This window comes from Psittacula echo (assembly GCF_963264785.1).
Source record: "Psittacula echo genome assembly, chromosome: 3".
NCBI classification, from domain to species: Eukaryota; Metazoa; Chordata; class Aves; order Psittaciformes; family Psittacidae; genus Psittacula; species Psittacula echo.
In genome coordinates, this window is record NC_137736.1 from 80,485,862 (window position 1) to 80,630,040 (window position 144,179).

The following is a 144,179-nucleotide window of genomic DNA, read 5'->3' on the forward strand; positions in this document are numbered from 1 at the left end:
ATCTCTTTTTCCAAAGTACATCGTCCACCAGGATATTCTGCAGTCCCTTACGGTTTTGATCTAATGGCCATATTGAACCTTCCTGGTTGGTGTTTCTCCTCATCACTCTGAATTTGTGCAAGAAATTGCTCTATATCCATCCAAAAACCTACTTTCTGTGCCACCCCCACCTTTATTTTAAGAAGGTGCTAGCTAAGCTATGCCAGTAAGAAAAGTCTTTAATTTTTGCAACTGTAACTTCCTAGTTTTCTGTGAATTACTTTTGACCTGCTGTCACAAATCAGTGCATGACTGAATGGATTTTTTTATCATTTCTCTTTTTTGAAGAATGAAGTGATTTAACAGTGAAGTGAGTTTGGGTCTATAAGCATTTTTTCATTTGTTAAATGCCTTGTTTCCTCCTTTGTTCATCAGTCACCTTTTCCATAAGCATCTAAAAAAAAGTTATTAAATTTTGTCTGCTTTGCCTTTTATATCTTCTAACCTGCACTAGTCAAATTCCCACCTAAGTACAATACATGAACATTGTAATTGTGATAAACAAACATAAAACCTAAACCAAACCAAACCAGTCAAATATAACAACACAGGTGGAGATAATGCCAGTATATGAAACAAAGGAAAAAAACTTAACTAAAAAATATCGGTGAAAATTGGGAATTGTCTAAGTTAGTTTGTTTGGGTTTTTTTTCAGTAAGTGAAGTATCATCTGATATTTTGACTTTGAGCATTGATCTGTATTTGTAGTCAGAATTGCTTTTTATCAAATAGATATTTGCTCAGGCAAACGAGAGTGTCAAGCACAGCTAGTCATGGCATCAGTCATTTTTCCCTTTTATAACTCTTAGTTATGGAAAGTGTGGCTCCTTAATGACATTTAGTGCTATGAGATAACAAAGTCTACACATTTCTTTTCTTCTGAGATTAAACTGAAGGCTAATGAAGGAAATTCTCCTGATTTGTATTTAAAATACTGTAGCTTCCTAGACTAATAGACTGATTAATAACCAGAATGGATAGAAGATAAATATGGCACAAAGCTTCTGGACAGAAACTAAAGAAAAAGTAAGATTGTAATCAGGAAAAGCAAATCAGACTGCCATTGATTAGATAGCTATAACTGGGAAACATTCAGAGATCCTAAAGCAGAGTAAGAGCAAATTACCGTTGGACCAAATGATCAGTGGTAACGGTAAGTTTCTCAACTACTAGACAATATGCACTGAGAACAAATGTTTTTTTGAATATTAAAAAAATATTAGTTTACACAAAGCATGGGACCTGAAATGGAAATTAATTTATTTTATCTTATCATCTATGTTCTACAGGGTAAACAGCAAATTATCATCACAAAACCTTATGCTTTCATAGTCTTTGAATCTGTATCAGCATTTTTCCTCTTGGCGACAAGGATTTGTTGGATAACAGGTGGTAAGACACACAAAAAAGAGTTTATAAAACACATTATTAACACTGTCAAGGAGATTAATATCTATATTGTTTGAGGGTTCATAAATACTAGAGTAAAGCATGGCTAATACAAATTGCTCAGGAGGAAGATACAAGTTTATAATAGAACCTGAATTCTTGTACTGGCTATTCTATGAGAGTGGTTGTCCCTTAGGATTAAATATTTAGTATTTTCCCCACAGCAGATGTGAATAGATATTAAAAAATATAAAAATTCTGCATCTTTCTTTCCGTGTTTGTTTCCTCCTCATGTTTTCAGTCTTTCTCTTACCATTATGACCAACACTAGAGTCAGAATTCCTAGAAAGTTCCTTTCTTTGGTGATGGGAGTTGGGGGAGGGGAGAGAGACAGTGGATAGTTTAACAAGACATGTTACAGTGCAAGGTGTAATTCACAGCCCCAAGGTATAATTCACAGCTGACTGAGAACATGGTAACTACCATGAAAACTACCAAAGAGTGAGAGCATATAGGAAGATCCCTTAATAAATTGTGAAGGTTAGACACTTACATTCTGCATGGCAACCATGACGTAAAATGAATCTCCCCATATGATGATTCACTATGTAAACATATATTTAAAATGTTGAAACTCTTTAAAACTTAATCTACAAGAAAATTAAAAATGAAAAACACAACTCAAAGTAGTATCACACATCCTTTAGGAGAGTTGGTTTTTTTTTCACTAGCCTACTTCTTGGTTAAAATTCTTCAATACAGAAGTAAATGCAGCATAGTCAGTAATTAAATTGATCTAGAAAAATGGTTCACCCTGAAGTGATATTGATATAGTCAATTTGCCAGGCCTTCCCGTATTTGTACTTCAGCCATTGTCCTCCATACAAGAGAGGCTTTAGCAGCTTGGCTTGCTTAATTGCAGTGCTGCACATTAACAAACAACCTGGGCAATGGTGTCCATGTTCAAGTCCACCCCTCAATCATGAGCCCATTTATATGTTGTATCTCTGCCTTGACAGCCTGATGTTCATGGCCCACAGGGCTAAATATAATTCTCCCTTACATTGTCAATCTAAATCCACTTCAATCTTAGCAGCTTGATCCACTAGTTGGTTGTTCTGGTACTTCTCAGTGGCCTGACTCCTGGGTACATGAGCATCTACATGGCATACCTTCACCAGCAGGTTCTGCACCCGCGCAGCGATATCTTGCCACAGTGTAGCAGCAAACATGGGTTTACCTCTGCTTTGCCAGTTGCTCTGCTTCGCCAGTTGCTTTGCTTCCATTGCTGAAACCATCTTGTAGTGGTTTAAGCCCAGTAGGCAACCCAGAAAAACCACATAGCCGTCAGCTCACTCCCCACCCCCTCCTTTTCCTCCCCCACTCCTGGAGGGATGGGGAGAAGAATCGAAAGAATATAACTTCCATGGGCTGAGATAAGAACAGTTCAGTAACTCAGGTATAACACAAATCACTACTGCTACCACCAATAGTAATAATGATAAGGGAAATAACAAGGGAAGAGAATACAACCGCTCACAACCTGCCCACTGATACCCAGCCTGACCCGATAATGAACTAGCCCTTCTGGGTAACTGCCTCCAGTTTTACATCCTGGGCATGACGTGCTGTGGTATGGAATACTTCTTTGGCTAGTTTGGGTCAGGTGTCCTGTCCCTGCTTCCTCCCGGCTTCCCCTCCTCCCTGGCAGAGCATGAGACTCAGAAAGTCCTTGATCAGGGTAAACATTGCGTAGCAAGAATTAAAAACATCGGTGTTATCAGTGCTGCTCCCAGGCTGAAAGTCAAAACCACAGTGCTGCGCCATCTACTAAGAAGGAGAAAAATGACTGCTACTGCTGAACCCAGGACACATCCCCACAGGTCATTTGCCACTGTCCATGGCTCAGTATAAAGTACTGGCCATCCTTCTCATTCAGCGATACAGATGCCGCACAGAATCCCAAATGGCATTTTATGGCTCTCCATAGGCAACTGAGTATATGCTTCACGAGTTGTTCAGCTGTTAGAAGACAATTCCATGCACATGTCTATAATCTGGACCAGTATTGCGTGTATTGCTTTGGTAGTGTATACCTGCCAAAAAATAATAGATTTTTCGTGGTCAATTTATATGATGGAACAATTTTCTGTTGTTTCACTGATACTATAAAAGAACTTTCAAATTAAGACTATGAGCATGCCTATCTCTGACCTTTACCTTTCTAATTACCAATTTTCCCTGTCTGATAAGGCTGAGAATGGAACTGAGTTAGAATTAAGGATCTTATCTCACAAAATACTGTAAAATATTGTAATAACATTTTTTATCAGAGTTGGAAAAGACTATATTAAAGATAGTGTTCTTATCACAAGGGAAACTTGCAACTTGCAAAGCTGGGGAGTAGAAGACTTTTGGATTGTAAAACCAGAATAAATTACTCCATTTATTGATAAGGGAAGGACAATTATTTTATGCTTTATAAAACCTAATCTAAACAATAAAAATATATTAAATAGTTATATGCACAAGAGACCTTCCATTTAGCCAGTGGATCCCCTTTTCTGTGTACAGGAGAAAACTGGCTTGTTTTGTAAAAGCAAAAGTTCAGCAATGTATTCTTTTTCATGCCTCCTCATTTTTGTCTTCTGTGAAAAATATACATGGTACAGGACACACAAAGGGAGTTTTTACAAGTGATATGAAAACTGCAAAAGATGAATATGTATTTCTTTCCCTACTCTCCACTCCTTCTATCCCCCTTCTCTCCTTTCCTCAGATATATTCTATTTTTCTGCCCACTGAAGCTTTAAAAACTATTTGGAGAGGAATGGCTATTTTGGTAGTCAGTTTGGAAAATAAATTTTAGTTAGAACTGAAACTACAACAACAGCAATGAAAATAAAAGGATAAAATGCAAAAAAGTGGCTATGGAAGTAGGAAAAATGGAGATAGGGAGGCTTGTGAGAAGAAATTCTTGTGTCAACAATGTTTGGATGAGATTAGCTGGATATCAAAAAGTATGGGAAAGAGAACTGGAAGGAGTATCATCTTTGGTAGGAGAAATACAGAAGCTTGATTAAGAGTTAACTACAAAAGCAGAAAAAGGTGAAAGATATTGAACAAAAGTGTAATAGAAATGATACCCTTGATTTTACTTCTGACAGACCTTAGGGATGCAAATATTTTTGGCTAAGATGCTTTAAGATAACTGAAGTTCCAATTAAAGAATAACAGAGCATGAGACTTATGTGTTTAAGAAAAAGCAAAATTTCTAAGTTTATCTATGTTAAAAAGTAAATATTTTTGAAAGGCTAGAAGCTATGATGACTCAAAACATTTAATTATTGAGAAGGTTGTTTAAATTTTTCCCAGTTATCTCACAAAGGTAAACACTACAGCTTGTTCATTAAAAATGAAAGGATTCATGAGGGATACATAGTTTTGTTCACAGAGGAACCAAAGACTGTCTTAGACTGAGAAAAGATTTAGTTCCAAACACCAAATATTAGATGACTACACATAGATGTGCACATCTACATAGATGTGAGTTGGATATCAGACTTCAGTCTACAGTTGTTATAGCTAAGAGAGTCTACAGTGATTTACCTGACCTGACACAAAAGAGTTGATCGTTTCAATTTAAGTTCCTGCTGCAATTTGATTATCCAAGACATCTTTATGGGACAACACATATGACACTGGACTATAGAATAGGCTGTCATTCTGCATAGCAACTGCAGGTCAGGCCTGGTATGCTACAGTACCTAGAACTACATTAATGATTTGATTCCTTTGTTTATAGATAAGGAACTAGAGCCATTTAAAATGTCCTAGGGTACTCTGCCTGATTTAGAATCTTAGAATCATAGAATAGTTTGGGTGGGAAAGGACCTTCAAAGGCTATGTAGTCCCACACACCTGCAATGAGCAGGGGCATCTTCAACTAAATCAGGTTACTCAGAACCACATCTAACCTGGCTTTGATAGCACATCTACCATGTCTCTGGGAAACCTGTTCCAGTGTTTCACTACCCTCACTGTAAAAATTTTTTTCCTCACAACCAGCCTGAATATTCCCTCTTCTAGTTTAAAACCATTACTCCTCGTCCTATCACAACAGGGCCTGCTAAAAAGTCTTTCCCCATCTTTCTTATAGGCCTTTTCAAGTACTGAAAAGCTACAATAATGTCCCCCTAGAGTCTTCTCTTCTCCAGCCTGAATAACCCCAACTCTTTCAGCCCTTCCTTACAGAAGAGGTACTCAATCCCTCTAATAATTTTTGTGACCCTCCTCTGGACCATCTCCAGTGGCTCCATATCTTTCCTGTACAGACAACTCCAGAGCTGGACTCCATTTCTGTCAACTACAGAAGACCTCTGATCTTCAGTGTTACAGCTCTCAGCCTCATGGGGATACCATGAATCCCCCACTCAAATGGCATCTACACGTAGGCACCTGAACTCAGTTCTCAAAATGCTGTTTCGATAAAACAAAATGTCAGAGACTAGTTTGTTTGCCTAAAGATTTTATGATCTCAGTGTCATTTCAGATCCCCTGATGTGGCCAAGTTCCTTCTCTCCGAGGGCTTGACAGATAGGCCACATCAACAGGAGGTCCAGGATCTGGGCCAAGAGCTGTTCGCCAGATGGACTACCATAAGGCATCATAACTGGAACTAGATCCATATGCTCAGGTACTGACTTGTACCCACATAATCTACTTTAGTGTGAGATGAATCACTATGTAGGCTCTGTTGACTTGATCTCCTCTAAATATAATGAGTTATTAGAGCATTACAAACACCTCCCAATAGTCAACTATAATTTATTTTCCTTTGGAACTGAATTCCATCCAATATGCTAAATAATTTATAATTTTCAATAATATACCTCATTTTCATGATTTTTGTATGCTGTCTTCCTGCATTTAGTGGGAATGCTGCTCAAGGAAATCAACATACTCAACAAAACCAATAGAGCAAAAAAAAGGAGAAAAAGAATGCCAAGTAACCTATTGTTAACAAGTAGTCTTTAGAAGGATCACTTTTTCAAGTGCTTACCTGAGCCTCCTGAATCTAAGGAAGGATATACATAATAAATTTATGCCAGAATTTTCATGTGAATTAAAGAAAGCTGTTGCTCTTTTTTCTGGAGTAAGGGAACAGGAGACACAGTAACAACCCAGAATAACTAAAACCATTTATTTTTAGTATTTCCAGTGCTGATCTTAAAACAGCCAGTGATTTGAGACCCATTGTCATTGACAATAAGTTATGAGAGATGACTGTAGGAAAGAGCCTTGGCTTGAAAGACGACATTTAGTTTGTTTAACTTAAAAGGAAAGCTAAGTAAAGTAATGTACATAGTGGAGGTTCCAGGCTTCAGAAGGGAAACTTCCACAAATTAAAAGAATTACAAGAACTGCTGACTAAAATGAGGATTTAAAGGATTTGCATTTAATATCTTTAAAATAATACAAAAGTTTGTGGCTTTGTCACACTTCCTTCTTTTATGAGCTGAGGATGGATTTGCATGGTTATGGAATAAATTAAAGAAAAAGATGATCCAAACAACAGCAATCTTAAATTTGTGTCTCAGTAGCAAGAAGGGATACGATTGCTCTTTTTGAATGATTGTCAACACTAGGGTAGGCTAAGAATCATTTACACTAAATGACAATGAAAGCATATAGTGGCATTAACTGTTCATGGGTAGAAATAATTAAGTTTCTGTCATTAGGAAATAGTTGTTTTTGAACCAAACACATCAGCGAGTTAAAAAGTACATCTTTTTAAAATAAATTTCAACAAATATTATATGATTTCCTAAGACTCTAAAGGAAGAGTCTAGAATAAAAGAGAAAAAATAAAAATCTCTGACACAAAACAATTAACGCAAGGGTAGTAGGTGAAACAAACTAATTTTGAGCAAAACTGGAGTATTAAAACCTCCAAGTTTTTACTACTCTTTGGAAAGAAACCTTTGTAATTTTTGCATTCTCATATGATCCTTCTTTTGTCTGACATACAGCTTCTGACAATTTTTCCCCAGGGAAATCTTCATAGTGCCTAATTAACTTTCTTTTATGTCATTGTTGCAGTTCAAAGACTAAAAAAGTTTTCCTAATTAACAGTTTCAGCTTCATGAAGTAACAACTACAAACAGGTCAGATGGGAATTAAATTTTAGTATCTGTAGACATATAAATACATGTACCTTTAAGGTAACTATTATTTTAATTATTTCATACATTTTGGGGTTTTATTAGTTTATTTTGTACCTTGTAGTAATGAATGTTATATAATACTGAAAGACAAATGGGATGCTGCACTGTCGATAAAGGGTTTTGTAAAAGAGTGTGGGGTAAATATTAGCATAAGCATTGATTTCAGTTGAACTACAAAATTCAAAATATTTTAGCAGGTTTTAGCTCTATCTCTTCATAAAGTGGACTTAAAGTGTACAGATTAATATGGGGCTTTGGTTACAATATTTGGTTATAAATATTCTGATCTGTCTTTTCACAAGAATGTACATATATATGAGACATGTCTATGTATGTATGTGTGTATAAAGCATAGCATCCTTCCAGTATCTGAAGGGGGCCTACAAGGATGCTGGGGAGGGACTATTCATCAGGGACTGTAGTGATAGGACAAGGGGTAATGGCTTAAAACTTAAACAGGGGAAGTTTTGATTGGATATAAGGAAGAAATTCTTTACTGAGCGGGTGGTGAGGCACTGGAATGGGTTGCCCAGGGAGGTTGTGAATGCTCCATCACTGGCGGTGTTCAAGGCCAGGTTGGATGAGGCCTTGGGTGGCATGGTTTAGTGTGGGGTGTCCCTGTCCATGGCAGAGGGGTTGGAACTAGATCTTGAGGTCCTTTCCAACCCTAACTGTTCTATGGTTCTATGATTCTATAAAGACAGATATCAGGGAATTTGAGACAGCTGTGGTAGGAGTGTCTAGAAGGCAGACAAATTAAGTCAATTTATTAAAGTTTCATAAAATACAAACTATTAAATATATTCACTAACAACAAACTTCTGTGCTGATGGTTAGTTCTTCATTATCACTAAACTAGTAATCCTTAGCAAGCTTACACTAAGTTAGCTGCAGGTGCACAGAATTACAGTATTACTACTACAGTACTACAGAAATCATACCAAATAGTACCAGTGCCTGTAGTTCCTGATTCCTCTGAGTCAATAACATGAACGTGATCCCCGAAAAAGATTCCTGTCTGTCTCTAATAGTATTTATATTTGTCTCAATTTTGGCAGTCTGGGTATTTAGGAAGGTCTCCTACCTGCTTGTAGTTCTTTGTGATTACTTAATTTCTCCTGTAATTTGGATGTTCCTGCATGCAGCTACATCTTTGCCCCTTTGGAAGCGTGATGGTCAAGAGACCTTTTTTGTGCGTGCCTCAAAACATCTCAAAAGACAGAAGGCACTGAGGGTGGCTGAGCACCTGTCCATGGTGAGCAGCGGATTGGTGGTGAGGGGTCAGAGCAGGATTGTGCTTCAGGAAGGCAGGGGGTGGTTTTCTGTGTGCCTGCCCTGAGGCCGAGAAGATCAGCTGCTGGAGAGAGCAGCACAGACACTGCGGTGCTTCTCGGGGCACAGTGTTTACTGGGTCTGGGGCTCACCAGATCCAACTGGCACTGCCTGGAGCGTTCCAGAATAGTTCACATAATGCAAGCTTGTAAATGAGCAGAAGGATCCAGGATCTCCTGCCCTATAAAAGGGCAAAACAGTCCTTTGACCGCATGTTGTGCAACCACTGATTTCTGGAGAAATTACTGACTGAAAGGACTAGTCATTGACGGACTGCACGTCACTTGGGTCAGTTGAGTGGTGAGCCTATTTCTTTGGGTTTTTATTTCCTTCTTTGTCTATTTCAGATTTTGCAATGAATTTTGTTCCTCCTGATGCAGCTTTAGGGTAGTTTACAATGTAAACCTCTGGAGGGTTTGTGGTTTCTCCTGCAAACCACGCAGTGTTACAAAAGATCAACTCCCTCTCTCTCGCCCAGCAGGAAGGGATAGGTAGTTGCATTGTTCTTACCCTCATGGAAAAGTATTGTGTCTGGCTATGTCATCACAGTTTTATGAAATAGTTATATACTATTTTGTTTATGCTCTTTCAATACACTCCTATTTGAGTTCAAGGAAAACAATAATTATTTGTTACTCGATTATAATTTTAGGTGTCAAAGGCCTCTGACAACAATATGGAAAGAAATAAATTATAAGGCATATAGTAACCTGGGTATCTTAGACTTTCTTGTGCATGTTCTTTACTATATTTAGATAATTAATTTAGTGTGCTATTTTTCAGCCAAGCTAGTATTCTGTTAGAAAGAGTAGTTGTTCTACTGACTGACTATGAAACCTTTCCCCTTAATTTCTTTATTTTCTCCTTTGATGCATTTTGCTTCCCACTCCATTCTATGCTCTTGTGTTATCATACTCTTTCCATTTTTTTATTCTACATATGATTCCTGAAACTATTTCCTTTGACATCTTCAACAGACCAATAATTTTATGTTATTTACATAACATCCCTGTGAAAAGGGAGTCGTTTACTAAACACATGAGGCTGTGGCTTTTGGTGGTGGTGGTGGTTTTTCTTTTTCCTTGTCTGTTTTTTGGTTGTTTTTTTTTTTTTTTTTGTTTATTTGTTTTTTGTGTTTTTTTTTTTTTTTTTTTTTTTTGGGTGGTTTGGATACGTCATAATAAAACCAAGAAAAAAGTGTGAGTGAACAGTTAAACGATCCAGGAACTGCTGCATGGTTGCTACTCATTCTTCCTTTCTCTAAACTACTGTAGTTCAGATAAACTGAACTCTCATCACAACATTCAAGAAAGTTGTTTTGTAGAATAGCACTTATTATTCTGCATAATTTTTTTTTTTCAGCATAATATATTACTGGAAGCATATGTGTTAGACAATTTAGAAATCTGAATAATTTCATAAAGACATTGCCACCTAAGTTCTCTTTTTAATATTCAGAGAAATGTGTATAGTATGTAAAGAATTTTTTTAAGACTTGATGAAAGTGCCTGAATAAAGTGTTTCTTAGATGCCAACAACAAAAATATTTTAGGCATTGTTTTTGGCTGATGGTGTGAAATCATCTATAACTGCCTTGCAAAAAGAAACCAAACTAAAATAATTGGAAAATCAAAAAGCAGCATGGCCTCATGTATTCAACTTTTCCAATGGGTTCTTGGATCAGGAACTAACAGGACATCTGTATTACTGTCTTTCTCAATGAAGCCAACTTCTTTAAATGTGAGAGACTTCTTACAGCATAGGGGGAGTTAAGCAGTAAGTAATACAGGGAGACATTTTCCTCATTTCCCCCTTGATAAAGCAATTTGAGGGAAGAAGAGGGTGTATAAATAAGGAATTTGTAATTTTTGCAGAACAAAAGCATGCTAACTCTAACATTTAAATTTTCTTCCCTTCAATATAGACAAAGTTTAGTTTAGATAGGATGCTAGAATAAGATGACATCTCTCACAAGTTTAAACAAAGTAAGCCATGCAATATCAATAAGTTCTGATTGGTTAGAAAGTTTTCTAATAGAATATGTACAACGCAATTCAGGAAGAGAAAGAAAGCAAATGTATGATTCTGAGTGAAGGACATTTCTTAATTTACAGACAGCTTCTCTGAGAAGGTGTTAGATGTTAGGAGGCTGAAAGACAACTAACACGTCATTTAACTTAACATTTCCTCTTTTTCCTGTTTCATGCTGCACATGTGTCCTGGGTTCAGCTGTAGCAGTTATTTTTCTCCTTCTTAGTAGCTGGTGCAGGGCTGTGTTTTCAACTTCAGTCTGAGAACAACACTGATAACACACTGGTGGTTTTAGTTGTTGCTAAGTAATGTTTACACCGATCAAGGACTTGTTCAGTCTCTCATGCTGTGCCAGTGAGGAGGGGCACGGGAAGCTGGGAGGAAGCAGAGGCAGGACACCTGACCCAAACTAGCCAAAGAGGTATTCCATACCACAGCACATCATTCCCAGTATATCAAATGAAGGCAGTTACCTGGAAGGCCCAGATCGCTGTTTGGGTCGGCCTGGGTATTGGTCAATGGGTGGTGAGCAATTGTATTGTGCAACACTTGTGTTTATTGTTTTCTTTTCCTTTTCACCTTTAAGTTTTATATTCTCTCCCCTTGTTATTTCCCTTATTATTATTGGTGGTAGCAGTAATAGTTTTGTATTGTACCTTAGTTGTTGGATTGTTATCTGAACCCATGAGAGGTAAATTCCTTAGATTTTCTCCCTATCCCTCTGGAAGTGGGAGGGGAAGAAGAAAGCAGAGGAGTGAGCAAGTGGCTGCATTTTTCTGAGTTACTGGCTGAGCATAAACCATGACAACATGTAATTTCTACATGCTTTCCTAGTTTCCTTAATGCATGTTTTAATCCATGTAATATTTGCTAGCATTTATTACATTTCTTAGGCTGTTCAAATGAAAACTTTTATCAGTGTGTTTAAGCTTCAGAGAAGGACATAATATGCTTGTAAACTACACATTCATGTAACTCAAAGCACACAAATACAACAAATGTCTCAAAATAAAATAAAAGTGTTGTTATATTGATCTTCAAGATTGCAGGTGTGAATAATACAGTACATATAAATTAACGTAATTTTTGAACAACATAATAGGACTTAAAGCTGGTGTACTATGAAAATGAAAGAAAATAGGAAATAGGTTTTAACGAAAGTGGTTTCATTTTGGAAATAGCATGGTGTTTCTTGCTATATTCCCCAACTGGCAGACTAAATTGTGTAGTAAAAGGAAAATTCAACATGAAGTGTAGATGCTCCAGTGGCAGCTCCTTAAGAAACTGTTTTCTCAAAAGAAAAGTGTATGACTCGAAAAGACACACAGGATATGAAAGATATACCTTTACCATGATGAAAGCTCTAGAGGTCTGAGAAAAAGGGACAAAGCAAGGCATGCTAGAGACTATCACAGAAAAGCTTTTACTTTGAGGTGATATCAGTCACTGCTGTTGGTAACAGATGAGAAAAGATCAAATTGGGAAGCCAGTGGGAACCCTCAGATTTAATAATTTCCTACTTTTCAGAGTCCGTGTATTCTGCATATTTTACAGACATCTGTTTTTTAAAATAAATCTGAATAAATTCAAAGATGCTTGGAACACAATGTTAACTAATACGAAAGCTGGCTACCCTAAAGTGGTTTTCTTTCAATACCTTTCAGCAAAGCAAGATGATAGACAGCTTTCATTGTTGACACACTGAAAACAATTTTGTCTTGTATTTTAATACTAGCCGACACTACTATGAGACAACATATGTTGCTTGAAACCGTAACTAAAGGTTTGTTTCTCTGAGGCTGCTTAGCTTAAATAGTGAATAGACACATCTTCTCTGAGATATTTAAAATACATCAGGTGAAATATATGTGCATTTTATTATAATTAAATTCCAGTATTTGGGTTCAATATGTGTTTTTTAAACAGGAAATAAGGAAAATATTTTGGTAAAACTAAAAAGAGAATTAAAAATATAATTTTGCACATTTTGTTTCTTCTGTACATACCTACCAAATATTTATCCAGCATAGTTTTCTGATGATATGAAATTTTGTATCAGTTGAGGATATTGGCTGTGAATTGGTGTTGCCACTTCCACATATATCTGTTTTCAGCTGTAGCAAGAAAACGAAAGACCTCTAAAATAATAAGTCAGCATGTTTACTTTTGAAAAGACTCCCATATCCAACCTGCTTAACTGGCATGTGTCTGAGTATGCTTTTCTGGGCAAGTATGTTAAAAGAATAATACTTGAAATGGAACTAATCTTGAAATGCCTCCTTCTTTCATGTAAATTACTTTTGTTTTAGTCTTAATTTAAAGTGATTTATGTCCAAAAATATGGAAGAGGAAAGTAAATGTAGAAGCATCTGTGGTTTTCTGCCTTCATTTTAATACAGGCTTGTATCCTAAGTAATTGTTGGCAGCAGTTCAGGAGTTGTAAATGAATCTTATGAGACTGTATTAACCAGCTGCCATGTGTCTAACCTTCATGAGAAATCTCAATATTCTGCAAGCACATGGCTAAATTCAGCAAAATATGTGATTGCATCCAGTGTCCTCTCTGTCACAATACCCTTGGTGCCTTGGAATGTTGTAGCTTTTTTTAGCTGACTGCTGTAAACAGCGTAGATCCATACAGATGCTATATATTGTCCAGGTCCCTAATCTTATTTTAAACGTAAACTGCCTTCCTACCATGATAGAAACAGGCAAGAAACACAGTTTAATAAAGGAAATAAAAAGCTGCAAGAACTGGAAAGAAGCTTGAGCTGACATGTCTAATAGTTAGGGTTTTTTTAAGTAAATCACTGCATAAGTTGAAGATGACCAAAAGGTTTTGTTGCTTTGAATTGTATTTTTTTTTTCTTTCCCTTTCTGCTGTTATACTGAGAGTGAGTTTCTGTGATATTCTGTCTCGCTAACATAATTGAGGCTTTACTTAGTGTTTTTGCATGTTTTCAACTGCATGAATTTTTGCATAAATCTCTTGAGGGAATACTGACATATGCTTCTGTATTATTTGCATATTAGTTCAGTACCATAATTATTTAGATACGTGCTTTTGAGGTTTATTTTGATTTTTTATTTTTTTTTTGCTGTCTATATGATTTCTAGACAATCATGTCGTCTAAGGACAGAAATAAAACACATTATTTTGTTTTTTCTCAGATTTAAATAACTTCAATTATGTTTTCTTTCAAGCTTCATAGAGATTGCTGATCATTATACTAGTTGCTGAACTTGATATTATTTGTATTGCTGATTAGATTTATACACATAGGATGATAGAATTGTAGAACATCCTGAGTTGGAAGGAACTCATGTATATCAAGTCCAACTCCTGTGACTCTACACTGGAGTTAACTATTAACTTTTAAAAGTTAACTTTACAAGTTAAACCTAAATCTAAGAGCATTGGTCCAAAATATTTATTGAATGTCAACAGGCTTGGAGCATTGACCACTTCCCTGAAGAGCTTGTTCCAGTGCTTGGCCAACCTCTCAGTGAAGAACTGTTTCCTAATACCCAGTCTGAACTTTGCTTGATGCAGCTTTAGACCATTTCCTTGTGTCCTATCACTTGACACCAGAGAGAAGAGATTGGCATCTCCCTGTCCACTCCCCCTTGTGAGGAAGCTGTAGACAGCAATGAGGTCACCCCTGAGTCTCCTGTACACAGAATAAACCTAATACCCTCATCTGTTGCTCATGAGTCATGCCCTGTAGTCCTTTCAGCATCTTTGTTGCCTTCCTTTGGACACACTCTAGTATCCTTACATCCTTACATTATGGAGCCCAAAACTGCATATGAAGTGTGGCCTCACCAGTGATCAATACAGTGGCATGGTAGCTTCTTTTGCTTAATGCTCCCCAGGGTACAGTTGGCCCTTTTGACCATCAGGGGACATTGCTGACTCATTGAGTTCACCATCAACCAAGAAACCCAGATCTCTTCCTGTAGTGCTGCACCCCAGCCTTTTGGCCCCCAGGCTAAACGTACATCCAGGATTACACTGTCCCAGATGCAGAATCCAGCGTTTCTCCTTGTTAAATTTCCTACAACTGGTGATTGCAGCATTTGAACTATTAAGATCTCTCTGTAAGTCCTCCCTACTCTCAAGGGAGTCAACATCATCATCTAGTTTACTGTCGTCAACAAACTTACTTCATGTACACTCAGCTTCTATGTCCAGGTAACTAATAAAAGCCTAAAAATTAGCCCTCAGAAACTCTACTAGAGATGGGCTGCCAACCAGATGCTACCACCTTTAGTACAACTCTTTAAGCCTGGCCCTTCAGCCAGTTGTTCACTCATTATTTTATACATGTCTATCTGTATGCTGGACAATTTGTTTTAGTCCATAGTTTTAAAGTTTTGCTAAAATATGTAAAACAACCCCACATCCACTGCGTTCTCTCCTTTCACTAGACAGGTAATGTTGCCAAAGTTTATTAAGTTAGTAAGGCATGACCTTCTCTTCACGAACTGATGCTGACTTTGACCAATGACTGCATTGACTTTCAAGTGCTTTCAGTAACTCCCAGCATATTCTCCATAATTTTACCCATCACTGAAGTGAGATTGGCAGGCCTGTACTTAACAAGGTTTTCTTTCTTGCCCTTCTTGAAAATTCAAATAATATTTGCTAGCTTCTAGTCAACTGGCATCTTTCCAGATTCCCAAGACCATTGATAAATGAGACAGGTCTTGCAACAACATTGGCAAACTTTTTCAGTAAGCTAGATGAATCCCATTGGGCCCTATAAATGTGTATTTGGTTACATGAGCAAATACTGTACAAATTCAAAGTCAACTGTAACTATCGCTTCCCCAGTCACAGTACTCCAGACCAAAGATTTGAGGGTCCCAGGTTCCATCACTGGCATAAAAGACAGAAGCAAAGAAGGCATTAAATATCTCTGCTTTATCTTGATCCCTGATTGTGATAGGGGTGACTTACCACCCTCACCTATTGTGGGGTGACCAACCTCATCAAGTAATGTTTTCTTTAGTCTTCCTTTTGCTGTTAACATACTTAAGAAGGTTTTTCTTTCTGTTACTCGCCATGGTACTGGCCAGCTTCAAGTTCAGTTGTCCTTGGCCATTCAGATTTTCTCCTTCCAGTGGCAAACAGCATCTCTGTAGTCTTCCTGTTTAGCCAGACCTTGCTTCCAAAGTCCATACACTTTCTTTTTCTTCTTAAGTTCTAGAAGATACCTGTTAAGCTAAGCCAGCCTTCTGCTCTGCTTGTTTTGACTTGTGACGGTCAAGTGTCAATGAGCTGCACTCCTGTGTCCTTAAGAGATGACTCTTAAAAAATGGACAGGATTTATGCACCCCAATACCCTCAAAATCAGATTCCCATGGGAACTTACTAATGACTTCCTTGAGCAGCCTAAATTCTGCTCTCCTAAAATCCAGAGTAGTACCTCTGCTGACAGGTTTTTTTTCTTCATTTTACCAAAAGCTTTTAATTCACACTTTTCATGATCACTGTGGCCAAGACATCCACTATCACTACACCCACAAGACTATTACTATTTACAAAAAATACACCTAAGAAGGTACTTTTTCTAGTCAGGTACATTGCTTGTGGTATGGGGGAACATGGACATTGCTCAGACAGTTACGTACATAGATGATTGGCCTTCAACACCTTGATAGCTTTATGTATGCCCAGAACTATGAAAAGTACAAAGGAAGTAAAGCTGAACAATTACAAGTCTGTCAAAATTCTCTGTAAAAAAAAAACAAAAAAACCCCCCAAAAATCCCAAAGAACAAATAAACCCCACAAAAACAAAAAAAACCCAACCTTTTTAGGTCTCTGTACTAAATTCTCTGTAGGTAAGGATTGCTAAGGTGGTAAAAAAATTTGAGAAGGAATAGGTAAGATCATATTTATGTGTTTCTCAGCAGTTTCTGTATATGTATAAAGTTAATCTCGTTGTCAAGAGTCAGATATGGCTGTTCACTGAAAAATATTTTAACTTGGTATGTCTTCAAATTAGTCATGTTTGGAGATGTTTCTTCTTCAGTATCCAAGTCAACCTGCATATGTTAAGAGACATTCATGCAATACTGTCTACAAATAGCTAAAGCTATTGAAATATCAACACTAGATCTTAAAGCAGTTGCCATCACTTAAGTAAATTCTTCTGTTACTGCTTTTTAATTTTTATGTTTTTAAATTTTGATTATGCTCTTCTGAATAACAGGTCATCATACTGGTATTTCCTTTTGAAAGGGAAAAATATTGCATAATTAAAACATTTTCATACTAAGACTTCAGAAAGCCTTTATTACTGCTGTCTGTAGGTCACATTAGCTTTTACATTATTCATTATACTGTCAAGCTCAAACTATTCCAACTTCTTGTTTGAAGTTCTTCCATGCTGCTTCCAATCAACTGAGACTGTCAACTACAGCACATTCACAGGAATTCGGGAGCCACAAGGCTTGTTTGTTGAAGATAAATTAATCAGTTAATTCAAGGTTTGAGTTCTGTTCTGGATGTTTCTTTACATAAAACTAACAGCTGGAAAATACATGAATATCTAGTTTATAACGTATTAGGTGTTGGCAGTGGCTTATCTCACTGATGTGAAATCTCCCAGTTCCAGCTTCAGAGAAGTTCAAATACAATTTTGAATACTGAGATGTCATTCTTTGTAAGATCAGTCGCTGACTTGCTTGTGAAGTCTTTCCAGTACTGTTTCTATTGTGTCATCCTCTCCACCAGAAAAATGTTACACTGAAATTTAGGATTAATATTTGACTTGCTTGTGGTGACTGCTTTATTGTCCCCCCAACCCCTCCTACCGGCAGGGATCTCAAAAGATAGTTTTTCAAACTTGTTTTTCAATTGCTTGTCTTCATGTCTCTGGAATTGTTAATAAGTACTAAAAATTATTTGCATCAGTCAATGGTATATCAGTCAGTTGTCAATGTCTCATACCAGGAACTGAAAAGTTTTCTTTCTTCTCTTTTATTTAGGCTCAGCAAATAATGTTATTGCACATATCCGAGGAAAAAAGGAGTACTTACTCTTGAATTATTTGCACTACAAAGAGAAACAAAAATGGTAGTGAAATAAACCTATTGTCACAAAGTCAATGATACTTAGCTATTTACAGAGAACAAAGTATATTTACTTCAGATTTCTGTTGCACTTGCTTGCATTCACCCCTTTCGTTGCTGCAGAGAAACAGTTTTCCACCTCTGGAATTGTCTTTTAACTACTGGTGGAGTCTTCTGGAATTATTTTTTCTGTTACTTACTTGAGTCCTTTTTATATTAGTGAAAATATGACTTGGTCAAATGTGTGTGACCTGCATCCTTTCCTTATAATAGCAAAATAGAGGCCAGAAGAAACAGATAAGCAATTTCAAAAGTTGTCAAAATAGTAAGGACATCAGCACTACTACTCAATATGATTTTTCTGTGTGTGTGCTTGATTGGTTGTTTTGTTTTTTTGTTTTGGTCTTTTTTTTTTTTTTTTCTAGCCAGCTGCCTAATGAAAAGAACTAGGTAAGCAGAAAACTGTATACACCAATCTTAAATTCTGTTATGTACTTTCAGCATGATTAAATGACTGCATGATGATAAGCATCATCGACATTATACTAGGATTCAGCAATATTGTACTGGGATTCAAATATCTAAATTTAGGTGTCTAAATGGCTCCATGTGAACTGTTTCTAATCTCCTGTAAACAGTCAAGAGAAAGGTAGGGCTTAGAGCCCTAAAAGTAAGGGCACTTGAGCCATTTGAGATTCTCTAGAGTATCCAGATACTAGTGGGAAACTTAAAGAGAAAACATCTTCCTCTATTGTTATTCAAAATGTACAACTGTACCGATGGAAAGAATTTTCATTAGAATTAGAAAATGGCTTCTTGCATCTCTATAGAAATGTATTACATAAAAGAGCTGGTTTTAGGATCAAGACCTAAACCTTTAAGACTTTTAGGTTTTCCAGATAATTTTAAATGCTCTGAACCATGTAACGTAGGCTTTTCTGCTCAGCAACAAAAATAATTATATCTTTAACAAAAGCAACAGGTAGCTATGGAAATGTCACTTGTTTGTCTTTTTGTAATAATATAATGCTTATTTATAATATGTAAATTTATTTATATAAATAAAATTACAGTTGTGTTATCTTCTACTGATCTTAAATATAAGAGTTTGAACCCCAAACATAAATTTGATGAAGTGCCCTTGGAATGGAATGAGCATCATCTTCATTTAGTATTGTCTCAAAGAAGAAATTATGCCTTCAATCAGAATAATAAGTATGAGTTAGATTATTCATGGGCTATGCATGTGCCTCTAATAAGAACTGAATGATGTTACTGAGGTAGCCTATGCTAAATAAATCATTAAAGACTTTCTGAAGTCCTATTTTTGGAAAAATATTTTTGTCTGCTTTCAAAGGTGTAGAAGCAAATGACAAACTAATTTGCTGCGATTTCTTCTTTGTGCTGCATACTCAAAACCGTTTAGTACCTCCTTTTTACATCTCCTGTTTTGATTCCAGTGTTTGTTGCTGTACTCATTTTTCATTCCATTTTTATTAGGCAAGGAGTCAATATATAATGTCCTGACAAACAATTCAAAGAATAATAAATCTTGATAAATATTAGATGCTTTTTTCTCATCCTATCAAACTGCATTTTTAGAATTTTTTATTTTATCTACACATAAAAGCTACACTGAGTGACAATACCTGCTCCCAATGTGTGTATCTTTAAAAAGACATTGACTGACTTGGGGCATGTTCCAAAAGGAATAGGAAGATGCTTCCTTTCCTCCTGAATGACTGAACATAGACATATAAAGAACCTTGTGGACTATAGGGAATAAAAGGCAAAGAAAAAAAAAAAAAAAGGAAGAAAAATCACAGACAAAGGCCGGAAGTTTCTCTTGAAGAAGAGAGTCTGCTGAGAGATAGAGAACCTATGCCTATCTATCCTAATGGAGGATTCAGGTAGTGACCCTGGCGATACTATACTACACTCTCCCTGCAACCCCAAGACCTCTAGCTGATAGACAACAGTGAAGTCTAAAAGGGTAAATTATAAACCTTGACATGGAAAAGAAATATCTTTGGCAAAGCGAGATAGCTTCAGTGCCTTGAAAATATAAGATGTCTCGGAGACTGGAAGAAAATTAATGATCATCAATCATTTTAGTTTATATGTTATTTACAGCTGGACTTTAAGTTGAAAAAAATAATTCTTTTCTGACAAAACTCAGCACAAAAGAAAGGGCTTTGCAAGCAGACTGCTAAGCTCTGATCAGCTTTGGACCTGTCATTCATCATTTTAAGGGAGTTTCACTGGCTTTTTGGAAGACATATGGGACACAGAGTTGATAGAAATAGTGAATTACAAACATGGAATAGGAAAGTGTCAGTCCCAATCACTTCTAAATGTTATACATAGTGGGTCACAGGGGTGTAATGGCGGTATGATACTCAACATGGTTTTATGCTTTTTATTTTCTGAAGTGAATCCACTCACAATCATACTTTTATTGTTTTGTGTATTTTTCCAGCCAGGCATTTTGATTTCAGAGACACATTGCATTTATCATGTTGCACTCAGATGACATTTATTACCACCAGTGTGTTTTAATTTACTCTTTGAATAGTACAATGGTCATAAGTTGGACTCTAGCCTTGACGTGAGTTATCTTTGTATAGATTTGTTTGCTTAGTGGGTCAGAAAACTATTTTTTATTGTATCAATAGTATCTGCCCCATTTTACCTCTAGCTTTTATGATAGAGTGAAATTGCCCTAAAACAAAGTTCTGTGGTGCTTTGTCTGATTGGTTTTTAGGAGGTTTTTTGTTTTGTTTTGTTTGGGTTTTTTTACCACTAACATTACCCCTCTACTTCTGTGGAAAATGTCTGACTAGCCAGCAGCTTACCTTCATAGTAAAATTGGATGAAATTAATTTTGTTATTAAAATCTACCTCATTTGTTGTGGAACATATGCATAGAAACTTCGTATGTAAGATAAAATTATTTTTAAATGAAGCATATACCAAAAAAATACTGGCAGTATCTTTTCATTTTATAGTGGAAACTTCAAACATTTTGTGTGAGATTCAGTCAGGTGTTTAAAGTTTATGTGTTTAGTAGTTACTCTAAACTCTTTCTATAACCTGAAAATAAAAAAGTTTACAGAGGCTGGTTTGTTCCATTTAAATTAGTTAACTAAAATACTTTCTGGAGATTTCTGTTTTGTCATTCACTATAGAAGAAGCCTAGGCAGCTCTTTAAAATTAAATACGTACCTTTTAAACAGAACTACATTGATATAATTAATCACTATCATTGTCTCAAGACTTGTTCAGAGGAAACCTACCATAAATAGTTATGGCTAGACATTCATGGTCGTCTTACTTAGGATAAGGAATCTGTCTTAACAATTGCAGGAAAGAAGAAATGAACTTCAGTACCTGCCTGGCATCTATTTGATCATGTTTATAATGTCACAAATACTTCCAGATAGTGAGTTTAGACAAGTCTTAAATTTACCTATTTTCTTCTGATTTTCCACAATTTTATGTGATGCTATTCATATTATGATATGATATCTTTGTTTTCAAATAGTATCCATTGAATAAATCATATGTCCAACATATATGAGCTATTATTTGTATTTTTAATCTTCTGTGCAAATGCAGTTCTTCAAATGCCATTTTTATCTTACTGTTATGAAATAAATATATTTAAATATATACTTATGAAATAGTAGGTCCATATGGCCTATTACTCAGTAGATTTTTTTTAATAAATGAAAAATTAATTACTTTCTTCTTTGATAAATCTATGCTAAACACATCATAGTTCCTCAATTTTATACACAAGAATTTAAATATGACTATAAGGAAACCTATATTGTTTTATCATATTGTATATTTTCCTATTATGACCCATAATGTGATTAATTTTCATGTGCATATCAATGGTAAGACTAATTTGGCAAGTTTCTTGTTAATCTAGAGAAATACCATTTGCTAGTCTCAGAAGAATTTGCATTCAGGAAGAAATTAAGGTCTGTCTCAATGAATCTAAATAGGACATTTTACTGAGAAAGTGATTTCAAGTCCTTCTCTTTTTTATGAAGCCAGAAGAATTTAAGCTCTGTTAGTGTTCAAAGTAGATGAATTTTGAAGTTTAACTGGCCTGCAGATACTTTCTGCTTATCAAGGGAGCTTTCATCTGCAATGTATGGGAGTCCATAATTCTACTCCAAATTAGAAAATGGAACATCTGATGTCTGTTAGTGATTGCTAAACAATTGTTTTTTACAGCTAAAAAGTTAAAATAAAGCTTCAGACAAGCCTTAAAACAAATGTGGGCAAAGCAAGTTCAACAAGTCTAGTCCTGAAGCCTGGCAGAACTGGCACAAAGTCTCTAACACCTTGCTATTAATGAGCCTAATAATGAGCAGCGGTTTAGGTCTGTTGGTGATTTTATTCTGTCTGCCTTTTACCCAGGCATATTTTGTAATGTGGCTTGGCATAGTCACGTAAGAATAACAGGACCAATGTAACAGTACACAGCCTCTAGCTACCAAATGGAATCAAATCACCAGCACCCAGCTGCAAATATGCATCCGAATGAGCTTATACAAACCAGATCACATAAATCAGAGCTATCTGGTTTTTAATTTATGAAAACAGCAAGTAATTCTTGAGATTAGATAGATCTTGTCCTATGGAAAAGTGTATGTAAATACCAGTGATACACACTGGAGTTTTTGGCACAGGAAAGAAAATCACTTTAGTTTTGGATTTTTGGTTTTGGATTCCTTCAGCCTTGGCTCCCAACCAAGACTCATCGAAGACTGCAGCCATCAGAACCAGTAGCCTATCAAATACTTAGTGCTTCCCTAGTATGTATACTTAATGTTTGATTCTTACGTGTTCAAGATGGATTACATATTACTTGAATGTGATGAATACGTGCTTATTTGAAGACCTGAGATTTTGCTGGTGACTCAGTTGCTCAGACTTTTTTTTTTTTTTTTTTTAATCACAGTGGTCCCCAATTGGTCCTCTGGTATTGACAATTTCAGTTATGGTAATAACATTTCTTGAGCTACAGGCTTAAAGCAGTCTTATTCCCTGCTGTGTCTTTCATGAGGGAATACCCAAAAAGAAATCGTAAATAGTCATTACAGTTGATAAGAATTAGGCTTTAGGAAGAGCTCTTCATTGTAGAAATAGTCTCTTAAGGATCCTGCATTAGAGATGCAAAACTTGAGCGAACACTGGGTCTATAAACATGTGTCCCACTAGAGATCTTTTTTTGTGGCCCTTCTGTTGCAATTTTTATATTCATTCTTGCTTGGCAGAAAGCTATGATTCCTCTGCCTGATAGCAGAAAACAAATAGCATCTTTTGCACTTATAGGCAGTCAGAAATGTTCTGAAGATATTTTTGAATTAGGAAATTGTCTAAGATACTGTGACATAGAGCAACTCACATTAATTAGATTCTCTTATATCTCTAGACAACCATTTGCCAGAATGGTGATACATATAAAAGTGATACATGCTAGAATGTTAGAATTATCATAGACATAGAAAAGGAATAGTCAATTTAAAGGCAGAGTCTCTGCTTTTAGCCTTTCTCAAGGTAAACAGTGCACTGTAGCATCTTACCGATGTATCATGTTCAGCTTTCAAGAAAAAAGTATCTATGGAGCAAATATTTCTAGCAGCTAACATCTATTTTCCTTCTGATTATATTGATTCCTTCTCACCACCAGCCCACCACCACCCCAAGTTTTAAGGAATAACAGCTTTTTCTGGATCTGAATCTGCATGGAGCAAGTCAAGGGAAAGTAATTTTCTAGGTAATCAAAACCACAATTGATGGGGAATGGACACTTGAGACTTTACTGGGCATAAGCAACATGAGGAAAAAGCTATGGAATTGAAGCTCTAGGATGAGATGTACAGGGTTTTGTTTTGGGTTTTTGGGGGGTTTTTTGTTTGGTTTTTTTTTTTTTTTTTTTTTTTTTTGTATGTGTTTAGTTTTATTTTCAGGGTTCAGTTTTCTTAGAGAAAAGGACTTCCTATTTTTATAGATAGCACAAAGAGTTTCTCTATTCTCAGACAGAAGACATTGCAGTAACTGGTGAGAGAATGGGAACTTGGGTACTTTGTTAATAGGTAATAACAGCAACATAAAATATTAAAATCAAAGATAATTAATGAGCAGCAAAGAGCCCCACTCTAGAGCAGGTGAGCATATCCTGAAAGAAATTGCAGTTGCAGCCTGTAGAGAGCCCATGCTGGAGCAAGCGTCTGGCAGGAACTGCTGGCTGTGGAGGACTTGAACTGCAGCAATTAATGAAGGTTTATAGCCTGTTGAGAAGACCTATGCTGAAGCAGAGGAAAAGTGTGAGGAGGAAGATAGGGTTGTAAAGAACTCTTACAAAATAGCCACAGTACCTCATTTACCACCCTGCCCTGGACTGCTCAGGGAGGGAAGAAGGAGGTAGAGGAGTTGGAAATGAAGGAATGAACCTAGGAAAAAAGGAATGGATAGGGAAAGTGGTTTGGGGTTTGTTTTTCACCATCTCCTTCTATTATTACGGGGTAATTAATTAAATTATTTTTTCCTAAGTTCAGTCAATTTTGCCCATGATGGTACGTGGCAAGAGATGCAGGTGACTTTTCTAGACCCATGAGCTTCTCCATCTTATTTTCTATACCTGTCCTGTTGAGGAGAGGGAGGAAAAATTGCCTGGGTGGGACCTGGCAGCCAGTTAAGATCAATAAGAAAAACAGTCCTTGCAGTAAGAAAAACCTTCATACAAAGAGAAAAACCTTTATTAACTGGGTTATCTATTTCTTGGTTTTCACCTCTCTGCACTATAAAACAAATTAACAAAGTTTTTTGTATGAGTGCTTTTTGCATATTTGAAGAATTTCAGAAAGAATGGCAGAGTTGAAAATGAGGTAGATTTGAATTCAATGAAGAGAGAACATAGCCCTATACTGTCAGAATTTTGGAAAGGATAATCAGTACTTGTTAAACTCAACGATACATTAGCATGTACCTTCAGGAGGACCAAATTTCCCTTAAAATACACAATTTTAGTGTTGCATTTATGAAATGAGAGTGGGAACGCAGCCTGAAAAACCACTTAGCAATAAAGATGAAATAAAGAGATGTCCACACTTGTAAGCTGAAAAATACTATAACCTGGGTCTTCATCAGTTTATGAGGAGCCTTTTAATTTGCCTATTCCCTTATAAAGATAAGTTATTTTAAAACTTACACTTTTTTGTGGAAATTAAATGATCAACTAGATGGTAGTTATATTTTAAATCTAATACAGTTTTTAAATATTCGACCAGCTCTGTCACTAATTCAAGGAGAAAGCGAACCTTTTTTTTACATAAAAATATATATACATATGTATATATTGAAAGAAATGTATTTTATATCCATTTCATTCACTGCTTTTTATTTTATTTGTTACTTAGTTTTAACTATGGGACATTCTGGAAACAGAAAACTTTTTTATATCATCTTGGATACATTCAGTATGCATGGGACTTCTACAGGACCAATCACATTACACAGATAAGGATTTTCAGTGTTAAAACATTTAATTATTGTTGTAGTGATACCTTTTAGAGTGCAATTCTGAGAACTATTTTGGTTTTAAAGCATACGTTGATAAATGATGATTCAGATGACATAGCTTTCTGATTCTCAACTGCTTCCTTACACACCTATGTGCCATTTTCGCTCATTGAAAGAATTCTGTTGTTTTTCAGTTTTAATAATATTTCCTCTCCTTATCCTTGTGATGAAAAGAGTTTGCAAGAATTATATTCTGAGGTATGAAATCTCAGTGATTTTTGAATTGGTTAGTACACTGAGAATGGAAAATCAGTAATGTGTCCGTCATTCTATAGTAATATTGCAGTTGGCCTTTTGTGACTTTCAACAAGCATCTTAAGAGCTTTTTCACTTCTGTTTTTTTAGCTTTATTGAATCATAGAATAGTTTGGGTTGGAAGGGACCTTTGAAGGTCATCTAGTCAAACCCTCTGCAATAAGAAGGGGCACCTTCAACTACGTCATTTTGCTCAGATCTCCGTCTAGCCTGAGTTTGAATTTTTCCAGGAACAGGGCAACGACCGCTTCTCTGGGCAAGAGTGTTCCAGTGTTTCACCACCCTCATTGTAAAAAATTTCTTATATCTGGTCTAAGTCTTACCCAGAAGCTTTCAACCTCCTTGTGGCTATTCCTCAGAAACAGCATGTAAACTGTGTAATTATGCATAGTTGAAATATTTTTCAAAAAACTCCAGTGACTCCATATATGCTAGTGACAGAAAATCGTTAAAGAGACATCATAGAATCATAGAATAGAATCATAGAATAGTTAGGGTTGGAAAGGACCTTAAGATCATCTAGTTCAAACTCCCTGCCATGAACAGGGACACCCCACACTAAACCATGTCACCCAAGGCCTCATCCAACCTGGCCTTGAACACCGCCAAGGATGGAGCATTCACAACCTCTCTGGGCAACTGTCCTGGGTTCAGCAGTAGCAGTCAGTTTTTCTCCTTCTTAGTAGCTGTTGCAGCACTGTGTTTTTGACTTTCGGCCTGGGAACACTGATGTGTAGACTGACCAAGGACTTTGTGAGTCTCATGCTCTGCCAGGGAGGAGGAGGGGCCGGGAGGAAGCAGGGACAGGATGCCTGACCCAAACTAGCCAAAGAGGTATTCCATACCACAGCACGTCATGCCGGGGGATTTAACTGGGAGCTACCCGGAGGGCACGTGCTCTTTTCTGTTGGGCTCTTTTCCGGCGGGCGGTATCGTATTCTCTTCCCTTGTTATTTCTGTTATCATTATTATTATTTGTGGCAGCAGTAGTGATTTGTGTTATACCTTAGTTACTGGACTGTTCTTATCTCAACCTGTGGGAGTTACATTCTTTCGATTCTCCTCCCCATCCCTCTGGGGGGGTGGGGGGGGAAGTAGACTGTGTGGTTCTAATTTACAGCCGGGGCTTAAACCACGACAGTTCTTTTTGGCGCCCAACGTGGGGCACGAAGGGTTGAGATAATGACAGATCTGACCGGAGTGTGTCTAATCGTATTTGTGATAAGCATTCAGTGTTTTGGATTAATAGTCACTCATCACAACGCTGATTTATTGGCTCTCAAAGTTGTTGGTTTTGATCTCACAGTCTCAATATGCCATAGCTTACTTAGAGCCGGTATTTGCTGTGTTAGTGTTTTTCAAGTGTGGGGCTTGGGCTAAGGTTATTGTCTCATTGTATTTTATGGTAATGACTTGTAATACAATACAAAAATTGATCATGAAACTGATCTGGCTTATGTTCCCAGTGTGGTCACCACCTTTATACTTTGGGAAGTATATAATACAAGTGCTTAGCAACTATACATCTTTTTTCTCCTTCCTGGGTGGTCAACCTATGAAGGAGACATTCTTTTACCCTCCCAGTGCCCCTCCCAGACCGTTTGCAGCATCGTTTGAGAGTTTTGAAGTTTTTGAGTGGCCTTTTAATATTGTTGAGACCTGTTTGCTGATTGTGATGGGGGTCACCATGTTGGCACGCATACAGAGTGTGTTTTGTCCACAACCATTATGTCTGATCTCAAGAGTTAAGCAGAGTTGGGTTTGGGTCTTGTCTGGGGGTAGACAAAAGCATAGGGGGACCGAGAAATTTTCCCCGAGGCTGGACAGCCATGAGTGGCAGGGTGTGTGGGATAGTATGGGCAAGTATCTAGATCAGTGGTCCCCTCCAATGTTTTGGAATTTCACCACCGAACAAGTGCAAAATCCAGAAGAATTAATAAAACACTTAAATGAGGTATGTTGTCATCCTGGTCATACCAGAGAGAGACAAATCATGTCAACGTGCTGGGGCTTGGCCTATGCTTACCAGACCTTGTTCAACACTATCCAGCACCTTCAAAAGGGAAAAAATGTCCCTGGATCTGAGGGCAAAGCAACAGGCAGTGCAGCTACTCCAGCTCCAAGCACAGCAGCTACACCACCCCCAGCGACAAGTACAGCCACTACTCAAACTTCGACTGCAACAGACAGTGCAGCTACCCCAGCGACAAGTACAGCCGCTACTCAAACTTCAACTGCAACAGACAGTGAAGCTACCCCAGCTCCAACCACAGCAGCTACACCACCCCCAGTGACAAGTACTGTTGCTACTCAAACCACAGTGATAATGACTGCAGCTAAACCAGAGGACCAATTCGTACCAATATCGATTGCCCCTGTACGCAAGAGAAAAAGCAAAAAAGAGGCAAGAAGGGTGAAGCAAGATGAAGAAACAATGTATTCACCACTCAGGACAGCATCTGGTCAGGAGTCATCATCACATGACGAAGAAGAAGAAGAGGTGACTTCTCGACCTCGAACCTCAACCGAGCCACGGAATATGCACAAAAATTTTACCCGTCAACCAGGGGAACACATCATCACCTGGTTGCTCCGATGCTGGGACAATGGGGCCGATGGTCATGAACTAGGAGGTACGGAAGCCAAGCAGCTGGGATCACTTGCTAGAGAAGGGGGAATTGACAAAGCAATTGCAAGAGAGAAAAAGTCCCTCAGTCTTTGGAGGCGGCTCTTGGCAGCTGTGAAAGAAAGGTTTCCATACAAGGACGATGTTATGAGTCGTTCAGCCAAGTGGACTACTTTAGACAAAGGCATCCAGTCTCTGAGGGAATCAGCCATCGTAGAGATGATTTATCACACCAAACCAAATAACGGAGATATACCCATAGACCCAGATGAAGTCGAATGTACACGACCCATGTGGCGAAAACTTACACGGAATGCACCGTCATCATATGCCCATTCATTGGCAACAGTAACCTGGAATGACGTAATACCACTAACAGTGGATGAAATGATTCATAAACTCCAAGAGTTCAAAGACAATCTCACCCCTTCCATCATCTCAGCTGTGGAAAAACTGTCCCAGGATGTCAAACAATTGAGGGACGATCTATCTGATTTATCCAGCTCCTCACGTGTACCAACGCACGTCTCAGCTGTTAACAAAAGACGTCCTATTGTTCGAGACAGAAGATATAGAAGGCAAACACCATGGGCCACCCTATGGTTTTACCTGCGGGATCATGGAGAAGACATGACGAAATGGGATGGAAAACCTACTTCAGCTTTGGAGGAACGGGTGGATGAATTGAAAATAGGAACAAGGGTCAAGACTAATCATCCCATGAGAGCTGCGGCTTCAGTCTCTGGTGAGCAGGTTCCCAGGTGGAGCGGAAGAGCTGATTTTACTCCAGCTTCTGTGATAACGAAGAATAATCCCTTTCAACACGACTTAGGTGTCCAACGTTGTGATGACTGTTAGAGGGGCCCTGCCTCCAGCCAGGTGGAGGTAGGGGACAATCGGATTTACTGGACTGTGTGGGTCAGATGGCCTGGCACATCAGTCCCACAGAAGTATAAAGCTCTCGTAGATACCGGTGCACAGTGTACCCTGATGCCGTCAAGCTGTCAAGGGGTGGAACCCATCTATATCTCTGGAGTGACAAGAGGATCCCAAGAGTTGACTGTACTGGAGGCTGAGATCAGCCTGACTGGGAGGAAATGGCAAAAGCACCCCATTGTGACTGGTCCAGAGGCTCCATGCATCCTCGGCATAGATTACCTCAGGAGAGGGTACTTCAAAGACCCAAAAGGGTACCGATGGGCTTTTGGTATTGCTGCTTTGGAGACTGAGGAAAATGAGCAGCTGTCCACCTTGCCTGGTCTCTCAGAGGATCCTTCTGTTGTGGGGTTGCTGAAGGTCGAAGAACAACAAGTGCCAATCACAACCACAACAGTGCACCGGCGGCAATATTGCACCAACCGAGACTCCCTGATTCCCATCCATAAGCTGATCCGTAGTCTGGAGAGTCAGGGGGTGATCAGCAGGACCCGCTCACCCTTTAATAGCCCCATATGGCCAGTGCGAAAGTCTAACAGAGAGTGGAGACTAACAGTAGACTATCGTGGCCTGAATGAAGTCACACCACCATTGAGTGCTGCTGTGCCGGACATGCTAGACCTTCAGTATGAACTGGAGTCAAAGGCAGCCAAGTGGTATGCCACGACTGATATTGCCAATGCATTCTTCTCAATTCCTTTGGCAGCAGAGTGCAGGCCACAGTTTGCTTTTACTTGGAGGGGCGTCCAGTACACTTGGAACCGACTGCCCCAGGGGTGGAAACACAGCCCTACCATTTGCCATGGACTGATCCAGAATGCACTGGAACAGGGGCAAGCTCCAGAACACCTGCAGTACATTGATGACATTATTGTGTGGGGTGATAGAGCGGAAGAAGTCTTTGAGAAAGGGAGGGAAATAATCCAAATCCTGCTGAAAGCTGGTTTTGCCATAAAACGGAGTAAGGTCAAGGGACCTGCACAGGAGATTCAATTTTTGGGAATAAAATGGCAAGATGGACGTCGCCAGATCCCCACAGATGTGATCAACAAAATAACAGCAATGTCTCCACCAACTAATAAGACAGAAACACAAGCTTTCTTGGGTGCTGTGGGGTTCTGGAGAATGCACATCCCAAATTACAGTTCGATTGTAAGCCCTCTCTATCATGTGACCCGGAAGAAGAACGATTTTAAATGGGGCCCTGAGCAACAACAAGCCTTTGAGCAAATTAAACGTGAGATAGTTCATGCAGTAGCCCTTGGACCAGTCCAGACTGGGCCAGATGTAAAAAATGTACTGTACACCGCAGCTGGGGAGAATGGTCCTACCTGGAGCCTCCGGCAGAAAGCTCCAGGGGAGACTCGAGGTCGACCCCTCGGCTTTTGGAGTCGGGGATACAAAGGATCTGAGGCCAGCTATACCCCAACTGAGAAAGAGATACTGGCAGCCTATGAAGGGGTTCGAGCTGCTTCGGAGGTGATTGGCACTGAAGCGCAGCTCCTCCTGGCACCCCGGTTGCCCGTTCTGGGCTGGATGTTCAAAGGCAGGGTCTCCTCTACACATCATGCAACCGATGCAACATGGAGTAAATGGGCTGCACTAATTACACAACGAGCTCGAATAGGAAATCCCAGTCGTCCAGGCATTCTAGAAGTCATCATGGACTGGCCAGAGGGCAAAGATTTTGGAATGTCACCAGAGGAGGAGGTGATGCGTGCTGAAGAGGCCCCACCATATAATAAACTGTCAGAAAGTGAAAGGCAGTACGCCTTGTTTACTGATGGGTCCTGCCGTATTGTGGGAAAGCATCGGAGATGGAAGGCAGCTGTATGGAGCCCTCAACGACAAGTTGCAGAAACTGCTGAAGGGGAGGGTGAATCGAGTCAGTTTGCCGAGGTGAAAGCCATCCAGCTGGCCTTAGACATTGCTGAACGAGAAAAGTGGCCAGTACTTTATCTCTATACTGACTCATAGATGGTGGCAAATGCCCTGTGGGGGTGGTTGCAGCAATGGAAACAGAGCAACTGGCAACACAGAGGTAAACCCATCTGGGCTGCTGCACTGTGGCAAGATATCGCTGCCCGGGTGCAGATCCTGGTGGTGAAGGTACGCCATGTAGACGCCCATGTACCCAAGAGTCGGACCACTGAGGAACACCAGAACAACCAACAAGTGGATAAAGCTGCTAAGATTGAAGTGGCTCAGATGGACTTAGATTGGCAACATAAGGGTGAATTATTTTTGGCTTGATGGGCCCATGACACTTCAGGTCATCAGGGCAGAGATGCAACATATAGATGGGCCCGTGATCGAGGGGTGGACTTAACAATGGACACTATTGCCCAGGTTATTCATGAGTGTGAAACATGTGCTGCAATTAAACAAGCCAAACGGTTAAAGCCTCTTTGGTATGGAGGACGATGGCTGAAGTATAAATATGGGGAGGCCTGGCAGATTGATTATATCACACTCCCACCAACCCGCCAAGGCAAGCGCCATGTGCTTACCATGGTGGAAGCAACCACTGGATGGCTGGAAACATACGCTGTGCCCCACACCACTGCCCGGAACACTATCCTGGGCCTTGAGAACCAGATTTTGTGGCGACATGGCACCCCAGAAATAATTGAATCAGACAATGGGACTCATTTCCGGAATAACCTTATAGACACTTGGGCCAAAGAGCATGGCATTGAGTGGGTATATCACATCCCCTACCATGCACCAGCCTCTGGGAAAACTGAACGGTACAATGGGCTGTTAAAAACTACATTGAGAGCAATGGGTGGGGGAACTTTCAAGCATTGGGATGCACACTTACCAAAGGCCACCTGGCTGGTCAACACCAGAGGATCTGCCAACAGGGCTGGCCCAGCCCAGTCAGAACTTTTACATATTGTAGAGGGGGACAAAGTTCCTGTGGTGCACATGAAGAATTTGCTGGGGAAGACAGTCTGGGTTATTCCTGCTTCAGGTAAAGGCAAACCCACTCGTGGGATTGCTTTTGCTCAGGGACCTGGATATACTTGGTGGGTAATGCGGGAAGATGAGGAAGTCCGATGTATACCTCAAGGGGATTTGATTTTAGGGGAAAACAGACAATGAACTCAATTGTACGCTGTTGCCTGCTATAGCCATCAACTAGAAGTCTGCAGGGCACCAGCGACTGGCCCTGACTTCCCTCCAACCATCATCCCAACAGAGAATGAACTTTGATAGAACCAGACGAGTTCTACAGTAAAGGAATGATCAGCATCAGCAGGCAACGATCCAACACTGCACACAGCTTCTCCTGCCCTGAAAAACTGTTACAAGAGATGGAGCCCAACATCATGAACCGAATGGACTCAGTAGCTTTATAGGGATTGGTCCGTGCACTAAGATAACAGTGCACTGAGATGAGAGTGAGGGTATATGGAAAATGTGGGATCTGAGCATGACGTGAATGGTATGGAATAAGGGGTGGATACTGTTCTGGGTTCAGCAGTAGCAGTCAGTTTTTTCTCCTTCTTAGTAGCTGTTGCAGCACTGTGTTTTTGACTTTCAGCCTGGGAACAGAGCTGATAACACCGACGTTTAGACTGACCAAGGACTTTGTGAGTCTCATGCTCTGCCAGGGAGGAGGAGAAGCCAGGAGGAAGCAGGGACAGGACACCTGACCCAAACTAGCCAAAGAGGTATTCCATACCACAGCACGTCATGCCGGGGGATGTAACTGGGAGCTACCCGGAAGGGCATGTCCTCTTTTCTGTCAGGCTCTTTTCTGGCGGGCAGTATCGTATTCTCTTCCCTTGTTATTTCTGTTATCATTATTATTATTTGTGGCAGCAGTAGTGATTTGTGTTATACCTTAGTTACTGGACTGTTCTTATCTCAACCTGTGGGAGTTACATTCTTTCGATTCTCCTCCCCATCCCTCTGGGGGGGTGGGGGGGGAAGTAGACTGTGTGGTTCTAATTTACAGCCGGGGCTTAAACCACGACAGCAACCCATTGCAGTGCCTCACCACCCTCTCAATAAAGAATTTCTTCCTTATATCCAATCTAAACTTCCCCTGTTTTAGTTTGAACTCGTTACCACTTGCCCTGTCACTACGGTCCCTGATGAACAGTCCATCCCCAGCATCCTTGTAGGCCCCCTTCAGATGCTGGAAGGCTGCTATGAGGTCTCCACACAGCCTTCTCTTCTCCAGGCTGAACAGCCCCAACTTTCTCAGCCTGTATTCATACAGGAGGTGATCCAGTCCACTGATCATCCTCGTGGCCCACCTCTGGACTTGTTCCAACAGTTCCATGTCCTTTTTATGTTGAGGACACCAGAACTGCACACAATACTCCAAGTGAGGTCTCCCGAGAGCAGAGTAGAGGGGCAGGATCACCTCCTTCAACCTGCTGGTCACGCTCCTTTTGATGCAGTCCAGGATACAGTTGGCTTTCTGGGCTATGAGTGCACACTGCCGGCTCATGTTCGTTTTCTCATCGACCAGCACCCTCAAGTCCTTCTCTTCAGGGCTGCTCTGAATCTCTTCTCTGCCCAACCTGTTGCTGTGCCTGGGATTGCTCCGACCCAGGTGTAGGACCTTGCACTTGGCATGGTTAAATTTCATAAGTTTGGCATCAGCCCACCTCACAAGCGTGTCAAGGTCCCTCTGGATGGCATCCCTTCCCTCCGGCGTATCAACCGAACCACACAGCTTGGTGTCATCTGCAAACTTGCTGAGGGCACACTCAATCCCACTGTCCATGTCACCGACAAAGATGTTGAACAAGACCGGTCCCAGCACCGATCCCTGAGGGACACCACTTGTTACTGGTCTCCAGCCGGACATCGAGACACTGACCACAATTCTTTGCGTGCGGCCATCCATCCAATTCTGACATGAATAAGGCTGGTGTTTTTTTCTGCTGAGCAAAAAAACTTAATAACTTTTGCATTTCATTTCCTTTTCTGACTCTGTTCGCATACTCAGCCACAATCTTAAATATGAACATTTACTCAACTATTTACATAGTTTTCATCTTGTTTAAGTTTTTAAGCCTTTGTCCTTTTCTGCTGTTTTGCCTCATGCTTCAGATGCATCTATTATTTGTACTATGGAATATGAATTGGTACATCTGCCTAATGATGTGCTCAGCTGCCCTCCCTGTATGTCTTCCAAAGCTTTCAGAGTTTAACATACATACATTAAAAAAAGCAATCAGCTCAGTCACTTGGGCAGCAGTTTGCTTCTCCTTTTCCCCCAAGTACCCCTAATAAGGTATAATCTATGAATTACCCAAAAACATGGGAGATCACCATTTAATAAGCTCAACAATTGCCAAACAAGCCAAGGAAGAAATGCTAACAAACAGTTTCAAACCATTGTTAATTTAAGAGTTAATTCTTTCTTTTCTTGCCCATGTTTCTTTTGCACATTGTGAGCTTTAGAAAGCTTGTATTTTACTGGGGTTAAACACTTATTCAGTCTCCCAAATATAGGTCATTAAGGGGAAGCGGTCTCTTCATTTCTGATATCCTCACATAAACACCAACCTCTTTTTCTATCGTGTATCATCCAGTCATTCCCGTTCCAGGTGCAGTTTAAGTACTGTACCTTCACAATGCAAGTGCCAGGGAAAAACAAACACAAACAACACAATTTTCTGTGTGTTTCCAATTCAGTCTTAAGGGCAGGATCTGCAATCTCACATACATTTAAGTAATTCATTCACCACCTTTTGAGTGAACTAGATAAGCTTTACTCTGCAGGCTTGACTTTACTCTGACATCAGCATAAATCCAAAGTGATGGATGGAATGCGAAAGGTGATACCAGTGAAGTTTTAAGTGCTTAAGGACTCTTCAGAAGTAGGCTGTCACTGTGATGATGAAGTTCACTTTGGGAGCTTAATATCTGTGGACTGTACTCAAAAGACAGTTTAATAACAAACCAGTTGCTTTTCCAGATTATGTTAAGATGGAGATAATGCAAACTATTATATATGGCTAATGTGACAAAGAATATCAGTTTATTGAGAAAGTTACATATTTTCGGTAAGCTTGCAGAAATTATCCATATTGACATAAGCACAAAATGTTCATTGATTTATTGAGTTGCTAGAAAACTTACGAAGTTTTTTATCTTTTGTAGACCTAGTTCTTAGATATTAAACTTTCATGCTAGATACTGTTACATATTTTTTTCAATAGAAAATGGACCTAAACCCATTTTGTCTGTTTGTGATATTCCCCTTTCATTTATTGTGCCTGTTGAACAAAAGGCATTTAAAGCATGTCTTAATTTTCAGATTTCATTCAAATGGAAAACAAAACACAGTAAGCAGCCAGAAAACAAAACCAAACGTCTCTGTCAATTTCAGCTACATGCTGAAGTAATTCACAGGACAAGTATCAGACAAATAGGCATGGGTTAAGAACAAAGTAATCCCTTAAGCTCACTTAGAAATAGTTAAAATATTTTTATTAAAACTTTCCAAAATACTTGTTTTTACTAAGACTATACTACTGGGAATCCTTGAATAGGAAATGGCAGTTAGATGAAATCAGCTTAAGGTATTTTTTTTTCTAGATCTTATCCTCAACTCTCATATATGATACTCACAAACAGTTTCATATATAATTTAAAATATATATAAATTAAATTTAATACATATAGTTATTTTTGTATAGATCATTATATGACATATTGAAGTATTTACTGATTCAGATATTTACTTCTAAAAATGGATATATATTTTAAGAATGTTAAGAATACTTTTGTAGAATCATTGAATGGGTGGGGTTGGAAAGGACACCTGTAACATCATCTAGTTCCAACACCCTGGCCATGGACACGTCCCACTAGACCAGATTGTTCAAGGCCCTGTCCAGCCTGGCATTGAACACTGCCAAGGATGGAGCATTACAACTTCCTTAAGCAGCTTTCATTTCATCATGAAACTTTCATCAAAGTTATTTGTGACATCTTTAAATCCTGTAACACTTTTTTTCAGGTATTGGAAGTCAGGAATTTATCAAAGGAATGGTATAAAATAGGTACAAAATATGTATTTTATACAACTGCATATTATTTTAAAACCATCAAATTGTGAAAATTTTTCATTTAAGACATTTAATAAATAATTACATTAACGAAAATAATTGTTAAATCAGAAGAGTTTCACAGGGACAAAAAAAATGACAAATAATGTAAAGTATCAATTATTTCATATGACTGTGAAAGAAATCTGTATCAAACAAATGGAATACAGATGCCAAGAATATTTTATACAACAGGATCAAAAAATTCTAACTTTATTAAGGTAGAGCTTTTAATCAGGGGATTTTAATGCTAAATGCTTAATTTATTATTATCCTTGTTTTTATTCCCAGTATGTTATTTTCATGGATGTTTATCTCCTATTGCCCCAACAGGTAAATTATGTGACCTAGTTAGAAATTGCCATAAAGAAAAAACTATTTGCACAGTAAAAATACATATCCCCGTAGTTTAAATGACAGACAAATGTTATTAGTGGACCAGACTTTTTTTTTTTTTTTTTTTTTTTTTTTTTGTAAATGCATGGTGAATTTGTGAGTCCCTTTATTCTGAATCTGAATGGTTCTCTCAGTGTCTCTATAGGGATTTGAAGTTGAAAGTTCCTCAAAATTCAGAATCTTTTGTAGCTTGCAAAACTCTGAAAAATACTGTAAAATCATTACCTTTTTTGTTACAAACTTTTCTTAATTTTGAAGCATTAACTTTTTTTATCAAAAAAGTTGTGATATTATATATTTATATTTTGTATATATATTATTATATATATTATATATTATATATTATATATAATATAGATATATATTTTATATATATTATATATATTATATATTATATATTATATAGATAATATATATTATATATATTATATATTATATATTATATATTATATATATAATATATATTATATAATAAGATATTATATATTTTTTTATCAAAAAAGTTAATTCCATTTACATCATCTGTAGTTTTATAGCTAATTAAAATTAATTTAATGGTGTATTTAATTTTTAAAGTGTTGAGGAAAATGAATGATAGATTTTTCAGACTATGATATATATTATTAATATATATAATATTAATATGTAATATTTTTATAACTCACTGAAAATAAATTTCTGTGTGATACACAATTATTTTTGGAATTTCTTCCTTTTTATAAATTCTTTTCAAGTCATAGATAGTTCTGTTTACAGGTATTATATTTTTGTATACTGAAGTGCACATTGAGCTGTAAATTTCATTGGCAAAATCTGTTATATCTCACATGCAGAAGAATTTTATAATTAAGACATATGAGATTGAAGGTTTTTAAGACCACTTTGATTCAATTAGACATATAAACATTGACTGAATTACATAGGATTAAGTTGTGTCCAAAACAGAAACAATCATAATTAATTGCAAGTTATATTTCATTTGTTTCCTGCAATAAAAATCTGAATGTGATCCAAAGCATTTGACTGAGCATCAAAACTTATTCTGTGCTTGGCTTCAGCCATTTTATAGCAAAATGTGGTTCCCAGATTCATGATACTTAAGAAGAGGTGAGATACCTCCTGGTAACTTAGGTTCAGGGCAACAGTACTTTATGACTAGACTGACAGCAAAAAGTATAACTCAATATTTAAATAATTATGCATAACCTTCTTCTGGGATCCAGAGCACAGGGGTTTATGTCTTCTCAAGATAAATATCTTTCTGTAAGCCTCAGAAGAGGGTCTGCTACCTGCATAACAGTATTTTGACTTGGGTACTCTGCCAGGAATTAGTGATTTGTTTCACCAACCTTTGAACATCTCTTGTGTAGGCACCTATACCTGAAACACTCATCTAGTCTCCATTAACAACCAATGAAGATAAATAGGGAATTGTAGGAACCAGTTCCTTGAATCTGTTTTAGATAGATATCTTAGGAGGAGATGAATCCTTCCCTGACACATGCATAGGAAGTTCCCACACTATGATTAATTCCATGAAGGAGGCTCAGCTAAGTGTGCACTGCACTGTTTTCACTCCTTTTGGTAAAACATTGCATCTCTTTAAAGACCACTAACACATCTTGAAGATTTGTCTTGGGTATTTAAAACACAAATATTTTTTTTTTTTACTGACTTTTGGGCTGAGGGCTGGTTCTGTTTTGAAGTTGAGAGCTGCTTTTTTCTTCTTTTTTTTTTTTTTTTTTTTTTTCTTTGAAACATACCATGTAACAGAAGTAATGCGTATATCACTTTCTTTTTTTTTGTTTTCCTTAAGGAATGAGATATTTAATCATGGTTGAAAGATTTCTATACCTATATGCTCTTAACCAGCTAAATTCAAATTCACCATTGATACACATAAGCAGATGATTAACTTGGGCAGCCATTTGTGTTTGTTTTTAGAAAGTAGCAGGGTTTTAAATCCAAAGCCAGAGTCAGAAAGGCTCCCAAAGTACCTCAGCGAGCAATGTCATGCACATCAAATTTTCTATGACTAATAAAACTAAGATTTAGTGCACAAATAAGAACTTAAGCTCTGAGATGTTTTACTTTTCTATGTACCTTAAAAAAAACCCAAACCTTAAAATAGTATTTCATTTTTCACTCAAATTTGAAAGTCCTTGTAATTCTTTTTCTAAGCATCTTTAAAAAAAAAAAAAAAAGATGAAAAATCCCCAGTGACACTTTAAAACCTAATGATGGCTTTTAGCTCATCAGACAGTACAAAAAAAACCTGCTTTCAGTAACAAAGTGCATAAATTAAAGAAATTAATCAGGAGAGACAGTCATATATCTAGTGTTTGATTTCTCCTTCTGTCCTTATTTAATCATTTTAAACATGTTTTCTAACTCAGATGGGACATTGGTAAATTAGATACATACAATTAGGAAATATGAGTGCCATTTAAAGTACACAGTGTTCTCCAAAGTTGTCAGAGCTAAATTTCCAGAGCACTGAAATCTAAATGATACTTTAGCATTTATCTGAAGCTGAATAAGTGCTTTGGAAAAACAACCAGCCTCTATCAATAAAAATTGCTGCAAATAGTGGATAGTTTTGCAGATACTGGATATGTGAGATAAGTTCTACCTATCTGAAAATTCACCAAGAATTCATTCCTTATGTTCCCTTTGGTATGTAACTGCAGTTTCCACTAATATCTGCATGGCTTCTTTATCCTTTCAGTTAAAAAAATATCCCTTAACACTATTATCTTTAATGTGTGTTTAGCACGCATAAGAAAACATTGTGAAAACATCACCGGAAAGATTACCACGTCAAAGAAAGTATCTGCCAGTGCCAAGAAGCATCCCAGACCCTATGACTCTCAGTTATTGTAATATTATTTGTGTTACCATGTAAGGTACTAATCAAGATTAGAGTTAAAGTGCTTGGCAGAGTAAAATGTCATCTCTGCCAAAGAGCTAACATCATAATTAAGGAACAAAAAGGAAAGAAATGGATGTCTCAAGGAGAATGTCAGTGTTTTCATTTTGATGTTTTTATGTGGCTGAAATGCTGAGACAGACAGATCACAACTATATAAAAGCTGTGTGGAAGGAGTGGCAATGATAATAACACTCCTCCCAAAAACACAGAATTTTTTTGTAACAACAGAGCCAGTTTTTCCTTCAGTCCAGGTAATTCTAGAAACAAGAAGAGGCTACTGTGTATAAATGATGATACAATCTATCATTAGTAGTACAGGCACTACTGATAAAATCACAACATTCCAGTTCCTCGGTAATACTCACTGCGCAGTGCAAGATGCATTCAGAAACTAAATTACGATTACTAAATAATAAGCAGCAGATGACTTTACATAGATATAGCAAAGACAGCCAAGTGGAAATGTTAAGTATGGGGATATCTCTCAATTTTAAGCAAGTTTTTTTTATATTCTAGTTTTGAACATACTTACTCTTAAATTTTCAATTTTGTGGGTTTGCTGTTGGTATGATGGAAAACTGTGTGTTTTATCCATCGCTTAAAGTCTGATGAGATACATGTGAAAACATCTACTTAAATGCTTATATGGAATCATCAAGCATTCTAGGAAGGCTTGCACCAAAAGGGAAGAGCTAAGTCAAAATGACAACAGTGGAGTTTATAGAAGGCTTGTTACCAAAAATGCTCTTCAGTGTATATTTTGCACCCCTGATCTAGTTGACAGAAGTTTGAGTTTTCTTTTAAATAGGCTAGCTGGCTTTACAGCTTAGATTTATGACCTTTCAATGATACTGCAGCATGCAAAACAGGAGGTCATTAGAGCTAAGTAGAACTCCAGATACTGTATTATTGTAGAGAAAAGTATAGTTATAAATAATGTAGTTTATACCTTCTTTTAATTTTGTTTTATTAATATATGTTAATTTTAGTCTTTGCAAGAGGCAAATGGGGCATAATTTCAAGTTAACTCAAGCAGGTGAGCTCTACTGAAGTGAATGTTTATTCAAGGTCTGAATTTGGCCTTGTTTGAATAATTCATGAAGGCAAATGCATATCTGCATCATCCTGATTCCTCTTCTAGGAAGTTCTGAAATAGAACAGTTTATTATGTATAGCAAATGCAGATTAATATTTTCCTTATCTCGTCAGTACTTCCAATTAAAGTATGAAAATAAAAGTTCTACAAAAGTAGAGAACCACTTACCAGTTAAGTCTTCAGTTTATAGGTAAATTTTTAACAGAAAATGTCAGCTGAGTGTGTTTCTAATGTACTTAAACATGTATTTGTATTACCTGTTAATTTGACACCTTCTCTTTCTTAAAAAAAAAATAAAATAAAATCCAACACTCATTTCATGTATCCAGAAAAAAGATAAACAAGCTCTTTCAGCTTAGAAAAACTGAGAGATTTAATGCAAATGCACTCTGAAAAAACAGGTTTTCAACTCCCATCAGCAAAGAATTATATCAGTCAAGCTTTATTACTTCAAGTTTTGTTATTGCTTCAACATCTGTTACAGTAATTTCATACAGCAAATTTGCAAAATGCATGTTAGGATCACTGAATGGAATAGAAGCAAACAACAAAAAGTGTTTATTTCAGGAATTAAGTTATTTATTGACAAAGGTTACTATTGAGCATTTGGTAATAAGGAGACTACGTAACAATGGGCTTATCTTTTGTTCTTACAGCTTTACATAAGAATGCAGTGCTTAATTTCGTAATTTAATTTAACTTGTTTCCTAAGAAGTACCTTATTTATGCATCAGAACAGCATGACTGCTTTCTGCATGTTTTGGGTTTTTTGGGTTTTTTTTCATTTCGTAGAATCATAGGATAGTTTGGGTTTGAAGGGACCTTCAAAGGTCTAGTCCAACCGTCTTGCAATGATCAGGGACATCTTGAACTATATCAGGTTGCCAAGAACCACAGTGATACATATTGCTTCAACCAGCAGAATGTAAATGAGGAGGCTCTAAGAAGTGACTAAAGATTTCCTTCTAAGAGATATAATTGTGTTACGTTGGAATCAAAAGTGGGTTCATAGTTTTCTAGAATATGAAAAACTATTGCCAGAATTTTCAAGCCTCTTTTTTGTGGTCTTCATGGAGTATAATTTATTTCATGATAAAGAAACATCAACTACAGAAGGACATGATTGCTTAGTTTAAGGTGCTAATGAGAAAATAAACCACAAAAAATACAAACATAAAATGTGTACCTCTGGCTAACATCTTAAGGAAGAAAATAACATCCTAATGATACCTAGAAAGCTTTTTCATCTTATCTGTGAAATACAAGCAGTTTGTCATAGCATAAAGATAAATATTGAAGCTTGAGTCCAAGATATCACTGAAAGCATTGTTATTTTAATATGAACTGCAAATTTTTAAGTCTCAGAGAGCTGTGAAGTAGGTGTGATATGCTGAATTAATTGATGAATTGCTTGTTTGATTAAAGTATGATTAAACAGATTTATTTTTATTTCATATTCCCTAAATGATAAATGACTCTAAAACTAGTTGTGTAATTAAGTTACACATACAGTAAATGAAGAGATAATGTTTAATTAACTAAGGTCTTAACTATAGCACTTTAGGCTCTGTTCATTAAGGAAACTGCAGTAGCTATGCTAGCCTAACAGTTTTTCATGGAATTTTTGTAAAATAGAACTATTTTGTATGAAAAATTAAGCTAATTAATGAAATGGCTGAAGGGTTATCTTTTTCTTTAAAGAAGACACTTGTAGGTGTAGATTCTTGCTTGTTGTAAATTATATCTGTACCTGTACTGATGAAAATTTTGCAGATTTCGATCACACAAGATTCTGATGCTAAGTACATTAGATAGCTGCTGGGTCAGATTAGTCTTGAATGTGACTCCGCAACTGTATCATGATTATATTGCATTCTTATTTTATTAGGTAAAGCTGAAAACAAATCAATCTGGAGATTCTTGGGGGTGTTGGTCGATGAAAAAATGAACATGAGGCGGCAGTGTGCACTCGCAGCCCAGAAAGCCAACTGTATCCTGGGCTGCATCAAAAAGAGCGTGACCAGCATGTCGAAGGAGGTGATCCTGCCCCTCTACTCTGCTCTCGTGAAACCTCACTTGGAGTATTGTGTGCAGTTCTGGTGTCCTCAACATAAAAAGGACATGGAACTGTTGGAACAAGTCCAGAGGAGGGCCACGAGGATGATCAGTGGACTGGAGCACCTCCCGTATGGAGACAGGCTGAGAAAGCTGGGGCTGTTCAGCCTGGAGAAGAGAAGGCTGCGTGGAGACCTCATAGCAGCCTCCCAGTATCTGAAGGGGGCCTACAAGGATGCTGGGGATGGACTGTTCATCAGGGACCGTAGTGACAGGACAAGGGGTAACAGGTTAAAACTTAAATAGGGGAAGTTTAGATTGGATATAAGGAGGAAATTCTTTACTCTTAGGGTGGTGAGGCACTGGAATGGGTTGCCCAGGGAGGTTGTGAATGCTCCATCCTTGGTGGTGTTCAAGGCCAGGTTGGATGAGGCCTTGGGTGGCATGGTTTAGTGTGAGGTGTCCCTGTCTATGGCAGGGGGGTTGGAACTAGATGATCTTAAGGTCCTTTCCAACCCTAACTATTCTATGATTCTATGATTCTGAAATGTGTTTTTATTCAAGTTCATAATTAAACTTGAACATCCTTATATGCTCTAGGAAAGAAAACTTTAGTTATAGCTTTCCTTTAGTTTTAAAGTTTTTATGTTCAGACATAAAGTTCAAAGCATAAAGGATGAGCAATGTGTTTTGAGAGAAAAAATGTTGAATTCTGGGAAAGGATATCTGGTCATCATTAATGTTTAGACAGTGTAGTTCTATACATGTCACAATAGCAGCCACAGAACGTAATGGGTAAGTGAAAGTGAATTCAGAGGGAAGAAATTAAAAAAAAAAAAAATCCAGCTAAAATTAACAGAAGAATTAAAAGTTACTTCAGACTTCTTTCAGTTCTTTTTCTTGACAGTCAGTGATAGCAGTTCAGGCAGAAGTCAGTGCATCATGCAGATCAGTACCTGCCTTTGCGGCTGGTTTATGGAGGCTTTGGTTTCTGCAGTCACAAGAGATTGGGGCAGATGATATCTACCTATCCAGCAGAAGCAGGAGAATGTTTGCTAGCAGATTGTCTAATGAATTGTGCTTTAAACTAATGAGCTTGGGGTCCAGATGTGATACCTGTATATTTATGAGCAACAGTGTAGATGAGCACATGTACCAGAGTTGTTAGGAATGCTCTCTAATCTCTTCCAAAGACAAGAAACCTAAGTCCAGCCACCTCAGGTGCATATATACCAATGTAGATAGTCTAGGCAACAAACAGGAGGAACCGGATTTCTGTGGCTAGTCCGAGAGTTAAGATGTCATAGGAATCGTAGAAACTGGTGGGAAAGCTCACATGACTGGAGGACAAAACACAGCACCGTGCAGAAGCTGGCATGAAGAACATTAACTCTAAACCAGGCAGTCAATACAGAGCTGCATTGATTATCTGTCTAGATTTGGAAATAAATATTAAGCCAGTTGGCCTAAAGAAAAGAATTCAGCAGAACTGAATATTAGAGAAGTAACCACCTAGAAAAAGTGAAGCTGCAGTGGTTTTGTGTGAAATACACAGAATATATTCTAAAAGTTTTTACTAGCTTTACTTGTTTTTATTGCTCACAATCTTAAGCTTATGGTTTTATTTTCAGAATAATGAAGAAAAAAAGTAGTATAGTTCCAAAAAATATGTTGGCATTTCTTTTAAATTGTTTTAATTAATTGTTCCTCTAAAGTAAGATATATAAAATTTCAATGTCTTATCTCTTCAGCACTGTATCACGTTGGTGCTTCTAAAATATTGTCATGTTGCCTTCGAGTAGGCATAGCGACCTGGTTCAGGAACGGCACGGCGACCAACCCCAGGCCGCTTGGGCCATCAGCTCACTGATACCAATGTGGTGGATGGCAAATGGCGTTTTATTGCTTAATGGCACGGCCTTATATAGCCTTGGTTTACAACGTCACTTCCGTCTGCTTACCTCATAAACTAAGTGTTATTGGCTATTAGGAGAGGGGCCCTATCTTTCCGTACAGCGCGATATCTTCCGACCGTCAGACCCTGGCTACCCACATTTCCCCCCTCCCTATGCATAATTATATTACCTAAACAATAAGCTTAAAGAATGTATATTGTATCAGAGAAGGAATCTTATTTGGACTGTACACCTTAAAATAATTCTATGCTATAAAGCACAATCCCGAGTATAAACATAAGGCACATTAGGTAGTAGGTAATGAAGAGGTATACTGGAAGAACGAGGTAGGATTAGGGGTAGTTAAAAAAGGGGGGGTTTGAGAACAAGTATAACTGAAATTAAGATCTCTGTGAGGTGGTATACTCCAGCTTGAACTTGTGTGCTCTGGGAAGACCGTCGATAAACTAGCTCTGAGAGGCATCACTGCTGTGTGAGGTGACAGACTCAACGCTAGCGGGCGTCCCCGCGCAGGCAACGTTGACCTGACTGTGATGAGTTTATGTTCCCTTCACTCAGCATGAGGTTCGGGTGTTCCAACCTTTAAAAGTGCACGCCTGTTACCACGTAGGGGGCCAGTCTATGTGGTAAAAGGGGGTGACAGCGTCCAAAATGGTCTCCCAGGGGTTTGGATTTGTCCAGATAGTTAAATTTAAGTAAAATAACTTGAAGTAACATTAACCAAACACGATATCAAAGCAATTGTTGGCGTTCTACTAACATAATGTTAACCATTTCTAGCCAGCTCTTAATAAATGACACAAGCTTATTTAATATACAGGGTCCGAAGACCAGTGCCAGTACAATCATTACAATCGCTCCCATCAAGATAGATACCAAGGAAGTCAGCCATGGTGATTCGGTAAACCAGGATGTAAACCAGTAAACCCAAAAGCATGATCGCACAAAAGTACCGTGGCCCCCCCCTGCAAGGGGCATTTTGACGTTGCTGGTGTTCTATCGATGCGGGGTATTCAGTTGCTGTAGGGCTCTTAGGTGTGGATAGGGAGTTTGTTGGCTCATCGTCCCCTTCTGGCAGTAGGAAGTACCGGTCACGAGGGTGTCCAATGAACCAGTCCTGTAAACAAAAACTCAAAATTTTCATCAGTTTTGTCCTTCAGGTCTGGTTTGATTGATTTAATCGGGCACCATTTAATTCGGTCATCTTTTTTGACTGCAGCATACCCCCGTCCTGTTAGGACTAATCTCCACCCGTGTTCCCATTCTCCCAGTTCATTTCTGACTATGACCAATGGGCCATCATCCAATACTCGAGTGGACCAATGTTTTTGGGCAGGGCTATTTGCTTCCTCTCCCCTGGGGAACTGATTCAATGCTAAGAGAGCGGTTGCTAGTAGGCGGGCTTGGTCTCCTGTGGGGATGGTGTTGGTAAACCCTTCTGTCTTTGCTAATACCTCTAGTTTGGACTTCAAGGTTTGGTTTGCTCGCTCGACTATGGCCTGTCCTGTGCTGTTATATGGAATGCCGTGTGTTAGAGTGATGCCCCATTTTAAAGCAAATGCCTGAACTGATTTAGAGATAAAATTCAGGCCATTGTCTGTTTTGATTTGTTTTGGAATGCCAAGCCATGCCATGACCATCAACCAGTGTTGAATAGTTGCTTTAGAGCTGGTTTTAAGATGTTGGGTGGCGGCAATTACTCCGCTATATGTGTCCACGGTCACTGCTAGCCATGCTCGAGGTTTCAGTAATTGGCAAACCGTAAAATCTGTTTGCCATATTTCGGAGGCCTTAAGGCCTCTGGGGTTGACTCCGCAGGGCCACAGTTGTGCTTTTTGACAATGAGGGCACGTCGCCACTATGTGTTTTGCGTCGGTGACTGAAAGTCCGCATTTCTTTGCCAACGCTTTGGCTCCGATATGGAGGGATTCATGTAACTGACGGGCTTCTCTTAGTGTCCACAGGCCTTTCGCGGCAGCATCTGCTTTGTCATTGCCGATTTGGAAAAATGGAAAAAAAAGGTTCGATGCCTAGGTGTCTTAGGGCAAGTTTTCTACCTTTCATGATAAGGTTACCAAGGCACTCTACTCCGGGGGAAAATGCACGTGACGGTTTTCCCAGGACTACCCACTGTATTGGGTGTGCTTTATCAGGAGGTCCCTGGGCCAGTGCTCCCATTCCCCCTCCCTTGGTGAAATGCACATACAGGTCAAGCGACACATCTGGGTTCCACCTGGCGAGTGTGCTTGATGACGCCTGTTTTTCAATAAAGTCAAGAGCGTCCATCGCTTCTGGTGTTAGTACCTTCTGTTCCCATGGGTGTTTTCCTTTCAGAAGGTCATACAGCGGGGCCATGATATTCGGAGGGATCAAGACAATGTTGCGGAGCCATTGTAGGGACCCCACTAACTGTTGCATATCGTGGAGTGTTTTGATGTGTCGGTGAATTTTTACTTGGGGTGGAGTTATATAGGAACTTGTGATTTCTACTCCCAAGAAGCTCACGCATGGTCCCTTTTTAATTTTCGCACTCGCAATTTCGAACCCATTTGTTTTTAAAGTTTCAGAAACCAGTGATATTAACTGGTCCACCCGCCTTCCTGATGGCGCGGCGATTAAAATATCGTCCATATATTGAATGATGGTCGCAGTTGGGTCGCTGTGCCGGATCGGTGCCAAGGCTCGATCCACTGTAATCTGGCAGATGGTGGGTGAATTGACCATCCCTTGAGGCAGTACTTTCCACTGGAAACGTAAATTAGGGCGTTGGTTATTTGGGAATACGACAGAAAAAGCAAACCATTCTTTGTCCTCTTCATGTAGGGGTATTGAGAAAAAACAGTCTTTAATATCAAGAACGGCACAAGGTTGTCCTTTTGGTATCATAGAGTTCATGGGTAACAGCGTTTGAACGGGGCCCATCGGCTGGATTGTCTATTTACCTCACGTAGGTCATGGAGGAGGCGAAATCCCTCGCCCTTTTGTTTAGGTATGACAAAAACTGGTGTGTTCCATGGGCTAGTAGAGGGCTCTATATGTCCTCGTTGTAGTTCACGGTCAAGTAATTCGAGGAGAGCATCCATTCGAGGCTTTGACAAGGGCCACTGCTCGACCCATCCTGGATCAGATGACTTCCAAGTTAATTTAATTGGTGGAAGTGGGTGTATGGCAGTGGCCCTTACGGTAAATTTGTCACCCTGGCATTCAATAGGGTTAGGGCGTCTCTTCCCAGTAGGAGTGGGACTCCTGGCATAACATATGGAGAGAGGGTGATAGTTTTTTCCGGCCCTTTTTCGGTATGGAGTGTGATTGCTATTAATTGAGCGCTCCTTCGAGCTCGAGATAGTCCTCCAACTCCACCCACCATGGGGGCGTTTTCCAGTATCCAATGCGGGGCCCAGTTCATCTCAGGAATGACTGTAACATCCGCTCCAGTATCGATCAAAAAGGGGACACTAATAGTGGTGTTGTCGTTGGCATTGAGGAGGGAGCAGATCCCCCATACCACTGGTGGATTATTGCACTTTAGTGCCAGGGCCACCCTGGGGTCCCGCTCCCAGAGGGTGGTCCTTGTTGTCCCTGAAATAGGGGCGGGTTCGGCAGGGCTGTCGGTTGAATTGTAAAGTTGGTTACGTCTTGAGGGGGTAACGGGTTCGGGAGTACTTCGGCCAAACTGAAGTTGGCATGATGGGGCCGCCTCACGTTCGAAGTGGGAGAGGGCTGTGTGTGGCCTGAGTGCCCCCTCCCCTTCCCGTTTCCCTGTTTGGATCTACAGTCTTTAGCAAAATGTCCTTTCTTTCCACAGGCCCAACACGGTCCCCTGGGCCTGTTCTGGCGCGGGGGGGGCAATGGGCAATTAGTTACAATGTGGCCTGTCTGGCCGCACTTAAAACATACCATCATATTGGTGACTGCGGTGCGAACAGCCGCTTGGATTGGTGTTAAATGCTCTTCCTTTGCGACGTGCTTGATCATGTCTGCAATACTCGACCCCACTGGGAGTGATCGCAGAATCTCTTTGGTTATCGAATTACACTGCTGGCGTCAACATTCTGCCACGACTGGGCCCTTTGCTTCCACAGGCAGGTTCGAAGAGTCGACCGCGGCCTGGAGACGATCCACAAACTGCGTAAAACTTTCGCTTTCATTTTGCTTTATTGTGGCCCATGGCGATGGCTTAGCAACAACTCTAGAAGCTGTGCGAATGTCTTCTCTAGCTGCGCGAGTGGTTGTCATTACCTCGTGAGCCCGCAGGCCCTGGGCCTGTGCCTGGGGGGTAATCATTGTTGTGTCTGTGCCCATCAGCTGCTGCAGACTGGAGCCGTGCAGCGGATGATCTGCCCCGACTGCTTGGGCTAACTGTCTCGCACAGTTTTCCTCCCATTCCTGTTTAAAAACAATCATCCCCGCTCCATCAAAAATCAATCTACAAGTTTGTTTTATATCGAATGGGAGCATATCGTCTGCCCCAAAGATACCATCTATAAGGATAAAGATCATGGCAGAATTAAGGCCTTTATCTGCAATTGCTTTAACAATTGTTTCTATATCCTTAGGGTTTATTGGCGAGTGGACCCTCTGTCCCCCATCCGTCACTTGGACCGGAAACGCTAACACAGTTGATGGGGTCCAGTCGGCACACTCAATCATTATTTTCCTCCAGTCCGTGAGAGGGACCTCCTCCCCCCGTGATTCCTTTTTAATTTGGACAGGGATATTTGAGCCCTTAGTTCTGTTTATTTCTGGTTTTGGCCACTCTAAATTTGAAACTGTCGAGAGCCGTTCCTCCCGACTATTGTCTGATCCCCAGCTAGTGTCTGATTCAGAATCAGAACTCGATTGACTGGTTGTATCTGGTGTCCGTTATCCTTTTGTCGGGCTCTGGCCACGCCCGCTTTCCTTGTGGGCGGGCTGGTCCTTCCCCTTGTGGGCGGGCTGTGCCTTCCCTTTACGGGCGGGCCGTTCCTTCCCCTTGTGCCTGCCCCTCCTTCCTGGTCCGCTCCTCCCTCTTAGTTCGTCCTGCCCACCAATCGGGGGGGTACTGGCCCCACCAGGGTATTTTTGCAGGCGGCCGCTCTGATTGGCTGCCTGCCCTTCGCTCGCGCTCCGCCCTTCGCCTTTGTGCTCGTTCGCGTTCTCCTCCCCCTCCCATTCCTGCTTGCTTGTTAAAGCTGGCTTTTCCTCCCCGTTCCCGCCGAGGGTGTCCTCACCCCGCCCCCCGCCTTTGTGCTCAGCGCCATCTTGGGGCACATAGGGCGGTGGCCCAACCCAGCCTGCTGTGGCCTCAGCATTCCTTGCAGCATTTCTTGCTTCCTCGGCCAGCCCACCCCAAAAAGATTCTGCAGTTGTCCGTTGGTTAGAAAACGTGTCGGGGTTCGAGAGTTGGGGGGGCGTGTCGCCCTCCCGAGATACAACAGGCTCAGGAGAGCCGGGAATGTCAGGGGGGTGTGGAGTCTGCGTGGCTGCCCCGACCCCCAGTTTTGGGGTGTCTCGGAGGCAGGATTTTGCAGCCTGCCAGGTTTCCTGCTCGTGTATGGCTTTCCGCAGGGCTTGCATAACTTTCCCCCATGATTTAAGGCTCTTGCCAGAGCCCGAGGATATAGTCTCCTCGGCTAAGGCTTTGGTGCATTTATCCCACACCTCCGGGTGGAGAATATCCACCGGCTGATCGACGACCCCGAGTTGTAAAAGCCTCGCTACTGCGAGAGTAAAATCTTTGGGCTTACAATTAATACCCCATTGTCTATGTATTTCGGATATGACCTTCACAACGGATTCCATCCTCCTTGTGGGTCCGGGAGCGTCCTCCCCGTCGGGCTGCTCTCGCTGCTCCGGCCGACGTTCACCCGTCCAGGCGATTCCCAGGTTTCAGCACCACTTGTTGCCTTCGAGTAGGCGTAGCGACCTGGTTCAGGAACGGCACGGCGACCAACCCCAGGCCGCTCGGGCCATCAGCTCACTGACACCAATGTGGTGGATGGCAAATGGCGTTTTATTGCTTAATGGCACGGCCTTATATAGCCTTGGTTTACAACGTCACTTCCGTCTGCTTACCTCATAAACTAAGTGTTATTGGCTATTAGGAGAGGGGCCCTATCTTTCCGTACAGCGTGATATCTTCCGACCGTCAGACCCTGGCTACCCACAGTTGCAGAATACAGAGTTTGAATTTAATACTGTTAATCTTACAGTGAGGTCATGACTTAACAAGCCCTTATTTCCATTTTCATTGGTAATAACAGCATAGTCGCAACCAAGCAAAATCATGCCTGCCCTGAGATCTCAGGGCAAACACAAAATAATCCCTGTCAGTAGTCCATATGTGATCATCAGTTTAAAGATCCATAAAAAGACTCCAGCAGTTGTATTTTTGCACTTTCAATTTTCTGTTCAATACTCTTGACACTGTTAAACTATTTTATACCAATGAGTCATTTCTATTCTGAACTCAGGCACATTTGGTGTTAAAAGCCTGGCATCTCAATTTCACGAGCCCATGGAGAATGATATTTTGGTTTTGTTTTTGTTTTCAGCTGAGCTGAAAAACAAAGATCTGGTAACAATATTAACCAAACAGAAATTCATTTTGTCTTAAGATTATGAGCTGCCACTGTAACATTTCCAAGCTTAGCAACTGAATATATAAAATTAAGCCTTGGTATTTCAATTTCAATATTGTATTTCAAATATATATATATATGATTATACATTCAAACTATTTTACAACCTTCAACTGATTTCAAAACAGAAAAACTTTCCTTTTTGGGGGTCTGACAAGAGGAGGAAGTCTTGGGGTTACTGGGAGTCTTGAACTCAAAGTACATTTGACGTGATTATAGGATGATTAAGAGAGAGCTTTGCTGTTGATTTGACTTGAATAAATGTTGAAAAAATGTAGTATTTATTATTGTTGTTTTATTAGTGTTTTTTTATAGAGCTTTTGACTTGGAATTGAATCCCTTTGCAAGGCTACTTATACACAATAGATTTCTATTTACAAATGACATGTTTAAGAATAAAGCCAAAGAATGGCAGAGAAAGTACTAAAATCCTTCCAGTTTAATGTGCAGTTTCTGAAAGGAGCAATGCAGATGCTTAGGAAAGAGTATAGGAACGGGAAACATGTATTGATGTTTTCCCAGATGGCTGCATTCTTCCAGTGTATAAAGATTTGTAACTCCAGGTCTTCCTGACCCGGACATGATTTCTTTATGTTTAATACATCTCAAAGAATTTTTCTTTAAAAATCTGTTCAAATCTTATGAACACAGGTAAATGTAGAGCACTCAAAATGTCCTGTTGCAAACAGCTGAATATCTTAACTGTGTTTTGTGTGAAGAAGTATTTCCTTTTATTTGTTATGAACCTGGCACCGTAGATCTTTCACAAAGAAAGAGATTAAACAATGTACTCCATGACACTCAGGATCTTACAGATCTCTATTTTAGCTTTCTGTAGATTGCAGACCAAATAATCCTAGTATGGGTTCACTCCTTCTAGCGCTATTAAGCCCTTCATCTCTTTATCTCTGCAGTAACTGCATCAAATAAAAGTATTTCCTCTCATTTTCATCCAGAAACATTGTCACAAAGAGGAAAAAAATTGGTTTTAGCCTGCTTACAGAGTAGATGAATTCTCATTGCTGTAGACCACTGATATGGTAACAGAGAAATTTGGCTATTCACTTTTCCTTTCTCTGGATGTCGTACTGCATGTCATTATATGCACAAACATTTTCAAGGTTTGCGGGAAAGAAAAGTGATAGAATTATAGCCTTCATATATAGCCTTCACTTATTTCTGTATTCTAAAATTAAATTATGTGTGCATACATGTGTAAAATACCATTAATTGCCTGATTAATGGTGGGTTGGGTTTTTTTTCTCCCGTTTCATGCTATTTCTGACTCCCGTGTTCATTTGCTGTGCTTTTAATATTCACACAGAAATTTAGCCTCCACGGAGAACAAACATAGACCCACATCTTTTTCTTCCTTTTCTTGTACATTGCTCATTGCTGAACATTAAAAGCTAGTAGTAACTTTAGATCAGTATTACTTAACAAAAGTTATTTAAAGCCAAAACAACACTACCACACATAAACAGGTTTAATTTGTGCTCGTTATGATTTGCATATTGTTTGATTTTTAATGTTCAAATTAGAAGCCTAGTTCAGAAAAAAGATTCCACTGTTGAAAAATATGTTTTCCAGGACAGGAAATAGTCTGGATGTATATTTGGAATATGCAGTTCACATAGCAATTGCAAAAAAAGAAAGAAAAAAATATGAGTAGACTGGATTTTTGTCTCGCAAAAATACTCCAAAATTTATTCAGTGATAGGAATTTATATCTATTTAACTTTTCTCATGTTTTGCAGCATAATGCTATAAGCAGGTCTTTGTTATTAATTGACTTTCAAATTAACATCCTGCTTTCTTTATGAAATATTCCTCTCTTCTTAGTGCTCTTTTTGCAGGTGTTTTTGTGTTTAAACAAATCCTGTTCAAAAATAGCATATACCCTCTTTTTAAGCATAATCATAGAAATACACATGCTTTGAAACTAGCAAAGACATCTATAAATAGGATGATACCACACCATCATTAGCTTGTGAACTGTTCTGAAAATATTTTACAGCTATCTCGGTTGTCCTCTTCATCATGTGAAAGGATGATAGTAGATGCACAAGCATGGTCCATGGCAATAATTTAATTTAGAAATTTTTTCTGAACAACAGTGAATATTATGTTATTCATGTTGGTAGCTATGAGAAAGTAAAAGTAATCACCTGGGCAACTCATTATTGTTTCTATGAATTGGCCAGGACATCCATTGGTGCTTTGACGGATACTTGCCTAAGTCTTTGAACATAACCTCCAAGAGGATTTCATACATGTCACAGGAAATTAAGATTAAAACAACATGAAAGCTTCTAAAGATATTTTTGCAACTTTCTATAATTCACAGTGGATGTACTGGCTATAGTGTTACTTTATCATATGATGGATAAGAGTTACAGTGAGTTTTACCTCAAAAACTTAAGGTCTTTGGAAACCCTAAACATGTTTTTCAATCTTGTGACTAGGAAGAGGACATACTACCTTAGATCAAAAAAAGGGATTGGAGATTAAAAAAAAAATCGCCTATTTCTCAGCATGTTTATTTGTGTGCATACTCAGTCTGGATTGGAGAATGAGCTTTTAAGGAAATGCTGCAAATGCATTATTCTTCTGCTGAGGTAGTTCTCCTGTATGAAGATAGGCTGAGAAAGTTGGGGCTGTTCAGCCTGGAGAAGAGAAGGCTGCGCAGAAACCTCATAGCAGCTTTCCAGTATCTGAAGGGGGCCTACAAGGATGCTGGGGAGGGACCGTTCATCAGGGACTGTAGTGACAGGACAAGGGGTAACAGGTTAAAACTTAAATAGGGGAAGTTTAGATTGGATATAAGGAGGAAATTCTTTACTCTTAGGGTGGTGAGGCACTGGAATGGGTTGCCCAGGGAGGTTGTGAATGCTCCATCCTTGGCGGTGTTCAAGGCCAGGTTGGATGAGGCCTTGGGTGGCATGGTTTAGTGTGAGGTGTCCCTGCTCATGGCAGGGGGATTGGAACTAGATGATCTTGAGGTCCTTTCCAACCCTAACTATTCTATGATTCTATGATTCTATGATTCACATATGTGTGAACATTTATGAAGGTTTTAACCCTTTTGCCTGATTCCCTCTTCCCAGCACTATGTTCTCATATGTACATGGCATTTTCCACAGTATTCATACCTGGTGAACACTCTTTTATCATAAGATACCAGAATCTTTTCAGCTCCACACTGAAAAATTGTTGACAATAATTATTAATGAAATCTAAGTTTCCAGGAGCTTTTTTGTACCATGCATAGGTAACTTAATATTTTCTTTTTCTTTTACCACTGATGAAGTATATCATGCTAACTCAAATCCTGAAGAAAAATTATGATGCTATTCTCTACATATGATTAATATCATCTGCCAAGATATTTTTGTGCAATAATAGTTGTTTCAAGGTTTACATCTTTGTTTTACTTTCTACTGTGTTTATCCATATCTTAGCAAATTGTACCTCAACTGAGGTGACATATAACACTGTCAGTATTTAGCTGATTAAATTGACTCTCCGGATATCTGCTGTTTATGAAAGGTGTAATTTGCTAGCTTCCCAGGTCTTCATGTGAGCTGAAGTTTAACTCCATTTCTAGACCTGCTCTCCTCAATGAAGAAAAATAAACTGTGTAAGAAAAATATTCTGTTCTGACAGTGATGACAAGTGTCTTTTCCAGAAGAACATTGCTATAATACAATTATAATCTGTGTAACCTATATTTTTAAATTTCAGAGATTTATCCTATGTTTCTGTTCTACTGATCTAAAGAATAGTAGCATATTTATGCCATCTTTTCTTTCTATACTTGACAAAAAGTTGTATAGCCATACTATAAAAAAAATTCACAAACTACTCAAAGAGGCCACTGCAAAAAGAGAATTTATTGTAAGAATGTATGAAGTATCATGTGTATCATATACCATGCATATTCTTACCAACTGCAACAAGGATATTCTCTGGTATTATTTGCTCATGTTATAAATTTAGAAAGCACTGTCTGTTTGTCTTTTTTTTTGAGTGTGGGTTTTTTGTTGAGTTTTTGTTGTTTGTTTTGGGTTTTGTTTTGCGGTGGTTTTTGTTGTTGTTGTTTTGGTTGTTTGGGGGTTTTTTGTTTATTTGTTTGTTTTTCTATTTTGGTGGAAATGAAGTTGAATTGTTCCAAATACAGATATACCTTTGTGAAATCGTTCACCTGAGTTTTATGGCTGAGAAGAATTTTCATGTTGCTGTTCCTTGCCTGTTTTGTTCTAGTAAAATCCAGTCTAAGCTACTAAAAGCAGTACCTTTCTAAAGTTACCATGCAGAGAGGTGATTTTTTTTTTTTTTGTACAGTTTATATAGTTCTTTGTGACTGTATTTGGCTGAATGCAACCTAGGGTCCTTCTGGTTGGGATTTGCAGTGTAGTACTCTGATTTGAGTATATATGTATTTTTTATTGCTTCACATTCAAAAAATAAATCATAGTTTAACTTCAGTTAAAGTTCCTGTATTTAGTCTTAAGTGGAATAGTAGACTACATTTTCAGAGGATGCTCCTTAAGTTTTCAGTCTAGTCACTGAGATCATTTATTCTAGGTGCAAAGTTAATCATGTTAAGTATTAAATAACGTGAGCATTGATTCAAAATGAAAGCCTCACTTCGGCAATGAATCACGTTGTAAATATATATTTTGGTTTTGTCACTATATTAATGTACATGATAATTAAATGCAACTTCTGTAAGGGATATGATTTGAATAATGTGGAACTCCTCAAAGATGCTGACTGAATACTTATGAGCAAAATCCATGGAGCTCATGATGCCTGCTGCTATTTTATTTTTCCCAAGCCAAATCAGTACTGAGATGAATTGCTCTTTAAGTCAACTCATGCAATCTTTTCTGGATTTTCCTGAAGAAATTGGGAGAACATTTCACAAAGTAAGTAACATGCCTGGTTTGCAAGAGCTTTCAGCACTAGCAAACAGCTCTACAGGTTATCTTGCCTATTCCTAACCTGCTAAAACTGTTAACATCCCAGAAAAGCCTTGAGACTATTATTATTTCATGCCAAATCGCATGTATAGGAGTTGTAGCTAGTAAACAAGCCAATGATGGTATTTAAGATCCTGTGAGGTCTTTCAAATTGATCTCAAGTGGATGATGAAGGTAATTGAAAGTGATGCTTATATTGCTACTGCTATGGGTCTACACTGCAATCTGTTTGTTTGTTTAGAGGGTGTTTGGAGGGTGTCATGCCTTTTTTGCTGAAAGACTTCCATGAATTATTTCTTTATTAATGCCGTACTTATTTGTATTATATTACAAATCGAGGCCCCAAACAAGGTCACTCCTTCGTTATAAGCAATTTTAGTGACCTTTTAATCAAGTTACCTAGATTCTGCGTTTGCTGACAAACCTTTACTGTTCCTGGTGTATTTATACAACTTTTCTTCATTCCTTGATGGATTATCTAGCAGCACTTTGATATTTAAAACAGAATTAACAATAAGGTTGGGAAAACGCACAGTATATTTGAAGCACTTAGAGCAAAATATGTCATGCCAGATCCAATAGCCAGAGAGAGGCAAGGCTGCTGCGATACACACATATGGGTGGATCCCTCCAGCAGTTGTCACCTAGATCCCAGCCTCCTTAGTTCTTGGCAGCTGGACATACAAGCCCCCAGGGACACAGTCTGACTCCTGCTGCTGGTACAGACCATTATGCTCACACATACTCAACCAAGTAGGGCAGACCTCTCTTGATCCCATAGCTGATGCCTCTCTGTTCTTATCTTTAGCAACACAGATGCCCTCACACCCAAAGGCAGCCCTTGGAAACCCATTCCTCCCTCACTCCCAGGCTACTTTGTCCATTCTCCAGCTAGTCTATCTTGATCTTTGCTAATGATAACCCACTTACACACCTACACTCACTCCAGTGATACATGGGTCCTTCAACCTATTGCCTGGCTCCAGCTGCTGCCCTCACAGACTGCACTGAGCAGGCACTGAGCATCACCAGGCAATGTACTGATCAGCAAACCGTTTACTTGTGACTGGCCCTTTTTTACCCCTTCCAACTTTATTTTCCTAGTCAATTCTTCCAAAATTCTCTGCCCTCCTCACCCTTTTCCTGACTTTGTTTGCTTCTTTAAACATATCATCTTCAATTCTGTGCAGTCCTGAACTGCTCTTCTCCTGCATCCTGTAATTGGCCCTATACCCCTCATATATTATGGCAATATATATACCTATACTATATATGTAATCGGCCCCATACCCCTCATATATTGGGCAGCAAACACCCCTCAGTCTGCAAGATTGTCTGGACAGCTGTTCCTTTTGACTGTCTTGACAGGTTTCACACCTGGATCATGGGTCTGATTGCTTTATGGCACCTGGAAAGTGGCCAAACAAGGTGTTGGTTCCTTGGGAGTCCTTAATTAGGGTTCCTGCCTGTCACTGCTCACCCCTGTGCTCCTTGAAGCTTGTGGAGATGGGCCTTTGATAGACTGGTGGCTCCTGTGATGAGATTGGGAGTAGCCTGGCAGGGTGTTATTTGGACATTTGAAGCCTCCCATTGTCTCTCTCAGCTATTTTGTGGGCCTGCAGATGAGTTTATCACACAACCTAACAAAACCTACCTGTTCTTTTACCTTTGCGGAACCACTGATTCAGTTTAATTTAAATGTGTCATTTAAAAATAGACAAATAGGATTCTAAATAAGAGAAAGAGTTGATATCTCAAGAAATAACAACAATTAAATTGTGTTCTTCTACGGTACTGATAAACTAGAACAATAGAAAATAATAGATATTTGATTTTGACAACCACTAAAGCAGGAAAATTACTAGATAAGCTTAGTTGCCTACTATACAAGTATTCTACCACAAACTTTTAATGAATTTTATATAAATCCTCTGGTCCTATTGATGTGAAGTAATAACTCATCCAGGAAATATTGTTACATTCCATCCCTCCACAGTTCTTTTTTATGAGCTTTAAAGTGCTTTCTTGTCATTTTTCACTAAGTCCATACTTTCCAGTTAAACTTCCTGTATAAACTCCCTATATATATATTTACAGACAAGGTAGCAGTTTTATTGTCTTTTATGCAGCAGTAGCCGTTAGGTGTCAGATTTAATCAGCTGTTATGTCTGGTTTCTGACTATGGTTGGGCAAATACCTAGACTGTATCATAGATAATCCTTCTTTAAAGAACTCAGCCTACTGTTCTCCAAACATTTGCAGTTCACAGACTTCCTGAGGTAGATAAAGTTATTATGAATTTAGTTAGTTAAGAGTCCTCAAAGATTGCATCTATCTTCAGTGCTCATAGACTGCATTTCAATTATCTCATGTAGTCTCTTCCGATCCCTTTTAAATCCTCAACATCTGAAGCATCCTTTGGCAAGGATTGTCGCTCTTTTAGCTGTCTGCTGGATAAAAAAATAGTCTTTTTCTTGTCTTGAGTTTGCTTCTTCCTAGTTTAATTTGATGTCCCATTAATTCACCCTTTCCATTTTAATCTCCTTGTGCTGTAACACATAATGGAGGGGTGAAACCCATGTACTGCATGCCGTACTGTAGCTAATTTAAGTCCTTACTGAACTGAGGTTTTACTGTTAAAAAGTACTAAACCCCATTATTCATAAGTCTCACCTAGGTATGTCATTCCTGTGTGTATATGTATGTGTGTGTATATACATATATATTAAAAAGTAGACTTTGTGCTGTTTCTTCTCTTTTGTTATTAGTTGAGGCAGACAGAAAATGAGCTGAATGTGTGAACATTTGGTTTGGAAAAGTCTTGGGGACAGTTTGAAGGTCTTTCTAAACTCTTTGAACTGATTTGAATGTGCCTGAAAAGCATGCAAATTGGAGATATAAGGTGAAACTTATTACTTGAGAGAACAGTTTTGAAACATTTGTAAAACCAAGGAGTTTTTAGACTTCAGTGGAGAAGAAACTTACAATGACAATGAGATATAATATAGAATGAAAGGTAAGAGAAGATGAAGTGCTGGATGAAGATTTCAGGTGGGGCTGAGTCAAAGCAATGGCATTCACATGCTATTCAGACAATAAGAGAAATCTCATGTAACAAGAAAAATTATCTTAAGAATTTAAGACTGAAAATAAATAGCTGTGTGCACCTTTACTGTTGGGTGAGCTCGTATTTAGTCGCTCTGTACAAAGTATCCACATCTGCATGGCAGTACTCACATTGTACCAAAATCTCAAAAATGTGCATTCAAACTTCCAGGAGTAAAATATACTGTGACCCAGCCATGTCCTTGCCCATGCTAATCTGTTCAGTCCTTAGAAGTGCACTGTGAAGTATAAGCTTTCCGTGCCAGACAACAGCTGAGGAATTAGTCTTAGCCAATGCAAACTGTTACAGCTGAATACTGTTTCGCTCATATCACATTCAACCACTGTGAATGTTGAATAGTTGAAACTCTTGTGAGAACAGTTTCCACATTTGAGACAGCACAAAACCCCCGCTATAAAGAACTGCAGTCAAGAGGTAGCATATTTTTGCTGCTTTATAAAGCTGGCAGCATGCCCTATGGAGATCACACGTGGTCTTAGTAAGGTCAGACAGGATAGAAAATAGTTCTTTGATATTTTCTTTCAGTTCTGGTGCAGGAAAATGCTGTAGTTAATTGCTCCTTCCTGCCTCAGATACCTGAAACTACATCTAGAATTCGACATATCAGTTTCTCAGTTTTGTCAGAGGTCTTCATATAACCTATAGGAGGTCCTAGGACATACAGGAGGTGCTGCCAGATCAGAATCAAGCTCCTATTTCTTAATTACACAATTGTAGCTAAGCACTCTTACTGATGTTAACAGTTGTTGGGTTCGTGATTTACAAAGCAAATATTGCTCCCTTTAACTGTGAGCTTTGAACAGACTTCCTCACCTTCAGTGTGCTATATTTATCAAGAGTGCACAGACTGCCTGAGTGGTTCACATGAATATGATAATTGGAGAGAACATTAGTAGCTCATTAAGAATGTTTTGATTGATCAAGGAAGGATGGCAAGATCCATGGTCTACACCTGTAGAGTAATCAATTTATAAATAAAATATTCATTTACAGAACTGTCATTCTGCTGGTTCATTCATGAAATGAGGACAGAAGAGAACTTATCAAAACAGGAAATAGGTTTGGCTGGATGAGGTCAAGATGGGAGCTAAGGAAATGGGGTATAGTTTTGTAGTATTTCCCTGTCATGGTTTAAGCCCAGTCGGCAACCCAGAATCACGCCACTGCTCGCTCACTCCCCCCCCTTCCTCGCCCAGAGGGATGGGGTGGAGAATCGAAAGAGTGTAACTCCCATGGGTTGAGATAAGAACAGTTTGGTAACTAAGGTATAACACAAACCACTACTGCTGCCACCAATAATAATGATGATAAGGGAAATAACAAGGGAAGAGAATACAACTGCTCACCACCTGCCGACCGATACCCAGCCTAACCGAGCAGCGATCTAGCCTTTCCAGGTAACTGCCCCCAGTTTATATAGTGGGCATAACATGCTGTGGTATGGAATATCTCTTTGTCTAGTTTGGGTCAGGTGTCCTGTCTCTGCTTCTCCTCGACTTCCCCTCCTCCCTGGCAGAGCATGAGACTCAGAAAGTACTTGGTCAGAGTAAACATGACTTAGCAACAACTAAAAACATCGGTGTTATCAGTGGTGTTCCCAGGCTGAAAGTCAAAAACACAGCACTGTGCCATCTACTAAGAAGGAGCAAAATGACTGCTACTGCTGAACCCAGGACAGTATCCACCCCTTATTCCATACCATTCATGTCGTGCTGAGATCGCACATTTTTCAATATACCATCACTCTTATCTCATATATATATATATACATACACACACACACACGAAGAGAGAGAGAGAGATATCATTCCTTAGTGCATGGACCAATCCCTATAAAGCTGCTGAGTTCATCTGGTCCGTGCTGTCAGGCTCCATCTCTTGTAAAAGTCTTTCAGGGCAGGAGAGAGAGTGTGATGTAGTCAGTATGCCAGGCCTCCCCATATTTGTACTTCAGCCATCGTCCTCCATACCAAAGAGGCTTTAACTGCTTGGCTTGCTTAACTGCAGCACGTTTCACAGTCATGAATAATCTGGACAGTAGTGTCCATTGTTAAGTCCACCCCTCGATCACGAGCTTATCTGTATGTTGCATCTCTGACCTGGTGGCCTGAAATGTCATGGACGCATGAGGCCAAAAATAATTCACCCTTATGTTGCCAATCTAAGTCCTTCTGAGCCACTTCAATCTTAGCAGCTTTATCCACTTGTTGGTTGTTCTGGTGTCCCTCTGTGGCCTGACTCTTGGGTACATGAGCATCTATATGGTGTACCTTCACCACCAGGTTCTGCACCCGGGCAGTGATATCTTGCCACAGCCCAGATGGGTTTACTTCTGTGTTGCCAGTTGCTCTGCTTCCATTGCTGCAACCACCCCCACAGGGATTTGCCACTGTGTCAGTATATGAGTCAGTATAGAGCTAAGATACTGGCCACTTTTCTAGTTCAGCAATGTCCAGGGCCAGCTGGATGGCTTTCACCTCTGCAATCTGATTCGATTCACCCTCTCCTTCAGCAGTTTCTGCAACTTATTGTGGGGGACTCCATACAGCTGCCTTACATCCCCGACGCTTCCAAAGCATTGGAGGGGCCCAGTGAACTAGATACTTGCCTGTCGTGGTTTAAGCCCCGGCTGTAAATTAGAACCACGCAGTCTACTTCCCCCCCCCCCACACTCCCCAGAGGGATGGGGAGGAGAATCGAAAGAATGTAACTCCCACAGGTTGAGATAAGAACAGTCCAGTAACTCAGGTATAACACAAATCACTACTGCTGCCACCAATAATAATAATGATAAGAGAAATAAGAAGGGAAGAAAATATGATACTGCTCGCCAGAAAAGAGCCCGACCGAAAAGAGGACGTGCCCTTCCGGGTAGCTCCCAGTTACATCCCCGGGCATGACGTGCTGTGGTATGGAATACCTCTTTGGCTAGTTTGGGTCAGGCGTCCTGTCCCTGCTTCCTCCTGGCTTCTCCTCCTCCCTGGCAGAGCATGAGACTCACAAAGTCCTTGGTCAGTCTAAACATCAGTGTTATCAGCTCTTCCCAGGCCAAAAGTCAAAAACACAGTGCTGCAACAGCTACTAAGAAGGAGAAAAACTGACTGCTACTGCTGAACCCAGGACAGTATCCACCCCTTATTCCATACCATTCACGTCATGCTCAGATCCCACATTTTCCATATACCCTCACTCTCATTTCAGTGCACTGTTATCTTAGTGCACGGACCAATCCCTATAAAGCTACTGAGTCCGTTCGGTTCATGATGTTGGGCTCCATCTCTTGTAACAGTCTTTCAGGGCAGGAGAAGCTGTGTGCAGTGTTGGATCGTTGCCTGCTGATGCTGATCATTCCTTTACTGTAGAACTCATCCGGTTCTATCAAAGTTCATTCTCTGTTGGGATGATGGTTGGAGGGAAGTCAGGGCCAGTCGCTGGTGCCCTGCAGACTTCTAGTTGATGGCTATAGCAGGCAACAGCATACAATTGAGTTCATTGTCTGTTTTCCCCTAAAATCAAATCCCCTTGAGGTACGCATCGGACTTCCCCATCTTCCCGCATTACCCACCAAGTATATCCAGGTCCCTGAGCAAAAGCAATCCCACGAGTGGGTTTGCCTTTACCTGAAGCAGGAATAACCCAGACTGTCTTCCCCAGCAAATTCTTCATGTGCACCACAGGAACTTTGTCCCCCTCTACAATATGTAAAAGTTCTGACTGGGCTGGGCCAGCCCTATTGGCAGATCCTCTGGTGTTGACCAACCAGGTGGCCTTTGGTAAGTGTGTATCCCAATGCTTGAAAGTTCCCCCACCCATTGCTCTCAGTGTAGTTTTTAACAGCCCATTATACCGTTCGATTTTCCCAGAGGCTGGTGCATGGTAGGGGATGTGATATACCCACTCAATGCCATGCTCTTTGGCCCAAGTGTCTATAAGGTTATTCCGGAAATTAGTCCCATTGTCTGATTCAATTCTTTCTGGGGTGCCATGTTGCCACAAAATCTGGTTGTCAAGGCCCAGGATAGTGTTCCGGGCAGTGGTGTGGGGCACAGCGTATGTTTCCAGCCATCCGGTGGTTGCTTCCACCATGGTAAGCACATGGCGCTTGCCTTGGCGGGTTGGTGGGAGTGTGATATAATCAATCTGCCAGGCCTCCCCATATTTGTACTTCAGCCATCGTCCTCCATACCAAAGAGGCTTTAACCGTTTGGCTTGTTTAATTGCAGCACATGTTTCACACTCATGAATAACCTGGGCAATAGTGTCCATTGTTAAGTCCACCCCTCGATCACGGGCCCATCTATATGTTGCATCTCTGCCCTGATGGCCTGAAGTGTCATGGGCCCATCAAGCCAAAAATAATTCACCCTTATGTTGCCAATCTAAGTCCATCTGAGCCACTTCAATCTTAGCAGCTTTATCCACTTGTTGGTTGTTCTGGTGTTCCTCAGTGGCCCGACTCTTGGGTACATGGGAGTCTACATGGCGTACCTTCACCACCAGGATCTGCACCCGGGCAGCGATATCTTGCCACAGTGCAGCAGCCCAGATGGGTTTACCTCTGTGTTGCCAGTTGCTCTGTTTCCATTGCTGCAACCACCCCCACAGGGCATTTGCCACCATCCATGAGTCAGTATAGAGATAAAGTACTGGCCACTTTTCTCGTTCAGCAATGTCCAGGGCCAGCTGGATGGCTTTCACCTCGGCAAACTGACTCGATTCACCCTCCCCTTCAGCAGTTTCTGCAACTTGTCGTTGAGGACTCCATACAGCTGCCTTCCATCTCCGATGCTTTCCCACAATACGGCAGGACCCATCAGTAAACAAGGCGTACTGCTTTTCACTTTCTGACAGTTTATTATATGGTGGGGCCTCTTCAGCACGCATCACCTCCTCCTCTGGTGACATTCCAAAATCTTTGCCCTCTGGCCAGTCCATGATGACTTCTAGAATGCCTGGACGACTGGGATTTCCTATTCGAGCTCGTTGTGTAATTAGTGCAGCCCATTTACTCCATGTTGCATCGGTTGCATGATGTGTAGAGGAGACCCTGCCTTTGAACATCCAGCCCAGAACGGGCAACCGGGGTGCCAGGAGGAGCTGCGCTTCAGTGCCAATCACCTCCGAAGCAGCTCGAACCCCTTCATAGGCTGCCAGTATCTCTTTCTCAGTTGGGGTATAGCTGGCCTCAGATCCTTTGTATCCCCGACTCCAAAAGCCGAGGGGTCGACCTCGAGTCTCCCCTGGAGCTTTCTGCCGGAGGCTCCAGGTAGGACCATTCTCCCCAGCTGCGGTGTACAGTACATTTTTTACATCTGGCCCAGTCCGGACTGGTCCAAGGGCTACTGCATGAACTATCTCACGTTTAATTTGCTCAAAGGCTTGTTGTTGCTCAGGGCCCCATTTAAAATCGTTCTTCTTCCGGGTCACATGATAGAGAGGGCTTACAATCGAACTGTAATTTGGGATGTGCATTCTCCAGAACCCCACAGCACCCAAGAAAGCTTGTGTTTCTTTCTTATTAGTTGGTGGAGACATTGCTGTTATTTTGTTGATCACATCTGTAGGGATCTGGCGACGTCTATCTTGCCATTTTATTCCCAAAAAACTGAATCTCCTGTGCAGGTCCCTTGACCTTACTCCGTTTTATGGCAAAACCAGCTTTCAGCAGGATTTGGATTATTTCCCTCCCTTTCTCAAAGACTTCTTCCGCTGTATCACCCCACACAATAATGTCATCAATGTACTGCAGGTGTTCTGGAGCTTGCCCCTGTTCCAGTGCATTCTGGATCAGTCCATGGCAAATGGTAGGGCTGTGTTTCCACCCCTAGGGCAGTCGGTTCCAAGTGTACTGGACGCCCCTCCAAGTAAAAGCAAACTGTGGCCTGCACTCTGCTGCCAAAGGAATTGAGAAGAATGCATTGGCAATATCAGTCGTGGCATACCACTTGGCTGCCTTTGACTCCAGTTCATACTGAAGGTCTAGCATGTCCGGCACAGCAGCACTCAATGGTGGTGTGACTTCATTCAGGCCACGATAGTCTACTGTTAGTCTCCACTCTCTGTTAGACTTTCGCACTGGCCATATGGGGCTATTAAAGGGTGAGCGGGTCCTGCTGATCACCCCCTGACTCTCCAGACTACGGATCAGCTTATGGATGGGAATCAGGGAGTCTCGGTTGGTGCAATATTGCCGCCGGTGCACTGTTGTGGTTGTGATTGGCACTTGTTGTTCTTCGACCTTCAGCAACCCCACAACAGAAGGATCCTCTGAGAGACCAGGCAAGGTGGACAGCTGCTCATTTTCCTCAGTCTCCAAAGCAGCAATACCAAAAGCCCATCGGTACCCTTTTGGGTCTTTGAAGTACCCTCTCCTGAGGTAATCTATGCCGAGGATGCATGGAGCCTCTGGACCAGTCACAATGGGGTGCTTTTGCCATTTCCTCCCAGTCAGGCTGATCTCAGCCTCCAGTACAGTCAACTCTTGGGATCCTCTTGTCACTCCAGAGATATAGATGGGTTCCACCCCTTGACAGCTTGACGGCATCAGGGTACACTGTGCACCGGTATCTACGAGAGCTTTATACTTCTGTGGGACTGATGTGCCAGGCCATCTGACCCACACAGTCCAGTAAATCCGATTGTCCCCTACCTCCACCTGGCTGGAGGCAGGGCCCCTCTAACAGTCATCACAACGTTGGACACCTAAGTCGTGTTGAAAGAGATTATTCTTCGTTATCACAGAAGCTGGAGTAAAATCAGCTCTTCCGCTCCACCTGGGAACCTGCTCACCAGAGACTGAAGCCGCAGCTCTCATGGGATGATTAGTCTTGACCCTTGTTCCTATTTTCAATTCATCCACCCGTTCCTCCAAAGCTGAAGTAGGTTTTCCATCCCATTTCGTCATGTCTTCTCCATGATCCCGCAGGTAAAACCATAGGGTGGCCCATGGTGTTTGCCTTCTATATCTTCTGTCTCGAACAATAGGACGTCTTTTGTTAACAGCTGAGACGTGTGTTGGTACACGTGAGGAGCTGGATAAATCAGATAGATCGTCCCTCAATTGTTTGACATCCTGGGACAGTTTTTCCACAGCTGAGATGATGGAAGGGGTGAGATTGTCTTTGAACTCTTGGAGTTTATGAATCATTTCATCCACTGTTAGTGGTATTACGTCATTCCAGGTTACTGTTGCCAATGAATGGGCATATGATGACGGTGCATTCCGTGTAAGTTTTCGCCACATGGGTCGTGTACATTCGACTTCATCTGGGTCTATGGGTATATCTCCGTTATTTGGTTTGGTGTGATAGATCATCTCTACGATGGCTGATTCCCTCAGAGACTGGATGCCTTTGTCTAAAGTAGTCCACTTGGCTGAACGACTCATAACATCGTCCTTGTATGGAAATCTTTCTTTCACAGCTGCCAAGAGCCGCCTCCAAAGACTGAGGGACTTTTTCTCTCTTGCAATTGCTTTGTCAATTCCCCCTTCTCTAGCAAGTGATCCCAGCTGCTTGGCTTCCATACCTCCTAGTTCGTGACCATCGGCCCCATTGTCTCAGCATCGGAGCAACCAGGTGATGATGTGCTCCCCTGGTTGACGGGTAAAATCTTTGTGCATATTCCGTAGCTCGGTTGAGGTCCGAGGTCGAGAAGTCACCTCTTCTTCTTCTTCGTCATGTGATGATGACTCCTGACCAGATGCTGTCCTGAGTGGTGAATACATTGTTTCTTCATCTTGCTTCACCCTTCTTGCCTCTTTTTTGCTTTTTCTCTTGCGTACAGGGGCAATTGATATTGGTACGAATTGGTCCTCTGCTTTAGCTGCAGTCATCACTGTGGTTTGAGTAGCAACAGTACTTGTGGCTGGGGGTGGTGTAGCTGCTGTGGTTGGAGCTGGGGTAGCTTCGCTGTCTGTTGCAGTTGAAGTTTGAGTAGCGGCTGTACTTGTCGCTGGGGTAGCTGCACTGTCTGTTGCAGTCGAAGTTTGAGTAGTGGTTGTACTTGTCACTGGGGTAGCTGCACTGTCTGTTGTAGTCAAAGTTTGAGTAGTGGCTGTACTTGTCGCTGGGGGTCGTGTAGCTGCTGTGCTCGGAGCTGGAGTAGCTGCGCTGTCTGTTGCTTCGCCCTCAGATCCAGGGACATTTTTTCCCTTTTGAAGGTGCTGGATAGCGTTGAACAAGGCCCGGTAAGCATAGGCCAAGCCCCAGCACGTTGACATGATTTGTTGTTATCTCAACCCTTCATGCCCCACGTTGGGCGCCAAAAAGAACTGTCGTGGTTTAAGCCCCGGCTGTAAATTAGAACCACGCAGTCTACTTCCCCCCCCCCCACACTCCCCAGAGGGATGGGGAGGAGAATCGAAAGAATGTAACTCCCACGGGTTGAGATAAGAACAGTCCAGTAACTCAGGTATAACACAAATCACTACTGCTGCCACCAATAATAATAATGATAAGAGAAATAAGAAGGGAAGAAAATATGATACTGCTCGCCGGAAAAGAGCCCGACTGAAAAGAGGACGTGCCCTTCTGGGTAGCTCCCAGTTACATCCCCGGGCATGACGTGCTGTGGTATGGAATACCTCTTTGGCTAGTTTGGGTCAGGCGTCCTGTCCCTGCTTCCTCCCGGCCCCTCCTCCTCCCTGGCAGAGCATGAGACTCACAAAGTCCTTGGTCAGTCTAAACATCAGTGTTATCAGCTCTTCCCAGGCCAAAAGTCAAAAACACAGTCCTGCAACAGCTACTAAGAAGGAGAAAAACTGACTGCTACTGCTGAACCCAGGACATTGCCCATAATGTCCCACACACCCTGCCACTCATGACTGTCCAGCCTCAGGGAAAATCTCTTGGTGGTCCTCCTATATTGTCATCTAATCCTAGACATGACCCAAAACCAACTCTGCTTAGCTTTAGAAATCAAACAAAATGGTCGTGGGTAAAACACACTCTGTATGTGTGCCAACATTTTGATCCCCATCACAATCGGTAGGTAGGTCTCAAGGGTACCCAAAAGCCATTCAAAACCTTCAGAACTCTCAAATGATGCTGTTGTACTTGTCACTGGGGCTGGTGTAGCTGGTGTAGCTGCTGTGCTTGGAGCTGGAGTAGCTGCGATGTCTTCTGGGGTTGGAGCTTGAGTAGCTGCTGTGCTTGTCGCTGGGGTTGGTGTAGCTGCTGTGTTTGGAGTTGGAGTAGCTGTGTTATCTGTTGTAGTCAGACTTTGAGTAGCTGCTGTACTTGTCACTAGGGTGTGTGGGAATGTCTCCCTCATGGGCTGACCACCCGAGGAGGTAAAAAAGATGTGTAATTGCTAAACACTTCTATTATATACCTCCCAAAGTATAAAGGTGGTGACTACACTGGGAACGCAAGCCAGCTCAGTTTCATGATCAATGAGTCTATTGTATTACAAGTCATTACCATAAAGTACAGTGAAACAAGAAACTTAGCCCAGCCCCCCCAGCCAATAAACACTAACACAGCAAATACAGGCTATAAGTAAGGTACGACATGCTGAAACTCTGAGATCAAGAGCAACAACTTTGAGAGACAATAAATCAGCATTGTGAAGAGTGACTATTAATCTGAAACAATGAATGCTTATCAAAAATATAATTAAACACACTCCAGTCAGATCTGTCATTATCTCAACCCTTTCTGCCTCATGTTGGGCACCAAAAAGACCTGTTATGGTTTAAGCCCAGTCAGCAACCCAGAACCATGCAGCCACTCACTCACTCCCCCCCTTCCTCCCCACGCTCCCAGAGGGATGGGGACGAGAACTGAAAGAATGTAACTCCCATGGGCTGAGATAAGAACAGTCCAGTAACTAAGGTGTAACACAAAACCACTACTGCTACCACCAATAGTAATAATGATGAGGGAAATAACAAGGGAAGAGAATACAACCACTCACCACCCACTGACGGATACCCAGCCTGACCCGAGCAGCGATCTAGCCCTTCCAGGTAACTGACCCCAATTTATATAGTGGGCATGACGTGCTGTGGTATGGAATACCTCTTTGCCTAGTTTGGGTCAGGTGTCCTGTTTCTGCTTCCTCCTGGCTTCACCTTCTCGCTGTCAGAGCGTGAGACTCAGAAAGTCCTTGGGCAGAGTAAGCATGACTTAGCAACAACTAAAAACATCGGTGTTATCAGCGTTGCTCCCAGGCTGAAAGTCAAAAACACAGCACTGCACCAGCTGCTAAGAAGAAGCAAAATTACTGCTACTGCTGAACCCAGGACATTCCGTTTTTCCAAAGGGTTGCCATCATGTTGTATGATGTCAGTACACCATGCTGGTGTACCTTTATGACTGAATGTTTTTTTCATCAGTTTTCACTGTATTGACAGTCTCAGATTTTAGAAGCTGCAATATTTCTTCTGCCTTTTTTTTGTTTTCATTACTATCTGTACAGGTCAGGGATGTAAGGAAAATTACACTAACCCTGAAAATCAGTTCATCTAATCAGCTAGCCATCTAGTTTGCTTTTTCTATGCAGACAAGAAAGATAGGCACTCTTAGAGAATGGCAGTTTTCCCCCTTGAGAAAAGAGTTTTAGCTCTGAGTAATCCTCTTCTGATGGATGTATGGAAGGAGGAAGAGATCTTTAGGGGATTATTAAGACTTGGGTCATTTGCACAAAAAGGAGTAATGGTAAGAATAATTTATAAGCCAGCAGAAAAATGAAAAAAACAAAAGAAAAATAAGAAACACATAGAAACAAGATATACATTTAGAAAGACAAGTTAAAGTAAAAGAAACAAGATTAAAGGCGCATATGAAGAGAAATTCATTATATGTACATAGCAGATAGAGAGGAGAAACTGTTTATCCACATCTTTCCTGGAAACTAGAAGCTCAGGAGAAGAAGGAAAGCTGTCCTTTGCTGTACTGAAGTAGCAAGCAACTAGAGAAAATGCACAAAAATTCTTTGGAACTAGAATTATCTTACTTAAATTTATGCATAGCTCCTTTTCTATTTCAATTAAAACTGCCTGTGTATAGCAAAAAGCAGAATTCTGTATTTGTGTGGTAAGGAACAAATAAGAGTTAAACATTAACAAATAAACGGCCACAAAATGTGATTTGGTGAAATGTAAGCAAATACACGTACACAGAGGAGACAAATAATTTGATTTTTGTATTTACTTGGATGAGTTAAGACAATAAACATGCTTTCACTGTAATTTAAATCTTTGTGAGTCCAGTTACAGTATTTCCTAATAGGAATGATCTTATCTTCTGGGCGATTTGTCCTTCATGAGCTTATATTGTCAAGGTGAATGGATTTCAGTTAAGGAGAACAAATAGATTGCTTCCAGACATGCTTTAAAAATGTTTTCTGGTATCCTGTCAAGTGTTTAAAAAGCCAAGTTATAAATAAGGTGGCAAAGGTTGTTTTAACTGATGAGAACAAAATGGTTTCACTGTATTATACACTTGCAAAATGTAAAGGCAGCTCAGCTGTACAAAGAATCTATTAAGGTTCTACATCTTTACAAAATAGTAGAAAATATATAAAAAGTGGTGTTTGAGATAATTTATTTCAGAGAACTACAGGAATAATTACTGAGGGTTAGATGACATTATCTAATAGTACATTACCTAAATTCATTCGTAATTGTAGAGTTGCCTTTCAAAGTGTCACAATGAATTGAAACATGACAGAAGTTAATGCTTATCACCAAATAAACGGTTTTCCACAGTTACAATACAATTGTTTCCTTGTTTTGTCTTTTAAACAGGAATAAGGTAAACTTAAAACATTATGCTTTATACTGAGTGGTGAATAACAGTAAATGAGCATTTCAAAAGATGACAAGTCCTCAATGTCAAGAAAGAAAAAATGAAAGTGGAGGATGGGGTTGGAACAAAAAAACTAGGAAAATAAATCCATTTCAGAATCATAGAATAGTTAGGGTTGGAAAGGAACTTCAGATCATCAAGTTCCAACTCCCTGCCATGGGCAGGGATACCTCACACTAAACCATGCCACACAAGGTTCTGTCCAACCTGGCCTTGAACACCACCAGGGATGAAGCATTCACAGCCTCCCTGGGCAACCCATTCCAGTGCCTCACCACCCTCTCAGTAAAGAATTTCTTCCTTATATCCAATCTAAACTTCCCCTGTGTAAGTTTTCACCCATTACCACTTGTTGTGTCACTACTGTCCCTAATGAATAGCCCATCCCCAGCATTCCTATAGGCCCCCTTCAGATACTGGAAAGTCTCCACGCAGCCTTCTCTTCTCCAGGCTGAACAGCCCCAGCTTTCTCAGCCTATCTTCATGCGGGAGGTGCTCTAGTCCCCTGATCATACTCGTGGCCCTCCTCTGGACTTGTTCCAACAGTTCCATGTCCTTTTTATGTTGAGGACACCAGAACTGCACACAATACTCCAAGTGAGGTCTCACGAGAGCAGAGTAGAGGGGCAGGATCACCTCCTTCAACCTGCTGGTCATGCTCTTTTTGATGCAGCCCAGGATAATGGGATATTAAACCCCATTAGTTTTTGTTACAAGTGTCAGTACAGTTCTTTAGTCTTACCTTTTCTGAGCCAAAATTCATAATATCATGTATTTATGGAAATTAAGAAACTGATATGTATGTGTATGTACGCACACAGAAACAGTGCTAAGTAAAATACGGGATTTTTCAAGGACTTCCTTTTTGTTGGAACACTGCAAACCTGTTGAATCTGAAACTTCTGGATCCAAGTACCAGTAATTTGTCTTCTAAAGCACAACTTCAGGGTATGGATGTTGGGATTGAAAGAACTAGTTTGCTAAAATAACTAACAATAAATTTATCCAGAATGACAGCTCTTACTTGATGAAGACAAACCACAGAATTAAATTTTCTTTGTATTAACAGTGAGATTCAAGTATTTTGGGTTCTTCCATAACCACAAAGAGGCACAGGCATTTCTAAGGCTTATTGACCTAATTCATATTAGGCGTCTGTTTCTGGAGGGATCAGGGGACAAAAAAAAAAAAAAAATCAAATCCCTGAAAAAAACAGTAAAAATCACCCCACCTATGCAAACCCTTTTGTTAGTTTGTTTTGTAGGTTTAAAAGAAGATAGAAATTAGTTCTTCTACTGAACATAGCTAAATGAATTCCAGCTCACAGCCTGAAGACAAGCTAATTTACAAGTGTTCAGGAAGATAAACCCACCTTACTATGAGTTTTAATTGTCTTTCTTCATCAAAACAGAGCTTAATTTCATGTCATTTCATGTCATTTCATGTAATTTCTTGAAAGCAATTTTCATGTTTTCCAAAAATATCTTCTAATAATACAAACGATGGGTCTTCAAGAAGACAAGAAGAAACATAGAAAATATAAAACAACATACAGTACTTTACAGTTTTCTTATTTCTATAACAACCTGTGAAACCATTACTACTATGATTTGAATCTGTGTTTGGACATGGTGAGAGATATCAGGATAAAAACCAGGAATCTCATGAGTTTAAATATATATAACGTAGAAGAACAGTGAGCAGTGAACTAACTAACCAAATGAAGAATAGAAAAAGACTACTAGGCCAAGTCTGACTGCAGCAAATAAAATCATTAATATACTATTAATAACAGGTATCATATCACCTTGCTTCCAAAAATCTGAAACTTTATCTTGGCTGACCAAATTAATTCATTAAGAATGGACTACATAATATTTTGTGGAAATTAATTGCATGTTTGCTTTCACGTATGGTTTATGATTGTTCTGTAGAAGGATTCTGGATTGTTGGTTATGTTTGCATTTTGCTAATCCACATTTCCAGACAATTGCATGCAGTGTTCAATGGGTGATAAAGAAATGTTTGTTATTATGAGCATTGCTTTATACTAATGCACTGAATTGATGCAGAATAAAATGAGGCACATTTCTCACATCACAAAATCTCCTCTATTACATTCTTACTCTTATTATAGGATTGCCATTTTTCCATTTAGTACATATGATAAACTGGTAATTATAGAGTGGAGAATAAAGATATTGATTTTTTTTTTCTGTGGGATGCTGTTTCACTTGTGACAATTGAAAAGTAAGCAGTGCTGCACACAAGAATTTAATATATTTAGCAGATTTTTTTTCCTCTTCTTTTTACTTAAGCAGTTTCTATGTAAATAGTGATAACATTTGTTGTTTTCAAGGCAGAATTAAGCAAATAAACGTGTTCTTATCTGGGCAGTATTTGTGTCCTGTAACAAAGACTTTTGTTGAAAAAGGATTTATACAAAAAGTAAACACACTTTTTCTTCTTTTCCTCCTCACAAATAAATATGTGCGCACACACATATGTATATGTTGAATGTATATGGATATTTTAGATAGATGGCATTAACAAGATACTGTACAAATCTAGATGAAATTATCAGGTAAAATTTGAATTGTTGTTAATTAATAAATGCTATAGGACTTGCACTACACTTGCTAAAACACAGCATGAGGACAGAATAAACAAGGAAAAACTCAGGGGATTTAAATATATGCATATATTATCTTTTTATTTTAACATGGGTCTGGACTCTCCTCAGAAATATAAGTGATGAAGAGCTCTTAACCAGGCTCTGTTTTAACACCTCTTCTAACTAGTCTGCACATTCAGATGAAAAAAATAGCACTTAATGACTTAGAACAGGGAGTTCTGAATACCTGAGCCAGTAAGGTACCAGCATTCCATTATTTGCAAAGTTTTCAAAACATTTGATGGATAAACTGCGGGTAAAGCTTTTGAAGTACATCACAACCCAGAGAAGGTGTCGTGGTTTAAGCCCAGGCTGTAAATTAGAACCACGCAGTCTACTTCCCCCCCCACCTTTCTTCCCTATGCTCCTGGAGGGACGGGGAGGAGAATCGAAAGAATGCAACTCCCACGGGTTGAGATAAGAACAATTTAGTAACTAAGGTATAACATAATTCACTACTGCTACCACCAATAATAATAATGATAAGAGAAATAACAAGGGAAGAGAATACAACATCTCACCACCTGCGGACCGATAACTCCCCCACCCAGCAGTGATCTAGCCCTTCCGGGAACTCTCAGTTCTACATCCTGGGCATGACGTGCTATGGTATGGAATACTTCCTTGGCTAGTTTGGGTCAGGTGTCCCGCCCCTGCTTCCTCCGGGCTTCTCCTCCTCCCTGGCAGAGCATGAGACTCACAGAGTCCTTGGTCAGGGAAAACATTCTGACCAGCAACTGAAAACATCAGCTTTATCAGTACTATTCCCAGGCCGAAAGTCAAAAACACAGCGCTGCACCAGCTACCAAGAAGGAGAAAAACTGACTACTGCTGCTGAACCCAGGACACAAGATGAAATAAAATTACTAACCTAAGTTAGGAAAGTAGCCTTAATTTCATTTAACTCTTGCGAAACCGCTTATGTAAAAAGACAACACAAAGAGTGCTGTCTGATATGTTCTGAACAGTGTGTGTACTGTTACATGACATTAGATAGCATTGCCACAGTGGTTAAGAGAAAAGCATGTCACGTTTCTTAAATGATACATGCTTTCCAATATGAAACACTGACTACATAAATGCCAATTTCTGATAAACTTTTCCAGTTGCTAATGGCAGATTATGGTAGCTCAAAACCAATAGTTAAGAATAGTTAGATGGAGCATAGAGTATTATTGGGCTACAAGCAATTTATGATTACAGCCACAAATCTGAAAGGAGAAAGTGAAGTGATTTTTTTTCTTTCTTTTTTTTTTTTTCCATTTGATCTATCTCCATCTTAAATATACCAAATCACTCCTGACAGATATTCTGACAGCTACGTAGGTGTCCTGGGTTCAGCAGTAGCAGTCATTTTGCTCTTTCTTAGTAGCTGGTGCAGTGCTGTGTTTTTGAATTTTAGCCTGGGAGCAACGCTGTTAACACCGATGTTTTTAGTTGTTGTTAAGTCATATTTACTCTGCCCAAGGACTTTCTGAGTCTCACGCTCTGACAGCGAGAAGGTGAAGCCAGGAGGAAGCAGAAACAGGACACCTGACCCAAACTAGGCAAAGAGGTATTCCATACCACAGCGCGTCATGCCCACTATATAAACTGGGGTCAGTTACCTAGAAGGGCTAGATCGCTGCTCGGATCAGACTGGGTATCCGTCAGTGGGTGGTGAGTGGTTGTATTCTCTTCCCTTGTTATTTCCCTCATCATTATTACTATTGGTGGTAGCAGTAGTGGTTTTGTGTTATACCTTAGTTACTGGACTGCTCTTATCTCAACCCATGGGAGTTATATTCTTTCATTTCTCCTTTCCATCCCTCCGGGAGCGGGAGGAGGAAGAGGGGGGAGTGAGCGAGCGGCTGCATGGTTCTGGGTTGCTGACTGGGCTTAAACCACGACAATAGGGCATATTTTAAACCCCTGAAATTATTACTTTTTTTAAGTATAACTTTGAAACATACTGGTTTGTAGTAAGCACTATATGCTGTCAAGGAGTAATTTTGTATCCATACTTCTCCCTGAGACCAGTGGTAAAAGACTATATTATATACACTATATACTTTAATTCTTCATTAAAATTAGAGAAGTTGCACGGAAAATTGAAGATATGAAACTCATCAATTAAGTGTGTTTCAACAGAAATAAAATGGAAGGTTTTGTGAGTTTTATTTTAAAGTACTATTAATCTGACCTATTTTAAGAATCTGCTTTAAAGTGTGATGATCCATGCCCTAGAAATGCCTGTTTATCTCAGTTGTTTGCAAAGGGAGTTTAGGGAGTCTAGGTGAGACACAGACAGCTACATGCATTCAGATGATTCCTGTATTGTATAACTACATAGAAAAAATGCAGGCCACTGCAAGTGTTCTAGGAGCTTACAGTGAAAACACCTATTTGTAAAAGTGAGTTTACTACCTGTTAAGTACGCAAAAAAAAAAAAAAAAATCACATTTTAGATAATTGTATTTTATTGATTTGGAACCTGTTTTTTTTTTTCTTTTAAAATTAAGAATAAATATTTTCAGTGAATGCATTTTTATTTTGCCATTTTATTTCCTGTCAAAACCCACATTTGATGCACTTAAAATTGAAGAATATATTCTGTAGCTCATAGAAATTTTGAGGTTTTATCAAGAAGTATTTTAATGGGACTCTGTTAAAATATTGGCAACATATGCTTTTACAATATTTTTACATGTGGCTTCATTTTTCCCCATGGAATTAAGGGTTCAGCTGCCCTAAGTGTGTATACAAAAGTAAACATTAATTATTTCTTTTTTATTAATGTTTCGAATGGTGAAAAATATATATAAAATCATCTAAAATCTTGCTTAGAGAATTAAACCTTGCAACTCATGTATATTTTATTCTGATTTCTATTTCTAAGTATCAGGCCACTAAAAAGAATATTCCAATCAACTCCTCATGTCTCTGATCCACCAGCATATTCTTCCCACAATCATAATTCTTTCCTTCAGCTTCATATTTCAGTTCACTCTTTTTATTGCTCGGATCTGTGCTCATGACAGTATCTCACATTTAACACTAGTCTTGCTTTTTTGATGTTTTTAATTTGTTTCCTTCCAGCAATACTTCAACACTTCTTTATGTATTTTCTGAACACTGAAAGGTCTCTAAAACCTCTGATATTCTCTGGTCAGCGATTCAACTTGGGACTGATTTATTGGCATTAAGCTTACATGAAAACTTTCAAGGTAGAATTAAAGAAAACAAAAAGGTGATAAGTAGTTTCTGCCCCCCTCTATCTTTGCTATTAAACCAATCACCTAACACTGCTTGTAAAAGAAAACAAAATGCTTAAAGCATTTAATCCTCAAATATCCATGCCAAAATTGCCTGCAGGTCCCATTCATGTTCTCCAAATTCCTCCTCAAATGTCATTGCTTTTGACCAGATCCTCAAGGTGACCTGTGTATGTATCCATTAAGAGGGAGCACAAGGCATATCACATGAAACAACTTCCTTACCTTCAATATATATTCTTTGGTATTTATGTGGTCTAGATACAACAGGTAAAGACAGTTTTCGTTGTTTAGACATAGGCCTGTATGACAATAAATAATAATGATATTCAATATCCATAATAACATTTAAAAGAAAATAAGGGGGGAGGGGAAGGGTGGGAGAATAAAAAAATATCCAAGATTAAGACCAGACAGGTCCTTCAGTACATTTAGGTAGATCCGACCAGGGCCAATGGCGTTATGTATGTCCAGTTTGCTTAAGTGTTCCCTGATCTAATTTCCTTCCTTCAAGCATACATCTGCCTTGCTCAAGACTTTACCCTTGGTCTCTGGTGCCTGGGATTAAAGAAGCACAGTCTTGCCAATAAAGACTAAGGCAAAGAAGTCCTTCCACCTTTTCCATGTCATGTGTCACTAAGGCCTCTGCCCCATTTAGTAGCAAGCCTACTTTTCCCTAGTCTTCATTTTGTCTTCTATGTACTTACAGAAGTCCTTTTCAGTTCATGTCTGCATGGTTGGACAGCGTCTCTGCATTCCTTGCAGGTTACATGTTCCTGCTTCCACCTTCTGTATACTTCTTTCTTATATTTAGGGTTTGAAGAAGCCAAAGTCTGTTCATAAATTGTTTGAGAAACTATATTAAGAAACTTCAATGACCACAATTCTTTTAAAATTTCTACAGTCTTTCAAAAAAATAGATGATATAAACAAAATGTTATAAATAACCTTAATAACCTTGAAAGGACAAATGCTAGTCTCATGAATTTAATTATTTTTTAAATTAACAATGCTATACAAATAATGTAAAATTAATTAGTATTATATAATGTGCATTCATTGTCCTGTTTAGAGCAGGAAGATCATTATAGCTAATGAGATTTTGGGTTTGAGCCAATCTACAATCACTTCAGCAGCAGCTAGCCCATGAAAATGCTGTGAAGTCTCTGTATTTCTCAAAGGGTGCTGTGACACAGGAATCAATCCTCTCCCAGAACTACTAATTAAATTATGATACTTGTGTGTTTCCCAAGAGCAAGGTGATAGGCTTCCCACATTGCTGTATATGGCTCTAAGGAATTGCTGAACAGGATTCTCTTATGCAAGGGAATATATCAGTTGTGTTCTCAGTTATTATTTTCATGTAGAATGTGCAGGTTTTGATTTATTACATATGCTTATCACACTTTCAATTAAAAAAAACCCTGTTGTATTTGTGGTGAATAGTCATGGGATATTTTCAGCAACAAAATGAGCTTCTGTTATTATCAGAAGTCTAAATCTGATCATTGTGATCATATTAAGGAAACTTGCAGTCTGATGTGAATGTCATACAGTGTGCCTTCCAATGCAAAATTCAGGATTCATCTGCTTCTATTCCCTCCTGCTGTTATAATAAACCTAGACATAGTTTACTGGTTCTGCTCTATTTTTGTTACATAGCATTTATTTTGCCTTTCCATTACTCTTCTGCAGTATTTATCTTTTTTTCTGTGATTTAAGAAAAAGTATGTCCTCATGCTAAAGGCCTCTTTTACAACTCTTTTTCACATTACTGGATAAAATCTGGAAAAAGGTAATGTACTTTTACACTAGCGTTTCCTAGCTGTTATGCTCTGAATCATAACTGCTGTTTGTATTTGACCACGAACTCTGTAGGTAACTTACGTGTACATCTTTAAACTTTTCTTGTAGTCTCTAATCTAGGTGCTGGGGAACCATATAGACAACAGGAACTCTGATCTACTATATAATTTTTATTTATTTGAAGCATATAAAAAAATAAAAAAAACACTATATAGTTTCTTGTGATATGAAGTCAATGAGCTTTGTAGAGCTTAACAGAAAGATTATGGGAGCTAGAAGAAGATGATTACTAGCCTGATCTATCTTAAATTTTTATTACCTGGTCCACTGAGTGGCTGCCCTTTTCCATTAGATGCAGCATAATAACTGAAATCCCTTAACAAGTAGGTTTTCCAAGAAGCAGGAGCTCTCAAGCTGAAGTCTTGTAAAGGATTTAAAGCTGAATGTTTTGTTCCTTCTCCTTAAGTTCCTCATGAAATCATTTTGAGAGGGTGATACACAGAAAATTTAGATTAACATGTTATTCTAAAGCACAGTAATAATTCTCTCTTCTCAGTCAAATGATAATAGCCTCTGTAATTCAACTTTCTTCTTTCTCTGAACAATGTTAACAGTAACTAAAGCAAAGATGTAATAATATCTATGCCAAAGTACTAAATGTTCCCAGAAGTCAAGACGAACAATTCTCCAATACGAACTACATTAGCATGTAAAAACTAATCTTTTATTTCTTTGAAAATCTACAATACCCAGGAGCACCACAGTGAAATGAATTTCATTTTGAAAAATGCCAAAACACATGCTGCGTATTTGTATATCAATTATGCAGTTATTTTGCGCTCTGGTTTGTTCCTTAGAATTTCTAGTCCATTGGACAGCAACTTTTGAATCATTATTATTTTAGGCTTAACAAAAATTACCAAAATCCTTATAATCAGTAACTATTTCTATTTATAGTTTTGTTATGTTCATGACATGACCTGAGTGGAGTACACTGAAAATACATAACAGTTTTGTCAACACATTTATGGACTGATATAAAGATACTAATTTTTTTTTAATTTCTGTACTTAACAAATGGAGAAGCATTTGAGATTTTTTTCTTTAAAACTGTGTAAGTGTGCAAGAAAAATTGTGAAAAGCAAGCATTACACAAGGGCAATTTTGACCTTCAGTAAAATGAACTGAATTTGAAGAATTATCTGAACCTTTTTTTCTTTTTTTAAATAAGATTCAAGTAAAATAAGGTCATAAATGTGCAGAATACACAGGGTTCCCAGTTATATCACCTTTTATATGTCACATCTGTAGGGTTGTTAAGCCAAAAGTGTTACTACTGACCTCTGGTAATGTAGCTGAAAGCAAATCTTGGCTTCACAGCATAATAGTCATAATCAAGTCACAACATAATCAAGTCATTTGGCTGTATAATTTACTTTCATGCTTACCTATACCAATAAAGTTGGTAGGTACTGGAACTCTTGTGATCTCACTAAGTGAATCGTTCAATTTCTGATGTCAAGGGTGGTACCTTTCTGTATTTTAAATGAGTTGGAGAGAAATGTAAGAACTTGTGTAGATCTCAGTGTGCAGTAGGTGATGGTTAATCTCCCAGCTGTGGGTTCCTTGTCCTATGAAGATAATTTCTCTGCGTTCAGAGAAATTATACAATATTTGTTTATACAGTTTATACACTAAAATATAATCTGTGGAAAATTTCACTGTCCTGTAGAAACTGCAGTGTGCTGTTGTTATGTAAACTTCAAGTCTCTCCACTGAACCAGTGGAATGCCTCTCCTGGCACTTGCTGGCATGCATCAACTACATGTATTCAGGAAGTAAAGACAAATTACATGTATTCAGGCAGTGAGAACACAAAGAAGGTCAAAACAGTAGAGAATTCTCATAACTTTCAGTCACAAGTGTTAATGTTTTGGGAAGTTTGTATTTTCCTACTAGAATCAAAGCCATTAATATAAGGAGGTGATTTATAAGAACTATGATCAGTTTCTCATTGAACACAATTAACAAAGTACTGTGATGTTTCCATTTCATTTTAGGTGTTTAGTTTTATATGTCTGTCCTGGGTTCAGCAATAGCAGTCATTTTTTCGCCTTCTTAGTAGCTGTTGCAGCACTGTGTTTTTGACTTTCAGCCTGGGAACAGCGCTGATAAAACCGATGTTTTTAGTTGCTGGTCAGAATGTTTACTGTGACCAAGGACGTTCTGACCCTCATGCTCTACCAGGGAGGAGGGGAAGCCAGAAGGAAGCAGAGACAGGACACCTGACTCAAACTAGCCGAAGAGGTATTCCATACCACAGCACGTCATGCCCAGGATATAATTGGGAGTTACCCGGAAGGGGAGTTCGCTGCGGGGTGGGAGCGAGGTATTGGCCAACGGGTCGTGAGGTGGTGTATTCTCTTCCCTTGTTATTTCCTTTATCATTATTATTATTATTGTTGGTAGCAGTAATGATTTGTGTTATATTTTAGTTACCGAACTGTTTTTATCTCAACCTTTGGGAGTTACATTCTTTCAATTCTCCTTCCCATCTCTCCAGGAGTGGAGGGAGGAAGGGGGGGAGTGAGTGAACGAGCTGCCTGGTTGAGTTTAAACCACGACAATGTCCTTGGTTTATCACTCAATTTACTTCTGTTCAGCAAGACTTCCTTATTTGCGTAGCTTTTTTTACTTGGTTTCTTAGCAAGACTCTCTTCCCAGCTGATCAAGTGTCAAGATATTTTCCAGACATCCATTTTTTAAACAAAAAATACATTCTGAGAATAGATGAATAATCAAATACTTTTTTTCTCATGTGGTGTTTAAAGAAAATGACAACTTTCTAAGCAGCAGCAGTCTAATTGTTGATGAAAAGATCTCTTAATGCACTAAATCATGTAGTACAGCGTTAGTGGAGTAAAAAAGTATTGTGAAAGAGTTTTCTCATCAAGCAGAGAACAAAAATGGAAGTTTAAAAAATTCCACAGCAAAGGCACAGATTATTTAACTCAAATAGTTATGCTATAAGAAGAGTATTATTGAAATCAATAGCAAAATATTTAGTTTGCTCAGACACACATAAACCCAAAAAGCAGTCAGAGGTACTCCTCTATTTCTCTTTTTTCCCCTCTAGTTATAATATAAAAATGAGAATATGGTCTATCTTTTTTCTAAATTTTGGTTCTGAGTAGGACTTGGTAGTAGGCAGTATATCAAGCTTCTGACGTCAAAACTGGAAGTTTGTTCTTTCATTCAGAATGACATCTGAAACTTTTTTCTTACTGTAAACAACGGTGTTGAGACAGTTAAGCTTTTAGATGCAGTAGAACTAACAGAAGAAATATTCTGTAAGACACAAAGGATGGGAAGTTTCTACTAGGCTAAACAACAAGCACTACTTAACATGCTTATGGAACAAAATCCAACTAAGTCTTAGACAGATGTGCCACTAATGAAAAGCTTTAATACTGGTTTACAAATGCAGGAAACACAGAGAGTCCTCAGGGTATAATTCTGTCATGGATAACAAGATAATTTGTTACTTTTTTACATATAAAGACACAAGTGATACAAAAATGGTGGCAACAAAAAAAGTACAGATTTTTTTTTATCAGAGAACTTTATATGCTTATTTTTGTACTAGAGTTTATACTGTCAATGAAAAATTGAACTGTGATTTCGCAATGTTGAAATAACTAAAAGCTTGTCTAAAGAAACTAAAGAACATTTCAAAATATTATACCCTTTTCATTTCTGGCAGCCATCTTAAAAATTTCTGAAGGGAAATGCAAGCTCTGATTTTTAAATTGTTCTAAATTGCACTTGAAGAAAAATGTAAAGGATGAAATGTTAACTTAAGGTCTCAAGGCTCTTATATTTATACTGATTTATAAGTTGCAGCAATTTGTCAGCCAGAGACTGCTGATCATGTATTTTACGTTAGGGAGCCGTTAGATACAGAACTAACATATTAAGCAGGTTATTTAAACTTCAGTACTCCCCTTCCATTCTGACTTTTGCAAGCACAAGCAAGAGGATTGTTACTTTCTTGCTTGCTCTTTTCAGCTTCAGAGCTCATGTATCATGTCCTGGTTTCAATAAAGAGAGCAAGTGCTCTGCAGAGTGCCCTACGGCAGCAGATAGGATGCTTCTCCTGGCATGTGAGAAATATGAATTTAAACTACTGCAGAAGGCCTTGAACGCAGGTATCCATCTTACTAGACATATACTCTTGAGAGTCTCTACCTGCCCTACTCTGCTGAACACAGCAATTTTACTCTGTTTTGATTATAACTAACAACGATCACGCATGATCTTAGCTACAAGTTGTTTGGGTTTTTTTTACTTTTAGATTGCCTTTGACAACCTGAAGCTGCCTTGAAGTCTGCTTGGTTGAAATGCTGGTTCTAATGTACCAGGTCAGCAGGGAGTGGTTTGACAGTGCAAAGAATTTTTCCCAGGAGTTCTGGCTTTTATGACTTCTTTCCCTAGCATATTGGTTTCTAGATGGTTTGCTTGTTTTCTGTGGTTTTTACGGATCTTAACTTCTTAAATCCTCTCCAATCTTCCTACATATGAGTTCACTACTATCTTGGATCTTTGTTTTATCACTAGGAAAATCTGTAGCTATGGAGCCCTATCAACTACCATCAGATTGGTGTTGTTTCTGCTCTGAGAATATCTCCAAGAATTATCCCCAAGAATATTTTTCTTCTAAATTTATTCAGGACCAGTTTGTATCTGTTCTTTATCGTGCCATCATTTTCTTTATTTTACATATCTCTTTACCTTTCCTGATGTTTGTGTCCCTGAGATATTTATATAAAGCTGTCATTTTCCTTTCAGATTTTGTTTTACTAGACTAAATAAGAAAAGCTTTTGTAGTCTTCTATTGTAAAAAAAGAGCTCTCCAGTTCTCATCACTCATCATTCTTGTCTGTACTTGTTTCAGTCTGAATACATGTTTCTTGGACACAAAAACATACAAGAAAAATTCTGTTTCATACAATAATGGAAACCAACAGAATACCTGAAGGGGGCCTACAAGAATGCTGGAGAAGAACTGTTCATCAGGATTGTAGTGGTAGGACAGGAGACAATGGGTTCAGACTTAAACAGGGGAAGTTCAGGTTAGATATAAGGAAGTTCTTTACAGTGAGGGTGGTGAGGCACTGGAGCAGGTTGTCCAAAGAAGTGGTAAATGCTCCATCACTGCCAGTATTCAAGGCCAGGTTGGACAAAGCCTTGGGCGACATGGTCTAGTGTGAGGCATCCTTGCCCATGGCAGGGGGGGTTGGAAATAGATGATACTTTCCAACCCAAACCATTCTATGATTCTATGTTCTATGGCCTTATGGAACATTTCTAAGGAGCACAGTGAGGCCATGCTGCCAGTGCAATGCTGTGGTCAGAAAGGCTATTGTAATCCATGCACATAATATATAGAGGAAGGGTGAGAAAGAAATGCATGTAATTTCTCATTTCTGTGTACAGCATTTGAGAGGGAACTGTTGGACTTCTGAATGCAGTTATCTAGACTTAAAATGGAAGCTGAACAACTTGAAGAATTGAAATGACAAAGTATAATATGCACATGGAAAAAAATGGATTACATCGAGAAACAATGCTTGCAACACAACTGCGAGTTTTTCAGTAAAGTTTACTCTGACTCTCTATTGTGGTATCAATTATCTTGTTGTGGGAAGACTGGAACAGAAACACAACATACACTGAGTTTCAGAATTCTAATTTACTTAACCTAATTATATTGTCATTCATAATGTTTTATGTATGACTGCTGTTTCTGCACCAGAGAAATGTGGTGAGTAGTGAATAAAAAGTAGGCTTCCTCATCTACTGGAGGGGAGGTGTACATGATAGAATTTAAATATTAACATCAATCACCTGAAGTGTCCTTAGTCGTGGTAGACTGAAACAAATCTCTGCTCTTTTGTTTCCATTCTTAGACTGTCTGTGACTGTTTGTTATACCTTCTTGTTACCCAGTCTGTTTTCACCATGTATAAAATAGGCATAGAAATAGAATGCATCAGAAACAGAAAAAGTACACATCAGTTCATGCTTTTGACAGCACATGTATTTGATCACATGTATTATGTATGTGTTCTAATTTGTGTTTGTTATGCTGGTGTCCAAAAATGTCCTCTGTCTAGTACTTTATGCTCCATTTCTCTTGTGAAAAGTAACTGACCTTTCTGTACTCATAATTCCTATGTTCCATGATGTTTGAATTACTATGATTTAAGAAGTTACCAGGTGTCAGAAGCGATACTTACCTTGCTTGGACTTCAAGAATGAGATTCAGTTCCTGATTTTGCAGGATGTGGTAGGCAGCAGTTGCCTACATATAGACATCTTTTGTAATTGAAGATAATCAAGAATATCTGATATATTGATATTTAATTGACAGATACTACATGGAATAGTACCACTTCAGTGACCCTCCAGTTTTATATAATTAATGGATCCATGCATGTATTGTTCAAAATAGCAGCATCTCAAATGGCACAAGACAGCCAAGTGTGATGGACTTAACTGAGGCTAAATGATGATTTGCCTGGGGTTTGGAGAGAGGAGGGAAGCAACAAAACAAAAAAAGCCAGAAACTCACTTGAGAGAACATGAAGTTGATATATGATCTTATCCTTTAAGGATGGGAGATGAGTATAAAGGAATGTTTTCATACCAGGAAACATCCAATTTTTCTTTTCTTGCATTGTTAGAGCAAGAGCTATCATTTGTGGATATATATTATTTTCATATTTTCAATATTTTACTTATAAGTAACATTTTAGTTATTTGGAATGATATTGTTGTTATTTTTATTGTTTGTTATTACTATTATTGTCATCCAGTATGGTATGACAAGAGATAACTCATATCTTCAGAGGCCTCTTAAACAAATTGCACTGCCACATTCTTCTTTCATTAATGCTTCCTTTCAGTGAAATATTATCTTAAATATTTAAGCCAAGAGTATGTTACATTGTGGACAGATTTGTTAAATAATATTATACCATTCGTTTGCCTTAAAAAGAAAATATTTTTGTTGAATATCATGGAATTTTTTGGCAAGTTATCAATCCAGAATCAAGTTGTAGCAGCAGTGGTTCAGTAATAGTTTTGTAGCAACTCAAGAATTTCATACCTTTGAGCACATAAGTCATCAGTATGTCAAGAATGGCAGCTGTGCAGCAGCACTGTGATGTGTTAGCCTAGCAAAGGTTCAGTGCTGAGAGGTAAATAACACATTAACTTTCCATCACTCTGTAGGCTGTATGGAGATATATCAGTCAGGCATGAAAAAAGGGGTAAAGCTAAACATCCATTTTGCTGTTGTCATTTTGTAAATGATACTTGATCAAACTCACAGCCAAAGATATATATATAGCCTGCCTACATATATACCTCTGTATTATTGTATATGGTAGCATTCACATGGAGATAGTGTAGTGAATGGAAAAGTTCAGTATCAGCATAGTTCTGGACTAATCATTCAATTGAACGTATTAGGAAAGATGGCAAGAACATTAGCACTGCCTAGATAAAGTACCTTTCTTCTTTTTGATTTGTAACATATAGAAAGAGGTAGGAGAAGAGAACATGAAAGAAGTGCTCCCATACATGCTGAGAGCAACGATACCTGTAGAGAAAAAAACAGATGGATCATGGGAAACACAGCCTTGACTGTAATATCATGTTTTACCAAGAGGACAATTGCTATAAACTTGGCCACAGGAATTACAGATCAAGATTTTTTCTTTCTAGTTAACTTCTAGAAATCAAAGATAAACAAAAATCATGCATATTCATATGTACTTTCTATGTTCTACTCATGTAGAGTATACCTACAGACATGATGTTTTTAAAACTAAACATGTTCTTTCTCCTGTCAAAGTTACTATGAAAACAAATTAGCAGAAAAGCAGAGATTACAGATTCATACAGTGGAAGCATTGCATTCATCTTATGTGATAGTGATGGGAATATGAAAAAGACAGTGCATGATTAATGTTTCTGCAGCTTGTTCTATTTTTAATGCAGAAAATGTACTGTTGGTGAAGACTATCTCTGACTGTATCTGCTAAACTGCCATGTATGATCCATAGAAAATGATTTTACAGGTTTGACCGATTATTATGGTATGAGTATCTCCTCCTGTTCTGTCCCAGGTTTTCTATATAACTTTAACTTGGTATAATGATCAGTTTCAGTTAGACTGTTAGAAAAAATAGTGCAAAGTACAAAGCTGTGGGCTGTCCACCAGTCATCTTCCACAGAACAAATGTGAATGCAAAACTGGGAACAGATAAGCAGAAGGCTCCTTTCAGTCCTGACATTTGATAATGATAGCACACTTTCTGAACTGTAGTTCGGTAGCAAATTTAAATTCTCAAACTTCATCCAGAAAATCCTTGCAATTTGTGCAGAGAAGTAAGAACATGACCAAGTTAGGAGATATACTCTGCTTACTTTAAATACTGCAGAATATCAAAGTGAGAACAATATTTATTCTGAAAGCATTTAATTTTGTGGTAATGGGAACTGAAAACAATTTACAAGAGGGAAAATTATTCAAAGCAATAGATTATAATTAACAGCAACTTGTCTCTACTGTTGTTTCAGATTCTCAGTGAAAAAATTGCCTAGCTTGCAACTTAATGTCTCCTTCCCATGAACTGGCTTGCCTTAAGGAAGCTATTGATACTACCTGAGTATTTAAGGACAGTCATTGCCTCTGGGTTATACAAGAATTATTAACTAGATCTCTATTGACTGTAATGGGAGTTTAAATGGCTAGTTACCAAGTAGATACATATACTTAGATACCTAAATTTATTTGCAATTTGGAAGTGAGATATGTGACTCCAAGGGTTCATATTAATTGCATAACTGTACCTTCTGTGCTAGTTGAGATTTTCAGAGGAATCTTACCTGGCATTCAGATGTCAGCTGAAATGGGAACTGATCCTGTGTAGCTGTGGGTCCTGTGTTTTATCTTCCAGCCTTACATAGAGGTCATGAACATCCTAATCATCTGAAATTGCACTAAACACCTATTGTTAAGCAATTCAGCTGAATCCATGTTTTTTTTAAGGTAGCATGCAAACTGATTTTTGTTATGAATATTTGGGAGCAAAAGGAAGATGAGGGAACATATATTTCAAACCTTTACAAAGATACACTTTTATTATGCCTTGTAATGACACAGTAATCTCTACATTACAGTGTATTGTTCTCTGGGAAAAAAAAATCAAAAAGGAAGAAAAAGCATGCATTAGACTAATTCTTTCTAATTAACTAATTAACTGAAACACTGGTTAAAGTAATTAATCACACTGAATTCAATGCTGAATAAACTGGGACTCAGTATTGGGTATTCATTAAAAAAATGGTTCATGATGAAAAATTGGTCTACCTATCTGTCAAAGATCTTTACTCTAGCTATCTGCCTTAATACTTACTCAGTGTCCATGTTACCTGCACATACATCTACAAACCACTGCATGCACATCTATAAACCACTGCATGCATATAGGTCTTTGATTTGGAACTTCCGATGGAATTTTTAAGAAAGCTGAATGCAAACATTAATTAAAAGATGCTGATAATTTTAAAATGATTATATTATGAATTTTACTTTATTTTCTGTATTCCATAATGATGAGGGTTATTAATGCCACGGTGCAAAACTATAAATTTGAATTGGAATGAAAGGGTAAATACTCATAACTGTACTAAGCACAAAAGGAAATATTATATGGATCTTAATGATTTTCAGCTCGAGTGGAAGGTATATTTCGTTGTCAGACCTATGCAACATTTTCATCCATCTGCCTGTCTAAAGTACTGCAAAGTAGCAATTGTTCTGCGGACTCGCTGGTGATTTAATGTTCAATTTTTTTCTCCCCATTCTCTGAGTTATACAAATATGGCAGAAATGGACCAGGGAAAATTTGAAAGATTTTAATAACATTCTACATGCTTTGCCAAAAGAAAAAAAGCTGTTTATATTGACAAAAATTTCCTCAGTAAATCAAACAGATTTAAAATAGCACAGGGACCTGCTGGAGAGAGTCCAGCGCAGGGCAACTAAGATGATTAAGGGAGTGGAGCATCTCCCTTATGAGGAAAGGCTGAGGGAGCTGGGTCTCTATAGTTTGGAGAAGAGGAGACTGAGGGGTGACCTTATTAGTGTATATAAATATATAAAGGGGGAGTGTCACGAGGATGGAGTCAGGCTCTTCTCAGTGGCAAACAATGATAGGACAAGGGGTAATGGGTATAAACTGGAACACAAGAGGTTTCACTTAAACTTGAGAAGAAACTTCTTCTCAGTGAGGGTGACAGAACATTGGAACAGGCTGCCCAGGGAGGTTGTGGAGTCTCCTTCTCTGGAGACATTCAAAACCCGCCTGGACACATTCCTATGTAACCTTATCTAGGTGTTCCTGCTCTGGCAGGGGGATTGGACTAGATGATCTTTTGAGGTCCCTTCCAATCTCTAACATACTGTGATACTGTGATATTCTTAAAACTCTCAGACACATTTTTCACAAAGTTTTCCTTTGGTATCTATGATGTGGCAATTAGCCAGTGACTTTTATGTGCATTAACCAGTTAAATGTTAATAAAACATGGCGTGTTTGCTCATTAGACTCTTATGTATCACTATAAAGAGACTGACCGATTGAAATATCACTGTTTCAACTATTGACTGTGTTCTCTTTTAGTGTATTCATAACGAAAAAGAATCTGCAGAATTGATTTTATTTATGCATTGGAAAACAACATTTACAATATTAGTTTCCCCCTTTATTAGATTCAATGGGGGACATTAGCTCTGCGAAACAGATCCTAAAGCTACTAGCTTTCAGTTACCTTTTGGGATGTATTTTTTCAGGCCTAAATTTAACAAAGGCTTTATATCCGTAACAGTTTAATCACTCTGTATTGATTTCTATAGGAAGCTGAATGTTTTCCTCAGTCTCTGAGACATGTCTTTTGATCCTGAGAAAGCTAAACTGCCCTTCACAGATTTTTCACTATCTTAGATACCCCCAGCTTAATGGCATATGCAGTGATACTAGTGATGGTTTTTATCACTTTGCCAGTATTTCAAAAGGTAGCAGCATAAACCAAAAACAAGAAATCTAGATTCCAGTGCTTTCTGCTATGCTGCAGATTAAGAACAGATTTTCATAATTTCATTTTTCAACTTCTGACAGGCATTCAACAGGATATTTAGGAAACTCTGAAATCCTGGGGCAAAGGCAGCTGTTGGTTTGGGGGTGCATTTTTTTGTCTTTGGTAACACAACACGTATTACTTTGCTTTAAAAGGGAGTGCCTGAATAACAGTGAGTAAACTGTGTGAGTATAAAGTGAGTGTTTAACTTGCCCAGTGGAATCTTCAGAAAGCAAACTGCTCCTTTACATCTATGGCAGTATGAATCAAGCTTTGCAAGCAGTAGGTTGAATTTATTTTTACACTGTAGTACAGTGATTCTATGACCTGGTACCACAAAAGACATGGAGGCTGTGTTTAGTGGCATAGGCTTTCATGGCTAGCTTACTGCAAATACTGCTACATCAGTGTTTATCAGGAGGTAAGTTTTAACTCCAAGAAAGCAGTTTGGATACTAATAATATATCAAACAATAGTCCAAATAAATGGTATGTTTGTTAAAAAGAGGTCTAAAAAAAAAAAAGCAAAACTGAATTACAAATAAAAAGAGTAAATTAATATAGAAAATCTATTCTGGATAAAGTTTTGACCTACATCTGGGGACAAAAAATTCACACTTCAGTGATATTATTTTATTTAGCATAAATTTATACCTCAAAAAATAATGTCAGAAAGACAAACCAGATGGCAAATAAGAACATAACAACTGAAACTCATTATTTCTCAGCATTACAATGAATTCAAGAGATCAAAATTAAAAAGCTCATAAAGAAAAAGCTTTGCAGAACTGGATAGAAATTGCTATCAGTGAGCACTTCTGTTACAGGAGACAACCAGCTTTTAGTACAAGAGATTGTAAAGCAAAACTTCTTTTATTACGGATAGGCAGAATGCATTCTTTACACAGATTCAATTGTGGGAACCAGAACTGCACACAGTACTTCAGGTGTGGCCTGACAAATGCTGAGTAGAGCGGGATGAACCTGTCCCTGTCTCTGCTAGTAATGCCCTTGGATGCAGCCTTCAGCTTGTAATCTACCAGGACCCCTCATTCTCCAGGGTACTGTCTGTTTGCTGTTGAAGCATTTTGATAGTTCTTGGAGGTCGTTGCTACAGGGCCCTGTAGCAAAATCTTGGATAATACTCAAATTCTTTTTCACCAACCCCTCATCCCCCAATACAGCATAGCCTGCTAGTCTGTTCTGCGGGTCCTTCGCCTTTTTCTTGAGTGACTCCACCAAAGCACACCTTGTGCAGGTAGAGCTCCCACTCTTCTCCACCCAGCACAGGGGTGTGTACTCTTCCAGTCTACCAGATGGCTGATTCCTGGCAGCTGCAGAGTACAGCCCTTGCCTGGTCCATGCTTTCAACAAACTCAGAGCCCTGCCTGATAAGCCCTTCTAACTACCTGGAAACCTCAAGTTGCTGGTAAGCTTGCACAGCCACCAGCTAGCAGGGCTGACCATCAGAGCTGCAGCCTAAGCCCATGGGTGAGCAGAGTGGGCAACCGTTCCCATGTGCCTTTCTGCATGAACTGCTGTGCAAACAAGTGATGCCATTCCTGATAGACACCACTACCTGCTAATGATGCTCTCCCTTTTTCTTTAATAATATCATTTTCTTTCCTAATAAATTATCTACATTTCTATTGCCAAACTTAACTTCCAGGTTTCATCAGGATGATATATTTCTAATCATTATGAAATTCATTAACAGACATGAATTTAAAGTTTCCTGTTCTTACACTATTGATTACACAAATATGTAATTTAAAATGAAACATGAAAGTGCAGAAAAGAAGTGGGAACCCACCTGCCTTGAGTATATTTATAACCACTATTACTCATTGAACAGCAACAATATATCCTGAAAGCTTTTCAACTTGTAACTTATTTGTTAAAATTTTTCGTGACATCAGCTTCATCTTGAAAGTAAACCGTGTTTTGACTTGGTCTTGGAAGGACCACACAGGGAAATTGTCTTGAGCTTTATTAAGGGCTTTGTTAAGAAGCTACAAAGACTCATAACTTAAGGGTTGCAAGAAATTCAGCTGCTTAGTGGAATTTTACTCCCTCCCAGTACCCCTGGCTGATATGGGTCATGTATCTACATCACATGAGGAGAGCTTCACAGAATTAAATACATACATCTAATGTTATGCTGGAGGCCATTAGTTATCTAAGACATCACACAGGGTAAGCTTGGCAAAGTCTACAACAGCTTCCTTCACTTTCTAGCAGTCAGTCAGGATGCTTGCATTTCATATAGCTCTAGACACCTGTGTCCAGGTACGTGAATACCTCCCAGTCTGTTTGTGGAGCTCCAAGGTCCCTTCCCCTTCTCTTTTAGGATGGTCTCTAAATGTATATAACTATTACAGTTTCTTTGTTGGACCTTTATACTCTACCTCTGTCTGGGGTGTGTGGATGTATCCTCTCTTCTCACCTTTATACCCCCTTCACTCCAACGTTTCATGTTGCAGAGAACACGGAAAGGGGAAAAAGGAAAGGAAAAGGACAAAGAGAAAAGTAAAAAGAAAAGGAAAGGGACAAAATAAAAGGAAAAGGAAAAACTGTCCTCAACAGCCATCAAGGAATTGAAGTGGCAGGATTCTCTCCCATATGAGTGTAGTCCTCTGGAGGTCCTCTCAAGTGCAGAAGGTGATTGCCTCATAATACCTTTCTTATAGTAATTATGTAGTTTTTACAGGATCCTGCCGAAAGTCTCTATGTTTTTTTTCCCCATTATGATGCTTTTGGTGATGACTGGAGGATGCTTTGCTGAGGTGCAAAAATCGCATTCTGATGTGATGCTAAACTCTGTGCATATATGTTACCGATAGGCTTATCATATTTAGATGACAATTATCTTCTTTGTCATCCACTGAGTCTTGATTTTTCTCCAATACAAACTAAAATCTACAAAAACAAATAGAAAAGTAAGGGACAGGGAGAGGATTCCTCATCCCAGTGGCAATCACTTCCCATGAAAACCCACCCATAATAGGAATACCAACTTTTGCAAGTGTAAGTCCATAAAAATAACAGCAAAAGAAAAACTGCATGAGACTAATAGCAAAAAAAACCCCAAACAAACAAAAAAACCCCAAACAACTAAAAACCAAAAAACCCCTAATACAGCAACTTATTAGAAAGGTTTTCCAGTTGCAAGTGAAAGGCAGAGTACAGGATCGGCTGAAAGTGAGGACCTCTAAGTATCCAGGTGGACTCCCTTAGGATTACAAAGCTTAAGGTGCTTAAGACACATTGCAACACAGGAAATAGAAAGAAAGGAGAATATTCTAATTACAGGATTAGATATCTTCTTTAAATCATAAATAGAAATCAGTAGAAGTACAAAACATCCTGGCTAAATTTGGGAATAACCAAGAAAGTCCCAGTCATATAGAGAATTTCATTTTCTGCATCTGTGGTAATGGAGAATTGCATCAGAATCATACTGCTTGCAGTGCCAGTACTGATGCAAGCCAGTATCGATGCAAGCAGACTGAAGTCTCAGTCGTATCTCATATTTAGTGTAATCAGGGGAATGGCTGACAAATCCACACTTAGCACAAGTCATAATACTTAATAAAATATAAGCATCAGGGAATTGGAAGATCTGTATTCAAGAGCCTAAGCATCACAACATTGAGAAGATGGAAGAGCTGCCTACTCAAGTAGGACTAAGAGTAGTCTGGGTCTTCTGCTTTGTTGAAAAATTTTCATGCAGAAAGCAAATGCTAAAACACTAAAAGGTGCTAAATAGAACACAGGTAAGAAAAGCCCCTTGTGGACTGCACTGGCACATTTTAGGTCCAGTGTCCTCTATGTGGACAGATCATTGACAGATATACAACAGCCATTTTCAAAAGACAATCACTATTTTAGATGACATGAAAGATAATAGACATTTTAAAATTAGAAGAACTGATGCTTAAAAGTCATCTGCTGTAGTTTTGGCAACGTCAAATATGTTTGTATATGTGGATCATTACAATGTGACCCATGATCATGTCCTCACTAGGAACAGTGACAGGAATTTCAATAATTTCTTTAGGAAACACTCTCAGAGGCAACCTGAGTACACTGTTACAATAAGGGTTTGTATGTTTGTTTTAATTTTCATGATCACTTGCATGAATAAGTTTGTTCTTCTTACTTTTGTTAAAAGCAGCCATCTTCATTCGATAATTCTATCTCCTTATAACAAAAGCTAGCATTTTAAAAATCATTTTCTTAGTTTATGTGCTTCCATTTTCAGAACTTTCTGCAAGCAGTATTCTCACTGTTCATCACTGATACTTTTCTTGCCTCAAAAGTGGTTATTTTATTCAGGTTATAATAAACTTTAATCAAGAAGGAGCTTTTGATAACAACAGGATAATGAAAAATCTTTGATTTGAACATCTGCAATTTTACCAATTTATATATGCTACTTTTTGGAAATTTATCCACTTCTTTCCAATATAGCTCAATGAGCTCCTCAGAATATAGTCCTTTTTCTGTTTGTTTCACAGGTGAGCAGACAACAGAACTATGAAAAAAATCGTGCCATATGAAAACATAATTTGGTTAGTTTGATATGGTACTGATTTTTGATACTAAATTTGGTGTTATCTAGCAGAAGTGTTTTATTTTCCTCTCAAAATAAAATTGGGTCCAGGAATATTTATTGTGCAATCAAAAAATAAATATAAATGCACTTAATAGGAGTTTCAGATCTCACCTGATTGTATTGAAAACCTACAAACTGTGTTCAGTCTTCTCCCTTTGGTACTGTAAAAGAACTGACTGGATGGCTGCATGCGAAGAGTTGTGGTCAATGGCTCACTGTCTGGCTGGAGACCAGCAATGAGTGGTGTCCCTCAGGGATCAGTGTTGGGACTGGTCTTGTTCAACATCTTTGCCAGTGACATGGACAGTGGGATTGAGTGCGCCCTCAGCAAGTTTGCAGATGACACCAAGCTATGTGGTTCAGTTGATATGCTGGAGGGAAGGAATGCCATCCAGAGGGACCTTGACACGCTTGTGAGGTGGGCTGATGCCAACCTTCTGAAGTTTAACCATGCCAAGTGCAAGGTCCTACACCTGAGTTGGAGCAATCCCAGGCACAGCTACAGGTTGGGCAGAGAAGAGATTCAGAGCAGCCCTGTGGAGGAGGACTTGGGGTTGCTGGTCAATGAGAAACTAAACATGAGCCAGCAGTGTGTGCTCACAGCCCAAAAAGCCAGCCGTATCCTGGGCTGCATCAAAAGGAGTGTGACCAGCATGTCGAAAGAGGTGATCCTGCCACTCTGCTCTCATGAGACCTCACGTGAAGTATTGTGTACAGTTCTGGTGTCCTCAACATAAAAAGGACATGGAACTGTTGGAACAAGTCGAGAGGAGGGCCACAAGGATGATGAGGGGACTGGAGCACCTCCTGTATGAAGAGAGGCTGAGAAAGTTGGGACTGTTCAGCCTGGAGAAGAGAAGGCTGTGTGGAGACCTCATAGCAGCCTTCCAGTATCTGAAGGGGGCCTATAGGGATGCTGGGGATGGACTATTCATCAGAGACTGTAGTGATAGGACAAAGGGTAAGGGGTTCAAACTCAAACAGGGGAAGTTTAGATTGGATATAAGGAAGAAATTCTTTACTGAGAGGGTGGTGAGGCACTGGAATGGGTTGCCCAGGGAGGTTGTGAATGCTCCATCCTTGGCGGTGTTCAAGGCCAGGTTGGATGAGGCCTTGGGTGGAATGGTTTAGTGTGAGGTGTCCCTGCTTATGGCAGGGGGTTGGAACTAGATGATCTGAAGTTCCTTTCCAACCCCAACTATTCTATGATTCTGATTCTATGAAAAATCGTTAAGTATTCACTAAAGGGGTCATTCTCTGGCTTACCAAATATTTATTGATAGTTCTGTCTACAAACTGGGAACAATTTATTCTTCTTATAGTGCAGTTACTTCAGGGCATAGCTGTATCTTCTTGTATATTCATACAGTAGGTAAATAAGTACATTGCTGAAAATATATTTCACTGGAATGAAATTGCTCAGTGGATGAGTAGTAACTGTCAGAAAAATAGGTCCAGAAAAATCTAAGCTTAATTGTGGTGGGAGAGGGGGAAATTTGATGGGTTTGTTTTGAGGTTTTTTGGTGGTAGCAGTGAAAACATAGGAAGCAAAGAATTAAAACTGATTCTGTATTTGAAAGCATCTTGTGTGAGCATCACTTGCAAACATTAGCTCAGAGTTAGTATTATCAAAATTGTTGCTCCCACATCACTCTGTAGCTTTGTTTTCATCTTTGCTTAGACAAAATGTCTTTTGGATGCAGATTTCTTACTGTGACTCACATCCTTTTTACTTCAAATTAATCCTGAAAACACTAGCATTGCAGAGTGATTCAAAACTCAAATACAGTTCACCAATACAGGACAGAATAGGAGAGAAGGTAAGAGACTGAAAGATGCAGAAGGCTGATGGCTCTTGATGGGTACCATTTCCTTGAACACGTACTTAAAGTTTTCCTTTAAATATTTTTACTTACCTAAAGCTTTGTTAAAGGATTTTTGAAATGAATGCTCTTTGCAAGTTAGATGACTAGCAATAGAAGACTCGAAGTGAAGAAGATGTAAAAAAAGAAAGAAAACTAGAGACTAGTCTGTCTAATTTCAGAGTATGCAGAGAATATTAATTCAAATTAGTTTTGGGTAAGGAAATAGGGTGTTCTGTTCAGTTGTTATAATTTGTTTTGGAAGAGTGAAATTCTCCTGGATGAGGCAACAAAATCAGCTGCTGGATTTGTCACATAATTGTTCTTTAATTTGTGGTAGAAATATCCCATATACAATACAGATGCCTCTTTCTGTACATTGGAAATTGAAACTAATGAAATATTTCTTACTATTAGGAGCCAGTCTTCGTTTTTATCAACAGATCTAGTTGCATAGCTGCAGCCTAACTATGCTAATAGACTGTATTAGAAAGTGTGTGTAATATATACTTAAGATCTATTGTGAAAGCAGCTCATTCTAAGTGAAAAATAAGGGTAAAACATGATAAAAAATGACAACTAAACCACAAAAATATTAACTGCCTTGCTTTTCGTAAAGAAATTTTAATATCCACATTCAATTACTGAGCTAAATTACTGTGTTTTAAAAATATATTTTGATGCACTTGGTGGAAAACATTTCATATCAGAAGCTTAATACATCAGGCTGCAAGGCTTGATTTCAGATGAATTACACCTGAAATAATTTGGTCAGCTGCTAGGATATAAAACCAGCATTTTAATAGATATATGAATCGTTCTATCCATTGTTTTCCACAATGTATTAAAAAGCTGAATAAAAGCACTAAATAGTACTTTTTTCTTTTTTTCTGCCTTTTTTATAAGCATACTACATATTCCTTTGGCTGCTCTGTCTTTAAATTCACCAATGAAGGGATAAAGCACACTAAATTTGTCCTTACCATAAAAGCTAGTTTGTGATGCATTGGCTATTTTAGATCAATCTAGTCTTCCTAGATGTTATGTTTCATTTGCAGCTAAGTAATAAATGCCATCATTTGCCATTGACTAAAAGTCTGTGTGTCAACAAGATCAAGTTATGAAATAATCTTACAATTAGATCTTGTTAAATAATAAACCAAATGAAATAATACCCTGTGCCGCACCTTACAGTTTTTCGGATTCATGTGCAGGAAGCTCTCAAAGCTTCCTTAGAAGAACTGAGATTTGAACAGAAGGCAAGTGGACACGAAGGAGACAGCAGCACAGGAGTGAAAAGGACTGGAGTAGGGGTGGTTAGGACTCTGCAGATGAAACTGATCTTATACACTGGAAGATGAGGAAGCCACAGCAAAGTTTTGGAGGACTGTTACAACATGTCCTTCATCACGTTAAAAATGATAAACAGTTAAAAGTGGTCCTGGTAACAGCACTTTGGAATGAACAGGAGTGGGGGCTTCCCAGTGGTGAAAGAGTAACTCTAGAGCCCAAGACTGAGATTAATGAAGCAGAAGCAAAGGTCATCTGCAAGGACGGAAAGATTAGAAGAGCAAAGAGGTTTGATGGCATCCTGAACAGATGAGGAACAGGTAGGGTATGTGCTAGCAGAAGACCAGGAAGACATAGCAAGTCTGAGCATCTGGGAAGTTAAGAAAACAAGAAAGTGATGGGAATCGGAACTTTTCCCTAAATCTACACTAGTGATTCTGAATACACTTTTTAGCCTAGGAAAGAAGACAGTTACTCATCTCTTCCTGATGTTGGTTCAGTTAGCTGTATGTTCTACACAGACATTTAGTGCTATTTGAGACTTGCTGGATGTTGGGAGATACCCTTTTCAGACCAGCAATGACGACACAGAAGGACACAAGAGCTCACAAGCTCTTTTGAAGTGTCAGCTACAGACCATATGGCATCGAGATAGATATACATGGGTAATTTAACCAGGTCCAGATGCTTACTATCGGCAAGCATGACCATGTAACTTCAGAAGTTGTCCAAATGTTATCAGATGCTTAGAAACACTCAATTACACTCCAATAGTCTGTTTTGTCAAATGTTAATAAAGAATTATTAGAGTACCAGCTCAGACTTCTACATTATAGATATCTAAAGCTAGGTAACATAAATCCTGCTCCTGTATCATGCTGCAGGGAGAATACTTGTAATTGTCAATGCTGCCTGCACAGAGGAAATGCTTCCTAACCCACAGAACAAAAGGTAACTTAATTTTTGCACTTGTAGAGCTAATTCCTCCAAAGCAAAGTAAGTATGTTCACACTACATAGAACCTGACTTTGGATGTCTTCTGAAATTCATGGCATGCCCTAGTGGCCCAAAGTATGTGTAACATTACTGTATGGGTGGGTGAGTATGTGGAAAATCTGAGGATATGCAGACACAGGTATGATGTAGACCACATAAAACATACCACAATCGTATTATTCATACCCCCTTTAAACATCTGTCTCCAGAATAAGATACCTTTAGGACTATATGCTTTTCTGAACCTGGAACCTGTGTTTTGCTTACGGGTGACTCACTCAGGGTCCTCCAAAACAGAGCCAAAGAACAACAATTAAACAGCAAGGATGATCATGGACCTAATGTTCAAATTAGCTCCCTACACCTATTACTTTAGCACCATAAATATGCCTAAAGGGATCTGAGACGTTATCTCGTTCATCTGTTTGGTCTGAATTTTTTGTGTGGTAGAGACATGTTCTGTCACCTGGACTAAGCCTGCACCACATTAAACCCTTAACTGAAAGAAGACAGTTGAAAAAAAGAGGTATGCATTAGGAGCAAATACCCTCATCTCATCTCAGATGTACGATATCTTCTGGAAGAGCCCCCACCACTCATACATATACAAAAGATGCTTATAAGGGTTTATAATTTAGAATCAGATCCTCATTTAAAACTTTGGTTATGTGCCTTACTTTAGACTAAAGATTATGCGTGTGTGTATGTATATGGACACACACTTGTGTATGTGCATCTCAGAGGGTTGTAGTCAATGGCTCAATGTCCAAGTGGAAACCAGTGATGAGTGGCGTTCAGCAGAGGTCAGTATCGGGACTAGTGTTGTTAGACACCTTTGTCAGTGACATGGACAGTGGGATCGAGTGCAATCTCCGCAGGTTTGCCGATGACACCAAATTGTGTGGTGCTGGAGCGAAGGGATGCCATCTGAGAGGTGGATCTGTGCAAACTTCATGACAATAAACAAGGACAAGTGCAAGGTCCTACACCTGGGTTGTGGCAATCCCAAGTACAAATATCAGCTGGGCAGAGAATGGATTGATATGATTGGGACATTGGTTGATGAGAAGTTCAACATAACCCAGCAATGTATACTTGAAACCCAGAAAGACAGTGGTTTCCTGGATCAAGAAAGGCATGACCAGGAAGGTGAGGGAAGTGATTCTCTCCCTCTACTCCACTCTTGTGAGACCCCACCTGGAGTACTGCATTCAGCTCTGGGGCTACCAACATAAGAAGGATGTGGGTCTGTTGGAGTGAATCCAGAAGAGAATTCCAAGGATGATCAGAGGGCTGGAGCACCTGTCTTACAAAGACAGGCTGAGGAATTGTGGTTTGTTCAGCCTAGAGAAGAGAGAGGTCTGGGAACACCTCATAGCAGCCTTCCAGTACGTAATGGGAGCGTTAAGGAAAATTGGAGAGGGATTTTTTACAAGGGCATGTAGTGATAGTACAAGGGGGAATGGCTTTAAACAGAAACAGGGTAGATTTTTATTAGATTTTAGGAAGAAAGTATTTTCTGAGAGGGTGTGGAAACACTGGCACAGGTTGCCCAGAGAAGCTGTGGATGTCCCATCCCTGGAAGTGTTCAAGGACAAGTTGGATGGGGCTTTGAGCACCCTTCTCTAGTGGAAAGTATCCCTGCCCATGTCAAGGGGGTTGGAGCCAGATGATCTTTAAGGTCTCTTCCAACTCAAACCAGTTCTATAATTCTATGGTTATGTACACATATATAGAATATATAGTAATGAAATAGAAGGACAAGATGTACAGGGGAAAGAGATTGCTATAAAGACATGACAAAAGAAATACTAGGTTCATGTTTTCTTTGCCGTCTTTTTGTGTGTTACTCTCTGTCACCTTTCTCATACTGACACTTTTACTGGTGTTTATATGGAAAGGTGACAAGAAGGTGAAATGTTTCCATAGTGTTCAGTAAGACTCAAAGCTCAGAATGTTCATATCTGTCAGAAAGTGTCAAACTCAAAGTTCACCATTTGGGGGAAAAGATCTGAAACATGCTTTCACAAAATCCTTCAACAGCACATATTTCATTTTATTTTTTTTTTTAATAGACAATTCTAAAATTCAGCTGTACTGTAGCTTGTCCTGGTTCAGCAGTAGTAGTCATTTTTTTCCTTCTTAGTAGCTGGTGCAGTGCTGTGGTTTTGAATTTCAGCCTGGGAACAACACTGATAACACCGATGTTTTTAATTGTTGCTAAGTCATGTTTATTCTGACCAAGGACTTTCTGAGTCTCATGTTCTGCCAGTGAGGAGGGGAAGCCGGGAGGAAGCAGAGACAGGACACCTGACCCAAACTAGCCAAAGGGGCATTCCACACCACAGCACGTCATGCCCAGGATATAAACTGGGGGAAGTTACCTGAAAGGGCTCGGGTCGGTCTGGATATCAGTCAGCGGGTGGTGAGCGGTTGTATTCTCTTCCCTTGTTATTCGCCTTATTATTGGTGGTAACAGCAGTGGTTTGTGTTATACCTTAGTTACTGGATTGTTCTTATCTTAACCCATGGGAGTTACATCCTTTGATTCTCCTTCCCATCCCTCCAGGAGCTGGGGGAGGAATAAGAGGGGGAGTGAGTGAGCTGCTGCATGGTTCTGAGTTACCAGCTGGGTTTAAACCACAACAAGCTATATATAATCAATCCTAAATATGCGTACATTTCTGTAATCTGTAACTCAGTGGTACTAATGTCTTCGAGATACAGAAGAGACATTAGTTTTTGGCAAAGTAAGAACACCTCCTGCATTTTACATTCTGAAAAGTTTTAAATTCAGAAACTTAAAAAAAAAAAAAATACAGAAAAATACAGGAAATACAGGAAATACAGAAAAGTTAAACTGAAAGAACTTACAGCTTTCAGGTATAGAGGCTCTTTGATGTTCTACTTCTTTCCATTTTTTCACAGAAATTATAGAAGGCACTGGAAAAACCTGCTATAGTGAGAGAATAGTTTAACCAATTATATGGAATCACAATCAGACTTTTTCCACCCCAAAAATAACTTAAATTCTACCTTTGACAAGATGTATGCAGTATCAATACCAATGAAACAGAAGGAGAAAATGAAAGGAGAAAAATATATCTTGGAAATATCTTTCAGTAGCAAGTGACTTAATTCTAAACAATCTGAGAAAGAGACTCTAAAGAACTATTTGGAGCTCTTTTCCCCTCTTCACTGGACACAGATTTAGCTTCCGTGAAAGTATAAATGAAATAATGAGTGAAATCATCACTCACTGAAATTATCTTTCTAAAGACTGTTATGACCATATTTTATCATAATCACAGAATCATTATCAATCCTTATTATTTTTGACCTGTCATCACTTTCACCTGTGCTAGTTCGGCTCTTCTTTTGTCAGAACCTGGGACATCCTGTCTCTTCTCCAAGAGCCTGCCTCTGTGTACTCAGTGTCATTACCCTGGCATAGCATAGGTGCATAATTTTTGTTTAGACTGCTTAGAAGACAAGGTCAGGAGAGACCTCACAAGCAATCTTCCCCCACACCCTCCCAGTTCATTTCTCTTTCAAGTATGTTTAACCTCAGGCCCTTACTTTCAGACTTTGACTTAGCTAAACTGTAGGCATGCTTTGGCTTGTCTGTGTGTCTCTTATGGAGTTTAAAAGTGTTCTTCATAAATTCTCCCTATTTTCCATGGAGATGCTGGAAAGTAGATGCTTTATTGGGTTTGTGTGGTAAGGTTTTGGTAGCAAAGCAGGTGACTACAGGTGTGGCTTCTGTGAGAAGCTGCCAGAAGCTTCAGTTTAGCTGTCCACAAGGTGTCTGATGCCATATAAGATGCCTTAGGTTTTCCGCAACCTGCCATTTGTCAATAGGACACAGGTTTTCCACTGATCATATATTGTATCTACCATCATCATGTTTGCCTTGGATTCACTAAGGCATCTCAAATGAATGCAAATGCTTCTGTTTAGCCAAATCTATTAGAAGCTTCAATCACAAATTAAGGTGCAGTTTATCGCATTTAGATACCTAAACTGAAGTGTGTGCAATGTGGTCATGAACACTACCCTTAACATAAGACAGAATTAATCTTATGTTCATGCCTACCTACAGTTTTGGGTATGGGATTTATTGTTGTGCAAACTTCTCCTAATACTCTTTCACTTATCTTCCTTTCTTTCCAAATCATGTGATACCACTGGAACCAGAAAGTTAGTTCAGTAAAAAGACACTTACTTTCTCATACCTGTATCTCTTTCTATGTTACTAGAAGAGTATGTTTACTTAATACAGTTCCTTGATAAACTCAGAGAAGAAGTCTAGGGTTCAAGAATTGCTTAGAGGCAAATTATCTATAAATAATCTATATCTATATAAAAAATATATCTATAAATATAAACTAGAAGTGTCCATTATTCTTGGCAAAGGAATCTAGTAAGGGATTTATAACAGTAAGAAAACCACAGCAGGAAATAAGAAGAAAGAAGCATACTCTGAAATATGGGAAAAGAACCTGAATAGTATGTAAATAGGAATAGCATACCATTGTAGCAGAAAGGCAAAACACCTGATTCTGGCTTTATTTTGAAAAGCTAGTATACAGAAAAAGAGAGAAAACTTGTTTAACACTGGTAATATCTTTAATCAGAAGATAGGAAGGTTCACTTTTATTAATTATTTGTTGTTTCCTTTATTTTGTACACGTGAACAAAGCTTTGAGTGCTAATGATGTGTGTGGTTGGTACAATACATAGCAAAATATTTACTTTATGCTTTCATGCTAACCCACTGTCCACTTCCTCATCTTGACCAGGTGTCCTGTAGCACACTCCTCCCACAAAGTGGTCTCCTCTCTGACGTTAACTCTCAAACTTTCAGCCAGCCTGTTGTCTATCACATATGGGAGCTTCCTACAGGCAAGCTTCTCCTTCATACTGATGACAAAACAGACCTCATCACCTTCCCTGTGTGTATTTCCTGAAGAGCCTGTATTTGCCCATTGCACCACCACAGCTCCATCATGTTTTAGTTTATTCAACAACATTGCAGCACTGCAGATGTGCAACAATGTGTGGCATTCTGTTTCCTCCTGCTTGTTTCCTTGCAAACATTTTTGTATGTACCCTTTAAGGAGGAGTTGTTCCACCTTGTTTCTTAGATCACTTTTCCTGTTGCCAAAGAACCTGATGGATCTTTGATTTTCCAGCTGTGTTCACCATTTCCACATTTGACTGTAGCTCTCTCTTTTTTTCTTCTTAGTTTAGGAATCTCTCCACCAAGGTAGCAGGCTTGCTGGCTCTTGTCTTTACCCTCTTTTGTCTTTGGGCTGTTGGATGTCTTCTTCTGCCTCATCAGTCACTTCTCTGAACTAGTGAAACTGAAGACAATAAATGGCTTATCTTTTTCCTTTTTACAGCTCTTCAGTGCTTTTGTGATTTCATTCCTAAATCAGTCTCCTCAGAGAAACATGAACTCTTCTCAAGTAACTTTATTGTTAAAGTATCTTTGCAGTGCAGAAGTTGGTTATTATCAATATGAACTTGCTTATTTTCTGGTATATTTTATTTGAATAGAGGTAGTATTCATTTAGCAATCATCTATTTTGAGGTCTGTGTTAACTTTTTAAGGATTTCAGCTAAATATTGAGATAGACAACAGAGAGGGACAAATGGTGCTGACAACATGGCATGTCAGTTAGAAAATGGAAAAGGTGATTTGACGGAGGAACACAGTCTATAACCTCAGCCATGATTTATAAATTGTGTAGACAGATTCTTCAACTTGTGATGTTTTGTTGGTTTTTTTCATACATCCATTTAAGTAGTAAGAAAAATGTTCTGCTCCTTTCTGTTCTATTATGCAAGAGAAAAGTAATTAGAAGTCTTAGCTGTATCATCATATGATATATAAGCAACCCCTATGCCAATAGAACCGTAGGTTTAAATAATAGGTTTAAGCTAACAATAGTATGTGTGGCTTTAAACTAACATAGTAAAATACAGTACTGTTCTAACTTGCTAACATGTAGAAAGCAAGGAGTGTTCGGCTGACAGGGAAAGGAACATCACGGGACTGGTAACAAGTGAGAAGTCAGGAATTAAGACCAAGAACGCTAGCCTTTAAGATAACAGAGTGGTGCCCAAAGTGGAGAGAGATTGGAACAGAACAGAACCAAGGACATACCGACTGCTAACTCAGCACTAGGACCTTGCGAGCATGCCCAAGCACTGAGGTCACTCAGTAAACACCATGAGGAAGACTATTGGCAACCACCAGAGACTGCCACTCAACAAGAAAGAGCATGTGTAATTAGAATATAAATATTATAATTAGTGCCCAGAAATCTCATGAATATGCAAATAGTTTCCTTAAAAAGCTATAGATATTCATGATTATACTAAATATATAGCTGCAGCCAGCAAGTAACGGTGCACTTACCTGTGCAAAACTATTCACGTGTGCACCCAGCGCTGCAATAAAGAATGCCTGTTTTCTAAAACTCCAAAGTGAGTCTTAGAGAGTTTCTCCAGCCAGCTTTTGTGGTGACAGGACAATGATGATCATTATTACTCTGTGTTGGACCTCCTGAACCATCTACTAGATTATACAGAGAAGAATAAATCAAGATTAGCAATATCTTTCATAGTATCTTTTGTCTTTTCAAACAAAGGCATTTTTAGTTGGAACATAAAGCATATCTACAAGCCAGTTAATGTAGGTTTAATTAATAGAAGATGCAGTATTAAGGAAATTATACTTTATGTCACCACAAGTACTTGTCTAATGTCTGTTTAATTTAAGAATTGCTATGGTAGAACCAGTGGCCTATATAACTGTAGCAGAAAGTCATATGTGATCAATACACTGAGCAGGACTGCATGTTGACACAAAGCAGATTTAATTTCTTCAGATCTCTTTGATCCTTACACTGTTGATGTACAGACTCCTACACTGTTCTTCAAAAATTCTGAAATAACTCCACTGAAGTAAAGGTTACAACACAAAAAACAGTAAGGAAGTTTGAATTTTAGTGATTTCTAAGGGAATTACATAGAAACACACATATTGAGTAAGGATATTCTACTAAAACAGGATAGTCCTTTAATTATAATTTAGAAAGAGGTAATTAATGATATCTTGAGCAGTTTCTGTATTTTTCAGTTAGATAATTCTAACAATTTGGATATGACAATGTTCAAGGTTAGAGTTGATTAGAGGAGAGAAGGGAAAAAGGGAAGAGAGGAAAAAAGGAAGGAAGAAAGGAAAAGGCAGAATAGACAGACTGGACAAAATCATCAAAAAATGTTCAATGTCACAGTCCATGTAGCCCTTAGACAGGGAGAGTGGTGCCGTAATCCACCATAGCAATGCAAGCCTGAGGTACAACTCAACCAAGACCCCAGAGACATAGATGCCGACAATCCTGACTACAGCAAGGGCACTGGAGCCACACAGAGCAAAGTTCTGGGACTATACCTTCTATTTCATGCCCTGGATAGGGTCAACATGGACCCAGTCTTAACACAGGTTTGAGCTAATCTGAGTACAACTGCCTGTGAGGACAGGTGTGTGGGAGCATGACTACCCTGATGTAAGAAGACATCACAGCTGTGAAGCATTTGCTGTACAGTGTTGGAACAGATGTTAAAGCTGCTGAAAGACATGAACTAACCCCAGCACATCAGTGCCACAGCTGCCCTACAGCACTGGGAGACAGCCTTTGCACCAATGTTGCTGAAGTAAAGTTATTAAAAAGCTCTGTCTGTAACTTGATAACTAATTTTTCATCTCAAAACCTGTATTAATCTGTAAAAATGGCAATTCCGAAAGTGAAGTTTCTTAAGTTACGGATATGTGAAACACAAATAATTAAATGAATTTGTTATCAGAATTGCAAAGCCTTACAGAAAATGAGAGAGGAAATTATGTTCTTCATGAGAAATAAAGCAGCCTGTATTAGAACATAAAAATAGTTTTACTTGCTTCAAGCAGATGGTTCTGATTAAATGCTGGGGAGTAAATAGCTGTTTATAGGCAGCATTCATTGCCTTACTTAATTTTTTTATGAATATAAAATAAAATAATTTCTGACACTTTTATCGTTAAATATGTGCAAAAATAATCTTCACAAATATTGGTACCAGAATAAAATTCGTTTTGGGAGAGCTGTTTCCAAAGAACAGTGCATTACATAATTAAAAAAAAAAATAACTATTTATCCACAGAAAGACTAATATACAACAATATATTAAAAAAAGATCACATATCCTTTAAAAATATATAATCCTTGAATTAAAAATAAAAAGTTTCTTTTTTCATGTTTAAAACAGAACAATCTGGAAGAAGTGGTTTTACTATGTCTTGATTGCAGAGAAGGTTTGTAATATCCCAAATGAGTATCTCCTGAGGGCTTAGAAAGCTAAAGGTCAGCTTTTCTTCTACCAAAAAGTAAACACACAAAAATAACACAAGTCCTTGTTTTTAATCCAGTTTCTTGATTTTCAAATGTATGAAGGTAACTGTCAAAAGTCTGTAACAGTAAAAGTATTTTTTAACAAAACTCCTACTTGTTTTTCTGAAAAAACATAAATATTTTATCATAGTTAATGAAGAAAAAGATAGCAATTTGTGCCTAGTATAATGATGCTAATATAGTTGGATCCAATTATTACTGACTTATCTTGAACTCTTCCTATTTCTGCAGCTGTCAAGAACTGAGAATGAATATGAAAAATAGATGTAGGTTCTAAATAGTTAGGAAGAAAATGACCAATGCTTGCTGTACAAAGAACTTCTTTGTCTGGCAGAAGCAATGGAAATTTCCAGTGAGGAAGTAAGGAACCTTGTTTCTTTTTTCTTGTTTCTTTTTCTTGTTTCTTTTCTTTTTTCTTGTTTCTTTTCTTTTTTCTTGTTTCTTGTTTCCTTTTTTCTGTAATGGTACATTGAAGTGTCAGAAATAGCAAAATGAAAAGCTAAAGTTTAAATTGCCTTAATTACACTAAGTTAAATTTTCCTCCCTTCCTCCTTTCTCTCATTTCACTGCATTTTTTCCTTATTTCTTTATAGATTCAGGCTGGTTGTCTCCTGTTTGCTTCCTTAGGAAGGCTGCACACATATGTATGTATGTGCATAGCATACCTCTAGACTTCCTTTGTTAATCCTAAGAGTACTAATTATACAAAATTCTTATCTGACAAACACACACTGAGAACATTTGTGGTTTGGATTAGCAGTGTTTTAATACCGATAAACAGAAACTGTTCCAACAGTCACTGACTTCCATATTTAATTACATTTTACTGTATTGTTTGCCAGTTATGCTAGAAGGATCCTTTCTGAGGCATAAAAACAGTTTTAGAAACAGTCTAATACTGACAGAGATTTTAAAGGTGTGCAGAAGAAAATGTTTTGAAAATTGGGTTTTTTCTGTCAACATGTCAATAGCAATTAGGGGACAGGGAAGTGTCTAGGCCTAGATTCACTGACTTAAGATTTTGAATGACGCTGTGAATGTGGATTTTCATGAGTGCAAACATTGTTGCTGTCCTACCAGATTTCTCATTACAGGGAAAAGTTAAAGAACTGACAAAGATAAAACTCTTAGTATCACCAACATTATTAATTTATTTTAATCTCTTTCTTATGTACAGTTTATTCTATATATTACATCAGGCTTACAGTCTACTTCTGATATCGCAAGTGTTCAAATACTAACAAAACCTTTGTAAAACAGTATAAAAATTTCTGACTTTGCAGCGTAAATAATGGAGGGAAAGAAAGGCTGTGAGAGCTATGAGAGTAGTTTTTGCAGAGAATATGAGGGGGGCAGGGAAAGAGAGAATAATATATACTTACTGTATTATAAGTACGAATTTAAGTAGATTGTGTAACATGAAAATGTGTTCAAAGCAGAAGTTTGCTGTTCTGACTTTAATTATTGGTAGTTCAAAGGCCTTTGCCAAAATGGCTGTTACAGAAGGTTAAGATCCTGAAAAAAAGAAGTTAGAAAGAAAATGGATGCTGGCCAATATAGAGAGAAGTAGATAGGGAAGAATGAATAGTGGTATGAAAAAAAAATCAGCCAATTGGAAGCCTGAAACATAAAGGTCAATGTCACTGGTTATATATATCTATTAACTTTTATTTTAAAACAAGTTAGGGTAGAAACCCCATATCTACAATTTGTTTAAGTAATGTTTTCAATGCACTGGCTACTTGTTGCTAGAGAAGGTATTTTTTTTCTTCCTGTTTTTCTACTATAAATGCCAGTAGACTGAACAAAGGTGTTTTGTACTTTTAATAAGCTCATCACTACATCCATTCTTCAAGGAGAACACAGCTTTGCTTTGGTGGTTTTTGTTTTGTTGTGTTTTCCTGTTTTTATTCACCTTTATTATCTTTGTGTTCTTTCAATCTCAGCTTTCGTATGTGGTTAAGCATAAGAGTGCAAGTGGAATATAATAATTCTCTCTCTGTGGTGGAAATGTTAAGTTAAACCTAATGGAATCCATTTGCATAGGGACCTAGTTCAAAGTATTTGCAATGCATTTCATATTATTTTTATTCACTTAGGCACTCTAATTACTTCATAACTGCAACTGCACAATGGTGAAACTCTTTCATTAAGCTGTACATAATTAATTTGAGATATTTTTACTTCAAAAGATACTGTAAATTCAGAGACCATATCAATTCTTTTGAAATATTCAAACATTTTTAGTCAATCTGTCTTTTACTTACAATACCTTAAAAACACATTATGTTTTCCTATTTGGATTTGCTAACAACTTGTTTTCTTTCTTTTTTCCCAATCCAAAAACTGGAAAAATTTTGCTGGGATCTCTGACCTACAGATGTTTATATCTGATATCAGTAAGTAGGATAAATCTAAAATCCTCAGTGTACAATAAATGAAAGTTTTCCAGCTGATGATCATTGAGTGATTTTGGATTTTTATCTAGGTCACTTGAAGGATAATATGGCTCTGTTGTTGTTGCTTTTTTATTATTATTATTAACAATGATATTATGATCCTAATAAAATCTGCCATATGCTGTAAGTGAACAGAATATTTCATTACATATAAACCAACTAATGATGTTAAACTATAATCAATGCAGCACAAAATACTCATTTTTCTCTCCCTTCTCAAGTGAATTAAAATTAGTCTCAAAATTACAAGGGAGGATCCCAGTTAAAATTCCTTGTAAACAAAATATAGAGGAATGTTTAACTGTCGTACTACCACCAGAAAATCTAACATCAGTATTTTTCTCATGCTCCTAATTCAATTAATACAGTACTATCAGTGGTGGGGTTATTATTAATTTTTATTTTTACATGTTGAGTTTTAAGTAATTTTCTTCACTGAGAAGTTCCTCAGAATATAGTGTAATGTCATCTTTAAAGATCATACTAAGATATATTAGCCTAAAACTTTATTTACAAAAGGAACATTGCTGCAGACAGGGAGGTAGAAGGTTCGAATGTTATTGTTAAGAAAAGACAAAGTTTTAAGTAGAGGTAACACTCTATATTAAATCAGAAAACATACCTGGAAAAATTATACACTACTTTTTGTCACAGAAAACTGTGACTTTCTACTTTGATAAAAGGTGGAAAGTAGACGTCTTGAGGATGATTTTGTTTTTTATTGTTTACTATACAAGATAGTATATTTAGCTAGAAACCTTTTCTTGCGATGAAAGAGTGTTCTGGGTTCAGCAGCAGCAGTCAGTTTTTCTCCTTCTTAGTAGCTGGTGCAGTGCTGTGGTTTTGACTTTCGGCCTGGGAATAATACTGATAAAGCTGATGATTAGCTGAGGTTCAATTGCTGGTCAGAATGTTTACCCTGACCAAGGACTTTGTGAGTCTCATGCTCTGCCAGGGAGGAGAAGGGAAGCAGGGACAGGACATCTGACCCAAACTAGCCAAAGAGGTATTCTATACCACAGCACGTCATGCCCAGGGATGTAATTGAGAGTTACCCGGAAGGGCATGTCCTCTTTTCTGTCGGGCTCATTTCCGGCGGGCGGTATTGTATTCTCTTGCGTTGTTATTTCCTTCATCATTATTATTATTGGTGGTAGCAGTAGTGGTTTGTGTTATACCTTAGTTACTGGACTGTTTTTATCTCAACCCGTGGGAGTTACATTCTTTCGATTCTCCTCCCCGTCCCTCTGGGGGGGTGGGAAGTAGACTGCCAGTATGGAATACCTCTTTGGCTAGTTTGGGTCAGGTGTCCTGTCCCTGCTTCTTCCCAGCTTCCCTCCCCTCCCTGGCAGAGCATGAGACTCACAAAGTCCTTGGTCAGGCTAAACATTTGAGCAGTAACTAAAAACATTGGTGTTATCAGCTCTGTTCCCAAGCCGAAAGTCAAAAACACAGCGCTGCACCAGCTACTAAGAAGGAGATAAAAAATGACTGCTACTGCTAAAACAGGACACGTATCATTTTCTTACTTTCATTTGCTGTGGATAAATAAAAAACCAAGACTGCCTGCTAGGTAGCCATCCAGCTCTGCATTTAAGAGTGAGAGGTCAGAATGACCTTATCTTAAATCATAGTGGTATCTAGTACCCTAGCACATGAGAATAGATATCCCATGCATTTTCAGATGCTTCAAAGGTCACCTCTAAAGTGACAGCAACAAGTCAGACACAGGTTACAAATGTACCAAAAATAGAACTAAACTGAGTAGTTGTGTTTCAGAGCCTGAATTACCTACAGAGTGAGGTTCAGCTCCACATAGAGATAGATAAATTTAAGTGTATATAACATATGAGTCTAATGAAGAACCAGACATCTAGAGAGTTGAAACTTAAGCATACGTCGCTGGCAATGAAATTCTCTGGACCTGCTTGATCATATTAATGATGTTTCCGTAAGGTGGTGTCCTGCGTTCAGCAGCAGCAGTCATTTTTTCTTCTTCTTAGTAGCTGCTGCAGCACTGTGTTTTTGACTTTCGGCCTGGGAACAGAGCTGATAACACAGATGTTTAGACTGACCAAGGACTTTGAGAGTCTCATGCTCTGTCAGGGAGGAGGAGAAGCCAGGAGGAAGCAGGGACAGGACACCTGACCCAAACTAGCCAAAGAGGTATTCCATACCACAGCACGTCATGCCCAGGATGTAGAACTGAGAGTTCCCAGAAGGGCTGGAACACTGTGGGGTGGGGGCAAGGTACCGGTTGGTAAGCGGTTGTATTCTCTTCCTTGTTATTTCCTTTATCATTATTACTATTAGTGGTAGCAGTAGTGATTTGTGTTATACCTTAGTTATTAAACTGTTCTTATGTCAACCCGTGGGAGTTGCATTCTTTTGATTCTCCTCCCCATCCCTCCAGAAGCGGAGGGAAGACAGGTGGGGGTGGAAGTGGACTGCGTGGTTCTGATTTACGGCCTGGGCTTAAACCACGACAGGTGGTTTGTGAAGCTTAGGTTATTTGATGTTTTCCTATGGACAGCAAACTGGAAGGCATCTTCCTCTATGTTTCTGAACTTGTTTTGGCTGACATAGAGTTAATTGTCTTTATAGTAGCTAGAAAAATGCTATGTTTTGTATTTGTGCTGAAAACAATGTTGGTAACACAGGGATGTTTTTGTTACTCCTGAGCTTTGCTTACGCAGAGCCAAGGCATTTTCTACTTCTCATCCCACCCACCAGTGAGTAGGCAGGAAGTGCACAAGGAGTTGGGAGGGGTCACAGCTTAGAAAGCTGACCCCAACTGACCCAAGGGATATTTCATGCCAAATGACATCATGCTGAGAGCGTAAAGCTGGGAGAAGAAGAAGGAAGGGGGGACATTCAGAATTACACTGTTTGTCTTCCTAAGTAATGGTTATGATGGAGCCCTGCTTTCCTGGAGAAAGTGAACACCTGCCTGCTGATGGGAAGCAGTGAATGAATTTCTTACTTTGCTTTTGCTTTACTTATCAAACTGTCTTCATCTCCACCCACAACCTTTCTCACTTTTACCCTTCTGATACTCTCCCCCATCCCTTAGTGTGGGACGTGAGCAAGCAGCTGTGTGGTATTTTAGTTACTGGAGAGGGTTAAACTGTGACAGCTTCTGAGTAAGAAGGAGCTGGCAAGAGATTATGATTTCACACTGCCTACCATATCATGAATAAAACAGAGAATAGATCTTGAAGGACAGTTATTCTCAGGGGGACGGTGGGGGTATGGGGAGCAATGGGAAACTAGCCTTCTGGTTTATCTCAAAGAACCTTCTAGTTCTGCCTCTATCTCTGACAGTAGCCAATAGCAAAACAAGTATATATTGTGCCCTGGAATACATTTTCAGTCTTCAGTATTTTTTATGTGATTTAACTCAGGGATTTTCAGAGGCAGAATTGGTTTCTAGGTATTAGAGCTCTGAGTTCATTTTTCACCAATTAAATTATATGACCAATTACAAAACTCGGCAGAAAATTTCAACTGACATTATGCAAAACCCAGGAAAAATTATCTTTGCCTTCTTCTATTCCAATAATAAAACACCCAAAGGAGAATTCAGAACTTCACCTTATTTTTCATTAAAGTGTTTTCTAATTGAGGACATATTTTCAAAAATGTTAGTACAATTTTTTGACAGATGTGCCTACTATGTTCAGTCTTTTCCCTTGTGTTTCCGGAGATGGTTTTGTTTCATCCCTAGACATCTCACATTTGATGTTTAACATAAAATGTTGCTTTTACTTCTTTTAAAACTGATCACTTCATTTGTCATTCATTCTACCCAAGGTGTTTCTGAGAGGACATGAGGTGTTCAGCAATTATTTGAGTAATATTTCTACATATGAAGCATTCCTTATATCAAACAGTATTAGACAGACCTCAGCCTCCTTCCCTCATTGCTTTCCCTTCGTATTTTTACGTGGAATTTGGAATTTGCTTCTGTAACTCCTTTTTATGCAGCATGTATTATACCATGGCTTATATATATGCCATCTATAATGTACCCACATTGTATAATAAAACAAAGCTTTGCAAAACATTTAGGATGTGGAATATATGAATATCTTTGCTGCTTAAAATTGATTAGTCATGTAAAGATTTTCTTCTGATATGTGAAATACAAATTAGAATAATTTATCTCACTTCAGATCACCAAGCAATGGAATGTATTTAATCAAAAAGGTAGGCAGAAAAGTGGTGAGAGATCCCTTTGCAACTATTAATGTCTTTGTATAATGTTACAACTGCACTCTTAGACAGAGCCTCCTGCCAGGCATAACTTCTCATTTGCCCTTTGGCCTGCCTGGTTACTGAGGACTTGCCTGGAAATTACCAGGCTCCTAGCTGACCCCAGTCACTGTCCCTATCCCATCTCTGCTCTCCTGGTTGTCTGCTGTGAGACTGAGCCTCTTGGTGATTCACTGCCTTGATGGCCCTCCCTCGCCCTCAGCTCTCAACCTTACCTCTCTCATTGAAGCTTTCTTTCAAAACTTGTAATATCACTTTTCAATTATGCATTTTTTTATATAAATGTATGTATGTATCTAGCAATGGTGTTGCTTAAATATTTTGAACAGATATAGCAATATCTTGAAATAATTATGTTCTACAATGGAGGTGGGCTAGATATGCTTAATTATGCTTGGCCCCACCAAAAAAAAAAAAAAAAAAAAGTCTTCTCCTTATGAACTTACTATGAACAGAGCCTGCTCCCTTAGGTGTCTGTTTTTCTGTTTCCTTCTTCTCAGTGACCATGTTCTGAGATACACAGAGCAATGCTTGGGTGGTTTTGCTGCATAGGACAAGCGTCCTTCAGTCTGAATAAATGATCAATCAGGAATAACAGTTGAACTCTGTACTAATATCCTGACAGCTGCAGTGCAAACAGAAAAGGCCCAGGATTAAATTTTGATTCTAGGATCATTAGGTCCACAGTTTCCACAGTGCGTGGTTTTGGCAATGAAGCTTAATTCAATTTCCAGCTATATGTGTGCACTGTGCACCTAATAGACAATGTGAAGCAGATATTTTCATAGCTGTGACAGATCACTTCCTTGACAAATGGGATCCAGTATGCTCATACTTAGGAAACTACTGGGTGACCTCAGAAAAAATGCACCTTCCTCCTAAAGAAAAAGAAATTTCAAGCAGAGCAGTCTTACATGGTGCCCCAGAGCATGACTTCAGCTTGGTCTCACACTTTCAAGCATGTCCCAAGTCCAGGTGTAGTGTGTAATTCATAACAACAGGCATAGACAAAACACACATTCATGTCTGCACAAAATCTCCACCATGCACTAAGGTAGATGCATCCCCTACATGAAATGTGCTAACCGCTATAATTTAGACATAATCTTTTCAGTACAGCGAGCATAAAAGCAAAGGAGAGATAGCAAAGCTGAATGATCCTAAAAGATACATACATGTAAATTATGTAAAGATTTCTTTTTATTAGAGACAGATACCCTGAAAATGCATGTTATATGATACTGAAGCCAACTTTACCCATCAGAGATTTTAACATAATTTTTGCACAAATAAATGTTTTTGAATTTCCTATGTGCAATTGTTTTCTATCATTTGAATATTTAATGAATTTTCTTTAGCATATATCTGACTCCCTTCAAATTTCCAACAGTTTAAAAATGAGATAGGCACATTGAACCTTCTATATTATTTCAAGGAGTCATTGATAATACTACCATAAAATCGTTATATTTTGCTTTCTGTAGCTTCTGAAATATGAAAACTTTTCATTTCTCATTAAGTAAAACCTGCTTTTTTCCTTACTCATTGTGTCTTTCATCTGTTCCATCTCTCATCCAAAAAATGAGATAATACTAGAAAAATCTTTTGTGGATTGGATAAATGTGGACTGAGGTGTCCACACCCATATATTTAATACCCTTCAGTTAAAAAAATTGCTTGGAAATTTTTAAATTAAAAAGAAATAGCTTAAAGAAATAGCTGTTTAGATATCCTAAGTCCCTCTCACTGTTTTTATGCTTCATGATTCAGATTAGTTTCAGATACTGATATCATAGTGTTAAGCAAGTTCAAACAGAGAAAAATCTGGAACAGAATCTCTAATTCTCTTGAGATTTGGTATAATGAGTTAAGATGTTCTTAAGGATTCCACAACTGTGTTTTCCACTGATGTTTTTAATTTAATAAGTTTGCTTATGCATGATCACCTTTGAGTGAATGAGTGTACCTGTAATCTTGGTCTTCAATGTTTGTTTCAAGAAATTAAGTCCAAACAAAGCAATGCTGAACCCAAATTTAGGTAATGGTACACTACTGAAAAGACGTCTTGAGCACAGATTGCGACAACCCTATTCCAACTATATTCAAATTAGGGCGCATTTTGTTAGTCAAGCCTTAGATTTCAGGAGTTCGTAGTTCTACATTTTTACCTATAATGTGTCTTAATTTTATTTTAAACTTCTAATAACTGCTTTGAAGAGGGTTCTTCCAGAATTGAGACAGAAAATTAATATCGTCTTTTTATTAAATTGAAAAGACAAAAGGAATGTGAGGTTTTATCCAGAAATTTCTGTAAATAGGCTGCAAAATTAGTAATTTCTTTAATTCTTCCAAAGTTTTTATCTGTTACATTTCATTAATTAAATCTCTACTATTTAGAAATGGCTTTCTAAAGAAAATTGAGGAACTTAGTTCTTTTATGGGAATCCATTGCTGATTCCCAGCAAGGGACAATTGCTGATTCCCAACAAGCCCAACAAGGACTGAGTTTGGTAACTTAGGCCCATTTAAACAATTTTCTCATTGCTTGGTTTGAAAGCATGCTGGAAAGTAATATAAGAGGAAAAAATAAAATGTCAGCTTCACTTTGATGCAATGCTTTTTCATTTAAGACACTATTCTAAATTCTACCTTACACAAAATTGACAGTCTGTTACTCCAGTCTTTCAAGGCACACACCTTGCACAAATCATTTCAGTACTCTGAGAGATAAGCTTGCATTCCTAATAAGCCAGAGTTGCAGCAAGCTGTTTCACAATATGAAAACTGCACTGAACAAATCATTCTATTTCAATATTTCAATGTACCTTAACTGCCATTTTCCCATCTCACTTCCTTCACAACAGGAGCCTGGGCAACACTGAATAGGCTCAAGCTGAAGAGAAAAAGAATGCCAAGAACTTCAGGATACACTGTATCTGCAAAATTTTTACAAGAGCTTTGCTTCTTTTAACAAAAGAAAGAATGAGGAGCAGCAGTATTACAGAATGATTTGATAGCTCTCACAGACTCAGTATTCTTTTATTTGGAGCAGATTCAGACTAAATCAGAGCTCAACATTGTTGGAAAAATTTAAAATGGAAACCAACAGAACATCTTATGAAAATCAAAGCTTGCAGTTATGGCAGGAAGCTTTGAACTTTCCTTCTTTTTCCATCCTATGCTTCTAAAACAAATAAACTATTTCGTTTAAATAAATTCTTTTCTGAAGACAGTTTTTTTTCTTAAGATCATTGTGGTCCATCATGCGCATCTTATGACATGACTTAGAGGCTTTATTTCTTTAACATAGTTTGTAATCAGTAATGTTGGGTTTTGTTTTTTTTGATTTTTTTGCTCCCTATGTTTGTCTTCTACTTTCTATGCCTCAGTGTTTTGATCTTATTCTGCCATGCTGTCTTTTAGGCTGTCATCTTTTATATCATCCTTCCCTTGACTCTTTTAATCTCAGTTTAGACATTTGCAACATTACTGTGCTCCAGACTTGAGACCAATACAAATAAATAAAATGAGGAACTTAAGACCATACATTTTCCAATAGAAGTGATATCTTCCTTTCTCTAATATTGTAATTTGGATATCATAGTTATGTGCAGATTTTCTTACTCCCATTTGACCCTGGACATCCTTGTGCCAGTGTATACTAGGTGTTTTCAGAATCTGGTAAAAACTCTGAAAGTAAAAAAAGCCACAGAAACAGTGAGTGAAGTCATTCTGTTCAGAGGCATCTTAGTGGAAGAGAGTCATACCTTTCCACAGAAGTCAGTTTCTAAAAATCCATGGATACCTATTTTATCAAGCTTTTCTGGGAAATCAGTTGAAATTCGGAAAGATCCATGCCAAAAATTAAATTTATATTAAATGGAGTCATTAACTTCAATTAGAATATATGTCTTGAACAGATGAAGAAAGAGGAATGGGAAAGTTTGGAGTTATGACATTTTTTTTTTTCCCAAGTAACAGTTATGAATGAAGGATTGCAACATTTTTTATATCTATTCTGTTCTGTTCTTATGTTATTAGTCTAGTACAGTGTCGTATCACATATATCACACAATATACTCACAGTACTCCTCACAATAGTCAAGGAGTACTCTTGTATGAGAAAATTGAGTAAGAGGAAGTGCACAAAGATGTATGTAGAGAGTTCAGAAAACCAGGCTTATTGTATAAACCACATTGGTCACTGTTTTCAGCTGCAAAGGAAAATTCATAGTGAAGTAAATAGCCTAATTAGAGTCAACTACAGATCTATTCCCTTGTTTCATTTGGGCTACACCTGGAGTAAGGTGTGATCTTTACATGAATTCTGGGATCAAAACATGGCTTTCTATTCTTGAAGCAACAGTAGTATATAACTATATAGTAATATATAATATATAAATATATAGAGCAACTGCTCTTACCTAAACAAAACACCTCCAAGCACAAAAAACTCCCTAAGTTGAATACCACAAGCATGCCTTTTTTGTTTCCCATGGCAACTGCATTTTCTCAGAAATATCCTGATGTTTTTATAAGACAAAAATATCTATATAAAAAGAAAATGTTAGTGTATTTTATACTAGTAACATAATTATATAGACTACTCCAAATTTCCTGTGAATATATTTTGCTTTTATTTTCAAGGTGCAAAGATAAATAAATTCACATGTTTAGTGGAAAAAGGTGGAGGTGGATTTTCTCCTAATGAATCAGTAAGGCTGCAGGAGCTATCTTGTAGAATGGAAAATCATAAAATATTTTAAAACCAGAAAGCAATTGTTTGTAGTTTTCTTTCAGCAGTACAGATTTAGGCTGTTCATTTTCCTTTATTCTCAAAGAAATCCTTTACAAAGCAATACAATGTAAAATAATTTTTCCCAGTTGAAGAACTGTAGACTTAATTCTCATCTGTAAAAAAGAATAAGATATCATTGCCTTGACAGATGGTCTCTTCAATGCACAGAATTTATACAACTATACTTTGTGACTCCACACACTTGATATAAGAGACTCACATGTAGTCTTGCTCTCAAACTCACCTGATTTCCCAAGTTGCTTAAGGGACAATTATCAAAAGACAATTGAGCAACGGAATAGATCTGGATGAAACTTCTCTTTGTTATTTCACAAGGACAGCGTACACAAGAAAACACTCAGATTCTGTAGAAAAAAAAAAAAAAATCACAAATATATCAGCATTTTTTGTCTGGAAAAGAAAAAAAACAAAACCAAAAACAAAACCAAGCAACATGTTCTACAATAATAAGACAAATCTGTTTGTTTACCACTCCCAAAAAGATAATGATGTTTTTCTCCTGACCTGGTTAAATTGTGATATTTCAAAAAGTAACCCAATGTTCATGTCTCAGCAGTTTATATATTAGGGGGTATATGAGTCAATGTATGACAGCATCTTACTGCTTGGTCATATACAGAATATCTTCAGGATTGGTTTAGATTTACATGGACATGACTAACTAGACTTTAATAATATAGACCCATTTTCATCAAATATTTGAGGAAATATTTGAATTAAATAGCTTATTAGAGGTCAAATTTTCATAAATACCTTTTTTCTATGCAACCAAATGCTTATGATTTGTTGGTATCTACATTTGTTTCAGTACTTCTGAAACTGATGGAAAATGTGAAGTTTTATTAGTTAGTATCAGGTTTATTTTAAGGGCTGAAGAGAGTTATCCCAATAATGATTATACATTTATTACTACAAAATCCATTTGTTGGCTTTCATCAGATACCTACCAATATGTACAAAGGTAAGTCTGCCAGGAAGGCATTACACAATATTATAATCATATAATATTTTACAAGTAGTTTAATCTTTCTTTAGTTTTGATTCAATTACATATTAGGCTCTGAGGTAAGACCTTATACGCAAGAAACACATGATACAGTTTCAGACACAGAATCTTAGTTCTTATAATTTTGCAAACATCCCAGTAGATTTCAGCTACAGGATTTAATGAATTAAGTGAGGGGTCATTTGAAAGGTCTACCTTCAAAAACAATAGACTCTGATTAGTAGTAATCTCTATTTTGACTGTTTGTACCCCTATTTAGGACTCGGTATCTACAGCTCATCACAACATAAAATCTACTATTACAATTTCATCATTTGTTAGAAAAGTAAGTTCTGTTAGGGATGGGACAGAAGAAATTCTTGTGTTGGTGCCTGATTGAAAAAGATTTCAGATTGTGCATACATCAAAGAAGAAAAAAAATAAAGGGAGCTAAGTAATTAAATCACTTGGCCAAAGCAGGAGATGCTAGAATAATTCCTTCCTCAGCCTGCAGAGGCTTTTGAACCCAGAAGATAGTCTTGAGTATTAGGCCATTGGATACGATGTGGGAAATGGAAAGGAGAGGAAGAGAAACAGTTGTCTTCCCTTCCTGCTAAATAGGGATTTCTATGCAGCAAGATTTGTGTTGGTTGAGGTAGGAATTGCTCATGCAAGTTGTATGTTCCCAGGAGAAAAAGACTGTAGGAAAAGTGGACCTTGATCACAGTGCACAATGCACTGATTAAGATGTTTTCTCTGTAGACAAAATGATCATTTAATTCTAGTCATTCCTACAGAAATGCTCACTTGTTTTGTATTTGTTAACAAGAGGTCCCACTTGAGTAACTCTTAACTAGCTAAGGTGTCTACAGGGAGCCAGGAAAGTACTTAAAACAATTCAAAAGTAAGAATTTTGTATGAGCACAAAAACAGGGTCTGAAAAACATGACAATCTGTTGCTCTGGTATGCAGACTGCACATAAGGTAAGGAAGTGCTTGTGATTAATTAGAAGTACGTAGAGGTATCAAGGCTAAAGCTGAACATTTTGTCTTAAAGATTGTCTAAGGTAGAGATCGTGTTGCAAGTATAAACTTGATAGCTGCTGGGCACCAATGTCATCCGCCTCAACACCAGTGTCAGAAATAACACATAAGGCTAAGTTTGCCTTAGCAACAACACTGGAAATTCCATATTTAGGTATGTGTATAGCAGAATTGAAACCAGTGAGGAAGAAGTAACTAGGGACAGAGAAGATATAACCAAAAGTAGAAAATGGGGAAAGAAGACGGTGTAAAGTCAGGCAAAGAGGATGAACATCCAATGGGAGGAGTGCCTATGGTCAGTAATGAAATTGACCTGCAGATACAAGCCCAATGAGACTCTGGGGGAGCCTCTTCGATAGTCTGCTAGACTCTCCATCAGACTTATACCTTGGTCTTAGAGGGCGCAGTAAAGGGGAATCCACTTTCATCCTGGTACTAAGTGGTTTTGGGAGGGAAGGATTACAGAATTGTAGTGTCAGAGTATATTCTGCTCCATTTAATCTCTCAGTTTCTTATTTATTTTTTGCATTTTGAGCTTGAAAATATTTTCAGATCATCTCTCCAAAGTGTATTCAGTATTGCCCCACTGACACAAAATTCTGACTTGTTCACAAAGTGCACTTTGTGCCAAAGCTGTCTGTATCATATTCAACAGCTCTGTGATAACAAAGGTTGGAATCACTTTGGACTCAGCACCACCTGTCATATTCTGTTTGACTTTAGCACTTTAGGGATGTCTCAGTTTCTATGGTGAATCTGGGCATGAAAGCATGGAGACTGTATTAGAAAGCCAAAATCAAATTATGATACATAAATCTTTATTTCTCAGCACTAACTTCATTTCTAAGCAATGGAGTACTGGGAAAATTGGGGTGACTCATTCCATTTAAATGCCAATGTTAAGCAGGAAGAAAGCCAAGTAGAATCCTGTATCACTTGAGACAAACTTGAGAATTGACATATAAGGAGCCTGCTTTTGCAGTCTTTATTGAAGGAGAGTCAGAAATAAAATGTTTTCTAGAACAATCGCTATTTTTAATTAAATAACTTCAGTTATTCAGCCTCAGTGATATCATTGCCATAGAGATATACCCAAGTGGTGAAATCCTGATCCAGGTGTATCAAAGAGCAAAACCTTTTTCCTGGATATTTCCCAAGATCAGGTACAAGCAAATACAGCTGCTGCCCTGGCAGCAGATAAGAGAAAAGACTGCATGGTGTTGTCTATACTACGCATTGTGTGATCATGGAGTGAAATATGCTCTTCAGCTTTGTCATGGTTTAAGCCCAGGCCATAAATTACAACCACGCAGTCTACTTCCCCCCCACCACCTTTCTTCCCTCCGCTCCTGGAGAGACAGGGAGGAGAATCGAAAAAATGCAACTCCCACGGGTTGAGATAACAACAGTTTAATAACTAAGGTATAACACAAATCACTGCTACCACCAATAATAATAATGATAAAGGAAATAACAAGGCAAGAGAATACAACACCTCACCACCCGCTGACCGATCCCAATACCTCGCCCCCCATCCAGCAGTGTTCCAGCCCTTCCGGGTAACTCTCTGTTACATCCTGGGCATGATGTGCTGTGATATGGAATACCTCTTTGGCTAGTGTGGGTCAGCTGTCCTGTCTCTGCTTCCTCCCAGCTTCCCCTCCTCCCTGGCAGAGCATGAGACTCACAAAGTCCTTGGTCAGGCTAAACATCTGGACAGTAACTAAAACCATTGGTGTTATCAGCTCTGTTCCCAGGCCAAAAGTCAAAAACATAGCACTGCACCAGCTACTAAGAAGGAGAAAAAATGACTGCTACTGCTAAACCAGGACAAGCTTTCTCACTGATATTCTGCCTCAGCCCTGTTTTCCAATTGTATAAAAAGATTCCAGGTTCCTTTTCCTATACCCTAATTTGTCATTTCTTGGTTTGATCAGTTTATGCTTTCACACAATTCCATCATGGTCTCTATAATTTACAGTGCATTTCTCTAAGTACTACAGGAATAATAATTGCTTGTTTCTGTAAAGAAGTTAATATGTTGTTCTTCATTATTTTACCTAAAATTTAATCCCACCCCATGCTCTTTGCCTTATGGCGTTTGCTCCAAATGAATTGAATGTGTGTGTGTATAGGTATGATATATTTCCATTTGTGAATCCAAGATCAGTGTGCTCAGGTTGTTTAGATTAACAAATCAGTCCAGTTTCAAAATTTAAAACAAAAGTATGTATTCAGAGTGGTCAGTCCGTAGGAATCACATCACATATTAGTTGTGAGCACACCAAAGTTCTGAGCAGTTAACTCTGATAACTATGGTCTGTGATAGTCTTTACTGCTGGGGCTGAGGTAAACAGACTTTGGAGCTCTTCAGAAAGAAGAGCTCAGAACAAAGTAGGTTTGTCCCCTCTTTGCCACTGCAATTTTGGGACCATATTCTCTTATAAGACACCTGAGTTTTAAACAATTCCACCTCTTAGTCTCTGTTAGAGACAACAGAGAAGGGACGTGACAAATGAGAGGGTGAAGTTACAGGCAGGAACCTCATCCTGTAGTTTGGCTATTGTCTTGGCTTGTTGTTTGGGGTTTTTTTTCAGTTGTTGTTTGGTTTGGTTTGTTTTCTCCTTGCTTAGCTATTGCTACGTTCATTAAAGGAAACATAGTTTTTTCCCAGCTCTCAAGTTTGTGTTTCCACAGCCAGTTCCCATAATAAGCTGATGACAAGGGACCAAGATGGAGATGTTGCACAGCAAGCATAAGGCACAGCTAGTACAACTCCCAGAAGCAACCCTCTTTCCAGTGAACACCAAGTACGGGAAGGGTTTATACAGTTGCAGCTTATTAGTATGCTTATGTTTGGGTTCATAACAACCAAATATTGAAATCTGCTTGGTACGCTACTGTCTTCATGGATGCAGTAGACCTCTGCTTTAGTTTTATATTATGGATGCAATATTTCTCTTGTTCAAAGATTTCAAAAGTACTTACTTTAATTCAAAGTGGATTTTAAATTCATCTATTTACAAAGGTTTCAAAATCACTGAAGAGGACTACATGAGCTATAATATGCATAAACTAAGTCTTCAATAAATATGTTTGGGAGAAATGTTTCAATACACCCACACTACTCCTATGAGCATTTTTAAAGTAGCTTACCTGCAGAGCTGAGGTTCATTAAAATATCACATAACATAGCTTTTCCACATTTACTTTCTATTCATGATTCTGAGCCGTTTTTACTTTATAATATTCATCAGATGTAAATATTTTTATAATTCAGTTTATTTTCATGCCTGAAAATGATTACTAACACTCACATATAAAATTATAATAATACACATATAAAATGATTACTAAAATTCACATATAAAATATATCATTGAATTATCATGCATTTACTCATTAAGGAAAATTTTATAGCAATAATTAATAAATAATGGAAAGTCCTATCATCTTCTTACTACCCATTGCTAAAAAAATCTTCATGTCAATAAAATTACACTGCTAACATTGTCTAAAATACTATCCCTGAAGGCATACCTTTTGTTTTGTTTTTTTTCTTTATATATGTTTCGCATAAAGCACAATCCTACTGCCATTGAAATAAACATTTTTGCCATTGTCTTCAAGACAGTAAGAAGGGACAAGGTACTACTTTAAGTGGAAATCTGATTAAATCTGATTTTTATTCCCTGTCTCAGTCCCAGTTTATTATCTCTGGAATACTGCCACATCATTTAGTAACCAGGTTTAATTATTACACGTAGCGCACTACAGGTATATGCAAACTGAGGTTGATAGTGAAGAAGGTAGGAATAGAACATGGGTATACGTAAAAATGAGACCAGAATTATGAAATAATTAAAGATTTCATCATTAGAGACAAATACAATAGATGAATTATGTTATGAGACTACAGTGTAAATTGTTGGGATAATAGTGCAGCTCAAAATTAAAGAGTCTGAGAAGCTGGCTAAAAATACCCTTCTAATTTCAGTTATGCATCAACAATCTTATAATCACTAAGAATAAGATGTAAGTTTTCTCTGTACAGGTAGATCTCACAACTTTTTTCTGTAGGTAAAATATATAATCTGCTTTGTGAAAGCCATGTTTCAATATAGCTTTGATTTTGATGGATGGAAATAGAGGAATTTCATTAGCATGAAGTATTTATCACCATGGTGATGTGCGAACAGCCGTAAAGGTGACCTGGTTTGAAAAGAAAAATTACTAAACAGGAGAAAACGCTTGCCAGCCTCAGAATTGTGATCCTGAGAAGTAAGTCTGGGAACCAGAAGCATCCTTGAAAAGTGTATCTAGCCTCTCTGAAGTGCAGCTGGGTACCTAGAAACCAAAGGCCTCCTGAGATGCCACCAGTAAGTGAAGTAAGAACTGTAGTGAGAACTGATCATCTGAAAAGGTGAAAAACAGTCGGGGGGAGTGGGGAGGGGGGGACGGGGAAAGAAAAAAAAAAAGGAAAATAGTTTGTGGAAACAAAATCAAAAATTGGTCTGAAAGAACAGAAAACATCATTATCTCTTGGCTGCTAGAAGCTTCCACTGCATCCAGTAGAGCCGATGCCAGCCAGCTCCAACAGACTCGTTGCTGGCCAAGGCCAAGCCCACCAGCAACATTGGTAGTGCCACTGTGACAACATATTTGTCAAAATATTTGACAAAATATGTGACAACATATTTTAAAAGGGAAAAAACCTGCCATGCGCAGCAGCAAATTAGAGGAGTGAGAATATATGAGAGAAAGAGCTCTGCAGACACCAAGGTCGGTGAAGAAGGAGGGGAAGAGCTGTTCAGGGTGCTGGAGCAGAGATTCCCCTGCAGACTATGGTGCTGACCATGGTGAGGTAGGCTGAGACTTGAAAAACTGCACCTTGTGGAAGGCACCCACGCCAGAGCTGTTTGTGAAGAGCTGCAACCCATGGGAAGGACCCTTTCTGGAGAAGTTCATGAAGGCACCCCACACTGGAGCAGGGCAAGTGCATGAGGAGAAAGGAGCAACAGAGGCAATGTGGTGAACTGACCACAGCCCCCATTCCCCATCCTATGAGTGAAGGAGATAGAGAAATCAGGAGTGAAGTTGAGCCTGTGAAGAATGGAAGGATGGGGAGAAGATTTTTAAAGATTTGGGTTTATTTCTCATTATCCTACTGTTATTTAACTGGTAATAAGTTAAATTAACTTCCCAAGATGATTTTTTTGCCCATCATGGTACTTGGTGAGTAATCTCTCCCTGTCCTTATCTTGACCCGTGAGCCTTTCATTGTATTTTTTTCTCCCTCTGTCCAGTTGAGTAAGGGAAGGATAGAGTGGCTTGGTGTTCCACCTGGTGTCCAGCCAAGGTCAACCTACCACACCTAAACAGGTTGAATACTCTACACAAGCTCTCTGTGAGCTCTTGGACTCTCAATAGGCACACCTGGTTAACTCCAAACTTCCTGATGTGGATCATCTTCAGAGTGAGACTCTTCCTTTTATTTTGTTGTTCCCCTTTTGGGCTCACTTCTGGAGTTGCTTCTGTTTGTTGTCCCACCTGTGGCATGATTGGGTACACTTCAGGGATTGTTTTGTCCTCCCCTTAGGGATGATTTGGCCACTTCTGATATCTATCTCATTTGCTTTATAGAAGAGTTATATACAAGTAATCTATATGTGCTGTTATGTTGTTGATAATTTTGCAGTAACTTGTAACAGTATCTACCTACTTGGTTGATGCTGTTATTTTTTTTTGTCATTATTGCTATACTATTAGTTGGTACTGTATTACTGACTGCTGATAATTTTAATATCTTGATTTGTATATGTATGTACTTCATTAATCATAGTTATACTTCTGGAGGTAGGGTTTGTGGTAGCTTGCTTGCTAGTGTAGTGATTTTTGTAGTAAAGTACAGAATTTGAAAGAATAAAGTCTCCATGCCCTGGTGTTATCATGGAAGCCTGTGAACCTAAGGTCACAATCTCTACACACCTGCAGGCTGGGTAACCCTTTAGGTTTTACATGGTCATATTAACTGAAAAGTATTCAGCTTTCTTACTTCCATGTGTTTTATTCCTTCCATATCCTTATAAGCCTGTGGCTGGACACAGTAATAATCTTAGATAAATCTTACATATAAGATTTCCTTACATTGATACAGCTGTCTCCAAATAGTGAAGAGTAAAGCATACCCATATAATACATTTTTGTAATGGTGAAACTGCATCCATATTGTAAGACTTATCCAGGTAACCTTTTGGGGAAAATGATGCCTCTATCAGTCATACTTATTTTGTTCCAGGTAACTCAATAAAGCTACCTTCTTTTGTTAGTGAAAAGATCAGTAAGCCAAGCACTGAATGTGTGTCAGGGACCTGAAGACATCACCTGGCCTTAGTTCGCTGATGGGCATCAGTGCTTGTGCCCAGCACCATCTCTGTTCCTATTTCTAGCAGCCTTATGCCCAGCACTGTCGGTATCTCATCTCCTGGATGGGCCTATCAAGCCTGCACTGCAACTCATCTCCAATCTGTCTTCATCCACTGTCGATGGCCAAACTCCACCCTCAGCCCGAAACTCAACAAACTGCTGTGGACTGTTGGTGGGCCACCAGGTTTGCCTAGTGCTGTCAAGGAGAGCTCAGCTGACCTTAGGTTCCCTGTGATGCCATACTCCCTGACTTCCAGAATGCTGCAGGACCACTCTGTGCTCTAACAACATATTGAAAATACTATACTCTAGAAGGATATCATCAGCCTGAGAAAAACACTGTCTGCCATTTCAGAAGCCATACCAGAAGAAAGACTAAGTTGAGAAAATAAGAACTCAGGTGCATGTTTAGGATGACTTGGACCTTGGATGGCTGTAAATGCCTAAGAACAGGTGAATAAATCATGACTACAAACAGGACAGGATTCAGCTCTATATTTGCAGATGCATAAATTTGCTGTAAGGCAGCTGCAAGTCCAAGCTCCCTTTCTCGTTAATGAAATTCTGCAGCTTAATACAGATACGTCAATATAGACACCTAATAATGTATGTGTTGACTGAATGTAATCTGATTACCTTCCAGTTGCCACTGCAAAACCATCAGGATTTCCTTTAGTCCAAGGATGCTTTGGTTGATCTGTATGTCTCACATGGCACCAAACTCCAACATTGAGGCACCTGAATGAATTTCCAAATCAATACTGAGGGCTACAAAACCCAATCTGAGAAATTCACGCATTGTGCATTATCTTGTCAGCTGAACAGCTTCACAGACAATACTGATTTGATTTGTCTAGAAGCTATATACTGTCACCATAGCTACTTACTACAATTGTAAGTGCACTAGAGTATATAGTACATCTACACACATCATCATTTATTTCTTAAACCTTCATTTAACTGAAAGGATTTAGAAGGACACTTTTCCTGGGAGGCTGAAGATCTCATGATAGGTGGCTGAATTTTTTGTATATACCTGTAAGTATCTGCAGTTGTTTATTTGGAGAGGCAGAATATTGAATTATTTGAAACACTAGTATGATTCAGTAGTTCAGTTGCTATGTAACAGCTATTGTTTGGCACTGCTTATTATGTTGCCACAATCAGTTCTTCACATTGATACATTCATTGCCATGCTGTAAGTGATGGAATCTCACTGGACTTCATTCCAAGCACATAGATTAAAAATAAAATACATATATGTATATACACAACAGTTATATGCTGTGTAATCTTGGTACACTGTACTAGAAAATATTTTATGCAGGTTTGGGTTTTGTTTTGTTTGTTTGTTTGTTTGTTTATGATTTCTGCTGTTTCGCTTGGCTGTGTTTACAAAGAAAGGCAATTAATGCAATTGTTTTGTGCATTGAGAAGTCCTTACTGAGAGTACATGTGAGAAAAAATTCTCCCTGCTATTAAACAGCCTGCACTGATTTGTCACACATACTGTACATTTAAGTACAGATTGTTAGATGAAATGCTCTATAAACCTGAAAAATCTAAATTATCTCATTAGTTTTACATTTCTTACTCCTGTCCTGTCTTGTCCTGTGTTTTCTCCTCTCCTCCCCTCCCCTCCCCTCCCCTTCCCTCCACTTCCCTACCCTTCCCTTCCTTTCCCTTCCCTTCCCTCCCCTCCCCTCCTCTCCCCTCCTCTCCCCTCCCCTCCCCTGCCCTCCCCTCCCGTCCCCTCCCCTCCCCTCCCCTTCCCTACCCTTTCCTACCTTCTCCTAACCTTCCCTAACCTTGCCTACCCTCCCCTACCCTCCCCTTCCCTTCCCTACCCTTCGCTACCTTCCCCTTCCCTTCCCTCCCCTCCGCTTCCCTCCCCTTCCCTCCCCTCCCCTCCCCCCTTCCCCTCCCCTCCCCTCCTCCCCTCCCCTCCCCTCCCCTCCTCCCCTCCCCTCCCCTCCTCTCCTCCCCTCCCCTCCCCTCCTCTCCTCCCCTCCTCTCCTGCCTTCCCCTCCCCTCCCCTCCTCTCCTTCCCTCCCCTCTCTTCCTCTCTTCCTCTCTCCTCTCCTCTCCTCTCCTCTCCTCCCCTCCCCTCTCCTCTCCTTTCTTCTCTCCTTTCCCTGACAAGAGCCAAAGGAAAGGAAAATACAATGAAAGAACATTTAGTCATGTTGGCAACTACTTTAATAATAGATAACTAAAACTAAAGGGAGGCAGTGAAACATTTGAAGATACTAAAATGAAAAGAGTTTCAAATGCATGATAACCATGTTTCCCTGAGTTTAATACATATTTATTCAGAAAGAGACTTTATTTTAATTATAAAAGTACCAAATCAAGTCAAATCAAATAAAAGTCAAATCAAGTGGACATAATGTTGTAAAACTAATGCTTCACAGATGTCTATTTAGATGTATTGCTACCTCAGATATTATGCAGTAAAGAAATTAATGGTTTCTTCTAAATGCATCTACAAACAATCTGGAATTGGCTAAGCCAATAAGAAAAGGTCACCTTTTCAAAGAGCATTAAGAATTATGATGGTATCATATTTTTACTGACTAGAACACTATTTGGAATACATATTGTGTAAATATTTTGTGTCGTTGTGAATGCACTACATATATTAAACGCCACATACTATATCAAACACAGTTCTAATTCTCTAGTAACACAATTAAAACAACTGTAAAACAAGGATGATGGCTGCCATGAATTATATAGATGGTTTCTGCATTTAAAAGAGATTTCTATTCTAGAGAGGAAAAGGAAAGGTCGGAAGAACTACCTGAAAGTATGCCACTTGAGAAAGAACACTAACTTTATTAGTAAGTTATGTCTATAATGTGAGTGAGGTTCAGAGACCTTGTCATTAATTTTTTTGTATCAAATCAAATGGCTAGATTAGGAGGGACTGAAAGAGATAGTTTTAAAACAGGTAGCATCTTCCTCTCAGTGAAAATGCTCAGTTAGGAAATTACAATTTGGAATTGTAATAAATTTAATCCAAGGATTTCTAGAACCTTCTATAATACTTCCATTATTGAAGAACTACATCTTAGAAGCTTTTCTATGTGGATGATTTTTGTAGGTTTTCATTACTAATTTTTTTTTTCTCTGAACATCCATAATGCAAGACCCTGAGAACAAGAAAATAGTCTGTCTAGTTTCAGTCTTTCCTGACAATCTAAGTAAGCTCTAAACAGTTTGTTAGCTTAGCGTTATATCAATAGGCTTTACATGTGTACTACAGATGACATCTATTGAATACAAATGACAATAGAAAGTGTTTCTGAATATTATATTATATAACGAATAGAGAAATGTCAAGATACCTTTGTGCATATATCCCCAAGGCCAAAATCTGTATAAAGCTTTTCTCCTTGCTTACTGAGAGTCGATAGATGTATACAAGCAAACAGAGTTATCCAGTTCAAGACTGCAATATCAAATGCTGTCACGTAACTACTGGAATAACCCGAGCCTCTGACCACTTTATGTAGTATGACCCATCTGATAGGTTAGAAACTCATGTACATTGTTTTTCCAATTAGAGACTTCAAAAAACTTCACTCATTCCTTCTTGCAATCACAAAATAATGTCAGCAATAAAAAAAAAAAAAGTACAGTGTGACGTAATGCAAATATCAAATGTAAGAAATAGTTAGACCTACAGTGAGCTTAACATCGAGCTTTACCATTTTTTTATTTGTTGATGATGTGGTTCTCTTTCTTCCTTACAATTCCCTTTTCATTTGTATTCTTATTAAGGCATAAATTTTTTATGCAGAAGATGGTCCTCCCTGTTTGCACAGTGCCTAATCAATAATCTTTTCCACAGCTATAGGTTACTAGCATTTTAGTAGTAGTAGCACTAACTAGTAAATTACTGTCAGTATTGGTATTTAATAGCAAAATACTACCAGTAGGAATAAACAGTAATAGTAGTATCATAACATCAATGGTGTTTATAGAATCAGAATCATGCAGGCTGGAAGGGACCTCCGAGGTCATTTTGTTCAACCTATTCCTAAAAGCAGGTCAAAACTAGATCAGTTCCGGCTTTTTCCAGCTGAGCTCTAAACATGCTCAAGAACCAAAATTACACTGTCTTTCTTGGAAACTCATTCCAGTGTTTCACTATCATGTTTTTCAGAAGAATCATAATAAAGAATAACTATATATATATATATATATAAAAAAAGATATCACAGTATCAAGATAACATTCCATCAAATGAAAGATTACACTGGAATGCTTTTTATTTATAATAGTTTGGTCTATTCATTTGAAAATAATAGATAGCTATTTTGTTGCATTGTGAAATATAACTATTTCCCCTGTGGTAGAATAAAAAAAAAAAAAAAAAGCAAAACCAAAACCAAACCCTGTAGACTGGAACATTTAAAAGTGAGAAATAAAGAGTAAAAGACCTAAAGACCTAAACAAGATATAGATACTAACCTAAAAAAAATCCCTTAAAATACTGTCATGCCATTATATTTATTGTATTTCAAGTGGGTTTGTAACACCTTTCATTAATACATAATTTGAGCTGTCTTTGCAGTTATCTCCACTGAAGCTGCACAAAAGCAAAGAAGGTAAAAGAAATGGAGTCCTTCACTGATTCAAAGCAGAATATTACCCTGTAATCTCAGTTCATTAATTGTCATTTTCCTATGCCTATCACTTTCCTGTTCTATAAGGCCAAGAAAAGTAAATGGCTATCATAGAATCATAGAACCATAGAATGGTTAGGGTTTGAAAGGACCTTAAGATCATTTACTTCCAACCCCCCTGCCATGGGCAGGGACCCCTCACACTAAATCATGTCACCCAAGGTTCCCGCCAGGGATGGAGCATTTACAACTTCCTTGAGCAACCCATTCCAGTGCCTCACCACCCTCACAGTAAAAAACTTCTTCCTTATATCCAATCTAAACTTCCCCTGTGTAAGTTTTAAGCCATTACTCCTTGTCCTATCACTACAGTCCCTAATGAATAGTCCCTCCCCAGCATCCCTATAGGCCCCCTTCAAATACTGGAATGCTGCTATGAGGTTTCTGCGCAGCCTTCTCTTCTCCAGGCTGAACAGCCCCAGCTTTCTCAGCCTGTCTTCAGACAGGGGGTGCTCCAGTCCCTGCATCATCCTCATGGCCCTCCTCTCGACTTGTTCCAACAGTTCCATGTCCTTTTTATGTTGAGGACACCAGAACTGCACACAATACTTCACGTGAGGTCTCATGAGAGCAGAGTAGAGCGGCAGGATCACCTCTTTCGACATGCTGGTCACACTCCTTTTGATGCAGCCCAGGATACGGCTGGCTTTTTGGGCTGTGAGCACACACTGCTGGCTCATGTTTAGTTTCTCATTGACCAGCAACCCCAAGTCCTCCTCCACAGGGCTGCTCTGAATCTCTTCTCTGCCCAACCTGTAGCTGTGCCTGGGATTGCTCCGACTCAGGTGTAGGACCTTGCACTTGGCATGGTTAAACTTCATCAGGTTGGCATCAGCCCACCTCACAAGCTTGTCAAATTCCCTCTGGATGGCATTCCTTCCCTCCAGCATATCAACTGAACCACATAGCTTGGTGCCATCAGCAAACTTGCTGAGGGCACACTCAATCCCACTGTCAATTATTGTTCAATTGTTATAATAATTTATTATATATTGTTATAATCTCACCGTCATTATTGTTCTAATATAACACAAGTAAAGATGTAAGAAGAGAATAAAACATACTGGCACACTGCAGCATGAAAAGATATTCAGAAGTTTGCAAGGAAGCTTAGGAAATGTCTACACTTCTGTCCAGCGTTCAGCAGCAGCAGTCAGTTTTTCTCCTTCTTAGTAGCTGGTGTAGTGCTGTGGTTTTGACTTTCAGCCTGGGAATAATACTGATAAAGCCGATGTTTTCAGTTGCTGGTCAGAATGTTTACCCTGACCAAGGACTTTGTGAGTCTCATGCTCTGCCAGGGAGGAGGAGAAGCTGGGAGGAAGCAGGGACAGGATACCTGACCCAAACTAGCCAAAGAGGTATTCCATACCATAGCACGTCATGCCCAGGATGTAGAACTGAGAGTTCCCGGAAGGGCTGGATAACTGCGGGGTGGGGGCAAGGTACCGGTCGGTGAGCGGTTGTATTCTCTTCCTTGTTATTTCCTTTATCATTATTATTATTGGTGGTAGCAGTAGTGGTTTGTGTTATACCTTAGTTATTAAACTGTTCTTATCTCAACCCGTGGGAGTTGCATTCTTTTGATTCTCCTCCCCCTCCCTCCAGGAGTGGGGGGAAGAAAGGTGTGTGTGGGGGGGAAGTAGACTGCGTGGTTCTAATTTACAGCCTGGGCTTAAACCACGACAACTTCTTTCTGTTTTTTCCTAAATTTTTGCCTATCTTGTCTGTTTAGATTGAAGAGATTACATAACAATAAACTTATCTTTCACACATGTTCAACAATTCAAGAATTTTCCACAACTTCTTCTGTCATCTGCATAGCACATCTGATCTATATTTCTAATACCTGCATGCCAATTTAAAACATATTTGAAGGTAAAATACTATTCTTCTAATAAGACTATGTGCTTCGTTTACTTAAGAATAGAATTTCAGGCCACTGTGGTTTGGTGTGTCACATAAATTCTTTTGTCATTCAGTTCACACGAAATCACACAGTTAAATAAACTTGAAGACTCAAACATTAGCACACAGTTCCTCTGGCCCTTACATTCTTGATTTCTTCCTTCAGTAGGAACTTTATGTTCTTTTTCTTCTTAAATTCTTGAATTTATTACAAACTACTTGGGAGAGAAGGTCCCAGCCAATGTTTCTTGAAAAACAAATTCCTCAATTCAAATTATTTCAGAAATTTTCCATGGAAACATCATCATTTGTTTTTATTCTGTTCAAAGAGACATAAAGTTGTTACGCATAATAAAGCAAAAAAAAAAAAATTGGTTTTTTTTTTTAGCGCTAGTTAAAACAGAGCATACCACAAATCTTCTGTAAGCCATATAACCTGTTGGGATTTTAAAGCCTTCAAATATGAAGCTCTTTCTTTTTTCTTCTTTTGATATCTGTTCTTTCAGTGTGGGACAATAACAAATGGTATATCATCTATTATTTTTCTAGTTTCTTGCTAACACAGATTATAAGTCTGAATGGTGTATATGAAATAATATATCCAGCATACCTGTCAAACAGCATGTACCTAGAGCTCTAGCTGAGTTCCCCAGACATTGGCATCTGATTCATTCAAGGTGCTCTGACATATGAGAGACAGCTACATAGGGTGGCAGATGAGGGGAGGGACCTACAGAAACCTCTGTTCATCTAGAAGAGCGGTAGATATATAGCTAAGCAACACCCCTTAGGGCATATCAAAGCACACTAAATGTTTACTGCTAGGCAGCCGAATTCCATCCTTCTTTTGGAGGAAGCTGAGTTTCCTTAAGAAAATAAACTAATTTGTACTTTATTCAGTTTTCAAACTGCTGACACAACCTCTTCAAAGACTGCAAAAAAAGAAAAAGTAAAGCGATACTTCCAGTATGTTTTAATAGGCTACAGCAGTGAGGATGAACAGCTTACATTCTGCTTAAAGTAGTATTCAAAATGATGAAATATAGGTCTTTTTTTATTGCTAAAAATTTATCGGCCAAATGTTTAAATCATTTCACACAGTTCTTTAGTAAAAATAATCTTACAACACTTCAGGGAGAAATTTCATGGAGGTGAGAGTCTAATGTATATAAATAAATCTGATATGAAATACATGACAAATTAGATTATGCTTTTTTTCCTTTAAATGTCTGACAGAAGAGCAAGGCGGAAAGAGATCTGCCTCCCAGTGCTTGCCAAAAACTTACTGAAAGTAAATAAAGTTTATTATATTTAGCAGGTGCCTGCCACCTATTTAATATCTGGAAGACTTAAACCCAAGTTTATGAAAACAAAAAGACAGCTTCAAATTTTAGGGTGGGCAGTGGACTGACAAATTTGGTAACAGAATTGCGCAAGCCATTGCCATCTATAGCTTTTAGTAGCAAGAATATTTTTATCTGAGATGCTTTTGCTACTTCAGTATTCTAGGTACTTGGAACCCAGTGGTAAATAGCAATTATGGCAGGTTTTCCTCTGAAAGCTAGTTTTTAAAAGTGAAAGTATAGTTATTTGGGAAAGTAACTATGTAGTCTTTTAAAAATGTGGCACTGAATATAGAATGTCTATAGAGGTTTAAATATGAAGAGCAGTGGTGTTTTCAGGTCAGGAAAATTACAGAATTAAAGAATTATTTAGATAAGGTGTTAAATAGTACATTGAAAATGGCCAATAAAATAAGAGAATATTTAAATATGAATGAAAGTATTCAGAAGTTAACATTGGCTTTGCAGAAAGGTAAAAAAAAATCAGAGGTTTGTTACAGAGAAGTTACCAAAATCATGTCTATAGCTAGAAGCACACTGTATTATGTATGCAGAAATTTAGTGACGCCTGATTTCCCATAGCTGTGCTTCTTCTGGATAACTGATGGTGGGACTTGCAGCTGATGGTGAGAGTTTTCAGGCTCTCGAAGAACGATTTTCCATAACTGAGGCATTTTTCATTCTTGAGGAAAACTCCAATGCTAATTAATGTGTGCACTCACATCACGATCAAAAATCTAATAACTAGGTATAGCAGAACTTCATCAAACTCTCAGTAAACTCCATGTAATTGAAGAACGTGGAGAGATATATGAGCATACGATTCCTGATTTCTCATGAAATCCAGAGTTAAGGAAAAGAAAGTTGTATCCCTGTATTTTATTTTAGTGGTAAGTTTTATAGTGAAGAAACTTGAGAAAGTTCTTTAGTAAAAATAAATGAATGATGCAATTAAGTATTTGCTTCTAACTGGAAAATTAACACTTATTCTGTAATTAAGCAATGATAACTAGAAGTGCACTTCAGCATAATTACAAGATGAAACAAGAAATGTCATAGGATAGAAGGTTAATAGATGAGGAGGTTTTTTTCGTTGGTTTTGATGTGGGGTTTTGGGTTTTTTTTGTACTTGTGTTACTTATTTATAAATGCTACCTATGAGTCTCATTTCATGTCTACCACAGAACAAACAAGGATTAGCCAGAAACTGTTAAAGTCCATGAAAACAAAGGAGGCACAACCTCTCTCCTCCACTGGCTGTGCCAGTAGCTGTGGGAGGCAAATCGGCAAATTACTGGCTATTCTGAAACTTTTCTTGTTACCGGGTTGCAATTCAGAACTGGTTACTCAAGCTATATCAAGTCCCTAGACACAAACTTATTTCTTATGGATGCTAGCTATCTCTAATACAGAATACGGAAAAATCACAGAAACATAGAATCATAGAATAGATCTGGTTTGAAATGACTTTGATCATCTAGTTCCACCCACCCTGCCATCGGCACAGGCACCTCCCACTAGACCAGGCTGTGTCCAACCTGGCCTCCGACCCTCGCAGTAAGCAACTTCTTCCTTATATCTAACCTGAACTTCCTCTGTTTAAATCTGAACCCATTACCCCTTGTCATATCGCTACAGTCCTTGATGAAGAGTCCCTCTCCAGCATCCTTGTAGGCCCCCTTTAGATCCTGGAAGGCTGATGTGAAGTCTTCACGCAGCCATCTCTTCTCCAGGCTGAGCAGCCCCAACTTTCTCAGCCTCTCTTCATATGTGAGTTGCTCCAGCCCCCTTATTACCCTCATGGCCCTTGTCTGGACTGGACCCAACACATCCATGTCCTTCTTATATTGCGGACTGTATGCATTACTCCAAATGAGGTCTCAGGAGGGCAGAGCAGAGGGGCAGGATCAACTGCTTCGACCTGCTGGTCACACTCCTTTTGATGAAGCCCAGGTTACGGCTGGCTTTCCGGGCTGCGAGCACACACTGCCAGCTCATGTTCAGTTTCTCAGTGACCAAGGCCCCCCTCAGAAGTCTTAAATCGCAGATCCCAAGAACTCATTATTCAGCGATAAGAATACTGACTCTCAAAGCATATGTTTTTAAAGAAAAGCTGTTCTGTTCTGAAGCAATCTTGCTCTGTATTGATAAAGAAATGGAAAGGCTCGCTACCGTTCAGATGTTGCCTAAAACAGGTGGAAAGTACAATTATTTGGAAGTGCTATCTTTCACTCTATATCACATCTCTGATGTACTGCAATTGCTAGTTAAAACTTTCTGTTTCCCAATGAAACATCTTTCATTATGCATATGCTGTTAGAAATACTCTCTGCCAGCTTTTACAAAACTCTGACAAGTTCACTGTCAGTTGAAATGTCAGGTAAAATTGTCTAGTTTACTTTAGAATGTGTGAATGATAAATACTCTTGTAGAAAAAGTAAATGTCTGCTGTATATGCTGGGCTTGTCTTCAGCTATCAGACATTTTAAAACGTCTTTAAAGAATGTGCCACAGAAGCATTTAAGTTCTGAAAATAGCGAAGTTTGGAAAATATGAAATCTGGCTAGCATGCTTGTTAGAAGTACTCAGGAAAATGAGTATGACTTCTGGTGATCATTATGTTGTGAATAACATCATTTTCCCCAAACAAACTCTGGAGGAAAAAATTAAGTCAGGACAGCAGAAAAGCCTTTTAAAGTTTCTAGTTTTGTTCACTAGATTTTGAATCATGAGAGGTATTGCAAAGCAAACGCAAACTTTTATGTCATAATTTCATGTGAGTATAAGTAAGCCAGTGTTAAAAAAAAAACAAATACCAAAAGGTAACTGATTTGAGAAGCGCAAGATAACTAGGAATGGGAAGATGGAGTGAGCTTGAAATATGTCCTTCTTTTCACTGGCTAATTTGTATTTTTCTTCTCCAGCTTTTAATAACTCCTTTGTTCAGCCAGTAAGCAGTCTGAAAAATATTTTGGAAATACATAAGGTGTTGCTGAAGCTGAAGAAGAAAAACAAAAGTTGTTGGTGTTTTTTTTTTTTAAAAAAACCCCTACTATTAATAAATCTGTAATTGATGTTTCGTGACAAAGAAAAGTCTTCTGATTTTTCACTGAGAGAATTATAACTAGCTACTTTAGGTACATGGAAAACCTATTTATGTGCCTACCTGATGGATCTGCTTCAGCTAACGGGATAGCTTCTAAACCTATCCTTTTTTTGACCAATAATAGTCTCTTTTTTTCTGTTATTTTTGTCAAAGCAAGTTTTCCTTGAGGAAATGAACTTGTTGCCTTTGCTGAAAAATGAACAAGTCCTCTGACATATGGCTGTAGCAAAATAAGGTTGAAATGTTATATTGGGTTTATGAGAAAAATATATTTAAAAAATGGTTAGAAGTAAAGAAAAAAAAAACCAGATACTTTTGCAGAAATATTTAGTAAGTAATGTTGATACAACTTCAATTTTTCCTGAAAACAAACAAACAACCCCCCCCCTATAAAATAAATATTAATATATTTTCATATTTGCCACTACTGTAAAATGAAAACCAGATTATTTTGAAATAAAAGAGCTAGTTTAATGTACAGGAGGAGGGATCTTTATTTAATACAAATTATCCAAATTATTGTAGACAGATTGCCTCAGAGTGTTAAGCCCCTACTTTGATTATAGAAACATTGAACTTTTTAATCTTCAATGTATATTTTTGAAGTAAAGTATACCTACATTTTTGCTGCATCTGAAGGCTTGATTTTTTTTCCTGGAGAAAAAAATGGAAAAATGAGAGGCAGAAAAAAGTGTGAGGAATTGACCATGACCCCCATTCCCCATCTCCCTATGCTGCTGGTGATGAGGAGGGAGAGTTTTTGGGAGTAAAATTATGCCTAGGAAGAAGGGAAGGGTGGGAGGAAGTTGTTTTAAGAGTTGGTTTTTATTTTTCAATATCCTATTCTGATTTGATTGGTAATAAATTAATTACCTAAGTTTGTTTTGCCCATGATAGTAATTGCTGAGTGATCTTCCTGTCCTCTCAGCCCTTGAGCCTTTCATTATAATTTCTCTCCCCTTTCCAGCTGAGGATGAGAGTGATAGAGTGGCTTTGGTGGGCACCCAGCATCCAGCTGGGGTCAACCCACCACAGGCTTTTAGCATGTTCAAAAGCTATTCAATAAAGGGATGGCAGATAGGACATGTACCTTTTAGGAGTAATGGCTAAAAAAGGATATAAAAACTTAGATCAACTAACATAGCTCTAAACTACCATGTTTTAAAAACTGAATCATTTTGTGTGAATTGGCTCTCTCCACTGCTGGACTATGTAAATGCCAAAAATGTTTGGAATAATTATGATCCCAAGGCTATGTATAAACATAAAATGGAATCAGTGAAACACTCGTCCTTTGAGGAGCTCCATAATTAACAGATTTAGGAGGCAAATGAAGTCCAATATCTAATCAGTATTGAAGAATATCACATTTTAATATGCAAAGTGCCTACTTCTAACACTTCATATTCAGTGCAGTCCACCTAAATTATAGAATGAAAAAATAATTTAGGTTGGGAAGAACCTTTGGCAGTCATCTGGTCAAGACTGATCTGAATAGTAGCCCTGTGCTCCAAGGAATCAGCAACTGCCCAATTTGATGTAAGAGTGGATGAAATGCAAGGCAGGGACTGGCAGAGCAAAGACCCTCCCACTATAAGCAGAGAGTTCATGATCACGTTCATGACTATTTGAGGACCCTGAACATACAAAAATCTGTGGGACATGATGAGATGCATCCCAGAGTCATGAGGGAATTGGCTGAGGTAGTTGCCAAGCCATTCTCCACGATATTTGAAAAGTCATGGCAGTCAGGTGAAGTCTCTGGTGACTGGAAAATGGGAAACATTGCACCATTTTTAAGAGGTTAAAAAGGAGAACCTTAGAACTACCAACCTGCCAGTGTCACCTCTGTGCCTGGGAAGATCATGGAACAGGTCACTCTAGGAGCCATGCTAACGCACATGTGGGTCAGGATGTGATTCAAGACAGCCAGCATGGCTTCACCAAGGGCAAGTCCTGCCTAACCAACCTAGTGGCCTTCGATCATGGGATTACTGCATCAGTGGACAAAGGAAGGTCTATGCATGTTGCCTATCTCAACTTCTGTAATGCCTTTGACATGGTCCCCCACAACATCCTTCTCTCTAAGTTGGAGGATATCGCTTTGATAGCTGGACTGTTCAGTGGATGAGGAATTGGCTGGATGATTGCATCTAAAGGGTAGTAGTCAATAGCTTAATTTCTGCATGGACACCAGTGACAAGTGACATCCCTCAGGGGTCCATACTGGGACCAGTACTGTTTAATATCTTCATCAATAACATATACAGTGGGATTGAGTGCATCATCAGTAAGTTTGCAGATGATATCAAGCTGAGTTGTGCAGTTGACACACCTGAGGGATGGAATACCATCCAGAGGGACTTGGACAAGCTCGAGAAGTGGGCTCATGAACATCATGAACATCAGGGCACCTGGGTAGGGGCAACCCCTGGTATCAATACAGGCTTGGGTAAGAAAGGATTGAGAGCTGGATGTGAGGAAGAAATTTTTTACAATGAGTGTAGTAAATTATTGAAACAGGTTGCTCTAAAAAGTTGTGGATGCTCCATACCTGGAAGTGTTCAAGGCCAAGTTGGACAGGGCTTTGAGCAGCCTGGTCCAGTGAAGGGTGTCCCTACCCATGGCAGAGAGGTTGGACTGGATGACCTTTGAAGGTTCCTTCCAACCCAAACTATTCTACGATTCTGTGATTCTATACAGGGTCTTGCTTCTGACAGTTCTTATGCAGAAACACGGTCAAGATCACAAGATTTCTGCAACTACTTGTCATCTGATGAATATATTTGTCTGGGGAAAAGTGCAGATGGTTGAAGCCCTTCTTGTATCCATTAACCACATAAATGAAAACTAATTGGAAACAGGAATTAATGCTCTATACAGCAGATGGTAAATTAGATAGTTCTTGTTCAGTGTCTGTAAAACTTCTAGGTTTAACTAATCAACTTCTTTTTAACAATAATATCCTGAGAGGAAGAAAGGTTTAAGGAAGACCAGCAAAAAAATGCTTGTGGCTGCCTTATGGAAGTAACTCAATATGCTCTTCAAATTGTAAGAAAAAAATGTTAGCTGATTTTATGCAATACTTATCTCTGAAACACTAAGTACACTTCACTTGTTAATAAATCTGCTATGATATTATCTGTGAAGCCTTCCAATATTCTATCACAGAAAACTAAAATTTGCAAAATAAAGTCATGCAGAAAGTGAGGTAGAATATCTTCAACACAGTATTCATTTTATAGAAACCAGTGAATTTTGTGGATTATTATAGGATTATTGTGGATTATTATATTTTATCTCTCTACAATGGGTTTTGAGTTACCTCTCTCTGAGCACCAGTGTGAGATGTGAAGGGAAATGACTACACCTTAGTCTGAAGTTTAAGTAACTAACTGAACATCTCATGAGAAGTTGCTTGATTTGACATGAAGAAACTGCTGGACATGATACATAAGAGAGCGGGAAGCTGACAAAAGTTACACAGAACTCCGCTAGAGATGGGTGGATGTCAGAGATGGTTAAAGAGGAGTTGCTCAAAATGGCCAAATGATACAGGCAGCTGAAGGGAAGCATACACGAACTTTGAAAGGCCAATAGTGCTTGCTTTAGTAACCACGTGTGATACCATTTAAGGAAGAGATGATCCAGGTAAAGGTGTTTGAATCCACCAGTTCTGGGTATGTTTACTTGGAGGAAACAAAGGCAGAGAAAGAAAAGAATCAAGGTTGATGTAGGAGGAACCAACACGGTGTGAAGGAGAATAAAAGGGTCTGGTTTCGCATAAGCAAAAGACTGATCTGTCTGGCTCGAGCCCTGTGACTGATCACCACTCTCTGTCGTATTTTATGTGTGGGTATACTCTGATCTACAAGCAGGAGCAGGAGCAAACAAACCTATAGGAAAAATAGACTGGAGCCTAAGGTTTACCAGATTAACCACTTCCCAGTGATATGAGCAGCCATAAAATCAGCCTGGATAGAAGAGGAAAATTACTGAACATAAAAAAAAAAAAAAGTCTGCTGAAAATACTGTGAGAAAAACTGCCTGTCAGCCTGGGAACTGTGAACTTGGGAGCTAGGGCTGGGAACCAAGACCATCCGTGAAAAGCGCAGCTGCTGTCTTTGAAGTACAGCTGGGTACCGAAAAACTGGAGACATCCTGAAATACTGTTGTGTCCTAGGTTCAGCAGTAGCAGTCATTTTTATTCCTTCATAGTAGCTGGTGCAGAGCTGTGGTTTTGACTTTTGGTCTGGGAACAGCGCTGATAACACTGATGTTTTTAGTTACTGCTCAAATGTTTAGTCTGACCAAGGACTTTGTGAGTCTCATGCTCTGCCAGGGAGGAGGAGAAGCCGGGAGGAAGCAGAGACAGGACACCTGACCCAAACTAGCCAAAGAGGTATTCCATACCACAGCACATCATGCCCGGGATGTGACTGGGAGTTACCCAAAAGGGCTGGCTCACTGCTGGGCCGGGCTGGTTTTTGACAGGTGGTATTGTATTCTCTTCCTTGTTATTTCCTTTATCATTACTATTATTGGTGGTAGCAGTAGTGGTTTGTGTTATACCTTAGTTACTGGGCTGTTCTTATCTCAACCCGTGGGAGTTAGTTCTTTCTATTCTCTTCCCCGTCCCTCCAGGAGGTGGGGGTGGGGAGGAAGAAAGGGCGGGGGTGGGGGGAGAGTGGACTGCGTGGCTAACTTGACGACAGGGTTTGAACCACAACACATTGATATGCATAAAACCGAGGAACTGTAATGGCAGTTTATCATCTGAAAACATGGAAACAATCTGGGAAAGTAAAACTGTTCTGAAAGAAAACATCATCATCTATTGGCTGTTACAGGTGAAAACATACCTTAAACAGGCTGAATTCACCATACAATCTTTTATGAGATCTTGGACCTTCACCAGGCATACCTGCCTGACTCCAGACTCTGTGACATGCACCATCTTTGAAGTGAAATTCTGTCTCCTACTTTACTGGTCCCATCTTTGATTCTGCTTCTGGGCTTGATTCAGCTTCTTGTCCTATCTTTAGAATGGTTGAGTACCTTTCTGGAATGGGTTTGTCTTCTGATTCAGGATGGTTTGTCCACTTCTGAAATCTGTGAAATTTCTTAATAACAATATTATATACACCCATACAAGTAATATTATATCTGCTGTTATATTCTTCATAAGTAGCTTCACTACTGGTAAGTTTATAGTAACCTGGAATGGTATATACTCACCTGGTTGTTGCTGCTATTGGTTGTTGCTATATTATTGATTTCTGCTATTATTGACTGCTGCCATACTATTGATTGATATTAAATTACCAATTGCTGACAACAATTTTTAATAGCTTAATATATATATACACACACATATATACTTACTTTATTAATCATAGGTATTCTTATTA